The sequence below is a fragment of the Nyctibius grandis genome, chromosome 12 (assembly GCF_013368605.1).
Source record: "Nyctibius grandis isolate bNycGra1 chromosome 12, bNycGra1.pri, whole genome shotgun sequence".
In the NCBI taxonomy this organism is placed as follows: Eukaryota; Metazoa; Chordata; class Aves; order Nyctibiiformes; family Nyctibiidae; genus Nyctibius; species Nyctibius grandis.
The window spans coordinates 18069642-18194612 of NC_090669.1; the positions used below are offsets into that span (position 1 = coordinate 18069642).

Here is a 124971-nt window from a genome sequence, read left to right on the forward strand (position 1 = left end):
ATAAATCCAGGGAGGTGGAAAAGAGTGAGATGTAGTCTTGTAATCCCACCAAACAACACAGAGGATTATTGACAATATCAGCGCCGTTCTCTGCTGTGATTTGTGATCAGACGTGAGGCCCTGTGCTAGGGCCCTGCTCAAAGCTGAGCACAGCAAAGTCCAACCAAGTTTGCTTATTTCAGCAGTGCTGTTCTGAGCACAACGTCGACTTAAGCTAAATAAAAAAAAAAAGTGGGTGATAAATAAAGTAGGATTGTGCAACAGAATTTGGCATCAACAGATGATCAATAGCATCAGATGATCAGTAGCATCCCTGGAGTATTTCAGGGCATGGGGGCTGTCTGTGAGAACTGCTGGCCCGAGGGACCCACTGAGGGAGGAGCGTGGGTGTCATTTTACCTGAGGCAGAGCCCATGGTTGGATGGCGCAGCCTCCGGGGGCGAGGGCACCCACGCCAGCCCCCAGCCCTTCTGAGGCCATTCCTCCGCACAGCACCCAGCACCTCGGCACGGCCAGGCAAGGCGGTGGCCAGCGGCCAGGCGAGGCGGGAAGGGGCGCGAGGCGGGAAGGGGCGCGAGGCGGGAAGGGGCGCGAGGCGGGAAGGGGCGCGAGGCGGGAAGGGGCGCGAGGCGGGAAGGGGCTGGCAGCCATCCGGGGCCCCTCCAAGATGGCGGCCCCTCCACACGGCGCCCCTCCCTCGGGGACGGCGCGGCCGCTGGGCGGCGGTGGCGGGTGCCGCGGCGCAGGGCGGGCGCCGCGGCGGGAGGCCGGGCCGGGCCGGGCCGGGCCGTGGCAGGGGAGCCTGGCGGCGTTCCCGGCTGGCAGGCGGCGAAGGGAGACGGCGCTGCCGGCCGAGGCGGTGGCGGTGAGCCAGCAGCGCCGAGCACTGGCGGCTCGCCCTGACGCGGCCCCAGGAGGGGGCGAAGGCCGCCCTGTGGAGGTCGGTACCGGCCGCCGTCCCCCCCGCCGAGGCCGGTCTGGGAACGGCTGCCGCTGGGAGACGCGTCCGGTGGCTGTTGGCCTGACAGCGAGCAGCTCTGCGAGGGCTTGGGGGAAATGCCTAAAACTTCCCGATGTTCGTCCTTGCAGGGTGCAAGGGACGGGTTTCCCAGTGGCGTGGCCGTCCGCAGCGGCCCGCCGGGAAGGAACTGCAGCCATCCCCTGGGCTTGCAGTTCAAAACATCCCTCTGGAAATAACTGCGGAATTTAAAAAAAAAAAAAAAAAAAAGAAAGAGAGAGCACAGTGGGGAATAACCACTTCAGCCTAGTGCTGGAGGAGAAATTAGCTTAATGTTTCACATACTTACTTACGGCCAAAACAGTCTAGCCCTGGGCTGCTGGCAGCAAAGCACAGGAACAGTTTTTAATCAAAGATTTTGTAAAAATACAGTATTGCCTTTAAAGCACCGATTTCATGCTAACAAAACGCTATTTTGTAACCTGTTCTTTCAGCAGCTTAATACTGGGGACAAGATGGTCGTATCCGGGTTCCTGTAATGTAACTTAGTTACACACGTTTGTATTCTTTAAGGCATTTGACGTTTTTCCCAAGACAAAAGAAATCAGCAGATTCTGGACGGCTGATGTCGGTACTGGGGATGGGTTTTGTTAGGCCATCAGTAAGATCTTTTCCCGGTAACAAATGTCCCAAAAGATCTTTCTGTACAGTTACCTTTTTGAAATATGGCTTGTTTTATCTATGGTTCTACATAAAAAAATAATTAAGAGTCTTACTGGTTAAAGTGAAAGCTCCATATCAAAGTTCCCAGCCCTTAAAATGTCACCAAATAATTCAAAAGAATAATTTTAAAGCGTGACATTTCACAAGAATCATTTTTAGGCTAAATATATTTTTTGGTACACAGCAATTTAAACAGGTTTGGGGAACCTGATGTGAATTTAGTATTCACTTAAAAGTTTTTATTAGTAGACCTTCATTTACCATGAAGCAGGTAGGTTCTGTTGATTAGCAGCACGGTTACCACTGAGCCTCAGTTACACCAAATACCTATTTACCTTGAGTGATGCACACACCTCTGCAAAAGAGGACAGACTATTAACTTCATCAGGTTCCTCCAAGTAGAATTAGCAAATGCAATTGAAAGGCTCTGTAAAATAAACAGATAATCTAGTGGGACCACTAAGATTTGCTAGGGTACTCCCTTTTAGTGGATGTTAATAAAATTGAATGTGTAACTTAAGTCTACAGCCCTAAAATCCATTATGTTGTCCAGGTAGAGAATCCCCTTTGCTTAAGCACAAGTGTTAATAATTCATTTTTAATTAAACTGTCAGATTCCGATATCATACTTTTCCTGTTGCTCATGCCTTTTTAGGTATTCCACAGAAATGTGTTTTCATTTATATCAGAAAGATTTTATATTAGATGTCATGCATCTTTTAAAGCACAGGCAGTGCCAACATTAAGAAATGCCTGACTGACGAAGACACTTTATTCATGTGGTGTAGAGCTTTAGCAAAGCGGGTAACACATTGGAAATATTCATTACAATGATTCACAATTACAGTAGGCATTAAGTAACTTTTCAACTGCATATTTCAGTAATAGTTATTCATATTAATCATTCCTGTGGAGGTACACACTCCAAGACTGCATTTCTTACAGGGTTTTTTTGAGTACATCCTGATATTCAGGAAGCTATGCACACCTATAAGATTCACAATCAACACGTCCCTGTGTGAGCAATTACCCCAACTGTCTGAATAACCAGTGTGTCAGCTGGGAATCAGGTGGGAAAAAGCAAGTGGCTTGAACACTCAGAGGACTCACAAAGTACAAACGGTCAGCTCAGCTGAACTGAGGTTTTACTGCAGGGTCTAGAAACTACACATGGACTTCATCTGCAACAAATGCCCCTGCCGTAATTCCTTGAGGGTGTTACCAACTAGAGTGAAACAGGGAAAGACAAACAGTCTATTCATAATATATTACCACTCAGCACTGCAGCTTACCAGTAATACCAGATTCAAATCCTGTTGTATAAAGAACCATGCAGGTAGGGCACATTTGGCCCTTCAATGCCCTTTTGCCAAAAACTAGGCAAAAAACATGCAGGCCATACATGAGATGAGATGTAAAATGGTATTAAAAAAATAGTACATGAAAGCCAGTATTATAGCTCTTTATCAACTTATTAACTGCAAGAAAGCATGGATGAAGGTTAAACTGGATAAAGACTAGGTGGTGATGTACTGAATTCTTATCTCCCTGCCAGCGTGGAGCCCACAAACATATATGCAATAGGTGCTGCTTATGCTCTAGTATTGTGCTTGTGAGGCAAAGCCATGCTGCGCCAGGGCACTCACTGCAGATTAAGGGTGTCCTAAGTTAATTTATGGCAAGCTAGCCACTGAGACCTCGCTGCAATCTCTCTCACATTAATTTCCCCTGACAAACAACTAATGTTTCAAACTATTCCTAGTAGAATTGAGCGCCAGTACAGTGATCTTTGCAGGCAGAGCTTAACATCAGAGCAAGAACTATCCCTGCTGTACGTACATTATACTGCTGCTATTCAACAGAATATCTTTCCTTCTATTGAAAAAAAAAACCAAAACAAAAAAAAGGAAAACAAGATGTCAGCATTTCATTTCCCAGCAAGAGAAAGTACGCTACCGATAGTGTTACCAGGTGTTTCTGGTAGAGCTGGAGGGATTGTGCTGGGTAGTTATCACTCCCTTGCTCTGCACTCCTGTCCATGTATTCCTCAGACTTTTGTTGTGCTTGAATACAGAAGAACATCTCTGCTATGGCCAGGTCTGTATTATAGCTGCCATTTGCCCGTCCTGTTTGTACTTCCCCCTTCTTCACTTTCCCACGTGAAGTGCCTAAGAGCTTCTCATGTTCTGTTGTGTTTTGTGATGCAACTGAAAATCCCATTAAATTTCTTTTTTTCTTCTCTCTCAAACTTGCTCTTTCATAAAGAACAATGGGGAAAATGCGTCTATACACAAATGACATTACAATAAAGTCTCTTCAAAGTCCCTATAGATAAGGATTATTTCACCCAACATGCCCCCTACTCGCCATTCAGCTCACTTTAGGAAGCAAAAAAAACAGCATTTACCATTTCACCCTTACCCTCTTTCTCTGTCAGATAAATTGTTAAGTATTATTACACCAGAGTTTCTCAGCTTCAAGATCAAATTAGCAACATAACCCCTCTCAAACAAAAAGAAACAAAACCACAGGAATCAATGGATGATCTCATATCACACTAGTAGTGGGCAATTAGCAAAGAGAAACAGAAGGATGAACATGATCATACTTTCACTAGGTAAACAAAGTTTATCTGTAAAACAGATTTATTGCTAAATGTAGTTCAAAGTATCAACAGAAATTGTGCATGTCATTTGGTCTTTCATTCATTAAGCACATAGATCTTTGAAAACATGATTCTGCCTAATGAGCTGTGTTAAGTGGCTCTTGGATTATTATTTTGTTGCTATTCTAGTGAAAGATCTGGACTCACAGAAGCTGATGAAAGAAAGCAAAGCTTCAGTGATTCTGCACTCAGATATCAGCTTCTCAGCCTAATCTCTAGGACAATTCTCAATTTATTTATTTACTTAAAGAGTACAAGCATCACCAAATCCTATTTTAGAGCTTGTCTGAAGTAGATTTTGTCATCACAAATGGAAGAAGGATCAAGGATGCAGAGTTCCCAGTTAGGGAACTTCACTATAAAGTACTCTTCAAAAGTATTCTGAAGGGTACCAATAAAAAGACTGCACCACTTCCAACCACTCAAGTATTTAATTCAAATAAAGCATCATTTACTTGTTCTAAGAAAGCAGACAGCATGTCAAAAGATGCAGAAACAGTTGCTTCAGTTTTTCTTGGAACTTTCACCAAAAACATTTCTGGCTAAGTTTTACCAATTTAACGGGGTCCATCCAAGCATTGAAAAACAAGTATAATTATTCTATGTAATTAATCTTTCAAAATAGATCACAAAACACAGCTTTCTTCCAAAAACAGGTACACATACTAATTTCAAGATTGAGTGTCAACAATGGTTCTTACAACAAACCGTAGAATTCATTGTAGAATAGGCAGCCTTTTTTCAAAAGGTTTCAAGACACTTAGTATATTTGTCTCAATAAAATTTGTTTTTTTAAAATATACTTCTGTGGCTAGGCAGAACAGAAAAGTCATTTAAAAATAAGGTGAATCCAGCAGACACCCAGAGAAGCAGCCCCATCACTGCACAAACCAACGTATGTTTTAATATCAAATCTTCTGAATGCAGAGACTTGTTGAGGACTTCCTGCACTTTGATAGCAAATAGACAGCTCTTGTAGGCTCATGAGGCAACTTCGTTAACACAATACTAGTTGACTTGCCTAACTGAAGGGCAAGTTACTCTCTGTTTCACTTCAATGTGAGTTTTCCTTCAACAGCAAGTCACAACTCGACTTCACCTTTGTACCAGAGTATGTGGAAGAACTATTTAGCCTGTATTTTTGGCAGCACTCCTCTTCAAAAACCACTCAGCACACACTGATTGTACTCATCGAAAATCAATGCAAAGCTTTGTAAATCCCTGGAAATGTTCAGTTCTGAATTTCTAAAGCCACTTGCTTTGGGTATGATGAACAAATTGTCTTACAACAGTCTACACTGTACGTACGGTTGGCAGGAAGGATTTTTAATCTTCTGAGTGGAAGATGGTAGTTTCATCATTTTAGCTCCAGTAAAAATACTAGAACTCCAATTATTACTTGATAGGCAATTTCCAATTTCAAGCCACATCTGTTTAAAATTTCTTTTTGCTAATTCATTTCAGCAGTGTTATCACAACACTACAGAGAGTGATGGAAAAAGTAATTCAGTGTTTTGCAAGGAAAAAAAAAACCCCAAGATATGAAAGAGAAACTGCTGAACACAGAAATAAATGCAACTCAACCCAAGGTAGGGAATATAGCAGCCTTGAACACATAATACTCCACACACTGATTCCTCATAACTTAACAACTATAACAGAACTATGCCAGAACAAAGACTTGCCACAATAGTTTTCTTTTAGAGATCAAAAATTAAGTTAAGTTGTGAGTGATCATTTATTATATTTATTTTTTTGCACATTATTTGCCTTGCTGGGAATGAGTATGTATTAGGTGCATTCATTTTTTCACCATTTCACAAACCACAGGCTGAGCACTGGTGATGGGAAAGAAGTATTCTGTCAACTTTCAGCTGAGTGTCCCTATTGAGATGCAGCTGTCCAGCTACAGTACAGCTCACTGCTCTGAGTTTTTGTGAGCATTAATTATCCTCCGTCGCGTTGCTTGGTTTCTGGCCCTGTTTTCTTCATACTGGAAGACAGATAAGGAAATTAATAGATCAGCTGTTATCATTAAACAGATAAGTCAAATTTTAAAGTGTAGAGAGTGTTTATTACTCAGGAACAGAAACGGTATCTTTGACTGATGCATTAGAAATGCAGTTCTTGTTAATATCTATCCATTGGTTCATTTTTACTTTGAAATTAACATTAATTTGATTAAAATACACATTTCTAAGTTGGTAATTAAGCTAAAGAGTATTAAAACATTTAATAAAGAAGATTCAGTTAATCTTAAGGAGGAACTTAATTATACAGCCATCTTATGTACAACAGCTACACTTCACACATTAACTAGGAAAAAAAGTTGCACTGGTGCTATTCTAGAGCACAGGTCAGGCTCTTTTCCTTTTAAAAGATACTGATTAATAGAAGTGTGTCTGCCTTCTGAAACATGACTTTCTTTTGACAGACTTAGTCTATTTTTGATCCTCATCATTAATTATATGCACAGCTAAAGTAGTGTACCAAGATGAAAGGAACAAAGGCAAACTGGGGTTGAATGAGGGTAAGGCATTTTGGGGCTTTTTATGGTTTAAAAAAGAAACACAACAGAGACAGGACTCTGGTGTAAAAATGGAATCAAGAAAGCCTTCACAGTTTAGATACATGCATAGGAAGACCATGCTTTCAAGTATGCCCCTGCAGCAGCAAAAGCCTGAAGACTGAAGAGCCTAACTTTCTTTCATTGCAGCCAAAAAGGAAACCTTTTCATGGCTAAAAGAAATGAAAAATTAAAAATCAGTGCATGATTTGTTATATATTTCATGAGAAACAAATTATTCTTGGCCTTAAGTTAAAGCATATATTTGTTCAAGTTTTTAATAATTGATATCAAGAATAAAACCCAAGTAACCCAAAAATACTCAATTCTCTATATAATGTAATAAACTACTAAGGAGATTGATTTTGGAAAGGATTTGCAGTTTTTCACTCATTATACTGATTGGTTTATAACTGAAATAATGGCCCGAAACATTACTTAACATTTACAGAATGTTTAACTTTTCCCCATGCCAATATTTAATTTTTCAATAACCCATCCATGTTTTTACATAGAATGAGAACAATGGAGCTTTAAAAGCTACGTCTGTACCTATTCTATACTTGTGAACAGCCTTTCAGGGGCTTCCTGGCAATGGCATCTCAATGTAGCCATATTTTAAGAAGGCAGACAAATATAGCCACCAAGAACTCCTTTTAATGTAAAGGCTTCAATGGAACAAAGAAAAATAAGATTATATGGAAAAAAACTTTACTTCATTATTTTCCAGATCTGTGCGACAGTTTTTACAGGAGAAATAAAAAAGCTATTTGACATAAGCAGATTAAATTAATTCCCATAGAGTGGCAGGGGGAAAAGAGGGGGCCCAAACTGTTCCGGCCATCATGCACTTGAAGTTTCCATTTTTAGACATAATTGTGAAATTTATGTCAAAATTAGTAAGTACAATTTCAAGTTAAAAGGCGTTCATTTATGTGTTCTGTCTTGTAGGCCTGACAACCACAAACGTACAGACCAGCTGATACTCTTCTGAACATGTGCCTATTAGCTAGTTGATGTACTTAACTGCTAGAGTATTCCATTTCTTTGTATCTGCAGATACAGTACAGCAACGAGCAGGTCCTAAGCACCAATATTTTCATTTAGGGCCTAGCTCAGCAACTCATCAAGTACTTTCAGTCAGCATAGCTGACTTCAGTAATAAGTGTTACTCATGCAGAAGTGACCATTCCTGCTTTATATTCTATTCTGTGCGAATACCACTACAAAAAAAATTCAGAAAAAATCAGAAGCAACTTGTGAAGTGTCAGTTTCTATTTGCAATATTTGTTTGGTTAAAATGTGTGTTTGCCTATATTTGTATATCCAAAAATAGACCATGCCATTTGTTAAAGCCAGATTTTATCTGACAAATTTATCAAAAAAAAGTTTAAATTTGGTCTCAAATGCCCACTCCAGCATGTGCTTGCATTTCAAGGCCTATTTATTGATTTGTACTAGTTAGTAAAAAGCAACTCTATTTCTATCCCATGGCCTTTTTTTTCTTAAGCATTTAACTCATAGTAAATTTGCTTCTTACCTCTTTCTTTAAGCACTTCCGCATCTCACGGTCAATATCATTGCAATGGCCAAAAAATTTCAAAATGTTGTGCTGATAAGTTAGGGAGAAAAAAAAATTACAATTCAAAGGTTTCTTCCTCAGAAGTTCTAAATTTCTCAGAAGTCACCTGCATTTTGCAACATACCCTGGTCTTCTTTTCCTTTTCTCTTTTTTTCTGAAAAAAATGATACTTTGTAACTTTTTTATTGAGTAGCTACAACTTACAGCCACCCCTGCCTTGCTGAAAGTTGAAGGTACTCACCATGTTACAAAACCAGACTAAAAGAGGATACCTAAGCTGAAGCTATGAAGTCTAAATGTAGAACATACATTTATTGATTTAGGAATCACTCTTACAACTTTCACTCACAGGAGCTTGAATAACGTACAAAAAAAAGATTCTGAACTCTAGTTTGTGATATAGAAAGATGTAGGGAGATCTACAGGCATCCTGGAGGCAAGGTCCTCTGTGCTTTAGTTTTCATTACCTCTTCATGACCTAAAGAGGCAAAGGACTTGATGCTCCATCATCCCAACCACATGAAGAACGTGTTGTTGGTCCAGAAGATGCAGGCACTAGGCTTAAACGACTGAAATGTTAGAACCAGTACAAAAAATGGGGAATTAAGTTTCTCCAGATCTTGAAGTTAATAAATAAAGTGCATTTACCATCTTTATGACACAGCTCAACTATCGGCCTCATGCATACTTAAGCATTACTTAGTTTCTGAAAAACTGCAGGCATTGTCCTCACGAAGGCATTCCCCAGCTAACCTGGTGATACTCACCATAAAAATCTGTCCTCTTAGCCAGGATTTCCTGAAGCAATTTCATATTATCAGCCATCAAATCACTCTCAGAATGCGTTCTTCTAAAAAGACTACTTTCTCAGAATGATGCTTGCTACCATGCCACAGAATCTCGTAGCAGAATCTGGTAGCAGAGCATCCAAGCAATACAGAAGACCTGAAGGAGTGGAGGTCTTAGTAGACATTTACAGCTATACAATCAATAGAGACAATTTGACCAATCTTTTAGACAACTAATGAATTAAAAAAAAAAAGACCATGAAGAACAAAACAGATGAGAATGAATTCACTTCTGTATTTCAGAGGGAAACCTACGCACATTTCTGTAGCTGATGAGCAGCTAGATGGATTTATACAAGTAATACAGGAACACTACTAAGAATTCAAACAGTGGACAAGATTACGCCCAACAGAACATGACTGAAAGTAGGAGTGGGTTAATAAAGATTATGACAAACACTTAACTATAGCAGTGCTATAATTAGCTTGTTTATACCTTTCTGCTTTATGAAGGGCATCAGATGACACTCTGAAGCAGTTGCATGTGGTAAATGGTCACTTTACTGCAAGCTGATCTTGCTTTTACACCATTTTCATTTTAGCTAATACAGATTTAATTTTGTATTCTAGTCCCATACCTGCATGTTAAATTTCAAGGTGAGCGCTCACATTTCAAGCTAACTCCACTCTTATTAATGCTTACAGTGAGTTGAATTGACGTTTCTTTAGCCAGATTCCTAAGCTGTCAACTTTTCAGCTTAGATTTTGAGGAAAAAAGAATCAGTTTCTCAAAAATAGTTATTACGGCTATTACAGCAATATGATTGTAAGACAATATGCATTTCTTTCAGCTGCTACCTATAAAAATAAGTCTCTTTAAAGCACACACTTGGCACCAGAATGGAGTTGTTAAAAAAAAAAAAAATCAAAATAATGATATCAAATAGGAATCCCATTAACTAGATGCAAAACTTGATATAATAGGCAGGCTCTATATTAGGAATAAAGTAAATCAAACTGACTTTTGTGGAAATGCACACAGAGGACACCCAATTAAAAAATAATGCTTTTCATCCCTCAGGAATATTCATTTAAATTGTAGGTGAAGGTTCTTAGGTCATTTTGGCATTATAACAAAAGAGCAGGTAGTCACTGACAGCTGATTAATGTAATTGACTTTTCAGATTTCAGTGACTTCAATTTAAAAAAAAATATTTCAGTACATTCCCCTTGAATTTTAAACGAAAAGGTATTGCTTCCTTTCAACTAAGCATGAAAGAAGCCATCTTCACCCTTTCTGTTCTGAGACTGCTAGCACAAATACCCTCTCGTAGTTGAGCACAAGACTGACAAAAGTAATTCCTCTTCATGTAAAGATCAACTTCAAACAAAACCAAGAGAATATAATCCTGTGCATGACTGTATTATTGCTGCTCCTAGTCCTTCAAGTCAAATTGGCAATAGATTCCTTTGAATCACTTGCTGCCAAGGAATTCAAGTACACCTTTTAGTTCCAGTTCCCTCTTCAACTCAGGGTAGTCTAATAAGCTACACTATACAGAAAGCCTGTGATGCCTGTATAGGAACATTCATTTTTATTAAAAAAAAATAAAATCACAAAACCAGTCAATCATCATTACTTTCAAGTAGTAAATGAGTATTTCTGGATTCTCTGGTCAAAGCATAGAAAGCCCAACTACGTATGTACCAAAAAGCAGGACAAATCTGAGTATATTTTCTTTCCTGATTGGCTTTGTTTTCACAATTATGAAAAATTAATAACAACACTTTAATTTTATATTACCTATAGAGGTTTTATTCTCCTTTTAACTGATAGTAATTTTATTTGGCAATCCTTTTGATATTATAGTAGTTAATGTACAGGAGAGTCTTCTCACTTAATTCTAGCTACTGAACACTTGTAGCTACATTACAACATTAAAGTTGTTTCAAAAAAAAAGCAACTTAAAAAAAAAAAGTCTCTACAATCTCTCAAATTACCTAAAGCATCTTTTAGGCAAATTAAAATTTCAGAACTCAGAAAAAAGGCGTAACTCTTACACTAGATAAAACTTCTAGCTTTAAAGCTTGGGGATGTTCTGTACAAGAATTTTGTACCTTAGGATTAAAAAATTTAGACAGTGCATAAGAACAGACAGGCAATGATATGGGAAGTACCACATATAAGAAGGCATCAACAGATTCCAGCATGCTTACATTTCAAGATATTGTACAAGTGCCAACAAAACCCAATTAAACATTGCTGAACAAACCCAGCACAGTATACTCACTGCAAGTGAATGTTAGTATAAAAACTCTGCTCCCTTCATTGTTGTAATTTAGAAATCATAAGAAAGTGTGGTACTGCAAAAGTTTTCTTTTATATGTTAGTTTAGCTACTTTAAAATCTGCAAAAATGTTGTTATTTCTCTTACAGGAAATGTGAGATGAGTGTTTTGTATGAATTATCAATCATCAGCCTTGTTTTTCTTTCTGTAATGACTCTTGCAAAGAAAAACTTAGAATTCTGCTCAAAACAGTAAAGCTAACATATATATTGTCTTAGAATGTATGGATAACTGCATTACAAAAAAAGTATAAATATCACATCTGAACATGGAGGTGAAAATATTGTAGATTGCATGTAAGGGTGTAAACCATTCTTTTCACATTCCTAATCGACATTTAAATACATTTTTGTCTCAGTGAAAACTCTGAAATTGAACTTTTTCTGCGCTAACACAGAAATATATCTGTACAGAACATCTATCTAGAGCATACAAGAGAACTGGGAAAATAATTAACAATATTGCAACAATGCTGCAGACATCTTGGCTTTCATTGCAGGGGCTGACTCTTCTACATCTACAGGTTTACTACAGACCAAATTAAAAAAAAAAAAAAGGCTTTTAAACGAGTGAGGTGAAGATTCTATCTTCTTGAAGCAATGAAGAGCCTTGAGAAGCCTGAAGACAATTTGGCATTTTACATGCTTGAGTAGGTGCCTGTTAAGAAGATGGAAGTCAAACAGTAATTGGCATTTAGCTCTCCAAGCACTGGATGTAAGGCAGGCTGCATGTCTGGGTCCTCGTCAACACATCTGCTTATCAACAGACTGAAGCATCTGCCCAGTGGACAGCTAGAATACGGAAATGCTGTGAGCATACAAAAAGAGGGCATGTGAAGTTGCTTTTATTATTGTTTTTTGAGGGCCGCACAGTACTAAAAGGTGCAGAAGTTATTTAAATTCTTAAAATAGGTCCATACTTGTCGAGCTGTAGCACAGGAAATTTTAATGCATGTTTTATTTCCTAAAGAAATCACTGGCAAAATTTTACACAGTTGTCAGATGCCTCTTCAGTGAAAACGTACTAGCTACATTTCATGGCTGTGCTGCCTAGAGGAGGTTTTTCTGTCTATGATCATATAATATTCTCACTAATTTATCTGACACTTATTTCCCCAACCCACCCACTCTTTTCTCAGCTCAAAACTCCTTACCTCCTTGTGACACTTCTTGAGCAGACTGATAACTAGGTTACATTCTTCAGTGTGCAGATGAGGAGACAGGTCTGGATGCATCTTTAGTTAGGGATAATTTTAGTAGTACAAGCACAAGAATCTGAGAAAACTTCCACCTGCCAACATTAAAATATGAAAGTATAACTAGAAAGTTTGAGTTAACCACTTAAGATGTTATCACACAGTATTATTTTAACAAAAAATAATACGTATAATTTATATTACACAGTTAAAGTAACTAAAACCAGCACGTCTGTTCTTCTACACAGCCCAAATGTTAAAAGTTAACTAGGAGTTTATATTCTTTGCTATCATGGACATAAGCGTGCACTTGGGATTTTAATTTTCAGGGACTCCCTAGTAGCATTAATCTTTCTTGAACTGCAGATTATCTTTTCACTTTTCTACTTCAGTTTTCTTCTTGCTAGCTTTAAAAAAGCTAAGTATATGTAATTTTCTTTCTACCTTATACAAAGATGGATCAGAACGGGAAGCACAATGATATTTCATTACAGCACTCTGAGACGTGGCGTCTTTTTTAGTTATCTACATGCTTTTTAAAAAATCCTGATCCAAAGCATTGACGATGCTTTAAAAACCAGTAATTATGTTTTTTAATTATGCCAAACTGGAATGTCCTTTCCTGCAACTTCACGTTGTTGCCTCTTGCCCTTTCACTGTGCTCCTCTGAAAAGCATCTGGATCTGTCTTCTGCATGACTCCCCCACTCCTTCAGGTAATGGAAGAGAGCACCGAGGTTTCCCTCAAGTCTTCTCTCTGAACGCTAAAGCAGCCTAGCCCCCTCAGCCCTGCCGCACACGCCACCTGTTCCACCCTCCTGACCCTCTTAGTCTCCCCTTTGCTGGACTTGTTTTCTTTATCATCTCTGTTAGACTGTGGGACCCAAAGATGAACACAGTATTTCAGATGTGGCCTCAACACTGCCAAGAAGAGGGGAATAACAATAATAATAATAATAATAATAATAATAATAATAATAAATAATAATAATAATAAAAACTTCCCTTGACCTGCTAGCTACACAGCCCCGTGTGCTGTTAGCCTTTGCTGCCGCAAGGGTGCACTACTAAATCACGTCTTCGCTTCATGTCAGCCAAGACCCCCAGGTCCTTTTCTGCAGGGTTCTGTGGGGCAGGAACAAACTTTGTTCTAGAAATAAATTTTTATATTCCTTCCCATTAAAAAAAAAAAATCCCAGAAGAAATTTTCAAGATCTTTTGTTGAAAAGGATGAAAGCGTCATACAACAATGGCTGAAATAAGATGACATCTTTGTTGTGGAAGATCACCAGGGAGGGAAGAAAAGTCCAGTTCATACCAAGGCAAATGGGCTCATCTTGACAAAATTCTACTTGTATGACCCATACTGCCACTGAATTAGCGAGACACCTTTTTTGTTTACTTAGTCTTTTGTCATTCCCCCTCCTGCCAAAGAGTTCATCTTTCTAGCTGCAATACACCAGGCAAATACCACTACAACTTGTACTAAGTAGCCATCACTGTTTTAACACTCCAGCTAAATGGACGAGCTAAATCAGTGAATTTGCAAGCGTAAAATCCCAATATTCAGCTGCAGTGCTGGCAGCTACAATCTACACTGCTATTCCTAGAACACTCAATTAATATATTTGGCTTGAAGAGGTATGTACACTAACTTACCCAATATTTCCCATCACGTGTTCAGCTTAACAAGAAGTTATATTCCCATAAGAAAACAAAATTTTAAAAATCCAAACAGATTTAACAGCCTCTGGAGACCCATGAGAATGTGTTCCACATAGTGTTGCAAACACATGTAGTAATTTCTTTCAAAAATCTTCCCCCATACTATCTGGAAGCCTAATATTATACTACATATACTCTTAGCACAGAAGAAGCTGAAACTGTACAAGTTGCTTAAGCATTCTATCCAACAAATTAACAAATGAACCTTTAGAAGTATGACAGCAGGAGCACAACTGTAACAGCAAAGTGATTAAGAACCCTGCCGTGTTATTGCCACCAGCTTTTGATTGCATGCCACACAAAGTCAATATGTTTTAAATTTATCAGTAGATTTTTTTGATAGCACTGGAGTTAGCATTCCCTTGAGAGGGTGACCTGCTCAATGACTGCACATTACTTTAACATGTGTGAACCCAGCTGATTATTAAATCTCTTCATCATTCAGCCTCCAGCTGCTCTTCCTAAAACCGTCATCCGAGCTGGCTGTCTCAGCAGGAGAAAGCAAGACTAATGCTCTAGTGAAATAGGTAGAATGCCCATCAGCACAGGCCAGAAAGTCAAAGGGAGCATTTCCAGGAAAGATTTATTCTTTCTAAACTAAGATTAATAATCACTGTCATTGTTCACAAAATTATTCTCAGATAAAGTGGATAAAAGCTATCAATGCCACAAATAGATAGGGACTGTATTTCATCAATTAAAAGCCTTCTAACGACTCAAATGAATATTCCAGTGGTACCTCTTGCAGGATAGGTGCTACAAATCAGAGGTCCTAACTGTCACACCAGTTCATATATCAGTACTCCTGAAATTCATTTGCAAATAACATTTAATATTGAAATCTTTCAAGTTCAATTACCAGATATGGTACTTAGTTCATGTAGGTTACGATGGATTAAAGTAACAAAACATCTTACAGTGGTCATGGAAGGCTTAACTGGAGCCTTTAAGTACTTTTGAAGTTCATGACTGAACAGTGTTATCAGTGCTCAGTATTATATTTATGTTTAGGAGTGTCAGGTTAGACAGGGATCTATAAATGATCAGAGAAAGGCTAAAATATTTCTGCTGGAGGGGAATGACTGGCTGATGAAAGAGTTCAAGAGTAACAAAAACATGTATGAAAAAAGGACAGGATGAGCTATTGGTTTCCTTAGTTTCTTTTTAATAATGTTCTAATCTAAAATAAAGATAGCAAGTTGCCGTCTTACCAGAATTTAAGTCCACGTGGACAGAATTTTATCTAGGTGGTAGTTTATAAGAAATCCAAGTATGAAAAAATACTGAAAAATAAAAATCACGGAAAAAGACTGGGAATAAGCAATACGAATTGCTCTGAGAAAGCTACTAACAGAAATGCTGGATAAAGAATGTCAAGGTAAACATGCAGTTGCAGTAGAAAAAATACTAGCAGTAAAGTATACGAGTAATATTAAGAAAATACAGGAATTGCTTTAGGAGGAAAATGGACTGCAAATTACTAAGCAAACATTAATATCTGAAGAGGCTATTTGGAGAGAAGTATTTAGATAAACTCAACATAAAGGCACTGATATATTTCACTGGGTTGCACAAAAATGTGGTTTGCCCTTTAATGTGTTTTACATGAGATTTTGAATTCTGCACAGTTTTTCCTTCCTTGTTAAAAGTTACACTGCATATGTATCTAAATGACTCGATTGAAATGCCTTGAGAATTAACTGCAAATCTCTAGAAATTATTAGTCTCTGAAGGTAGAGGACATGGATAAAGATGACTGATCTTTCGAATTCCTCAACTAATATATGGAATATACAGTCAAGAATGGCAAGACCCAGCCAGTATAAAAGTAAAGCACGCTGAAGATGAGATGCTGTCACCAAATTCCTGTTTTGCAAGCTGCTCTTGTACTTCAGCTACATCCACCAGGCTTCATTTCATCGCTATTTTGTTCATTTCCCAATCAAGCAAAGAAAAACACTGTAACACTAGTACTGCTAGCAGAATTTCCTTGCTTACTGTGGAACTGCTTTTCCCCTTCCGAGAGAAGGGGATCGAGGATCACGCTCCCCCGTTGGCAAACACAGCACCTCATCCCTTGAGCAGCGAGACCCGCTGAAGAAAGGCACACAGCACTTGACAGAAAGTAAATATTGTTAGTGTGACACAGCTTTGCTATCGGCTGAAAGCGGCTGCTGCACCTTCACTGTTATCAACAGTTATAGCAGCAGAAGAGGCCCACTTAACCAACCCACGCTGTTTTCAGTCCGTAGGAATCAATGCTCCCAGGAGTCCTTAAAACAGTGATGGGATACATACAGACACGAGGAAAAGCAAGTTTACGACAGTTGCAATGGAAAGCCCCATGTTTCCACTGAGAACAGCCCTTTTAAAAGCTCTCCTTGAGCCCTGAAGGAGGATGCAAGATGAGCAGAGGGTCCCAGATGCCGGCCCCAAGCTGAGGCAGGACACAGCACAGCTCCCCCCAGGCCAGGCCGCGGGGAGGGAAGAAGGCGGCGGGAGGGAGGGGCTGCCCTGCACGACCCTCTTTTATTTTAGGGCTAGAAAGGAACCGCTCGGGTCTGGCCAAAGCCTCCCCTCTCAGCCATCCTCGCACTTACTCCAGTCCCCAGAGGGCAAGCCCCAGCCAGGCGAGACAGGCACCGAGAGCGACCCACCGCCCATGCAGGGCCGGGAGGAGGCGCGGGTGACCCCCGCAGCCCCACCGGAAGCCGCCTCAGCGCACCCGGCAGCCGCGGGAAGAGCTCTCACGGCGCCGGCGCGAGCGCGCGGCGGGGCGGAAGGCGGGGCGTCTTGTGATTGGGCGGCTCGGGCACCGTGCGGAGTCTGATTGGGCGCTTCGAAAGGTGGGTGGTGGTTGTCGGAGCGCGCGGCGGGCGGGAAGGGCTGGTGAGCGGGTCCGCGGGCGGCGGGAGCGGGGGCTGTTGCCGCGGTGCGTGGCGGGCAGGTGGGGTCGCGGCGGGCAGGTGGGGTCGCGGCGCTCCCCTCGGCTGCGCGGTTCTCTTCGTGTCCGTGCCGGCTGTCTGAGGCCCCCTGGACACTTATGGGACCGGACAGGCCGTAACAGCCCCATCCCTCTCCAGAAGCTCGCACCAGACCTCGCTCAGTGAGGGAAACTGCCGAGGGCTTGGGGAAAAATGATTGTAGAAGGCGTTTTAACTCGCTGTCGTTGGTGTCCGCCGAAATGTGTGGTAGTGCTACGCTTAGGACTGATGCCAGTGTTCTGCTAGTCGTGCCTAGGTGCAGCTTTGCACGCCCTACAAAGGGAGCAAGTCTCCAGAGCCGGCCTGTGCCTTGGTCTTAACTTCTTTAACGTTTCGACTTTTCAGGTAGCTTCATCATGGATGAAACTGTTGCTGAGTATATCCGAAGAACTGTACTAAAAATCCCACGAGATGAAATCAAGACGATGCTAGAGAAATGGGGCTTTCTCTCTGAGACGCAGCTGCAAACCGTGAACTTCCATCAGATAAAGGAGAATATTTCTCTGGATGTTGTTCAGCTCTGTGAGGTAATCCTTTCCTTTGGGAACTGCCTGTCAGCGACATACAGGATGTGTGTTGAAGCACCATCAAAACATTCTTTTGAATAAATGAATTTTCTTTGGCCATACACAGGATGAAATGGCAGTTTGTAGTCTGGAAAATGTAAAGCTGAGCTGGTAATAACATCAGTTTTGTCTGATTGAGAAGAGTGCAGGATTGACCCTTACTGAATATGGAAGTACATGTTTTGAGCTCTTAAGTTGCACAAGGCAGATAAAAGCTCAGTTGTGTTAAACTTTTAAGAAATGGGTGTATTTCTAAATTGTAAAATAAAGGCATTGATTGAGATGTCTACTCATTACATAGTGCTAATGTAAATCTATTTAGTATGGGCAATGATCGCAGTAGTTTACATCTTTTAGACTTTTCAGATTTTTTTTTTAAATTTCCTTGGCTAGAACTACTTCTATTCTGCATACTATAAGGAAAAAAAGCTTTCTGATCTCTTTATGTACTCTGATTTTGATGTACCAGGAATCTTTATATGTACTAGGAGTATTTCTGTATAGCATCATAACCCAGATAGATTCAGTTATTACTGATATCTCTTAAATCCTATAGCTTTTTATATAATTTTCTTTGAATTTCATACTCGAGGATTAATTACATAGGGTGTAGATCAAAATGCAGGCAAGAAACTGTGAAGTTATTCTTGTAAGATAGCAAATGTCATATTTTAAAATAGCATTTGTTTCTGAAACATTCTTATCTGTAACAAGCAGTATCATAAAGTTTCTTAAAAACCTTTTCATGCTGTAAAGGTTAAATCAGGAGGAACGAAGCATGTTAAAATTCCTGACAGTTAAATATTAGTCACTGTTGCATAGTGTCATGAATACGCATTAATTTTACTTCCTATTGCTTGTACATCACACTATAAGGACAACGTTCTTGCTGCCTCTGCAGAAACACTTAAACCTTGCTGAAATAGCTTTTATTATTGATTTCTCAAAACTGTATTTTGTGCACATTGGGACCAGGTGTGGTGTCTTTGAGGAGTGTGCGTGCTGTGGGCTTCAGTGCTATGTAATTGAAACTACCAATACTGGGATTTTTCACTTAGTAAACAGTGTGGTAGAGCATTCTGGACCTGCAGTTCACTGTGCACTGTTATTCTTCTTTCCAGGAAAATTCTGCAGACATAAAGCAAGCAGCTGTCCTAGACATAATTTGTAAGTAAAAAATGAATAAAAGTAACATTTTTATATTTTTTCTGAGTAACTCGATAATGCCCTTAATTATACAGCAATTGCCTTAGTGAGGTACAGATGCATTTGGTGTAAACAGATTACATTTTAGATGATGAATCTTATTGGATCTGACCTTTTTTAAAAATTCAGAAGCTCAAAATCAACAAAAGCATGTTTGCTTCTACACTGTAGTAAGCCACATCCAGCACACAGTTATAAATGTAGAGAGGTATGTTTGTCTCCAGTATGCACCAAACCCTAAAATCAGTAATATCGTGCTCCAGTAGGGAGTGACGTAGGCAAAATTACTGGCAAATACTCCAGGCAGAACTCTTAATTCCAATATTAATTCACAGCTTGATTACGTAATAGTTTAAATCTCAAGGTTTCTTTTAACAGTCTATACCTCTTAGTTTGAGTTTAGACTGAGTTTCGGTCATTTTAGGTAAAATCCTTCTTTAAACATTGAACCTCAGAGATACCCTTTATTAGTTGCTTTACTGAATTAAAAAAAGATTGTCCCATCTCTTTCAATAAAAAAATATTTTGCTTTTAGGTTTACTATGAGTGGTAGATTAAGAAGGCTGAATAAATTATATTGCATTATCAAAAGTAATCTTTTTGAAATAACCTGGTCATAAAAGTATTGTAAAATTATTTGTCCCTTTAATTGCCATTTGATAATATACTACGTTATTGAGCAATTCTTATTTTTCTTAGACAACCACATCTACCCAAACAAGAGAGTGTGGAGTGTTTACCAGATGAACAAGAGAGGTAAAAATCCTTGCTGTAATCTTACAGTTCTCAGCAACTCGCTGCAGTGCTGCTTCATAGCATACATTTTAAACACAAATATAGTCTGGTATGGATTTTTTCAGTAGAGATATCTTTAACATTAACTATAGTGTAGTATGGATTTTTCAATAAAGATATCTTTAATGTTTTTAGAATACTTTTGATTAACTTCTCAAGCAATTATTAGAAACTAGTAGCTATTAATTAAATGTTAACCTTTTCTCTATATAGCAATGATGAGGCTCAAATTTAATATACAGCTTTTCGTATAAGGTTATGCAGCTGCAGCTTTTTCTGCTTAATTTTGTTTCAGCAAAACTGTAAAAACATTTCTGAACTAGGTCTTGTAAACACAATTCTACTTACTTTTTTTTTTCTTCTGTAACAGGGGAAGAAATGGAATTTTTTGACTTAACAGATTTCAAAAAAAAATTTAAAAGACGACTTCGGTCAGCCTTGAAAAATGTAAGAATAAATCCATTCTAAATTTGTTACACAACTCTGGTGTCAATAGGTTGTTTTCATAACTTTAGCGAGGGTTTTTTTTTTTGTTACAGTCTGCATCAAAAATTAAATTGAATCATTCATTTGGGAATGGTAGGAACTGCATGTGAAATAGGAACAATGTATTGCGTATCTGTTCTAGCAACTTTACAATTATGCTGGAGTGAAATAAAATGTGAGTTTGCCTTAAAATATGACAGGCTTCAAGAAAGGCAGTATGTTTTCTATCAAATCTTTGCCCTACTTGAGTCTACATGTTGCCTAGGTAAGTTGATATTGCTTTGTCCTGTTACCCAGTAACAATACACAAACAACAAAAATCAGGTCAGAGTACAGAGGGAATTTGAAGTAGCCAGTAAGCAGGACAAGGAAGTTCAGTTATTATGACTTAAATTAGTAGCCAAAATGTATCCATTTCCTTTTAGTTCTGGTTTTGAAATGATATTTTGTGATGGCTGTGAGAACTTGGCCCTGGTATTTCATTACATTATAATGACTGAAAGACCACTGTCAATAGCACGAAGCAGTTTCTAGACTACAGACATGAGCAGGGTAAGAAAAAAAATGGGAAGGAGGTACTGTCATTCACTCTTTTACTAAGCAACTTGCAGAAGCCTTTTTTGCTTTAGTTTACCAGCTTCATTTAAGCAAGGTAATAGAAAATGCCTCTGGCTAGTTAGCTGTGTCACTTGATGCACAAAGGATTCCCACTGACAACAGCAGAGGGCAACAAATACAAATCAGACTAACAGATCATCAGCGGCAGTTCATATAATTATTATAATAAAGTTTGGCAATATTTTGATTTAAAAAAAAAAAATACCACAAAAACTTTGAGAAGCAATGGTGGTCCAGCAATATAAACAGTTTATGGTCTAGTTGGACTAAAAGCTTGACTACATGTGCCTCAGTCAAAGAAAGGGTTTGGTGGTTTGTTTTTTTTTTTAAAGGAAGTTTTTCCACTCTTAAGTCACCCAGGTTGAGTCAAGGTAAAAAGAAGTAACTGAGGAGCAAATCTACAAGAACAGGAAAGGGAATCTTCTTCAAATTTCTGCTTGTATATTCTTGAGCAGTGATAAATATTATATTCAGGTCTAAAATCACAAGTTGATCAAAAGTTTTGTCTCTCAAAAATTGAACATATTGGAAATATTGCCTCTAGCCCTCCATCTAAACAGGCACCTTTTTGTTGTGTTGTTGTTTTCCCAAAAGAGAGAATCAAGGCTTTTGTAATAAGCTATTTTTATTTTCACCCTTCAGAAGAAAATGTACATCAACAGGAACAAAAGTCATATTAGAGTTGAAAGGTGATTATTTTTTTTTCCAGTTTGTAAGGTTACTGTTTTTCTGTGGAAATTTGGTTTAAATACAATCCTGACCACGCTAGTGGGATTTGTTTCTTATTTAAGCAGTGGTGTACTAAATTATGTTTGGGTCTTGTGAACACAAAGTTAAGAGATAACTAAATCTTTCTGGACACCTGAATGTGCTGGTAAATCAAAGCTTTCCTTTTTCTGTTTAGGTCACCATTAACTTTAGAGAATATGAGGATAACGCAATCTGGATTAGAATTGCCTGGGGAACACCATATACAAAACCAAACCAGTACAAAACCAGCTATGCTGTGTACCATTCACAGACTCCCTATGTCTTCATTTCTGCCTCGGTGCTTAGGAGCAACTTGCCCCTGCTATGTCAGGTACAGAATAAAACCGTAGACCCTGACCACAGTCATGTAGAGCTATGTAGAGCTACAAGTGTGTTAGCTTTTAAGAGGAGGGGTAAAGATTAATCACTTAACATAATTTACTCATTTACATAGTCATTTGTTTCTCTTAGCTCCTGATAAAAATGGGGCAAAAAAACAATCTTTGTGACCTTTGGAATGGTGCATCGTGAATTGGGATTTTTGCTGACCTTGTATTGTTCTAATTTCTTAACCAAGTGTTAGACAGTATTCAGTTAAATTCTCTCAGAAGTTGAAGAATATTACATCAACACAGTTAGCTTCAAGAACTAAATATATGAGCTCATCAGGGAATGCTAATAGTTAGTTTTAAAAGACATTTTCTGTCAACTCATGGTCATCAGTGTTGGTAACTTTTCATTTTTTATCTATATACCAGACTTCCATACTAGTAATGTAATTATTTTATTAATCTGTTTATTTTATTTACTTATTTTTCATCTGATAAGGCTATAGAGCTTTTAAATATGCTTTTAAATATTAACCTAGGCTTAATAACAGTCTATTCAACATTGTTTCAGACATAAGAATCCTGCTAGTTCGAGGGCGGTTGCTTACCTTAAAAACATCGCAATGTCTAGAAATACTGTATTTTTCCATATTATAAACACAGTGATGATTAAGACTGATGTTAAAACTATTTCAATTTTTATTTAAAGGCCCTGGTTGTTGCTTCCAATTACCATGACATCCGTGAAATGGAGCTTCGAAGTCATTCTTTAAACTCCCTTAAAGATATTGTGTTTAAGAGATATAGCCAGGTGAGCCACTTCACAAGTACATCCTAAGATAAGTCTTGCCTTTTTGTTTCAGGCCTAGTTCTCACCCCCTAGCAGGGGGCAAAATTCACCTCTTCCAAGAGACCATCAAGTTAAAATAATATTGAACTACTGAGGTGGACAGCTTTTCATTAAGGTAACATTACAATGGGGATGTAATTACTTGGTATCCCACCTACTCTTTATTATTGTTACTTCTGGTGGTTAAACTCAGTCTAAAAATTGTATGAACAATTTGGTCCTAGGTTTTTTTAGCATCATTTCACCTAGGCTTCCTAGAGCAGTGAGTTGAAGGCTATTAGAATGGGTGCCTACTCTGCTTGTCTGTGTAAAACTTGTAAACAGGGAAATGTTGACAAACATCATAGGACAGGCATCCTTTCTTCAAAATAAAGCTGGGCTTTCTGACTTCTAGTAACTGTCAAAAATTGGAAGAATACTTGCTTTCAGAATGAGAAGTAAAGAGAAATCTGGAAAGTTCTTTTCAGCTACAGCCTCTAAAAGTGGAAGTGGACTAAAATCTTTTTTTTTTCTGCATTTAGAACTTCCAAACTTACTATCCGAGACCTCTACAAGAAAGGAATGTAGCACTAGAAAGTGGTATGTATATTTTAAATTAAACGGCAGTTTGAATGTCATTACTGCTGGCTTATGGAACGAGATTCATAATAGGAAATGTACATATGTTACATTAACATTGTATTATCCATCCCTGGTGGGGTGCCATAATACTGGCTCTCACTAGGAGAGGTAAATATTTGCCCATGACTGTCATTGGACACAGCTGTGAAACCGAAAATACCCACTGCCTAGTATCTCCTTTTATATTAGCTTGTTTTTTTTTCTCTTGGTAAGAACTGAAAATACACATGATGGAGACAATTAGCTTATGAAAAAAAAAAATCATGATAAATTCTTTAAAATTATTATCTTCAGATTTTCACTGGAGTAATCACCTGATCTGAAAAACAGTATTGCATCAGCTGACAAAGCTGTCGTTCTGTTTTTTCTCTTCTCTTCCTTTCCCTACTCTTATCCCTGCAGCAGATCCAAGGATAGTTCAAGAAAGCAGAAATGAGAAAGAAAGAATACAGAGAGTGAATCGGGAAGTTTTTGGTGATGGTCCCCAACCAAAACTTGAGTTTGCACAATATAAGGTAGTAAAGGCAACAAATTTTCTTTTTTTTTATATAATTTTAATATAGCGGTACATACTTTAAATTGCAAACTAAGAAAAACTTAGCATTTGTTCAAACTTTAGGGAGGACGTATTTTAAAGTAAGTAAGTTTAAAGTATCTTTAGGAAACAGATTTGCATTAAGATTCGGTCAGACTACTAGATCACGTTTCAGTCTTTCAGCCTTGTGAACTAAGCATTTTCACTTGTTTTTGTAATAAAGGTAGACTTATACCAGCGGTATATTGAAGCATGAGAAATTAGAGTTATTTGAAGTACGTACAAAGCTCACGCTACATATAATGCCATAATTTAACTTCTTGGATGATACACAGATTTTAACTGATGAGCAGAGATGTTGGAAATTCTAAGAGATACTTAATGTTTTACAATATTACTGAACAAGCTGCCTCTTTCACCAGGAAACTGTTTACCATGTGGTGGCACCCTCTGATTTTATTAAAATATTCCTCCAGGAGGAATCATGTTAACATTAGAAATAGTAGACAAATAAGATACAGTCTTATTACATATTACATTTTTAATGTAATGTTTAAATAATAACATATAAATAAATTCATTGCTTATACTCCTGGGTTAAATTTTCTGTTAACAGCTTGAGACAATGTTTAAAAGTGATCCTAAAATGGATGTTTTGGATAAAAAAGAACCATTCAGATGTCTGGTCAAGTTTTCTAGTCCACATCTTTTAGAATCGCTGAAATCCTTGGCACCGGCGGGTAAGTGTTCCAACTCTAGAAAAATAAGGAAAAATCCACAGTTAAATATTTCTGTCGTCTTGCATTCTGCTTGTATCTTACATAAGGGAGAACCTTCACAGTTGGTTTAGAAATAAGTTTTTGTAGTGGTAACATTTTTATTCTACTAAATTTCTATTTATCTCTTAATACCTACCAGTTTGTTCTTAGAATTACTAGTTTGTAGATAGATACTCAAGCTGTGTTTTTAGTTTTATAGCATTATGAAAGGTAAATATTGGTTGAGTTAAGCTGTAATTATCTGTCTCTCTCTCCAGGTATGGCTGATGCACCACTTTCACCACTACTTACATGTATACCACAAAAAGCTAGGAATTATTTTAAAATTAGAGAGAAAAAAGGTTTCTTTCCAGGAAGCTTTGTAAGCCCTTAATTTAAAACTGATTCACACAACTCATTTATTACTGGTATTAATCTAAATCATAATAAACTTCAAAACAGTTTTTAAAAAAATAACTTATTCTTTGATAATCTCAAAGGTTTTTTTCCAAATTATAGCTGCTTTGAATTATTTTTCCACATTTGTCTTTAACAGAAGAGTTAGCCCTTTCCTTAAATAATAAAAAAAACATTAGTTGCGAAGTTGAAACAGAGATTGTGGTTATTTTAAATTTAAATGTGATGACTGCTCTTAACTGTATTTTTAATAGTATTTGTGAAGTTAAAGCTAGCTAAAGCTTAATAAAGATACAGTAAGACAGCTGTAGCTATTCAGTTTACTACCATAGCTGTAGATGGTGAAGATATTCTAGGTGGTTGCCTTATTTCGGCTCCAGTTCAGCAGCGTAACAGGATACGTGCCCCATTCTGAACGTGTGAATAGTCCCATTCAAATAAGTGGAACTACCTGTCTGCAGGTCAGGCATGGTTTTATCTTAGTAGATGAAGATATGTTCAAAGACCATTACAGGGCATGGGAAAGAAGGGACTCTTGGAATATAGATGTCAGTAAGACGTTTCCATCCAGCTTTGGTGGATATTAATTCAGATCCAGAGTTTTTACTCACCAAGGGCAACAGCCGATAACAAATACTTAAATTAAAAAGAAAAATCTGTCTATTGGTATTAATGTCTTATGAAATTTCATCTAGAGGAATACAATGAAACAGGCAATAATTTTATTTTGAGGAAGTCCATGTTTTAGACTGTTTCAATTAAGATTTGATCCTTCTGCAATCCTTGTACATTACCCCTTTTTTGTCCTGGGGGACATAAAGATTGCAGGATCAAGATGGCAGCATTCACTAATGCAAACAACAGCTTTGCGTTGGAGTTCTTTAGAGTTGGTAAATTGTAATTGGTAATTATACAGATGTTTTTATGTAACTTGCCGCATCATTTTTATTTTGAGATGGATTTGATCTGAAGATTCACTTGTAGTTTACAAGTGTTTCTTTTTTAATCGTGTTACCTGGAAACTTTGTGCATGTATATGGAATTTCTGATTCACTTTAGATATGTCAATGTGCAGAGTTTTCATAACTTCACAGCGCAGTGTAAATATTCTGAGAGGTTATACCGGAATGTCTTTGTTTTCAAACTGTAAATAAATGTGTAAATTGAGTCTTTGCATAGAAGTTTGTTTGGCCTGATTTAGAAACATGACGTGTAACATACATTGATTTTTGGTTTGATTTGCTTTTCAGCATCTCTCTATAACTTGCACTTAAAAAGAAGTTAGTTTAGGCTAGTGATCTATTGTTAGGACTTTCACCTGTGTGATTTAAATGTTAGTTTGACAAAATACTTACATAATGTTAGGATTCTGAAACAATTCCAGGTTTTGTGTGACAAACAAAATATCAGATAGACATTAAGAGTTGGCTCTTGATGCCTCTCGCTCATACCATCATAGAGCCTTCCAAGAGCTGGAGCCATCATGATTCCAGTATGCATTTTACTCTGTGCAACTTTTTCTTCCTAGTGCTCTCTCGCAAATAACTTTAATGCCTGAGATGATAATGATTTACCATAAAGGTAAAGTTTCAAAATACTCTCAAACACTGTGAGTACCTGGCCTGCTGCCTCTTGTTTCTGGGAAAGGCAGTCTCCATTCCCTTTTAACAACCGAAAATTTGGTCTCTCTGATTTTCAGATATACATTTCATCTCTAACTTCCTGTAACCAAGGCTATTATAGGAACTACACAGCAGTTCCAGGCAAGCAGGCACGTACTTAATGACAGAGGAGAGGCCAGGGCTGTGCAATGAACACAAGGCCCCAGCACACCCTGGGAGCTACACCCGTCACCTCGCTCTTCCCCCGTTAAGGGTGCGCTCCGATTCGGTAACATACATTGCTTTTCCTTTAACTGGCCAAGCTCTAGGGGAAAAACTCCCGTGTATTATCACTGGTTCTTTAAAATGCAAATCTACACCGGTAAATAAACGGAAAACAGGTGATGTGCAGAGGAGACGCCACAGCCCCACCCACCCACGGGAGGGTAACGGCGCACGAGCGCGTTCTTAGAGCCTTCGGCTCCGTGTACTCTCATGTCTACGCCGTTATTCTTTTTTTTTTTTGCCGTGAAAGCGTTTACGGGTTCCTCCGGCGGCTGCGGAGCCCCTGCGGACCGCACGGGCCGGGACGGGCCGGCCCCTCCCTCACAGCCGCCCGCCCGCCGCTGCTCGTAGCGGGACGCCGACGTCGGGGGCGGGGCCGGGCCACGCGCCTGCTGAGCATTCAACGGGCGATGCCTATTGGCGGCCGCCCCCGGAAGTGGGGGGCCGAGCAGCTGACAGCAACATGGCGGCGGCGGCAGCCGGGCGGCGTGGCGGGGGGCTGGGGCGGCCCCCGGCGCCGGCGCCTGTGCCCATGGGGGACCTGCCGCCCGCCGGCGAGCTGGTGCGGCCCTCGGTGACAGAGCTGTCCCAAGTGAGGACCAACATCCTGTGCACGGTGCCCGGCTGCGGCAAGGTCCTGCCCAACAGCCCGGCCCTCAACATGCACCTGAGCAAGGCCCACCCGGTCCAGGTACCGCCGCCGCCCCGACTCGGGCCCGCCGCGCGGTGAGGCGAGGCCGGCCACGCCGCCCGGCCGCCCGCCTCCCTCCTGCTCGGCCCCGCGGGGGCTGCGGCGGGGCGGGCGCCCGCCCCTCACCTTGCTCTGTGGGGCTCTGTAATGGCGCTGCTCCTTCTTCCCTCCGGGCCGGGGCCACCGCGGGGGCCTGCCGGAGCTCCGGCCTCGTCCCGCCGGGCCCTGGCGCCTGGGCCTCCTCCCCGCCCCTGCCCCGCTACCAGCAGTCGCCCCGGTTGCCGCGGTGGGGGGAGCCCGCTCCTGCTCGACGGGGAGGGGCCTGCGGGGCCCCTCGGGGCCTGCGGCGGTGAAGGGGCCCGGGGGGTCCCGCCGGGCGGCGGCAGCTTTTGGCTTTGCTGGGGTGTGCAGCGAGGCTGGGAGGGGGTTTAATCCAAAGGGGAGTAACGAAACGTTTCTCTTGTTTAAATCTCCCCCACGTGAAAAGCGTGTGCAGGTGTATGTGTAAACGCACGAGTGCGTGCGGGTGCGCCGTATCAGTGTTCAACATAAGTAAGGCAGTTAAAAGTTCTTTGGGGCTCAGTTTCTGCTATTTCACTTGCTTATTGCTTATCTCTCTGTAGTAGACATTGTAGCCCCACTTGTGAGGTGCTATGCAAACATACTGCGCTGCCTACCCTTAGCAGTTGGCACGCCGTCGTAATCCGAACGCCGAGTGCTGTCGTGCTGGGGATTTTGTTTGTTTTTTTAAAAATGTGAGCCAAAAAAAACCCTAGATGGATGCCATTTTGGAAACAAGCCCTCATTACCATAGTACTCTTGAGCAAACGCAGCCCATACTGGTGGGGGGGGAGAGCTGCAGTTCAGCAAGCGTATACTTGAGTGTGGGCCTCTCAGAAGGATCCTTGCCTTTCTCAAAATCATAATGCCAAGTGTGTGAGGACAAATGCTATTCCTGCAAAACTTCGAGCGCAGCATTCAGAGCTGCATGCTGAAGAGGCAGCCCCAGTGGGCAGACAGTAAACATGCTTGTTTTGTGAAATGGCTAATTACAGAATACTGAAACATGGATGGATGCAGATTTTCAGGAACATCTGACTTATTACAAAGGCATTGTAATTGAGAGTAAAATGTTACTGAGGCTTAAGGGAGGCTAATTTTTCTGTACTTAGAAAAAATATCTTCAGTATTATGCATGGCTTGAGAATACGTCTTGAATGAAAGGATAAAGATACAAAGGTAAAAAGATATAAATCTAGGTGTGTGTTACTCTGTTTCTCCAGAAAGAAAGAGATGGACTTGGACTAGTATTTTAGTATTAGTATTTCTGTTTAAGAGGTAACTGATTCCCCAAAAAGAATTTAGTAGATTGCATTTGTTAGTGAAACATGAGGAATTAGTGAAGAGGCAACTTCGCAAATGAGATGGTAAGAAGCTTTTTGGGGAAGGAGAGAGCGTAGTAGTGCTGAAGAGAAGGGAGGTTGACTTGCTTAATTTTCATTAATAAAAGTAGCACCAGTAGGATCTTTTGATGCTGAAAACTATGAGGTATTGTCGCTGCAGAGGAAGGACGTTTGCATAGGAAAGCAAGATCACCCTGTATATGCAGAGTCACATGCAGTATAGCAAGGATATAGTCTCGTGAAGTGATAAGAGAAAATTTGATCAGTCCTGGTCTAATAGAAATAACTGAGATGGGAAACACTTGCAAAAGCTCTTTGGTCATACCTGTGTGTATGAGCATTTAGGGTAATGCTGCTGTGAGAAGGGCAATCCTGAAATAAGTCAGAAGGATATTCCCTGTCACTGCTGTGGGGTAGGAATCTGACCCAAATAAGCTAAAATGAACCCAGCAGAGGTGTAGAAAAGGGCTGCTAAGGGTAATGAATGGCAAGTTTGTCTGACAAAGGGAAATTAGAAGAATTTGTCTTGTTTGGTCTAACAAAAGAAGATATGATGAAGTGTTGATATATAAACTGTCTCCTTAGTTTAACTAAGCCAATAAAAAATGAGAACAGTGGGTATAAACTGGTACTTAATATATTAGGCTTAGAATTTTTAAAATTTTTTGGTCTTTTGTCTGTATTATTTTATGGGGAGAAGGGCAAGACTTCTGCGTACTTTAAAAGAGAAGCTAGAGGAGTTCTGTGAAGGAGAGGATTCTCTGGATTCCCATGATAGCAGGGGGGCTGTAGTCAGTGGTGAACTGGAAGGAGTAGCTTACCCTGGGGGTAGGTTACCCAAATGCAAATATTACACTAGCACAATAGATTTTATAATAAGAATAAATGCATTTCTCTCTGTGCTATTTAGTAAAGAAATGCACGATCTTCTGCTGAAAAAAAATGTTTTAACTAGTTGGCTACAGTCTACTGTAAGGTATTGTTTTAAATTAATCCTTTGGAGTAAGCCTTTGTGTTGCAGGAAAGCAAGACGTCACTAAGTTCACCTTGACTAAATCAGTAGCAAGGATTGTTACTTTCCATTTTCCATGCTGTTGCTGCAAGCCCTGTCCCAATGTCAGTATTTCTTGCAATATGAGTGTCTGCATTGTGAGAAGTTTATTGAACAAATATCTACCAATAATTGTGGTGGGTGGCTATTGTAGAAACATGGGAAGTAAAATCAGACATACAAGGAAAGGACTTGTGAGAATGTCTGAAGTTAACCATTTAGAGCCAGGAGGACTTTGAAGATGGTCAAAACAAGATTACTGTCTGGATAGGGTTACTTTTATGTGTAGAGTATCTCTCACCTTGTCACAACAAATTTGTGATCTGTGCCTCGAAAGTCTATGTTCCAGCTGTTAAAAAAGCATCTTACTCATGTTTATATAGCTTTTAAACACTTGGTGTTATTCTATACCTTAGTATTTCAGTAGTTTTAAATAACCTGACTGGTTTACTTGTTAAGTGCCTGAACATATTTCCTCTATTGCCCTGTCATTTGTTGGGTTGTGACATTAAATATAACACACTTTTGAATAACTTCTTACTTAGGAATAAGTAACTCCAATTGCTGCTTACTAAGCGTATCGATTTCATCTGCAGTGGGAGAGACCAAACATAGTTTTGACTTAAAGGCAAATCTTTTTTTCTTCTGAAGACTTTGAGACTGGCATCTGGGCAAAGTGTTTCTTGGTAAACTCAGGGTTAAAAAGTGTAACTGGGGGTAGTGGGGCTGGAACAACTAGATTTCTTTGAGTCATGTTCCTGTTTTGGGCAGTGGCTCTAGGAAGTGCGAAAATAATCACAGTAATCATTCAGCAGAGATAAAACAGGCCTGTTTATGAATGGTTTGTCTGTGGGGAAAGCTGCTGTACATAAAGATGCTTAGAAAGTTAAAATGTTACATGAAAACTCCCTTTTTAGACAATTATTCCATTTTTTTTTATGAAATGGCAGATAATAGTTTTTATTGAGAGGCTCTAAACTTTGCTTCTTTGTGTATGGTATGTCATTAACAAAAATGAACTTGCAGCAATGTCAGCAAGTGGCAGTGTTGAGTGTGTGGAAACAGAACTGAAATATTGCTTGCAGGGATTACGTTTCACACAGAATGTCTTAGGTTGAGAGATGATTTGAGGAGAACCAAAATCATTGAAGCGCCCCACTTGTCTGCTTCATGGTATTCCTGAAGCACAAACGAAATGAATACTTCAAAAGCAAGGCACGAGTAGCTCAGAACACAGAGCTGTTGGGTTGTGACTAACTGTAGCTGGGTAAGAAGCAGGGGTGTGAGCAGTGAACCCCTTTGTGTTCTGCCAGCTGCAGCACATATTTTCTGTTTGCTTCACACGGGATGGCTATTGCACTTCGTGCATTCTTTCTGTTTGGTGTAACCTGTGTAAACACAAAGCAGCTGGAGATCTGCCCGAAGAAGGTAGTTAGGGAGTGACTGGTGTAGAATCAACATTCCGCCACTTACTGTGCTTACTGTCATTGTCGTCATGCTAAGGAAAATCAGGTGCAGAGCTCAAACAGGGTGTGCTCCAGCAATTCTTCCCTGAATAATTATCTTGGGGATGCCATCGTGGACTACTGTAACTGGCGCTGGAGACTTGGTTGGCCTCCTGCTTGGTCTCGGGATGTAAGGACACTCACAGCTACTCTGAGCATCAGATTTTTAATACTTCATTTTTAATTTTTTGCTTAGACACAGACACCTGAAGTTTCCACTGAGACTCTTTCAGATAGGATATGTCAAGAGGGATATGTCCTGTCTGGTTTCCATGGCTGTCTCCTCAATAGGAATAGGTTCTATGTGGTTGAACAATCCGGACAATCCCACTAGGGTGTCTTTTTTATATGTATTTATGAGGTCTTCTTTAAGCAAGTTATGTTACTTTCTTCTATTGTGTACATGTGATAGTGAGGCAGATCACATGGAAAGTGCAGGTATACCAGTCACTTAATGTTTGGAGGTTCGGAATTAGCACAGCAGTTGTTAGTTTCATAGACGTAGTGATATTTGCTTTATGATCTGAATTGAGTGGCAGAGTGTACTTGGCTTTTTCCATTTTATTACAGGTAAACTCTAAATAGTGCCAACAGGACTCCAGCGTCAGGGAAGTGTTGTGTTACACAGTGTGTGGCTGATTTTAATGGAGCTTCAAGTAGACTGTGCTACTAACAAGTAAAACCACATTGAATTGGCACTGTAGTGTAGTATCTGTAGGGAAAGCTTTTTGGCTCAAGTAACATAAAAGGCGGTTATAATTGGCTTGGGGCAGTGAGTATCTTGGTAAAAGTAAATAGCACAGTACCGCTACTCTGTAGAGCTTGTAATTTCTTTTGGTAATTTTGATGTTATATTTGCAAAGTAGCATCCACATAGGTGAAAAATTCCATTTGAACTTTCAGACCACTTAGGAAAGTGCCTTCAACTCATTAGGTGTGTAAAGTCAGTGAGCCAAAGTTTATGTGTGTTCTGAATGTTGTCTTTAATATGCAGACCTGTAGAACTGTCAACTTCTCACTTGGTTCTTTTTCAGGATGGAAAACTTAATGCACCAATAAGGAAGGGTTTGAAAACTTCACAGAAATTCTACTGCTGTCCTATTGAAGGCTGCCCTAGAGGACCAAACAGACCATTTTCCCAATTTTCTCTTGTAAAACAGGTATTCCTGTTTCCTAAAGTATTATTTTCATACTGATTCAGTCCTGACTGTCTCTACTCCAGAGTATATGCTTTTGCATTCAGATATGAGCAAAGCCTCTCAGCATATATCCAGAAATTGGAGAATTGTATGCAGAAACGACACATGGACATATGGTTAATAAATTTGCATGTTTGCATGTTGATATTAGAGGACTTGAACCTTTTGATCAGGCAGATGCCAGTATGTTCTGCTAAACTAGAAGACAGCCCCTCTCCACAAATTAAAAAGATGGAGAAAGATCAAAGAGGGGAAAAAAAATCACAGTTGCAACCAATAAAGGTTTAAAATGTGGCTGATGCTTTAAACTGCTTTTTCCAGTGGTCAAGAATTAAGAGTTTTTCCTTTAGTATCAAAATGCATTTGTTTACTAGTTACCTGTTTAAGAAAACATGTAAGACTGGTTTCTGCATGAGTGAGTAAAAAAAGAACTCTTCTGCTGTTGGTTACCTGTGATAAGCTGGGGAGACCACAGAGGATGAGTGGCTAGCACTTGGTGCTGTAAATGAAAAGGAAAAATTCTGGGGTTTGCTCTGAAGTTGACCTGTTTGGCTTCAGACTATTTGCTCAGTTGTAGATCTTCAGGAGCGTGCACATGTTGCAACAGATACTGACTATGCTCTTTGGCAAGATTCATTTATAGATTTATTAATGTCCATAGGAAACCACTAATAGCATTAGGACACAGAAGTGTTTATCTGTGTTTTAAGATGCACGTAGCACAAGCAGATTAGCAAACTTTAAATTCTTTCAGTTGATTTCTTTAAGGTTGTGCCCTATTCCTAACAACACTTTAAAAAAAAAATTAATTCTACTCTTCAATGCTACTTAACAACTAAAAAAATGCAAATATTAATGTCTTCCCTAAACGTGATTTTCTTTTTTTATCTTAGCTGAAGGCTAATGTTTACTTTTCCTTGTGTATTCTAGCACTTTATGAAAATGCATGCTGAAAAGAAGCACAAATGTGATAAATGTAGTAACTCCTATGGTACAGAATGGTATTTGAAACGGCATATAGAGGTCTGTGGCAAGACTTTCCAGTGTACTTGTGGGTGCCCGTATGCCAGCAGAACAGCATTACTGTCTCATATTTACAGAACTGGCCATGAAATTCCTGCAGAACACAGGTAAAAGTGAAGCAGATAAGTACTGATACTTCTATTCATCCCCCAGTCCTCTGTCTCCCATGTACTGGCTTTTGTCTCCTTTCTGTTGATTAAATTGGAAATAGGCTCACGTTGTTTCAGCTGTAAAGCAGTTTGCAGTTTCTTTGTTCCATTGCTTTTAGTAGTTTCTGTTTTGTTGACGGCAGTGATGATTGTCTAATCAATAAGATCAGGTTTCCCCACATCTAAAACAAAAGGTACTGATGACACTGCACTGCATGGCATAAATACTAGTGGTTCTTGTTGCATCTGCTTTTACAGTTCTGTGAGAGCAGAGATGATCTGGAAATGCTTACAGCTGGTAACTGTGGTGTGGAATGCAGTTCAGTTTATTTTCTTTTATAGTCTAGTCGTCTTTGCAAGTATTAGTGGATTCTTTTTTTTTTAAATGCCTATATATGCATGTTTAGTTTTATAGCTGTCTTAAGGTGTACATATATTTCATAAAGGGTAATCTGTTTCCTGAGGCCTAGCCTGTGTGTCTTGGAGATTCAACTACTGCAAAATTAACTTCTGTGTGAAGGAATGATAATTGTACCCTCAGTTTGCATGAGAAACCTTTACCTGTACACTAAGAGCGCTGTCCCTTCAATGCTCAATCTGAGTTAGTATCAAAGTAACAAATTAAACGTGTCTTCAAATCAGAGTGTGTAATGTGCAAGGGGGAAGAAACCATCTAAATTTCCACCTCTGTTTAGAAACAGGTCTCCATAAAAAGGTAACCTTTTTTTTCTTTTTTTAAATGGGAGAGTGAGGAATGAAATTTTACAATACTGAAGTTCATGGAGTCTTTTTGTATTTTAATCAGGATTAGCTGTCTTCTCATATCCAACCTCATCTGTGACTTCAGTTTATATTTTCAATGCAATGACTCAGAAGAATGGAAGGCAGATGTTTTGTGCTTGAAAGGAGTATAAATTATTGATCTCATGTTCACAGGGATCCTCCTAGTAAGAAGAGGAAAACGGAAACGTCCGTACATAATCGGCAGTTGGCAGAAAAAGCAAACGAAGCACTCATCAATACACACAATAATAATCCTGGCACTCAGGAACTGGAGTCCTCTGAAGTGAAACTAGTGGCCTCTCTTGAAGGCTCCTGCAGTTCTAACTTCACGAACCAAATGCAGCCAAAATGTACGCCGAAGATGCTTTTACCAAAGCCTAAGGTGGCTTTGGTTAAACTTCCAGTGATGCAGCTTGCTCACTTGCCTATATATGTATCTGCAACAGACTCTTCTGTCAAACCTGCTGTAGTGGCTGTTGATAATCAAGGCTCAGTTGTAAGTACTGTTCATTTATTGCCTCAATCTATAGGAATTCTGATTCCAGCGTTGGAGGCAGAAACACTTGTATTTAAAGATAGTACACCTGTGTCAAAAGTGACAAATTCTGGTGATCATGAACCAGTAAGTACTGGTGTACAAGTTGACCTGGATACGGTTACATCAGATAACACAGGGCAAGAGCTGGGGAATGTTTGTCACAAGAATAACATTTCTTCAATAAATATACAGACTGACTTATCTTATATTTCACAGAACTTTGTACCAGCCGCAGCCTGGACTCCCAGTTCTTCTGTGTCCTCTTGCTCTCAGACAGATCTGTCATTCAGTTCACAGGTTTCGTTACCCATCAGTGTGCAAACACAGACGCTGCTGCCAGCTTCCAAACTGACTTCATCCATAGCTGCTCAGACTGATGCTTTCAGTCAGGTTTGTTTTCCAATGTGTGGCGTTTCTAGAGAGACACAAACCAGCAGGACACGGGACTGTATTGATGGAAGAGTGCAAATGGACCAGGCTGTAATGTGCAGTGACATCTTTGACAATGTTCATTCATCATACAATGTTTCTACTCACATTGAACTTCCAGAAAACAATTTAATGCCCACAAATATAGATCAGACCTTGCTGCAAAGGAGTAATTGCAAGAGCCTGAATCAAGATACGGTGAAGTCTGAATCCCTTATCAGCTTCAATACACAGACTAATATACTTCCACCTCAAAATACGATGGATAATCAAACCCAGACAATGGACCTACTGAGTGATCTGGAAAACATCTTTTCAGGAAACATGTCTGGCCAGACACTGGATAATCGCGGCCTTTTGTCTGAGACAAGTTCTAATGCTGACACGCATCTGCCACCTGGGCCATCACAGAGTACAGGAATAGACTTTGACATTGAAGAGTTCTTTTCAGCATCCAATATCCAAACTCAGACTGAAGAGAGTGAGCTTGGTACCCTAAACTCTGAGCCAGTTTTGGAGTCGCTGGACATTGAAACGCAGACTGATTTCTTATTTTCTGATAGTGCCACTCAATCGTATAACTGCCGAGGAAATTCTAACTTCTTAGGTTTGGAGATGTTTGATACACAGACACAGACAGACTTGAATTTCTTTTTGGACAGTAATACCCATCTGCCTTTAGGAAGTATTCTGAAGCAGTCTAGTTTCTCCATGAGTACTGACTCGTCTGATACAGAAACCCAGACAGAAGTATATCCGGCTACTAAAAATATACCTACTCAGAATATTGAAAGCAAAGTCCAACTCAGTAGCGCTGAAACACAGACTATGGATAGCTGCTTTGAGAATCTAGGGAGCTTATTCCTTACCAGCAATGAGACACAGACAGCAATGGATGACTTTCTTCTGGCTGACTTAGCCTGGAATACAATGGAGTCCCAGTTCAGTTCAGTAGAAACACAGACCTGTGAAGAGCTGTGCTCCTTGTTTCAGAGCTCTGACAAGCCCAGCCATTGAGTACTACGTAATATAACTCTTTCCTGTGGTTTGAAATTTAATTTATTGGGGTGGGAGAGATGGCTTGACCAAGTTATCCACTTTGCATTGCTGAATGTAGTTACCGTGAGCAGTTGGCCTAAGAGACTTTTCATGCTGAAGGTACTCTACTGAATATGTAACTTTACATAAGCTATGTGTGTATAAAGAGGGGGGGGCTGTAACATGTTAATGTACATTTGAACCTTAAAAAAAAAATCATGTGGTGCCTATGTTTTTTCCTCAAACTTCTTTACAAAGCTGATAGTGCTTTAATTTAAATGGAAGAACTTTAAAAGTTCTTCTATATGTCTCTCTCTCTTTATCTATTCCTGGCTTACATACAGGGTTCCCAGGTGCTGGACCAAAACCCTGACCTGTCCAATTCAGATGCTTTCCTGAACTTACAGGGGAAGATTCTGTTAGTGGAAGCTACTTCTGTTTACCTTTTTTAGTAGCTTGTATTTAAATCTGGCATGAACATAATAAGCTGTATTGTCTTCTTTTACTTTATGCCTTCACAGCTCTTTCTCATGCATAAGTTGGTGTTTTCGAAATACCTGTCCAAGACACTAGACACAGACTCTTGAATTGTTGAATATATTTATTATCAAAAATATGTAGAAAGCAGTATTTTTTTTTCCCCTGAGTGGCACTGATGCCCTTTGAAGGGTAGGAAAAAAACTTGGAATACATAATTATAGGGAAAATTCGTATGTCGTCCTTTTAGCTAGTGTAATAAATAGGACTAAGATTTTTAGAGTCTTCAGGAGGGATTTGCTTAAATTATTTGTTTGTAAGATGTAGATGTTAACAATGCGTGTGCCTCAAAGACTGGAATAATTTGTTTTTGCTGAAATTCTCCTAGCTTTATTAAGATACAAGTTGAGAAATGTTACAGTGGTTTATACCTGTGTTACCTTAACAGAAATCTTTAGAAATGGGAAATTAAATTCTCTAAAATACCCACTCACCTAGACTCCTGTTTTTGGATTTCTTGCTTCCAAAAACAATTGGAATCTGTACAACAGAGCTGGGAGATCAGCTCACAAGAAGCCCTTTCAGAACAGCTGTATCTTGCTTTTGCACATTAATCTGCAGCCCTCGGTTCCTGCAGCTTTTAGAGAGTTTTTCTGAGTATAGTCAAATTCAAACAAACTGATTTTTCGGAGAAGAAACGTGTGACCTCTTGGAATTTTTTTTTTAATGTTCATCTTGCCTCTCATACCATTGTTTGCAGTATTTTTCATTTGCATGAACAAAAAATTAAGCCAGTTGTGAATGTATGTTGGAATTTGGCCTTAACTAATTTTTATCTGCTACTATAGTATCTGCAAAATGTAGACCTCTGGTTTTGTCCTGGGCAGTTTTTAGTTTCTGGTACCTTAAATGAAAACAGAAACCTTCATGTCAAGTTCCTGGGCCTGTAACAGGCTTTACTCCTCCATTGTGAGAGGAGAGGTATTGGCTGCGTATTTACTAGGCAGCCCATCAGTAAATGTATGTCCAAGCCTTAGTTTTTGAAGACTCACTATGCTTTGTGCTTCATATCCTCAGCTCACGGATGTGGGAGTTCAGTTACTCATCCGTTGCAGCTAGCTTGTTTTGTTGAAAATGAGCAATACCTTTTTTTGGTCCCTTCCTACCACTATTTAAATTGCCATAGTTAACATGCTAATATGGTGTGTCTCTACTTTTACTGGCAGTAATCACTTTAGATTAACCCTGACACTCATATTTTCCTCCTGAAAAACTCCTGAAACCACAGCTGTGTTGCTTGTTTAATTTTTCAACATTTCTAGGTGCCAGTTCAGACACTTCCAGTCTTTGGCTGAAGAAACTGCAGAAAGAAATCTTGCAGTTCCCCCGAGGAGTACAGTAATTCTGCTTTTGGGAAAGTCCCCCCAGGTTTCACAGTGCCTAGAGTTCTGAGCTTAAAGGTGGGATATATTAAAAAAAAAAGGAAGGCATCACTTGTAATTCTGTTTCTTCTGAAGATATGACTGATTCATGTTTACCTGCCCGAAATTGGGAAATAAGATAAATGACAAAATTAGGTTAATTTATTCTATTGCAGTATTTTTCTAGTAATGCTGCATCCTCAGGTTTTAAAGTGTTTTTCCTTCTCCTTTCTTCCCCCTGGCTGGAATAACCAGAGAACATTTCTTCATACATAGGCTTCTGTGTTTCCCATGTGCAAGGTGTCTGTACTGACGCATGGAAGAGAAGCAGTTACTATAAATCTGGTTGGGGAAAACTGCATTTCCCACAGCTGTAGAAGGCAGAAGTGAGAAACTGTTCGTTACCTCCGAATTTAGAAAGGCAGTCTGTTTTCAGGAAGAGAAGGAACCTTGGTGATGAGGAGCAGAATTACAGAAGGCTTTGAATTGTAGCCACCTGAGAGACCAGCTAGCATTTAAAGAGCTTTGAAACTGATTTCCTAATCCAAATGAGAATTGCCACGTTCTTATGGTATAAGCCAAAGCTCTTAACATCAGTGACTATCAGAAAAAAACTAAGGTTTGTGTGGACACAATCTTACCATGTAATCATTGCTCATTTATTGTACTTTGTAATTAAAAGTATTTGAGCTTTGTGTGTTTTATTAGAACATGCAAATACCATTCTTTTCCCTCATCCTATGAGTTTAAAATAGTTTGAACCTTAGTTAGGTGAACACAATTCTACAACGTGAAATTATTTGTTGAAAGTGCAGTATTAAGAAATTATTAAATATGTCTGCATTGTTGTAGAAAAGTGGCTCATTCAGACCAAAATTAACTTATTTCTTCACAAATTTTGTTGTCCATAAATTATTCATAAGTCAGAAACAGGTTTGGATCCTGTGTTGCTGGCATACGTCACTCAGTTTGGATTTATTAAGTATTTTTGTGAAAATGTGAAGACTGCAACCAAATTTCATAGTTTGCTGAATCCCACAGAAAACTTAATGAAAGCTGCTCTGAAATACTGTTGCTAAATATTATGAATTCTTCAAATTTGAACAAGTTCTTTAAAATGGCTAATTTTCTATTTTGGCTGTTGTTTTAAAAATACACTTCAGTCAGAACTATTTCTTGGTAGTACTGAAATGATACTTATCTCCCTTTTTCTGCAGTTTGATTTGTTTTTCAAAGCACTGTTGTAAGTATTGGTCAGCACTGACTTACTACTTTGCTGCTTCTCCTCTACTGCCATTTGAACTGCTATACAAAAAGTAACATCAGATTCTCTGTAGCCGCAGCACAGATTTTTAGCTGGAAGTGATCCTAATGTTACTTGTATTTATCTTTGCATTTCCTGCTTAATTCTGTTACACTGTGATTGCTGGATCTTGATCTGGATGCCTGTGTAACGCTACTCTAGAATTGAATTAGTAGTTTTGTAGTTTCACTTGAGCTTTTCTTTAGTATATAAAAAATCAAACAAATGAAACATAGCAAATTTGGGACACGCGTTCTATGAGAACATAAACACAAAACAGCTGGAAAAGGAGATGTCTGTCTTGTTGCCTTCCATGTTTGTTTGTCACAATGCTAAAAGTTTGGATGAGGGTAGATGTGTGTTTCTTATGCTTTTGGCTTTATTTTCATGTTTCCGCTAATATGCTTGTAAATGCTTCTTTCTGCTTGGGTAGGGAGGGAATCCTCCCCCAACTCTTCATGTCAGCCTAGAGAAATTGGTAGTTTAAATTCAGCGTTTACTAACGCTACGTATTCTTAGCTATGCAAAGCTGCCTGTCTCTAGAAAATGTCAACTTCCAAAGGATATGAAATCTTAACAAAAAAATATGTACTTGGAGCTGTAAATTAAACAGCTGTAAAACAAGCCTTGTGAGACCTCGTCTAGTTTTGAAGAACTCAGTCATTGTCTGTAAGTTAATGTCTGTAACTAACACTCCTTACAAATTTTTATTCCAAGGCGCACACGCAGTCATTTTTTTCTGTTGAAAGCAAAAGGCTGAATGTCCCTGTTAGTCATGTGTACCTTGATTGTGTAGAGGCAACAGAACAAAGAAAGGTGACGGCCTTTCGCTGTTTTAAATCCTTGTCCTGCCAACAAATGCTCACGTGCTCGGTCAGATCTGAATTGATTTTTTTTGTGAGGCTGGGTAGACATGTCCGTGTTGGCAGGATTGGGATCTGAGGGTGTTAGGGTTTTTTTAATAGCCTTTCAAATATAGGGTAAGTCAATAGGACTGATACATACTGGATCAACATAGGGTGCTCAGCTCGCAAAAGAATGTTACTGAAATGACAACTAAGAGGTGAACCAAATGTACTTGCCTTTATCATTAAGGTTGTACAGCTTCCTTTGCTTTAATCTATTTCTGACATGTTGGGTTTTTTAAATATGATCTTAATGTACAATTTACTGTTCCAAATACATCCACACCAAAATGTTGTTAACGTTCTGGGCCTTGCAAGCTTTTTCATTCATGTTTGGTTTAAGGTGCTGCTATGCTTGTGTTCCCAGCAGAACAGGCCTGCTGTAAACAGGCTCCCTTTAATAACTTTATATGAACACTATGAGGATGGGGTTGTTTCATGGTAGCAAGCCTCAACGCATGGTGCAAACATGCATCTTCCATTTCTTTTGTTGTTGTTTTTTAACAGTTGATGTGAATTTAAATGTGTGCTAGAAGGATTTGCTGCTTAGAGCATGACTGAATTTTCTTGTTTAAAATGCCATTGCTGTGCAATGAACAGAACCAAGGAACTACATGGTTCAGCTCTGCATTGCCTTGCAGTCAGGTTGAGGGTAGGCTTGTTTTCGTGCGCATGACTCTTCCACTTCACCGAAAATGTAATCGGACAGCCTGAAACAGTGGAAACTCCTGAAGGAACTGCTGAGTTAAATAACAGAAGTCCTTTACTTCTGATTCTTTTTCATATACTGGCTTTACAGCAGTATCTTCAACATAACTAGCAAAGGAATATAATAGATGACTTGTGATAATGTAAACTGTACATTTCACAACAACTAATGCTTTACATGCATGCTTCAAGCGCTTGCATGCAGAGCTAGATGGACAGTACTTCTATCTACAGATATTTGCAGGGGCATCTATGATAAAGCTAGATATGAAAGCCATATTTTTCCCAGCTTACAGAATTCAACACCTGATTGTTATCTGATTTAAACTTGTAAATATTTGGAATGGATGAGTAATAAATCTCATGAGTGAGTCTTTCCCAAAGCATGTGTGAGTTAATTTCAGTAAGGCTGAGAAATGTCCTTAAAATATTTTTCTTCTCATCACTCGTGGCATTTTGATCTAGTGGACAAATTTAGTTTTCAAAGGACGTCTATGCTTAATTCTTGCTATTAAAGCCAGTAAACTCGCAATGAGCAGACAGAAGCAAGCATTCATTTCTTAGACCTATTTTACAAGTGACAATCCCAAAGAAGGAATGTTGTCCTAGTAATTGTGAAACTTTTAAGTATATTAATGCATGCAGAGAAAACCTTGTGCCAAAATACTGTTTCATATTTCCGTCTGTTGGAAACTGAAGTGTTACACAAAGCTACTAGTAAGTTATTCACAAGGATTGAAACGTTTTGTTGACAAATGAAGCACTTATTTAGTCCTGTAAATTATACATATTTTGGAATAAAGTTAACTTCAATCAATTTTTGCCTTCTGTTTTAATGGCTGTGATATCCTGCCTACAGAGGCATGGGTCAGGTGTTCAGTGCCCATTGGCAAGTACCACCCCTTGCTCCTTAACATCTCACCTTTCGAAAGCTAGGTGTCTTTTGAATTGGTAGAGATTTTGTGAGTGGTTTGTGCTTAGTTCCTGAATTTCCTTCACTTAAAGAAACTGCATGCTGGAAAGCTGGTTGTTTTCTGTCAAAACAGTGGAATTAGAGGCAGGTTTTCTTTCTGGCTCCAGGATTTCACAGTGAGTCCTCTGGAACCAATCCTTTGGAAATTTGGACCTAAAACAAAAGGGGGAAAATGTTGATTTAACTTCCAGGTGTTCCATCATTGTGTTTTTATATTGTTGTCAGCAATTCCCTTTTCACTTGTGGTGTTTTGGCACCTTGAATACAGGAAGCACTTCTAGCTGATCGAGCCCTAAAGTTTATTTCCTTTCCTTGAACGGGAATGGCTTTATTCTTGAGAGAATTTACACGTAAACAAGAAGCTGCTGTTTCCTGTGCTAGAAGAGCCCAGGGTATTGAAGGGCACATAACCTGATCAAGCTTACGATGGCTTCAGTGTTGTGTATTCAGTTCTTTGTGTTCTAGGCCTTTCATTAGCAGCTTTTCTGGTCTTCTGCTACAGGTCTTGTAGCAATAATCTGTGAGTGTGGTTCTTGGAAATGTTGCCTTGTATCAGGTTGTAGTAAAACCTCTGTCTAATCTGTCTGATTTGACCGTTTCGAAAACCTCAGCAAAAACCTTCCGTGGCATGAAACACTGGGAAATGAGGCAATAAAGTTTGTAGTTTTCCCTGCAAGTTTAAACGTTTTTTTTTCTGTAGTCCTAAAGAATTTACTACCTGTCTGCAATGGCTGCAACTTATAATTACCATAATGAACATGTTTGGCTTTACCTACTGTTCTCTGGGAATGCAGTTCATTTCTCAGTTTTCTCACAGAAGCAGCAGTATTTTCAGTTGTCTGAATGGGAGGGACTATCTTCTCTCCTTCTAGACTACGGACAATGTTACCAGTTTCACAGATACATACATGTTTGAATTTTCTATTTAGTGGAAAACAGGACTGAAACAAGTATAGATGGATTTATTTATCTTGAGGCTATTTGTGAAGGGTGCTTCTTTTGTAGAGCTTGCATTTTGTATCTAAACATGAAAACCAGAAAATACATGACCATAGGGGGAAGGGTACAAAGAAAGGAAGGAAATGGTACGTTAGAGACTGTCTCTGTTCTGTCAGAATGGTGCTGCACTTGTGTCACTGTAGCACCGTAACTGAACAGCAGTTGTCAGGACAAGTTACTACAACAAACCCCTGTGTTTCCTGGAAATTAACCACCAAGATAATTGACTCCAGATAGTCACTGGCTGAGATTTTCAGATATCCAGAGTACTGAAAGAGAGAAAAAGATGCATCTAGATCATAGTATCAACTATAATGACCTATTTTTAATATATCTTTATAACTTTTTAATAGGTTCTTTATAACTTTTCCTCTTGACTTGCAACAAAATACCACACAGGTACCAAAAACTACTGCCATTTCAGATTGAAATGTTTAGCTTTTGTTCTTCAAGAAGAGTGAAGGAGTGCAGAAAGGGGACAGCCTTGTGCTGTTGCTGGCCTGGGTGCTTGCTGTGTTCGCCATTCAGCAGGTGCCACTCCTCTCACCAATACAGAGCTACCCTCACTTGGGAAAAGCAAATTTGCTTCCAGAAAAATGGTGGCCCTGTTCTAACCTCCAGTGCGACAACTCTCACACTCTCCGCCTCAAGCTGATATGCCACTCTACTTAAAGGTATGCCTCTTAAAGAATTGTAACATATTTTCTATACAAATTAGCGTTCTGAATGATTTCCAGATTTCCCTAAGCATTTCCCAGGAAAATCTGTCTTAGGAGATGAAGCAAACGGCTTGGAGCTGTTATTTAACACTAGCACTCAGCTCCTGCGCTCTTCTCTAGAGGTCATTTCACATTGAGTATTGGGTGAAGAGATGAAGCCATGTCATCCATTTTTTAATGGAATAAACATAATTATTTAGATACATAGCATACATATCATCTATTTTACTGAAACTATGTCTCTAGAAGGTGGTAATTCTTTCGCTCTGATGTTGAGATATCTGAAGATGAACACAATTAACAAATTGATGCCAGAAAGCTACTAAAATCTACGTTTATGCGCATGTTTATTAGTAAAAAAATCTAAAAAGACATTGAATTCTGCCATCTGTTTTAAAGTGGAAACCATTTGCTATTGGGAGCCTCGCACTGGTATTATCTTTCCCTATTCCAAATTTTCATCAAAGCACCAAAGGAGGGGATGGGTAAGTTGCAATGAATCTGTCCTGAATGCTGAATTGAATTGCAGTTACCTATATATCTGTGGAAAGACTGCTATTTTACTTTGGTTTTGTTTAACACAAAAGCAAAAGAGAACTTGATCTGAAAGTCCTTCATTTAGTATGAGATGAAACAAGCATAAGTGAATACCAGAATGCACAGAATACATATCGAACAGAAAGAAGCAAAGAACACATTAACAGGATTTAAAAAATGAGTCTACTTCCAATGAGTAAGAAAAAATAATTGTAAATAACTGTCAGTCCCACCACTGTCTGCTTTCCAGGTCATTTCCATTTCTTTTAGGTGCCAAATTAGCCAGGAATGTATGCAAATGTTTGTCTGTGAAGCTCAATAGGATTTAGCACTGTTTAAGTTAAGAATATCATTAAATGCTTTGCAGAGTAGGCATGGATTTAAGAATGTTCCTGAAGTTAGGCATTGCTTCAGTGCTCAGCATCATCAAATATCTAATTACTGTGCTAGGCTACCATAGTCATTCAGAGTGAGCCTAAATGAAGAGGTTGCACTTCATCCCCAGAATAAGCTATTTAAGGCTCTAATGAATCTCTTATGGTCAGGAAGAAACTAAGCCGACATGAAAGTAACTGGTGTTCATCAGCTTATAATGCTATTAGTAGCATCTACAGAAACTACAAATATCCATATTGCTCACAAGGAAACTTTTTTTTTTTTTCAGAGCCTAACAAGCTTTTAAAAAAGCATGAAATTACAATCTAGGAATGTTAGGTCAGTCTAGATGGCACAGCAGCTCCTGCAATGTGGCTGACTCTAAGGAAGGTAGTCCAGGAAGAGTGGAACCCCCTGCATTTTTTATTAATTTCCTTCCTTGACCTCACCATACCTGTTCCTGACATTATTGGTTCAAGAGCCCGGGATATCATCATGTTTTGTATATTGTTTTTTGTTTGTATGTGGAATCTGCATACAGGCTGACGACTGTTCTTTTTGAAAGCAATACGATTAGAAACGGTTGCAATACTTTTTCTGATGTAAAAGCACGGTGCCATATAACTGCTCAGGATCTTCTTGCAGGAGTGGGACATTTGTATGGCTTGAGATAAATGACGATTGATTAATGTCTATTTCTTGTCCCCTCACTTTATCATTCACAATGTCAGCTCCTTTTTCACCCTTCTCTGTTGCTCTGGCATTGTGACTGCAGGAAGCAACCTCAGCTGAAGTACCATTGAGCATCTTCTGAGCGATAATGGCTTTTGTATTCTTCCAAGAAGGGTCTGAAGTATCCTTGGGAGTGGCTTTCACAGGTGGAAGTGCTCATAAAGACTTAAAGTCAAGGATTCAGAGCTATTTGGATCAAGCACATTAATCTCTTTATGCCTTACAGCTTCTGGATTTTCCATATCTTCCAGGTTCCACATACAGTGTTCTTTTTATTAGCAGGTTCCTCATTTCACCTTGGAATGTTTGAGCAGTGTAACTTGGTACGTATTTCCATTTTAATGCCATATGTTGTAGGACAACAGTTAGACTTAACTAGAATGGGTTGAAATCTCTTCCTTCTCTGAAGCAGTATCAGCCATGGCATCTACACTTAACTCGCCTTCTGATTTTGATTGATCTCTTGTGGTCTTGGCTCCCTGACCTGTACTGTTGTCAGTAGATGCAACACATCTAAGCAAAGCTGGCAATTGTTGGAAGTTTCATTTGCCTTGCATTTCCTAGCTTGTTTTTGCAGCTGGAAGCAGGTAAGTGGATCAGTTTTACCCCAGCCTTGCACCTGGTAATAGAGAAATGTGTTATATCTAAGACAAACCAGATTATCCCCTGGGTCATGGGTTTGCATGGATGTGGCAGAGCCGTGTATCTGGAAGCTGGCCGCTGGCCTGAGGTGCTGGAGGATGGCGGGTGGGGAAGGACTCTGAAGCCTAATGATGGGCAGGCATATGGGAACGGTCAGCCCAAGAATGGCTAATGGGAGAAATGACAGAACCGGGCAGCTTGGAAGGAAAAAATGAGAGTGCTGAAAGGGGCACAAGGAAGGAGAGAGCCTGTACAGAGGTTTAAAAACATGAATAGGAAGTGAGTAGAGCGTATGAGAAAAATGGATGTGAAATGACTAAATAGGACGAAAAGGAAAAAAAACGTGAGGTGAAGAACAAATTAAAAAATGAGGAGACAAATTGAGTTTACAATATAAGGAATCTAAATAATCTCTTAGAATGTATCACTGCCTGACCCATTGATCTTTAAGTACAAAAAAATAAAAAAATCAGGCATACCATGAGCCTGAAAGTCCTGTGGGTATTTTATAACACGGACGGCATGAAGACTGAGTCACAAGCACTTTTACCAGAAGATGGGATTTGGGGACATCCTGAAATGCATTTATTCAGATATTTGCAGGAAAATCTATGTTAAAAGTTCTAGGACTGCAAGAGTCCTGGTCCTGCTAGCTGTTACTTAATCCTTGTTAAAAACATTCAACCCTTTTAAAAACAGCAGAACTATTTATAGAAGAAAAATACTTTAAATGCTCTTTGTCATCTTCTCCACAAAATGAGATACATCCATTTGGTTTTTTGCTTTTCCACTGTTGTCATAATTAGGGCTTTTTTTTAGCTCACGCTCTCTCCAGAAGTCTTAAGCCAGTCACTTAGAGTCAACAGAGATGGTTAATGCTTAACTTATAAAATTGTGTGTGAGCTTCATCATGTAGTAAGGCAGATTCACAAGGTCATGAACTGAGGTAAACTCTTAGAATTCTGTTTTCTTGTTAATATTGTATCTTCATTTTGATCCTGATATTTAAAAAAACAAAACAAACCCCCAAAACCCACAAACCAAAAACCAACCACAAAGCAACCTTTCCAAGTGTCACATCTCTGTTTAGCAGAACATGCAGCCCTTTGGAAATTATTCAGTGATCTTTGTTTGACACCAAATGTCCTTGATACAACTCTCTCAATGACACAACTTGCATCTTAATAGAGAAAGACTGCATATCCTGGTTAGGTGAAGATAATATTTGGTACAGAAGATCGATACCATTGTTTTTTAACAGAATACTTATTTTTTTTATATATATACTTCAGGTATATTACCTAATTCTGATCTGGCACTTCTCTGAGATGTGACTAAGATATTTTCTTGTGGAAATTAAATAAAGTCTGAGTTAATCATTAATGTGAAATGGTGTGGGAAGGTATTTTTAAAGTATATGCATGCAGGACGAGTGTATCATGCGAGGCGTACGAACTGTCAGTGTAAATATCATTGTCAGGTCCATGTAGTCATATGTGATTATTAAACTCTCAGGTGATATTCTACTGTAACACCTACATAGTTCATCAGCTTCAGAAGAGCTGCACAGATACAGATGAGAGTAGAAGCTGACCTTTCTAATTCACAGACTGAGTCACAGCTTTGTCCCGAAAGCTGATGTAATCATAATGCACTTCGCCTTTACATCCATTTTATCTTCCTACAATTCTCATTACTAAAAATAAACCTGTTCTGGAAAGTTAAAGTGGACATGTGACAGTGGCCACTTTGGATAAGCCCCAGCACTCAGACACTCTTCCCTATTAATGGTTCCATCGTAGTTCTGCCTAATGCTCCCCAGCGCCGGCATCTGCTTTCTCCTGGATTACCTGGAGTCAAGACAATTGATAAATGCAGCAGAAACAAGCTCCCAGTTCATTGCCTGCATCAGTTTTGCCTCTGTCTTTGTGAATCATTTAAATCTTAACAAAAGAGAGGACCAAACATCTCTGTTCGGTTGGTTGGAAATTCTCGAGCATCAGACGGGTTTTAAATGTAGTTTGGCACGACAGAAATTTCAGGGTCGCTCGGTGCTACATCGGCAGAACAAGACACTGTCTTTAAAATTTTTGATGTCAGCTGGAAGGCGCAGAGTTGGGTCAACAAAAAGTTATTAAGACAATGTTGTTAGTACAAACTTTTATCCTCTGAGCATGCTATTTAAATCTGCAAAGGGAGGAATCTGTAGGAATGAACACAATGCCTGAATGCCATTTCCTAGGTCTTTTGACACTAGTTGTAATGTAAGACCTTCTGCTTTTCTTACCCTTCGACACTGTATAGCTCTAGAATTTACATTATGACTGCTCTGTTCCTGCTGGCATCTTCAAAATTACCTTGTCATAAAAATACTATTTTCCAGTGAAAATACGTATTTTTTTAAAGGGGATAGCTAGGTCAGTACTAACGATTTCTTTATCAGCTTGGTTATTGACAGTATTATTTAGAAAGGAGCCTTGGATGATGTCCTTAATACAGCTCTATAAACGAACAGACCGATTAGACTTTTAAACTTACAGGTTTAAAACTTTGTGAACTAAATTAAGATAGAGAGGGGGTGGTGTGTGGATGCCTATCACTGCAAATATTAAGCCGTAGTTTCTGTATGTGTGGTAGTGCTTGTTTGCTTCTGAGGATTTAAGCCTTTCCTGTGTACAAATATTTACAGTAGGCAAAACCAAAAGAACTTCCTTTTACAAATGGCATCTGATGCTTCCCATTTTGAACTCATACCACAGTTTCCACATCACAGAAGGATGCACAAGGCTGTTTGAGGGAATGTCTGTGTGTATGTTTGTTAAATTTCAGTGCTCGGAACTTTCATTTACCAGTCTGTCTTAAACTCACCCGATGAGGAAGACCGGCCTAGTAATAAGGACACCCTCAGAAGTGAAAGATGTGGGGAAGAGTTCCCACAGCTTCACCCTTGGCAAGTGAGCAAGAGGGTAAAGAGAAAGCAGCAGCATACTTCTCATGGTAGATTCAGTGAGACACATTGGGAATATTCAGATCAAGAGAAAAAAAAGTGAGATATACCTTTGTTGTGGATCCTGGTGGAGTGACAGTGGTCAACAGAGACAAGGCTGAGGTGCCCCCATGTGTGCAAGAACATGAGGTGTCTCGGGGAAATTGCAGGTGAAAATGTGAGCACCTCCAGGATTAGCTGGTGAGTTGATGTTTTGATGATTTAAGTACCATTTAATTCTGATTTTTTTAAAGCCTGTAAATGGCTTTCTTCAACTCTACTCCACAAGGATTGCCTGTGAAATTATTTACAGTGGGCATGCATTTATATCAAGACTCTTTCTACCCTTTTCTCTACCATGCACATGCCCGTTACAGTATTCTCTTATAAGGCTAAAGAACCATCAGGTTTTGCCTGATGATGACAAGGGCTGAACTCAACTGAAATTTCTGAACTGTGTTCTCATCACGTCAATCAGTTTATATGGTGTCCCTCTCCATTTCATGTTGCCTTGAGCTGGCTAGTCCAAAGCTTACCATGTGGGGGTTTTTTTGCCTTCTTATCACAGGATTTTCTTATTTTTTATGCCAGTCTTTTGTTTACTAACTTTTGGGAATCTGTATTTTCAACTTGGTTATGTGAACTACATTGCCTACAATCACCAGGGAAGAAAGGAGTTGCTTTGGGTTTTTTTGTTCTGTGAAATATTACCAAGGTTGTGGGAGAAGAGAAGAGGCCTGAAAAAGCCAAAAAGCAAGAGTTACACAAGTTTACGATAAGAAGAAGTTAGGCAACCAAAATTACCAGAAGAGGGGAAGTCAAACTCTACTCCAGCACCCTGTTTTGTACAGCAGAAGCTAAATTACTCAGTCGTGTTCCCCATGTATACCACAAAGACATAGCCAAAACTCACTGAAGGTGTAAGCAGGTTTAAACCAATTTAGTTTATTAGTTCTGATAGATTCACAATAGTTTACAAATGCAAAACTTTGCATATTATTGTAAAAAAAAAGTTCTTACTGTTTACTGGTTTTAATTAACATCAGCAAAACCAAGTGTTAATTTCTCAGAAAATTTTCATTATGACAGACAGAAATTACTAAAAAATAATTCAATAGGATGCAGCCTTAAAGCCTGTTTGAACAATTCTTTAGGTCTGTTCTTTTTTCTCCCCCAAATCAGTATGAGTTGATGAAAACAAAACATGAGTTCTTGGTATTTTCCTGAAACACTCATTTTCGGGAGGGAGGCGTGGGGAAGAGGACTAACGAATCTTTCCTGTAGTGTGTGTTAAAGGACAAGTGAAAGAGTTTTAAGATGCTGGGCTAGTGAATTCAGATGTAATCCTTTTATGTTATTACTATTTGATTTTTCAAACCCTGTGATCATCCTGTGAATGTAAGACAATGACACGACAAATCGCTGGGAAGCATAACGGTGTCAAATTTAACACTGCTGGGCGTATTTTTTCACTCCCTACTTAGGAGCCTATCTGTCATTAAAAAGATTTGGAATGCAGCGGCAATAACCTAGGAATTACTTCCACAGTTATTAATAAAGGAATTAAAGCTGATAGTTCTAATATGAGACAGTGGGGAGCTTTTCCCCGTGTTCTGGTGCCTTGGTTTTTTAACTCTTGGTTCTTACTGGGTGTACTCATCCCATCCTTAATCATCTCAGCCACATTTCCACTGCCTAGACTTATCAAGTGCTGTTGATAAAATAATGAAAGTGTAAAAACCTCCTGCTCAGAAGCTAAATCAGAATGACATGTCAACACAGCTCAGGCTGTCTCTGGCAGGATGGCAGGATCATTGTTTTTAATGCAATTTACTAATTAGAAATGATTACCAGATTATGGAAAGTCTGGAATGGAGCAGCTTGCTAAAACAGTGGTTTAGCTCCTTGAACTGGCTGCACCAGAGTTCGGTTTTCATTAAACTATAGTTCATTTGAATATTGCTCGGCAATGATTAAATACTCTTCTGAAAAGAATAGGCACGGTTTATGTTTCATGATCAGCCCTCCGTGTTTAGACTGGAGCTGCTTTTACTACAGATGGAAATCTGTAGCAGGGCTGCGGCAGGTGTATTTCATCCAGCAGATGTACCGTAAACGCATTACAGCAGATTAGCGGGATTTTCTTCCTTTTCATGTACGCTGCGAGAACCAATTTGCGAGCCAGCTGTTTCTTACCGGCCCCTTTAATCTCGCAGAGCCCGGCTTTGCCTCTTGCTTTGAGCAGCGGTTTCTGTAACGGATCGGGCGAGGGAGAGCGCCGCAATGAATGTTAATGCTTCCACCGGGGAATCCCTCCCGCCTCCTCGTTTTGGATGAGATCCTCGAGGAAAGACCCAGAACGCAGCGAGGAGGAGGAGAGGGACGGCGTAGCCGCGGTATTGGGGAAAGCGGGAGCTGCCGGAGAGGGGGGGCGGCGGACGGGGTGTAATTAGGGAAGGTGGCGAGGCCGGCACCGAGGCGGGCAGAGGGGCGGGTGGGGAGCGCGGAGCCATGGGGGAGGAAGGATGACTCGGGGCTCATTTCGCTGCCTGAGCGCGGCACGTCAGCAGCAGCAGCAGCAGCAGCAGCGGCGGCGGCAGCCGGAGCGCCGCGGTCCCGGCGCCGCCCGCGGGCACATGCACCCGCCGGCATCCCCCGGGGCCGGCCGCGACGGGGACAACGCCGAGGCGATCCCGCTGCCCCTGGCTCCAGGCGAGAGGCAGAGCCCGCGGACCGGGCGCTAGACCGCCTCGCCATCCGCACGCCGCGGCCCGAGAGGAGCAGCCCCGGCCGGCCGGGAGGGAGCTGGGCGGCGGGCCCCGGGCCGTGCGCTCGGCGCCGGCACAGCCGCCGCTCCCGCCGGCCCCCCCATGGATAAGGCGGGCTCGCTGCACACCTCGGTGCCCACGCCGCCGCCCCGGCTCTACCTGCCGCGCAACTTCAGCTGCAGCGCTTGCCTCTATGGCAGCCTGGCCGAGCAGTGCAAAGGGGGCTGCAGCCCCGACGGCGACGCTGCGCCCCCGCCCGTGGTGCGGGAAGCGGCGGGCGAGAAGCCGCCCCCGCCCCGCGGCCGGGAGCCCTCGCTGCCCGCCGTGCCCCCCAGCCCCACGCAGCGCCGCCGCGCCAAGTCGCTGCCCACGCCCGGCGACCGCAGCCTGCGCCCGGCGCTGCAGCAGAGCCCGTCTCGCCGCAAGACCGTGCGGTTCGCCGACTCCCTCGGCCTGGAGCTCACCTCCGTGCGCCACTTCTGCGAGGCCGACCTGCCGCAGGTGCCGCTGCCCGCCCCGCCGCCGCCGCGCACCGCCGACCTCTTCAAGACCAGGAAGCCGCCGGCGCTGGGCGACCTGGAGCCGGTGCTCTTCGGGCCGCCGCCGCCGCTGCTGGAGCCGCTCTTCCCGCCGCAGCCCGGCGCCAGCCCCGGCTTCGCGGAGCGGGTGCGGCAGCACAAGGTGAGGCTGGAGTGGGTGCGGGCCGAGCCGGCGGGGCTGCGCGGCGCCGTGCGCGTCCTCAACCTGGCCTACGAGAAGGCCGTGTCGGTGCGCTACACGCTCAACCGCTGGGCCAGCTGCGCCGAGGTGCCCGCCGCCTACCAGCCGGCCGGCCCGGCGGACGGCCTCACCGACCGCTTCGCCTTCCTCCTGCCCTTGGGAGCCGCCGCAGCCGCCGCCGAGGCCACGCTGGAGTTCGCCGTCCGCTACCGCGTCGCCGGCGCCGAGTACTGGGACAACAACGAGGGCGCGAACTACCGGCTGCGGGGCCGGCAGCGCGTCCCGCCCGCCGCCGGCCCCCCGCAGGACCCCGACAGCACCGCCTGGATCCACTTCATCTGAGGCGCGGGGGGCGCGGCGGGGGACGGCCGCCGCCTCAGGGAGCCGCCGCCGCAGCGCTGAGGGAGCGCGGAGCCCCGCGGGCCCGTCCTGCCGCCGCGGAGGGCCGAGGGCCGGCGGGGCCCCCTCAGGGGAGGGCTCGGCAACCCCCGGCCTCGCCCGCCGCCCTGCCCGCCCGGGCGTCCGCGGCCCAGCGCAGGCCTGGCTCCCAGCCGCTTCTCTGTAAGTCGCCGGAAGAGATTTTCCTGGATTCTGTTTACAGATGGTTAATTTATATGTTCTATTTCACTGGCGGTGTGGAGGGGAAGCCTTGCAGGCTGTCACCGGGTGTCGGCGGGGAGACGCGCGGTTTCCACCTCAGTCGGTGCGCTGGGGCTCCCCCCAAAGCAGCCGCCCAGGCAGGCTCTGGAGCGGGGACAGAGAGGGGCTGCAGAGGGTTTGCAGAATTTACTAGTCAGGACCAGGATCCACAGGTGCAAACAAGTGCTGCCGGGTGCCGGAGGTCAGGATCAGCTGCTGTCACCTCCGCAGGGGCAGGCTCTGGGAGCGCAGAGCAGTGTCGCGGGGCAGCCGTCCAGCCATCCTGTTGGCCTGATCCTGCTCAAGCAAAGCCCTGCTCCGGCGAGGTGCTGGGTCCGTGTTCTGAGCCTCCCTGACCCACCCGTGCTAATTGCTCTGCAGGGTTAAGGGCCTGATAGGGCAGGGCTAAGGGACAGGTTACAGTTCTGACCAAAAAGACAAGAGTACAGATGCCGCAAGTGTAGCTGTGTTTCATCATGCTGTAAAAATGATTGATCCGTTTAAAGCAAATATCTATTTTTTTTTTTTAATTTTGAATTCTGTTGGATGTGTTTAAGCATATTTAGAAAATGTCACATACTCATCGAAATGCAGCCCACTGAGAGATTTTATAAAGCAAGTGGGTTTTTTTAAAATCCACGTGTTACGTTGTTACAAAGGTTTGTCATGATCTGATGTTTGTTTCGGTAGGATTGGTCCCATAAAGCTGCTTGTGTTCAGGTCAGCAGGAAAGTCATGGAATTGCACTGAAGGAACTAGAGATGGCAAGAGTTGAATCCATAATTTCACACTGCATCCTAAGCAGCACTTTCAGTTTTATTCTTATTAACAGTTTAATTGAATTTCTTATGCTGAGGTATCAGTGCAGGAGCCCACTTTCTGAAAAAACAAAATGCTCCAAATTTTTCATAATACTTTCAGTGACAGATTTCACAAAGCTGACTAAATTGGGTCAAACAAATTGAAGAGAGTCATATCTTGCCATATAAAAATATATGAATAAAAATTACAGACCATGCTGACTTCTGCCTTTGAAGATATGTTTTAAATTATATTAGCAGTAAACATAGCATTTTCCTTTTTAAACTTGCCTTTTCAGGAGTTCCACTGAATACAGGTTGTGCTGGTGCCAAATCTGGGTGCTAATTTTCCAGGATTTAGGCATGTATGTGTTTGCAGGAGAGGAACCTCTACAAATTACGATTTCTGAGAGTGGTAAAACCGATGTCAGTGGCCTCTTCTGATTATGAAGGGCTGTAAGATCAGGCCTTTAACGTTTTGGATCTTCTGTAGATTGTTTAGGAATGAAATGGGATTTTTAACTGCATTTTTGTGTTCCTTGAAAGGGTCAAGTGTCCCAAACAGCTTGAGTAATGTCAAGTTCTCATAGAACCTTATGACTTCGGTGGGAATTGAGAGCACTTCTGTCTCCTGAGAGTCTGGTTCAGTCAGAATAATTAAACTTACAAATTCTGGGGGGAAAAAAAAGGTCTGGAAACTTTATGGGAAAAGAGTATTTAAATTAATTTCTCTAGACGACTGTTTCTGATTTAATAGAAATAATAGCAAGAGGCCTTTCTGTAGTATGGGTAACTTGTCTCTAATTTCCCAGTTAGTTTTCTGATCCCTGTGTTCTTAATAGAAACAGAATGTAAAAGAAGTGCACTGTCAACATCTACTGAGCATTTCACATTTTAGAATATTAAGGCCCCGATCTTATATAATCGTATATATTATACGAGTAATCCTATATATTGCTAGTACACATTTATAAAGCTAGAATTGCAGAACTAGCGTCTTAAAATGTCCATGATTAAAGCATATTAGGCGATGTATTTGATAAAGAAAGCCCAAGTGTCTTTTAGTTAAACTTATTTGTTTATAAGAGCCTTAATACTGGAGAGAAAGAAAAGAACTTGTCTCCATTTGAAAACACTTTGAAATCTGGTGGAAATATAGCCAAACACCTTTTTATTTATGTGTTACAGCTTTCCAAATAATTTTTTGCTTGGCCTTTTTTACCCAAATAGTGAACCAACAACTCCTGTGTAGATTGATGAAAACACCTGGAGAAAAAAATAGTTTCTGTGCATTTTAGATTAACTGATGCTGCAACTTTGCTTATAAAGTGAACAAGATTTCCTGTTTACTGTTTTAATGGCTTTAGAAACACGAACGGTGCTAAACCCATTTTTAACAGTGAGTAACTCTAATTCTAGAACTTCAAAATTATTTTCCAGTGAACGGCAGTTTTCCTTGTCGCTTGATTTATGCAGCATCTGCAGGTCTCTAATAATTTAAAAATCTCCTTATAGCAACTGTGGCTTAAACTCTTTAAATTTGGAATACCTAAATGGATGTACATGCATCAAGTACACTAGCAAGTTGTTGTATTAACCTTTTCTTTATCATTACTTAGGTGAAATTACTGTAGCTCTTGGTTGAAATTTTGTAAGCAGAACTGGGCTATGGCTTTATAATCCTGTTCAGATTTTATTGCTCTTTTATGTATGGCCCCCTTTGTCAAACATAAATCTGAATATTAAACCTCTTGAGGTTGTAGCCTACCAGAAGAATGTTTTGCAAAACAGAGTCTCCTGAGCTTTCGAGCAGTGAAGCTTGTCCTCAGCACTGAATTTTGTGAGTAACTTCATGGGCTTGAACTTGATCACAAATTGTCGATGATATATGTGCAAGTCCAGTAAAAGACATGGTCTTCTAGAAGCATTTATAAACCCCTACTTTTTAAAGCCTGGAAAGGTGAGGTCGTGCCCAGTTAGCTTTGACTAGAGAATGCTATTGAAGTCTGTGCAAGAAGTTTGAGGTCTTTTAATAGAAATTTAGCAGTGGTATATGCTAAAGCTGCACTACTTTGATTACGCATTTTCACTTCTATCACATTAATTTATTTCCAAGCAAGATTTATTCAAATTTCCAAAAACATGTACAGTTGCAACGACCATGAGTGTTTTTTCCACTTGCAGCGTTCATGTACCGTTTCCAATCCTGCAGATTTCAGTCTGATGCTATGTGTGGCTTGCTCGAAGCATTGTGATAAATGGAGATGAAATAAAAATCCCAAATAATAATTATATAATATTTACATAAGTGATGACTTTTGAGGAGGAAAAAACCTGTGTTGAAGAGGATAATTTTCAAGTTGGCGGGACATGAATCATTTTAATGGGAGCAGGAGCAAAATAACTTTTAAAAATCATGTTTCTAAAGAATATAGTTCCACAAAATGGACTTTCACAGGCAAAGTAAAACATCTGTTTTACTGTGTGGATGCTGTGGATGTAGTGTCAGGGCAATGGTTGGACTCGATGATCCCAGAGGTCTCTTCCAACCTGATTGATTCTGTGATTCTGTGATCTGAAAATTTTCAAGCCAACCTTCTGGAAAAAACGTCAGCTCTTTGTATTTTTCTTTGCATGAATAGACCCCATGCCACCTTCCTTTCCAAGTGATACCAGAATGATTTCGGCAAGGCAATAGTCCTTAGGTTGTGTACTTCACTTTTAAGTGAATTATTCATTGTGTATGTCTCTGCAGGTATGAAAATACCTGCCATTTATTGTGCAAGGTTTTAGCTTTATGAAATGTGCCATGTTATTTTATGTGCAATATGATGATACTTTATACAGTGAGACAGATTGTACTGTATGTCTGATATACATTGATGTTTGCTGCTTCACACTTAAAGTGGTAGATTTTTTGCATGGGATTCTATGCCTTTCATGCAATATTTTTGAAATTTACCCTAATTATTAGAAAGCCTAACAGGAATCAGAACTAAGTGACTGTAAACAGAATTTCAGCTAGCTAAACATATTATTGTTTATTAGCATAAAATCAGTAGCTGAAACTGTGTTGTCCTCATTTTCAATAAATGTACATTATTTCAGGTAAATTAATTTTTGCTCCTTTTACCATTTGCAAGTAACTTTTTGATGTGAATGTGTGCGCCTTAGTATCTCAGTAGACAACAGAATAAGTGCACACTCTTTGTTGTTTCACCAAATGTGAGGGGAAGATACATCACTTGAATGAACAAATGTCTGTTCGTGCATAAACATGATCCCTTTACAGATACATGAAACATTTTTTCATAGCGCCAACAGGCAAACATCTGCTAATTCTATATTTTAATCTGAAGTAACCTACAGAAATACTCAGAATCTGCTTTTTAATGTGTTATTAAATATATATTGGAATTTTTATGTGCCTTTCAGCATTTCCTAGGAAGAAATCTCATGTGTTCCTTAGGCCTCTCACCAAAAGTCCAGCAGCGGCTTTGTCATTAAAATGAAATTTATACTAACAATATAATAATCAATCAATTCTAATTGCTGATACATTTTCAGCTGTGCCAGAAGTCCTGTTACCTGTAGCAGCCAGAAGGATTTAGTAGTATTTTCCTATACTTACAGTGAAAGAAATTGCAGTCAGAAATACGTCTTCCTGATACACCTCTGCAATTATGTAGTTAAGTAAAAAAACCTGTGACTATAGTTACTATAACAAAATATGTTTATTGTATATATTCACCTCTTACACAGATATTCTAAATATATATTCTATCTGAAACCAGAAGTTCTAGTTTTTTATGAAATCTATTTGTGGAGACATGGTCTTTTCAGCTTTTACTGTTATTTATCTGATGCTGCATAATGCTTATTGTTAAAACTTTGGGATGGATTTAATCTGTCTGCACAGTTTGTATCGTGAGATTAAAGTGCTCACTGTAAGGAATATCTGAAGAAAATGACTTTCACCTTCCAATTATACTGCATGGCTTTTTGGCAAATCATCAGTAATTCTGTTTCCTGTATGCACTTCATGTTTATGTGTTCTGAATATATGACAGGATTACTTATGGAAATGAAAATAATGGTGAGCACTGAAATTAAGGTTTTTCAAACACAAATAGTTTAAGGTAGGAAGTAAAGTATAGTCAATTTTGCTGTAAAGTGAAAAACCCCTAGCCTTATGTAGAGCTGATCAGGGGGATTTTTTAAATGGGAGATGGTGACATTTTTCAAAATGAAATGTGTTCGGGGAAGCATACCTGTTTCCATAGGAAGGTTTTCTCAGGTTCAGCTCATATGAGAGAATTGCCCTAAAATACTTAAGTGGTAAGAGTATTTCCTTCAATCAGTGTATGGACTTGAATGTAGGTCTTCCATGATCAAAGTGAATACTGAGCTATAAAACCCCTGGCCACTGGTTAGACTCTTTCTTTATTCAACTTATAAATATGACTTTTAAATTATTTTACAGATTTTTGACCCTGGATTTCCCCATCTTGTATGAATATCCTCTTCATTCAGCTATCCTGGCTTTTGTTTGAGTTTTCTGTTGTTGAGAAAGGTCTGATTTTTATTTTTATTCAACATAGGAAGATTATTTTACATTATATTTTTGGTGAAAGGCAGGAAAACTGTTTTCCTTTCAATTTTAGTTTTTTAATATTTAACAATAGCATGCAGAATAAAAATGTGCTTGAAATAACACATGCACTAGCGATTCCAAAGAATATAGCTAAGAAAAATGTCAAATGTGAGATGTGCTTTTTAGAAAACATATATGCTTTGATTTAGTAAGGCGGGGAGAAAGTCCTAGTCTCCAGTGCAAGTGTATTAATACCAGGGATTTCTTTCTATGCAATATTACGGTGCACCTGTGTTTTTTAGGGATTAACTTGATTGGTATAGTTGATGTATTGGTGTGTTGTGTATAGAATATTCTGTTAAAAGTGTCATTAAGGAAAGTGTATGTCTTAAATAGTGTTATATCTTAGACTCTTTTTTGTCCAGTCTGACTTCACTACGTCATAATCATACTCCTTTGAATAACAGTAACAAGACAATATTTCACAAAATCGCGTAACGAAGCCTCACACATTATGCTTTACTCTTTATCACCTTCTAGGACAAAAAGTTGTGTTGTTGTGAGTTTTAAAATTTTTGTATTTCTGTATCTTAAAAATAAGCCAAATTGTATTAAACTTTTAAACTCAAAGAGCTAATATATATGTTTTTAAAGCTGATCAAAAGTAGTAAAACTAAAATTGGTTGGGATTGCTAAGTCCAGTTTCTAAACTGTGGTGTAACAAATGTTTGTGTACATCCTGTGACTGGCTTCAAGGAGGTGCACCCTGGCGTGAAGTTCGTGCAGTTTAAGGCTGATATGTGAGCTCTAGCTGGGTGCAAAACCTGCCTACATCTGGACATGAATCCATGTTGTAATGCAGGAAAACTGACTGCTGTGACAGAAAAGTACTGTTCTTGGAATGCTTTAAACAAACCCAACTCCTCCCTTTAGTGTTACACCAGTTATTTCTCCCTGTAATGGAGATGCTGTCTGTTGAAGACCGTGTTCTTTGACATGTAAGTTTTTATTATGGTTTCTTTGATTTACCTTGACTTTGTTTTTTTTTAAAAAAAGTTGTTTCTTAACTATGTACTTAACTGGTAAATTACTTTGCGTTGTAGTTTCTTCTGCAATGTTTATATTTCACCAAGTAATGTTTGTTTCTAATGTTTGTAAAAGTAATATCACCGAAAGTTCAAAATCAACATTTTCTAATAATGCCTTGTAACTTACCTAGCCTTACAGTGTTTCAGACAATTTTCCACCAAAACTGCATCTAGTCACTGGTTGTCACAACTATGAAAAATATATATTTATAAACCTGTAGCTTCTAGCTGTCATTAAAGATTAATGATACAAATTGTGAGCATGTGGTGAATATAAACCTCTTTTTTAACTGACAAACCATGAGTTCTTTTTTGATGAAGGTTTGAAACAGTTATGTTCCATTCATCCATAGTGCATGTATGAAGGCGTGTTGTGATGGACCTGCACATCTGAAGACAAATATCTAATAGCTGGGCCAGATTTTCCATCCAACTTGTCTTCAGGTAGTCTCCATTAACGGTGTTCTCTATGGAAGCTGCAGTATACTGAGTTAGGTTGGTAGTCTGGGCTTCTGAAGCATAACCATCTTTCAAGAAGATAGGCTGAGATTGTCGGTGGGCGTAAATGTATGTAGCTGACTTTATAGTCTTGTATCGGCACCGTTTCGGACGTAGTGTGGCAGTCTGTAGTTCAGAAAGGGATGTCTGCGCCTCAGCTGTCCGTGACTTTACTCCTTCCCAGCTTTGCATTGTTACAGTCACTGGTAACGCTTGAAATGTTCTCAAGTGCAATTCAACGTTTAGCTGCCAGGAGCCTGTGCTAGAAAGTACAGAAACACCAGACTTTCAGGAGAGGAGGGAGTGGCTTTCACAGAGGGAAGATATGAGATACGTGAAAAGAACTGATTTTTGTTTTTTTAAAAATAGCAGTTTAAATTTTTCAATGCTGAAGGACTAGGAGGAAGGTTTCTAAGCCCCGTGTATATTCAGCAGTAACAGCGGTCGAGCTGTTTCTTTGACCAGCACATGCCTTTTCCTCCAGTGGTGATGCAGAATTGAGGCTCTCTAGGTATTAGCCAAATGAATCGTAAGGACTCGGCCAAATATGCTTTCTCTGTTAATTGCTGAGATAAAAATATTTGTTTCTTGAATTGTTATAATGTGCTAGTTTTCACAGTCTTTCACTGTAGGCAGCATCTTATCTTACAATGCCAAGAACAGTTTTCAGCTTTTCTTTAACCAACACTTTTTAGGCCTTTATGATACCGTTATAAGCCACATAGCCATAAGGAGAAAAAATGTTACATGTTTGTTCTCATGTAATTAGTACAACTTGGTTTTCTATAGTCTTTCAGAAACATCTGCTTAGCTGTCTCACTATTATTATTATAATTAATAATTAATAATAATAATAATATTTTCATGTGTTTCTTTGGAAGGGCAAAGTAATTAAAATGTAGCCCCAGATTTCAGTTTTTTTCCAGAGGGAATGTTTTCTGATTTACCATCTATCTAATCTTTTTGTTCAAGTAAAAATGAACTCTTAGCTCACATAAATTACAGAATCCAGAACTGTCTTCTTAAGGTGCCAGTCTATAAATATTAGACTGTAATAATTAGAATAATAGAGTGTAATTTCCCTTTTCTTTTTGGTAAGGCATATGCTTTGAATTTAAAACTGCTGTTACGCTTGAGTGATCCTGAAGTAATGAGATTACAGTTCTGGGTGAAGATAATGATGAAGTCATGGTGCTCTAAAATGAAAAAAAAGGAATAGTTTTACATTGTTCTTTAGTCTTGGATTAATTTTTTTTTTCACTCTTACATGGGACAAAATATGACTACAGGAATTGACTATTAATCAGAATTACAGTAGATAGACTCTTATTAATAACAAGTGTTAAAATGTATGAAGTATTCATATAGCAGTACTACTAATAATGATAACAATCCCTATTTCTTGATGTCCCTCTCTGGGCACTTCTTGGAATCTGCCAACAGTTTTTGGTCTGACTGATGAGTTGAATTGGCTCAGGGCATGTACCAGATGCCATGGTGGTCTCAAAGGGGGGAGCTTCTCACTGGCAGAGGTGGCAAGAGTGAGGAGGATGGGGTACAGAGAGAAGGGAGAGGCCAGAGAGGAGGAGGAGAGAGCAAGAGCCTGGTCTTTCAGCAGCAGGGAGCTGCGAGATCAGCTCAGGTTCTCATGCAGCCTCATCCCAAGAGCTCCTGATGTTGTCATGATCTAGAGCCATGGTTCCTAACCTTTTTTTGACCTCGGGATGACTGCCTCTTCTTCCTTGCAACTCTTCATGTACACAGGGGCAGGTGGAAAGGAGAAATAGGGGCTGTCTGTGCTACCTCTAAAGAGTGGCCTTTGCAAGACTGTGTTAGATTTCCTATTAGAAATACTACTTTAGATCACATGGAAGCAGGGGCATGCATTAAAGGACCATATTGTCCTTCAGTTACTCTTTAAACCTATGGAAGATATGGGAAGTAGACAAAAAAATCCTGTCAAGGTTTTGAATGGCTGAATTTTCTTCTTTGTTGTCTAACACACACATTTACCAGGCCAACCCAATGTAAGAAATGCCCCTTAGTCTAATAGAAAGCTGCAAAAGTGTTTCAGTTGTAGATGAGGATGATACATTGCAGGAAAAAAAAAGAGCTATGCAATGGTGATGAAACACCAGTTTTAGCACCAGCTTTGCCTTACCACTTCTGGCACAAGTGAGTGGTTGTCAGAACAGACTTAATTCTCTGTCATTTTCTCTTGATCCAGACACATGCAGTGAAGAAGGGAGAGGGGGGATGGCTGAAAAACAGAAGTACTCTTGAGTCAGAAGAAGCGCAGACTCATCCTTCTATCTTGTGGATTGATTTTTGTGGTTAGAGAAAGGTACAAGTGCTGCACCTCCATTAAAATGCATCTCTAAACAAAATATATTCAATAGCATAAATAATTAAACACTATAAACAAATGACAAATAAAACAGCCTAATAGCAGAGGCTGTAGAACACTTGTACTGCATTAAAATAGATCAGGTCTGAAGTGACTGAATTATGCTTTGTCAGGAAGAGAGGGACGTCAATAGTGTAAAGCAAGCCCTAACCCATACAGATACCACAGACTAACTTCTGCTGCCAAGGACTGTTCCTCTAAGACTGTGTCTCAAATAAGTGTGGGGAAAGTGGAGAAAAATACATTGAGGATGCTCCTAGGCTGCTCTCAAAATTTCTCTCTGGCTCGTGTCATCTGCAGCATATCTTGCTGGTAATTTACACTGATGGACGCTGTCTGCTCAAAGAGTCTTCCATATTGTGTTACATCCATGAGGTCATATTCCTCAGGAACGCCTTTCCAAGGGATGCTCAGTTTTCCATCAGTCTGGTGACATTTCACCACATTAAAACACGTTTGTCTATAGAAATGACACTGTGTTACACAGATGGCTTTTGCAGTCTCGCTCAAAGACTGATGCAGCTTCATTAATGTAAAAGCAGTTTTGCCTGTGACTTTGGTGGAAGAACGTTTTTCCCAAAGCTCCCAGTCGATCTCTGCTCTGTTATGGAAAGGCTCCTACTGACTTAATGGCTGGCGTCATGTTTGGAACTTGGTAAAATTTTAGACTGTCCATGCACACCCCTACCTCACCAGGCTGAATTTTAGGCGTGCTGCAAGAAGGGGGAAGAGGAGACTGGGGGAGAAGAAAGATGGTAAGATGATGGGTACAATAAAATGAGGTTTAATTACTTTGTTACATATAGTACTGCGAGGAGTGGGTTTTAAACATTTTCAATGAAGCAAGATTTGCTTAATATTTTTTCTGATCTCGAAGCTGACCTAGGAAATCAAATTGCACTGAAGCTGAGATGTCACTGCGGTACCTTTTAGCCACTAAGCAGCTGCACTGGAAAACCAGGCTGGTGGGGCTTCCTCACCTTGCTCTGGGTCACAGCGTTAACGTTTGGGGTGCCACCGCGTGGTGACATTGGGCAATAATGTCTTTTTTAACTTGCAATTATTTAAATCGGCACATGTCACCGTTTGACAACCTGGAGCATTCCACCCACTGGTGAACTCCTGCTATCAGTTAATTATGCACTGTTCTTAGGTTTTCTTTCTCTTCTCCAAAATATGCAGTGCAGGTGGTGCAATTTCCTTTGCCTCTTGCTGTGTGATGTCTCCCAACATCCCAACAGAGAAGCCTGACATCCTCAGCTGAGGAGCTGAGGATCATTCTTGATTTATTGGTGCAGTTCTGTTTATTCACATCACTAGGCTGTCGTGAAGATACATGTTATATGTCCTTTATATGTCAGATTGGCATATTAAAACTCCGTGATGGGAGCCATTACTGCAGGAAGATTGTAAATTCCCAATCTATCAGTACGAAGAAAAAGGAAAGAGGATCCTTATCCACAGGACATCAACTGTCTGGACACACCAGTTAAGGGAAGCATTAGAAATGGAGATCTGCTGCACTGCTAACTTCGTCATTAGAGCTGCTTAGGTAATTGTCTTACTGCTAATTTAATGGCAGTGAAGTTGACATTGCCCTTATTTTGTGCTCATCAAAACACCACCAAATGTCCTTATGTATTTTTGTTCTTTTAGTTTTATACCATTGATTTTTTTCCCTGGTGAGATGTAACAATTACATGATTTGCATTTATATACATGATGGGTCAGGATTCACAGGGAGAGGCAGCACTTCATTGGCTGAAAAAACAGACAAAATTTTAGGTATGCAATCTTTTCAGGACTGATGTTGATATAAATCTTAGAAAACTAAATATGGATTGAAAAAATTAGTTCCAAGTTTAGCATATATTATTCAGTTAGATAATTTGAGAGATAAAGAGGCTGGTACTTGTGGAACAGAAAGGAAGTGTTGGCAAGAAGAAAGGTGATGATATAATTAACCCCTAGGAGATACAGAGACATAATTATTGGTTGTGGGAGAAGTATGGAAATCATAATTTACCATAAAACTAGTTTCTCTACTGAGTCTATAATGTTTAGCATCCAGCAATTATGAGTGTTAAATTCTTAAGCTCAGGATGAAAACTTAAGAGGTCACAGATAAAGTGCTTATTTTGTAAAAAATAATCTCCTTTATTCATTTTCTGTACGAGCACACACTGGTGAACAACTTTGATGTTTTCCCCTACCCTTTATAAAAAATTGTGTTATAGACCAAAGCTAATACACATTCACCCCATCTTTTTATTTTGATGAAAGGCATTCATTACGGATTCACGTTGGCAAGTTTGGCATTCATGCTCTTGCAGAGTCCGGCTCCAACCAGTCCATGGTGGTCTGCTTGAGGCTTCTTGCTGCTGCTGAATGTGGAGGTTATGGGATTATTTGAAAACTAGGAGCTCTGCTTGGGTAGCATACATCAAACAAGGAAGAACACGTTCTTTTGGCAGCATAATTCTAGCAGTTGGGTGGATTGTGGAAAGATTTGCTCCAACAGACATCCTTTAGCTTATGTAACTGCAGAACAGCGCAGCTCTTGTCATAAACCACACAAGAAAAGCACCTAAGTATTTATTGTTCCCATATAAAGAGGAATTGGGAGATTTAATAAATCACATCAAGGTCATGTAAGTTGGAAAAAACAGGGTGGAAGAAGCAGTATCAAATGGAAACCTTCTCATGGATTTGTATCTCCATTTGCCTGCACTCATCCTAATTTGAAACAAAATTTCCCTTTGGAAAGTGCACAGAGAGATGGAAGATCTAAACTGACACAGGGAGTCTGTAACAGGCCAGGATCAAGCTCCCAGCTCTCTGGGCCCTGAATGTTGTCATAATAAATGCTGCATGATACTGTGAATAATGGATAAGCACTGACAGTTTCTAAAGCATTTACACTAGGTTTGCTGGAGCCTTTTGTTTATCAGCCACTGCCAAGTTAGGACTCCTGTGGAACAGTCAAACCCACTCTTTCCTCTTAGTCACTTTGCAGTTTAACTCCTACAGAGAAGATAGTTTTATCTTAAATACACAGTGGAGTCTCTCTTGGCAGGGCTTTTATCTGTGACTTGTGTAGGAAAAATTAGCTCCTAGGATTTCAAAAACACACCAGTTACTTCAACATCCCTTCGGATGTTAAAAGCAAGCCCTACATTTTTATACATTAGAAAGGTTTCTGTATAACCTGCAGCGTATTTCTGCCCTTTAGAAAAGCTGTACATTTGAAAAGAATTTCCCAAGGAATATGAGTTTTGCCTTTGTCATCTCAGATGGATTAAACATTCCCCCGTTTCATCTTAGATCAACATACAGATACGTGGTTTTCAATCCTGTTTTGTGCTTAGCTTCTAATCACTCTTTTAAAACCGTGGAAAAAAGTTCTATACCAAAACTCTGCTGTACTATTATGTTTTCCTAAAGTGCAGGTCTGTACAGCTAAACCTTACCCTTAGATGTCACATCAGCTTTGAGTGCATATTTGTGGATTCGTTAAATATTAAGTCTAACGGGATCAGCTGCTTTAGTTTACTGGTTTGCAAAGCGAAAGTTTTCGTTTCATTCCTGTGATGTCATTACAGCAGTGTGCCTACTTGACCTTAAAGACAGACACACATGGATGCGTTATCTGTCAAACTATTACTGATCACACAATTCTCAGAATTATCTACTTTTTTGGTATCATCTTTGCAACTATAATTAGGAAAAATATTAGAGGTTAGGGAGACACTGCTTTTCAATATCTTGTGAGCAATAGAAAAGTATCTCAGGGCAAGCCATAGTTCAGGTTATGAGAACAGTCATGTGCCTACAACAGAATTACCATATTAAGGCTGTTGGTACTAAATTTGATTGTCAAATAAATCTTGGGAAGTATATATTTTACCAAATAAATTTTGTTTCCCAAAATACTATAGATAACATCTTGAGTTACATAAATCAGACAATAGAATAAAAAACCCTCGCAGGTATGCAGATGTTAAACATTTTTATCACTGAAATTATTTATGGCCTTGTATATGTGATCATAAGTGGTATTTTTCAGGTAGCCAAAACTGGATATTCTGTACTTCACTGATTGATGACAAACTACACTGAAATATTTTATATGGATTTATTTCATTATTCCAGCTCAGTCCTCAATGGATTTTATGTATTTCTCATAGGCATCTTCATTCATCAGTTCATCAAGTTCAGCAGGGTTTTCCACAGTCATCTTGATAAGCCAACCTGTAGTCAGGAAATTAAAAAGAAAAACAGTTGCTAATATCCTACAAGAAAGATTCATTCATGTTACTGCCTTAGAAAAGTACTCCAGTAGGTATATAAACCCTGTAACACTGCTAGAATCAACAGGATTTCTTGTGCAGGCAAAACAATGTTTCAATACTTTAAAAAATGAACAAACAACCTGTCATAAGAAATGGCCTTTTGAGTCAGACCAGTTGTCTAATTTAGTACTGTCTCTGACAGTGGCATTAAGGAGAGGCTGTCTGGAAAGAGTAAAAGAGCCTGACCTCTCAGTACCATGAGCTGTTACAAGATCAAAAAAGAGAAATGTGATCAAGGGAGATAGATATAAATTCAACCACAGTCTCTGAAAAGAACACATAACAGCTGTCAGCAAAGACAAGACTACAATAATACTTTCATGTTAAATTTTATTGGGCTTGAACTATATTCAATATATTCCACTTAAGCCTCCACATGAAATAACTGGAAGAACTAGGAACTGCAGAGCCATTTGTGATAGCAAGAATCTAGGTGGTATTCATTATTGAAAGATAAAAATGACATCTTACCATCTTGATAACAAGATTTATTGACAAGTCCTGGATTATCTGCCAGGGCAGCATTAATCTCAGTCACTTCTCCTGAGAGAGGAGAGTAGAGTTCACTAGCAGCTTTCACACTTTCCAAAGCTCCAAACTCATCTGAAATACACAATATGATTGAACGCTTTTAAGAGGAGAAAAAAAATGTATTATTACAGTTGATACCCCAAAATTACTGAGTCTGAATAGTCATAGAAAAATTAGAGCTTGATATCAATTAGATGTTTCACATCATGCAACTCATGAAATGCATAACTGCAGAATTACAAATCAGCCAGCCTAAACACTAGCACGTCCAAATCAAAGCATAAATACTTTAAAAACAGAGCACAGATAAAATCATTACAAAAAGATATTTCAAATATTTAATTTTTAAATAAATGTCTTCACAGTTTAATAAGCATGTGTTTTCTGCTACCATGCATGGTCCGACATTGAGAATTTGAAAGTAAAGGTGTCTCTTGTAGAAATATCTGAATTTATTTTGCATCCAGAAGATTTATAATGATATTAATGAACATAAAGATTACATCATAAAATTCATCTTTGCAAAGGAGAGTGGGATAAATAGAATAATTACTTCATTAGAAATCAGAGCTGAAACTTACCATGTTTACTCAATTTTGTCCCAATTTCTGGAAGACTACAGTAAACAACATCCCCTAATGCTTCCTTAAAAGAGAAACAAGCAGACATTAAAGAAATTATACATAGGAGAGTTCTGATACAGTAACTCTAGAATCTGTATATAAGTAATCTCTGCCTCTAAATTTAGTTCTCATTCTTTAGGGACTGTGTATTTTTCGAAAAAATTGTTTTGTTTTCATGCCCCAAATGCCAAATTATTGTTTATCTATTACAGTGTTAATAACCCTCAGGCTGAGTTGCAAGGTTTATATACAGATTTCTTCAGGCAGAATGAGAAATAACATCTGCTGATCTTCTTAGCATCAGCTAGAGTAACAACTGTTTTAAAGGACAAAGTTCCCAAAGATTTGAGGGAATTCTCTTTTTGTTACAAAGCACAGAGCATTTACTTCCAGTGCAGTTTGAAAGAAAATGCAATGATTCCTCCCCAGAGACACAGACAATAGGAGAGCTGTTAGCATACAGTTTGTCCTACTGAATTAATAAGGAGCCTTATCACCATAAGAATCAGCTCAACCAGAATAGGCTCTGACAAACGTACCCTATCTCACAAAAGACTAGTGTTCTTACAGAGTATGAGTGTTATTTACAGAAAACTGAGATTCCGGGAAATGCTGCTTGTCCTAAGAAACATTAATTCTACTTGATAGCTTCTCACAGTAGATTTTCTTTAGTTTCACATATGGTGAATCTCTGTCCTGAATTTGCCTGTGACTATTCCAAATCAAGTACTTGCACGAGAACAAAACAAGACAAAAAATCTAAAGGAATTCCTATCCTAGAGTAAGAAATATATGCCATGTTGTACTTCTATGCACAACTGTTCTTTAGCAAGAGGGATTGCATTGTATTCATGTTCAAGGGAAAACTGCCCTAAAAAGTGCATCATACCCTATAGACATGAACTCCTCAGGCCTATAAAAGCTGAAGTAATAAAGAAGGTTTTAAATTCTGCTAAACCATTAAATTTCTCATCAAGTTCAGCTCTCCATAGGCTCAATCTGAAGCGATTAAGAATTTATCAGAATGCTGAAGCAGCATTCACTTCACAAATAATGTGATAGATCCAAGTCCAAAAATCGCGCTCAGTGTATAGCGTATGCAATTAGAACAATAAAACCCAGTAACTGTCCAAAGAGCAAGGACAAGAGCAGGTATGTGGAAATAAACATTGCAGACTTGGGTAAGGGGGAGGGATCAATACCTGTGCAAAATTGCTGATTCCTACTGTTCCAATGCCATTTTCAACAGATACCCATTCATGCTTGTCTGTGAATTTGCGGGCTAAAATGAAACAAACTTGGTATTTCAGAAAGAAGTGACATGTTGCTCACTTAAATACAGTAACACATTTGCAGCCTTAAACTGTGGGGGTTTTTTACTGGTGTTAGTTTTGTTCGTTTTTCTTGGAAAATATTTTAAACAGCACATACAATTTACAGAAGCATTTTGTTCTGCTCATGACACGCTCGGTGAGATGGTGGAAGCTCACTAGGTGTTCTGCTGAGAGCGTTACCAGGGCTTGTGCAATCATCTAGAGACCGATAATGTACAGGAGCAAAAGGAGTAGTTCTACCTCAAACAAAAGTATAAATCTAAAGCATATATGTGTACTTTACTCATAGTTATGCATTTCTGTGATAGCTTAGTGGCTTTTCAAGCATATTTAGTGCTTGTTTCTGATAACCACTTTATTATTGCTGGGAAGGTCAGTGTTAGTGAGTCGTTAGAAACAGTGTCAGCATTACAGCATCTCATTCAAAGCACTTAAACAGAGCCAGCAGCTGAAGAAAAAAGGTTGCAACCTAGCTAGCAAAAGTGGCTGATTTCCTTCCCTCCCCCTGACATTTCCTACAGAGTCTATTTCTCCCTGTTTAATGTTGTCACAGATCTGTGTAAAATTAAGGCAAATTAATACAGGGCAAATTAACAAGGCGACTCGTACAGGCGACTGTTACTTAAGAGAGTTTGCTCTCTGTTAATACTGTTACTGTGAGAAGAACACAGTTATTCTGTATAGTTTTAAAATAAGCATAATTAAGACCCTGTTAAGTCTTTTCACAGCAATCTTACAATTCTACATATATTTTAGATCTGTAAGATTCAGAGCAGCTTGTACTAGCTTTTACTAGAAGCAATTCTTTTTATAAAGCCATACGGAGAAACATCACAAGAAGTAATTGAAAGAGGCAACATTTTTCTTGCCAACATTTTACCTGGAACTTTTCTTCCTCTGAGCATGTTCAGCTTGCTTTGTTTTCTCACTTCTATAGTTTCCCCACATATACTTTCTTCCCCCCACTTTTTTAATTAATGTATTTTTAATTTTCACTTGTAGCACCTATCCAATCAGGTAAGGGATGTTCCAGAAGCTGGAGAAGATAACTCCTTAAACAGAGCTCCCTGAGTGATTAGTGACAGAGTAGTACAGCTGGATCTTCCTTTTGAGTTCAAAATTCTCCTGTCAGGCTCTTCCTCTAGGCTGGACTCGTTATACCCACCAGAGAAACTACTCTGCTGCAAATCCTTCTGTATTTTCTAAACTTGTACAGGAAGGAAAACAGAAGTTCTCGCTGTAGACCTCCTAAAATCTTTCCAGTGTAAGTCAGTCATATTTTAAGCTGTTTCAGTTGTAGTGATCCTCTTATTTACATCTGAACACGTGTAAGGGAAGCAAGTCTCAGATAAAATGGTTTGTCTTTGAAGATGGCCTAAGTTCTATAGACCTCAGTACAGCAATACCTATTTTTGCAAGTACAGTACACAAAGAATTTTGAGTAAAATGCAAATGTGAAGTATTTTTCCGTGAATTATCACTCAAAAAAACTCAGAGAATTTCAGCTAGCATTATTTATACCTACATAAATCTCTCAGGACACAGTCTAATGAACAGAAGAAATCAAATGTCTTAAATCATTTTAGGTCAAGACATTAAACCCATGGGTAATAGGAATTCCATTGGAACCATAATGAACCATAAGAACAGAGAATGACACAGAATCTCAAACCCAAGCTGAACATTTGTGACATTACACATGTCACCAAGAAGCCAAACAATATCTTTTTATGTGGGATAATAATGTTGTGTAAGATTTGTTTATAAAGCAAAGTTAAAAAAAAAAAAAAAAAAGAAAACCAGAAGACTTCCATGATCAGTTTGGAACATAGTGGTAAAACGTTTTCAACAGTTCTTAGAAGAGCACATAAGCTTCTTGTAGGAGGAAAAAAAAAAGTGAAAATTAAAAATTCTAACCATGTAACAAAAAACACTGCAAATAAAGTAAAGGTCAAATTAAAAAGAGTTAATAAGTAATCTCAAAATTTGAACTTTGAGCTTACGTGATCAGTCCATTAAAGAAATCAAATTAAATGAATATGAAACATCAAAGCATACCAAATCTCTTCTGTGAGCATTCTTTTTCAGAAGAGCAGCTAGGTTTACTCTAGCTTCATTCATTTCAACGTGCCCTTGGTTTCAGCTTCACTAGTACATTCCGAATTCAGACCTTCCTTTAGTTCAGCCTGCCTCTAGGAAATATTTCATAAATATGTACCTGAAGAGTGAAGGAAAACTCACACCTCCACAAAGAGGCATACAAAATTTTTCCTCTCTGCCTAAAACAAAAGTATAATTTATGTTATTCCTTCAAGTTACATCTATAGAAAAACAATGGGTACATTAAACAATAAGAATAGCGGGGAAAAGCTTAGATCTTGACTCACTTAATTTGCAAATAATGACTAATTAATGTTATTTCTTTCACTTGCAGCAGAAGGCAGTTACACAGATGGGTTAAAAGATTATCTGGAAGGAGATTTATGACCTCTTCTTAGTGGCAGTCATTACTCTTATAGCATATTCTCCTCCTCTTCTTACTCCACTAGAGCACCACAGGTTCTGTTTTTCAGATTGCTATGGCTAACTTTCATTCAAAGAGAACTTCGACAGCAGCAGATACTTTCAGAATTAACTACATTAAGCGTAAAATCACACTAATCAAGTCCGTCTCCTGCCTTACCACTTCTGTAGCTATACTGCCCAAGAGCTGGTGAGACAGAGCCAAACTTCTTTAGCCCAAATGTGTCCAAGGCCCTGAAAATCTGGCTCAGGTTCCTGGGCAGCTGATGCCAATCTGCTGGGGCTGCTGCAGGCCTGTGTCCTCCATCCACCCATTTTTGCCCCTTTCTTGTACTGCTGCTGATGCTCCTTGGAGCTATCAACAAGCTGTTTCAGCACGACGAGCCCAGCAAAAGCTATCTGCTTTTTTTGTCAAGTTCGTTTTCTCCTCACTCGGCCCACTCAGTGAAGCCCGCAGCTGGGGCCAAAAGGGGACAGGGACACTTTGCTAAAAAAACACAGCATGGAGAGAAGCTTAAAAGTTTTCTGCTAATTAAGGGAGGTGAACCAGCTCCTCAGGGGACAGGGAACTGGGAGAGCATCAGCACCAGGACAAGGGACAGGTGAAACCTGCACTGCCAAAGCAGGGAGGCACTAATTGCCCCCCACAGCTACAAGCCCTTGCAAGGCCTCAGCCATCTTGCGAGGCTTTGCCCCGCTCCCCGCACGGGCACCCCTGCACCGGCGGGCGGGGATGGCCCGTCCGGGGTCAGCGCTGCTCAGGAGCAGCCGCAGCATCCCGCTCCCCCCGGCCGTGCCCCTCCGAGCCGCAGAGACAGCTAAAACACACCACCCGCCTCGCTACGAAGCGCTTCTGCACACCGGGATCTGGCAGGCGGAGGTTTCGGCTTCGGGGCTGCTCGGCGCACGGAGCAGGGGGGGCACTCCGGCCCTCCCCGGCTACCGCTGCCGGACAGGCGGCCGCGACCCGCGGCGCCGCCGGCACCGCTCCTCCGCGGGCTGCGCCTGGCGGCGAGGTCCAGCCCGGCCCGCACCACCTGAAGGCCGGCCCGGCTGCAGCAGCCCACCCTCCCCTCCCGGGAGCGGCGACTCCTCGTAGAACCGGGCCGCTCTCCCGCTGGCCACCGTGCGCCTCCCTCCCTCCGCCCCAAGGCCGCCACTCACCGGACAGCACCAGCGAGCTGGTGGCCAACCTCCGGGCCGCGGGCACCCGCAGCGGCGGGAGGCGCGGGCAGCGCGGCGCCAGGACCGGCCCAACCCGCCGCAGCGCTCGCCACGCCATCTTTGCCGGGGGCGGGCGGGCGCGGGGCGGTGCCGCGAGGAGCTCCCGCCTCGCGGGGGCGGCCGTTACCGCGCGCGGGAGGGGGCGGCTGCCGGCGGGTCCCGTCAGCGGGCGGCGCGGTGCGTGACAGGGGTCGGCGGGCGCTGGGGAGCCGTGGGGCAGCCGCGGAGCGGGGCAGCTTCGTGTCCCGCCGGCAGGCGCTGGGCCGGGGCCGGGAGCAGGGCGGGAGGCGGCCCGCGGCGCTCGCCATCTTTCCGCGGCGCTTGCTTGGCGGAAAGCGAGTGGTTTTACCCAAACGGTGCAACAAACGCTCAGTGTTTATTAAACACGGGTGGTAAGTCTACAGGAAGCGCACGTGGGACACTTGATCTAAGGTTCAGCGTTATTTCTTCGCAAAAACTCCATAATAACATGATCAGCAACAGTTTATCGTTGAACGCCACAGCATTTCAGCCACAAGCCGCGATGACCTAAGTGTAGCCACTGCAGCTGATAGATAAAAAGTAAAGCTTTCACCCACAAACAAAGCGACTTTTCATTATGGTTATCATTTAATTGTTGGCAGGTTATTCCAGTTGATCACTAGTGACCAGCTTCTCTTCATTCTTGCATTTAATCCCGAAGAAACTGAAAAGTTTCGTTAGCATTAGATCAACAATCTCCTCTTCTTCTGAAGCCTAAAATAACGAGAAGTTACTTAGATACACAGAAGCAGATACAGCCTCTGCTGAAGCCAGAGAAAGTCACAAGAGAAAATCTCTACTTGAGGTGAAATAAGCCAGCTTTCACTCTAAGCAGAACAGGAGTAACTGCCAAACCAAAACAGCATGCAAATATTTTTATCGAGACAAAAGTCCCAGATGAGCATAGGTGAGCATGGACATTACAGAAGTTTTGTCTCCGTCAAAGTCCATGGAAATGCTGCTACAGCACCCTGCCAGCTCCCATACAGCTAATGGTACGTACAATGAGCCACCCACCATTTCTAGATGAAGTAAATGAGAAAAACTAAATATATCTTGCTTTCTATTGACCGTATGCTTTGTTTTCATCTCCCTTGGCTTTATTTAAAACATAGAGGAATTTTGGACAGTACTGCACTGGATTTCACAATTCTATCAATAGCTTGAATGGGTCAGGCACTCAGAGTGACATTTTTAAAAGGAGCTGTAAAGTCCTCATGGACTTTAGTAGCAGTCTTGGCACTGATTTCAATGGAGCCAGGCACAAGTCTAAGACTTTTTTGCTGGATTTAGTATGTGAACAGAAGGCTACAAATCAGATCTTGTATAAATCTGAACCAGGGACTTGTCTGAACAGGAATGGACAGCATAAATCTGGAAAATCTGAAGTGTGCTTTTGAGTAAATGTTGACTTCTTAAGAGTTGGGCTGAGTTTACATGGGTTTCATCCCATGGTGGAATACCTAAATCATGAGTAAGCACTACACAATAAATGTTAAAAATGGCAGGAGAGCTTAGATGAACACACCTGGTAGTGCTTCTGCTCCTCACTAAAAGCAACCAGAATCACCGAAATGAACAGATTGAGTACCACAAACGTCATGAAAATTATGCAGGATCCAATTAAGAAGGAGCCTAAAATTGGATTGTAGTCCAAGACCTGTAGTATTCATAAGGTAAGACATCATATTTTGATTGTAAAAAGAAACAAACAAAAAAAGCATACATACAAGCAGTTAAGACACAATAAGGAGTTTGTCTCTTTGAAAATCCTTGTGGCTAATAAATTATGCTATATGTATTATAAATATATATATATATAAACATTTTCTTCTTTAGTCACTTTCCTATGTTGATATGATATAGTACAAAGATGGTAGAATATTTTTTATATGTATGAATATGGGCAATCTTTGGGGTTAAGTATTTGCATTTGATTGTAATGGTATGAAAGTTTCATGTGAAAGTTGACAAGCCTGGAGATCTGTTTGTCCACAGAACAGCTGAAGCTCCGTCATGCCTCACCTTTCAAAGTATAGATGAAATCTCTGCATGCTTTTATTTTATTTTATTATATGCTTTACAGAGAAGCCCAGTCAGACTGTCATGAACATATATAAAGTAAGGATTGTGTAAAAATCCAAAACCCTAATTTTCATGTAAGCTATAACATAGGAATATATTTTCATGATTAACAACATGAGTGGGATGTAGAGGTGAAATACTTTGTGCCCAATGACTGATCTTCAAAGCTACCCTGTTGGATTCATGGTCTAAAAACACCCACTAGGGAGGACTTCACAGTCAGAGATGTCTGAGAATTAGCTTAATCCACAAAGAGCTGTTCAAAGGATATTGTGATATTTGAAAGAACTTAATGAAAAAGCCAAGAATAATAAAAATAAATGTAACATAAGGTTCCCTTGTGGAAGGCCTTGCCTTTCTTGGGAAGTTGATGGGCGTGTGCTCAGAACAAATGCAGGGCATCGCTCACGTTTCCATCTGTAGCTTTCTAAGGAAATAGCTCAAAACTTTCTGTAATCAGTAAGTAACATATCTAGTTAAAATGTGAACACCTTTCTCAATGAAAGGTTCGTTATGAGTCTACTGATGGTCAAAATGGGATGTGAGATATATTTCACTTTGTCTTTTTCGTGATGAGAAAAGGTGGCTGCTTTAGGAAGCTGTGGAGCTTGCTTGCAAAATTAGATTAGTGTCTAGCATTAATTGAAAGTCTTTCTAGTTGCTGGGTCAAAGCATACGTGATTGCTGAGATGCTAATTATACAGTGATAAACTTCTCAAAATTAGAGGTGGTACCTCCTCATAGTTGAAGATTCCCAGCTGAAGACTGACCATGGTCTCTGCTGAATCAAAGAGAGTTTTGTAAGAATAGAGCTTCCAGCCAAATATCAGGTTTGTCTGCAGAGGAAAGAAGGCATATCTTGTGTCATGATCAGAGTCCTTGCTGCAAAATCAGCTAATGTCTTGCTGCATTCAGAGAAAGCCCTCCTAGCTTTTCATCACAGCCATGAAGCTTTTTTTGTGTTTTGCTTTTTTTTTTTTTTTGTTTACAAACAGGGGAAAAAAGAGACAGTCACAGAAGATGATTAACCTAGAGCTAAAAACTGGATTCACACTTTCTGAATGTGTTTAGCTGTAAGACCTTTTATCATGGATATGAGAATGTCTTATATCTGCTCAGCTTGTCACTATATAGGTAAAAAATCTGACAAAATGATGAAAGTAATTTAGCACACCTCCAAGGAGCAGATTTATCCCTGCGTAACTGACCAAATTAATCATAGTCACAAACACCTTTTAGTGCACAGATTCTTCCAAACAGGCAACCTCCTTGTTTGCCCTCAGTAACCAAGGTGCTATTTTCTTAATTTCTATCTTGTGGGCCTACTGTGTCTGATTTAAACGGGGGCTGCTGCAGTCTCACCTTTTTCTCCATCCCTCTGCCTCTTTCTTTCACAGCTCCGTTGCTTGCATGGTGTGACAACAGGGTCATGGAACTGATCTCATCACTTATGTTACCTGTTAAGTGTGTGGCCGCACCAGTGCCTAAAGCTACTCAGTTGCTGGAGTGTCAGTGCTGGAGGGAGAGATGAGGAACATGAAATCAGGCAGTGTGAGACTGCAGCAGGTCCCGTTTGTCACAGGATTGCCGTTTACAGGACAGTTTGGATTTGGCTCAGAGGTTTCCACTTTTTCAGTGATTTTGCAATTGAGATGTGCTGAGTTTCCCACATCACTCTGCCAGAAGATTTACACAAAACATTTCAGCTGAAACAGTAAATATACACAAATAGTTGTGGTCTGATAATTCTTTAATTTCATTAGAATGAAAATATTTTATTTGCGTAAAAAGTATTCCTATAATAGGCAGAAAAATAATTCTTTCCCACTTAAAATCTAGCCAAACAGAAATGGCACTTGCTGCATTCTCCTCAGTTTAAGCTTTATCCAGAAAATTATTTTTCCTGCACTTTGTTCATTGTCACACCTATTACATGCAGAGAATCCATTTTTTCATCTTAGTGTTTGATTTTTGTACTAAATTTCAGTTTGCAAAGAACAGACAAGTGAATATTTTAACTTCTCTTTCACTTACACTGAAGAATTGGGCTCCAAGCTGCTACCCTAAGATTTAGATAGGCAGCTTTATTCAGTTTTACATTTCAAAGCTATGTTGCTTTCAGCATTCAGAAATAATTCATTAACCTGACAGTATCTGGATGCAGGCTGCAGCCAACAGAAACCACAGGGGTACTCACAGCAATGGAATAGGCGAGGAACATGATGGCAATAACAGTGATGAATCCAGAGATATCACCCCATGCCCTTCTTAGAGTTGAAGTGATCATGTTTAGTTTAGGGTTGAGCCTCAGGAGATGCCACAGTTTCACGGTGGAGAGAAGCACTAGGAATGCAATCAGGTAGCCAAGAACTGCATCAGCTCTTGCTGTTTCATTAAAGCTTACACAGCTGTTAGAAAAAAAGAAAAGATGCAATAGACCATGCACAGAGAAGCCTTTGAAGTGCATAAATGAGTATGCTGGAAAAGCCAGTCCTCTGTCCTTGTTCTCAGTGGACAGCTAACTTGAGTTCTTGCTTGAATGTTCCCATCTGTACTTCCTGCTGTGTGCACACAAAAAGCTCAGTTGTACAGGGCAGAGTTTTTTTGTAACAGCATTAGCCAGAGCTGAGAGAGGGTCTAGGCTGTAGCCAAATGCTGCTCATTTTAGCAAGTCACAGTTTAAAGGCAGCTAATGTGAATTTACTGTCAAATTCTGACCCTTACAAAGGAAGACAGGCATGTGTAGCTGAAGAGGATGGGATTACTGGTGCTGTGCAGCTAGCAGGATGCACTAGCTGTGACAGGATTAACTAATTTGCAACAAGTTGTGTGAGAAGTGAAGTAAAAGATTGGAGGTCAGAACTGTGATCTGTGACTGAGGCGAGTCAAGTCTTAATGTTAGCTGAAAAAAAAAAGCTTGGTGGTACTTATATTTACTCTTTATAAAGGCAGCACATTGTGTGTACTTACAATTTTGTTTACAACAGAGGTGATCACAAAAATATAAATTCTGTATGCTAATGTAGCACATGACGTATACCTATATGGTATATGCATGCTGCATTAGCAAGAATGTAGGGCTCAGGTTAAAGGGAGTGTTTGTTCTTTCCTCTCATTCAGCACCTGTGAGGCTGATCTGGAATACTGAGCCCAGCTTTGGGCTCCCCAGTGCAAGGAGGACATCGAGTCCAGTGGAGGGCCACTGGGATGGCTGGGAGTCGGGGTACAGGACATAGGAGAGAAGGATTTGGGAGCTGGGTTTCTTCAGCCTGGAGAAAAGAAAGCTAAGGAAGCTGGCTGCTAATTGCTGTCTCCAACTACCTAGTCGGTGGTTATAGAGAGGATGTAGTAAGCCACTTGCTGGAGGTGCACAATGAAAGGACAAGAGACAACAGCCACAAGTTGCAGCAAGAGGAATTCCAGCTGGACATTCCAGCTGAAAAAACTTTTTTTCTCCCACAGTGAGAGTGGTTCAGCACTCGAACAGGGGTCTGAGGAGGCTGTGGAACCTCTGTCCTCGGAGATGCTCAAAATTCAACCAAATAAGGCCCCCAGTAACCTGATCTAACACCAAAGCAGGGGGTTGTAGCAGAGACCTCCAGAGGTCCTTTCCTTCCTAAATTATCCTGTGATTCTATGACCTCTTTCCTATGTGACCCTTTTTTAACAGATGTTGTCGCTGTCCATTCTGTATTAAATAAGCCATTATTGTCTTCTGACCGATGGCTTTTTACAACAAAGAATGAGGCAGATTATGTACTATCTGGATGGATGTCCTGCAGCAGAAAGGCTTGTTGATTCAGAAGAAGGCGATGCACATAGGGAACTAGCAGCTAGGCTAGGGAACTGGGTGCTCAAGTCTGCTGGATTTTATTAGAGCAATATCAGAAGAAAATCGTATGGCTGACACACATCTAAGCCCTGAAATACTTCCATGCTTTGTGAATGTAGCCATAGAGGGTAGCACTATCTAGCACAGACAAGCTGCTGTCTGGGAAAAGGAAAGATCGATTTGTTTCTGCGTAAGTAGCACCAACAAAGGATGCACTAACTAGCATTAGTACTTACTCCTCTTTGTGTTCCTGATAGTAGCTGATGTCTCGGGTCCCAAGGATTGTCCGCTTCACAAACACCGACAGGGCACTCCAGCTAATCAGTATAATGGCCATCTCCAGGAGATTCCACTTGCTGTGGAAGTATCTCCATCTCAGAGTCTTCATCAGTTTTCCCTGTGAAAAGAGGAGTTTTACTGTTTCAGACTCGTGACTCCGTATCATACAATACACTTCTGAAGTTTAGGGCTATCGCCTCTGCAATAAAGCAGAGCATTGCACATCCATAAAACTACATCCTGCACTGATTTCTCCTTATCTTTCTCAAAAGAAGCATTCCAGCCAAATCAAGTGTTGTCTTCCCATTATTCAATACAGATACGGTATCTGATTCAGTCTTCCATTGGTGCAAATCAGCAGCAGTACTACTGAAATCAAGTACAGTCCTAAAGTTTCTGTAAGTGAAACCAAAACCAGACACAAGGTGATGCTGTCAGCTGAGCCTTCCATTGGGTCTCACCTGTACTATCATGTAGTACACAATAAAGAGGAAATAAATTACTTCTGCTGCAACCACAAAGATGTGGAGACTGTTGGTGTACGGGTAAAGCCGGATACTTTGCAGCTCCGCTCTTGTGAAGAAGGCCCCTAGAAAACAAACAATGTTCATCTCAGTGCTCTAACAATTACATCTTTCTGTTTGCATTCAAACAATGTAGTTCACCAGTGAGACTTCTGTACTCACATTCACATCAATGTGAGACTGAATCCAACTATCAGACTAAGATTTAGACTTGATTATGTGAGTAGCCTTGTGAGTGTTCTTTGAAATTTTCCTCAAATAGGAATTTCAGGCAGTCAATGTCTTTTAGAGTGCTAGTGCTCTCTTGTATGACAGTATGATATTAATCCCAGCAGGGCTGAGTTTGGATTGGACTACAAATGCAGAAATGTAGCAGGAGGACCTGGAGATGTAAATCCGAATCTCATTCTAAAAAGAAAATGAGCTCAGCTTTGTCGCCTGGTTTGGGCATTTTCCAATACTAGGACAGCCCTGAGGAAGGCTACTGCTCAGAATAAATGTTTTTCTATGGCCTTCAAACTAGAACCTAGTCTCACTATTTTCTTTATTGTATCCAGATTATGTATTATATGATTACACGGCTATATATTAGAAGTCTTCTGGAACAAAAAAGACAGACTCTGTTATTTGTACTTTTTGTCTTAATATTGTATTGATTAGCTGAAATTATTAGGAAACATCATTTTTCTTGTTCCTGTTGTGTAAATTCTGGAGATTAAGTTTCAATACCATGTTTTCTTCATCAGCAGATGACCACAGCACAAGCAAACATAAGATTATTCCATTCTGGTTTGTATGACTGTGATGCTACATTTTTCCTAATTGGTTCATAAATGTTGCATTGATTTTGTCATTATTAGATTTATTAAAACACTTGTGTTTACTGACTCAAGAACTAGGTAAACATTGACAGCACGTAAACCTGCACTCTGGAGGTGCATTGCTTGCTGTCTTCAGAAATGCGTAACTTAAAAAAGGTTCTCACCTAAAGCATCGGTTTCAAACATCAGGCTTATAATGCAGAACAGGTTCACATTGGCATTGTAGACTGTAAATTCAACAAACACTGCTCTTGTGAAGGTGTCTAGCCAGACGTTGTTGAAAAGGTACTGGAGAATTCTGCCAAAAAATGTATAGCCAGTGATCTAACTCATACAGGAGAGAGACAGTACCACATGGAGAATAGGAGTGTTTGAATATTATCACAGAGAAAGAGTAAACCAGAGGTAAGATGTTCAAGAGGACATCTGGTCTGTCAAGTCTGGAGATAGGGGGTATTTGTACTATTAGTCTAGGTGGTAAGTTTCTTTTTGGCTCCTCTGGAGAAGCAGGTACCAGATACTGGCCAGTGCTAAACCTGGGATGCCTCAGGTATCTGATCGTTTACCTCCTATAGGTTCCTGTACAAATATGGGTATCTCTGGCAACATATAGGTTATCTGTAAGTTTGGGTCTCTCCCCCATGGGATACTGCTTCCTGCTTATTTATCTCGGGTCCCTTATCTGCCCAATTCTTTTTCAGTCCTAGGCTTCAAGGCCTCATTTTCTGTTATTTCACTTTCTAAAGTATTCCCTGTTACTATTCATATTCACACACAGGAGATGACTTTCAGTGCAATTTCACTAACTCTCCTCCTTTAAGGTAGATACAAAATTGTCTGCAAGGATCTAGGGAGTATAAACACTAAAGAGAGATAAAGAAGCTTCACAGATCTTACTGATATGAAAACAGGCAAACATATAGTTCAAGCGTAATAACAAGATAACATAGGATTAACATAACAAGATTTAGGCTAAATTATTTTCTCACAACCATTGACGTCCCCTTAGACAATTCAGTATTAGAAGTTAAAGGCTAGACTAGATCCAACACTGGCGTAATACATTGGTAGGATTGTTTTACTAGTTTTTCAACATTATGTATTTCTGCAGCTATGTAAATCTGGAATCCTTGCATGTAGGTTAGGAGAAAAGAGTTCTAATTTTGGATCCTGGTTGTTACCTAGCATGCAGCAAAATGATAGGAACATGAACTACAATGATGGCACCACAGTAATATCTACAATATCCAGCACAACGCACAGCAGGAAAACTCAGGATGCAATCTGAAATTAATCTTAAATAGGGTAGAGGACAGAGCATCGTTGATGCTACAGCAGATACACTAATAATTTACAAGTCTACGAGTGGTACCTGGAGGCATTCTTAGGGTCAGTTCCCAGGTGGATCACATATCCCCCTCCCCTGTAGATGGCAAGTTTGCCCCAGCTGGGGTGCCCTCTCAGTTTGGACTGACTCTGATACTGCCACGCTGAGCCCAGGTCAGAGGAGTTATTGAAGACCGAAGTATTCCAGTGTTCCCCATAATCTGATGTATCTTCTGTTTGTAGGGAATATGGAGCATGGCATTCCTGAATCACACGCTGGAGTTTGGGAGAAATAGGGCAGGTGTCTCCTTTCACTCTTACTTGGCGAATTCGAGCACTACCCACCAGCTTGGAATTGCCATCTGTAATGAATCCTACACAGGAGATGGAAAAGAGCAGCACTGGCAATATGACACAACTACTAACAATATTTCTTCATCTCATATATGATTCACTGATGCATAATATTTTGCTATAGAATCTTTTCTAAAAAGAACAGTAAGCAAAATAGTCATTGATATTAAGCCCTCGTGTTGATTTGAACTGAGTTCTTAGATAACATCCATAGATAACAGAGTTCAGTATCACTACGTATCTGTCTTTTATACGGAAGGAAACTGAGGCCTGGAGGAAAAAAGTGGTTTGCTTCGAGTCACACAGCTGAGTAGCTCTATGCAGTGTTCACCTGGCCAGAGTTGCTCAGTGCCTGTCATGTCCCATGAACAACTCTGCTAATGTATTTCAATATTTAGTCTTAAAAATGAGCTGGAAAATGGATCGTATTTATTACTGGATATGGCTAGACAGAAACATGGTGATGTTGTGTAATTAGCCTTCACATTGACCTATGTCGTGATGCAAACAGCGCTCTCCTGAGGAAAAGCTTTATAGTGCCACCTATTTGCCACTCTTTTTTTGAATTATGGAAAGAAACTTGTGTAAAACTGAGGCATATATCTGAATACCTGGAATAAGTAATGGAAAAGGTGGAAAATGTAAAATTACAGTGCAGAACTTTTGGTTTATATTAAAGATAAGGAAAATATCAGGGCACATTAAACTTGAGGTCAGGCTGTGGGCTTTTTGTTATCCAGTAGTATTCATAGTATAAGAATCCACACCAGTCTTATGCACTCAAAGCCTCTTTCTCTGGTCAAATATGCATGTGCAAGTTAGGGAGATGTATAAAAGATAATGTTTCAGAATCTGGCAAGCTGAAGTGAAACAACATGACTCTGCACCTTTATATGATCCATAAAGATTTTTGACTAAGGTAGTGTTTGCCCACGTGAAAAAATCCTGGTAACTGTAGACATCGTGGAATCCATCTGTAAAGCTGTTCTCAATGTGTTTGTTTAAGTAGTAGGAATTGGGATCTCTCTGCCCATAGGCAACGAGTAACAACATCCATAAAAACCCCAGATAGGCTGGAAAAAAACAAGAAGAGACAGCACGTGTGAGCTCAGAATTAACACTGCTGTTCAAAATAGATTGCACGACTGATTGCTGCTGTCATCACTTTTTAGGTTAAGGAGATGCTTTGCTAGACTCTGGCTGACCAGTGCTAATGAATTTACACAAGCTGCTTCAATGTGCTGCAGATTAAGCATATCACATTAGGAATACGAGTAGCGGTCGAGAAAATAAGTGGGAAGGCTGGCTAAACACCAGTAGTGACAGCTCTAAATAAAATGAGTAGTCTAACTTTGTTTCAAGTGAAGTTGAGGTAATTTTTTCCATTGTTTATGGAGGAAATAAAACTGAGGTATAAACCATTATCTATAGATACTGTCTGCTTTTAGAAAGATGGCCTCCAAAGATGGCCTCCATCTGCTCTTTTGATTTCAACTTCATTTAACTGTTGACCTCCTCCTTTTACCCTTTCTAACTTTTCTTTAACCTCTCATGTGTCTGTAATGCATTTCTTTACCATAAAACCAAGCCTCTACCCACACTTTTGTCTCCAGCTAACGTTCCCACCTCCTCTCAGCTCCAACTGCCACTGAACAGCCTGTCTCTACACTGTAATGGCTGGCAGAAAGCTAAAGATATGCCAAAATCTTTTTACTGAATAAAACAAGATATTCTCCATATGGATAATACCCAGGATTTCTCTGATGAGGGCAAATGCTTTCTGCTCCTTCATGCAGTTGATTTTCATTTTCTCCACATCAGCTGCAGGAGGTGGCCGGTAAATATTGCTTCTACTGTCCCTTCGGGCTCCAAAGAAAGGATTTGAATCACCTGTGAGTGAGAGCAGTAAACCCTGGAATTAGTCAATGGATTGTCTATGTCCTGCTTTTTGTTTCTTTGGACATTATAAGGAAATGTTTCTATTTAATGCTTTCCCTTAGGAGGACAGGGGATGTGTTTTTAACACTTAGTATAGTAAGGCAAGCTGGGAAGGGAAGGAGCTCACAAACACAGTGTGTTAGGTTTACGCCCAGGTGTAGTCCAGGTGTCTCTCTCTAGGCTGAGCATCTCAGAAGGTGATGTATTCAGAGCCTGAGACTGATCAGAGAGGAAGGTGTTGATAAGGATTATTTGCTGTGCCTTAGGACTCCTGTCTGCTGCTATCAGCTTTTTTTTGGACATGATTGTGTTTGCAGAAGCCACTATTTGGTTTATGGGAGTAATACAGACTATTGTGGTTGTGGAAAACTACGTATACTGAGGACTTTCATGTCATAAGACTTAAAGGAAGTGGGAAATTTGCTTGAGAGACAACTTGAGTTTTAGGTATGCTTGTCAGATAAAGATCTACCAGTCTAGATGAAGAGTGCATTTTGCACGTTTATTTTCACTAGGCTGTGGAATAGTTACAGCCATAAATACTGTATGTCTGCACAGAGCTAAAACAAGCCTCCTTGTATATCTGATTTTTCTTATGTCTGACATGAGAGCTAAAATATTCAGCATGGTTACTGCATACTAATAGCACTGACTCATTAATTTTGATTGTAATGGCTTCAGTCAGTTTGCCACATTTTATCATTTTCTTTTCTAGACATTCCTTGAGTGTTGATGGGCTGAAAAGCGATTGGCTATCCAGTTGTACAATTCCTCATCTAGTATGAATCAATATAGGAGAATACTTCTTTTTTCCCTGACATAGACAAGCCAGGGATGGAGGGAAGGAAGGAGTCAAATATCCATATCCTGGCAGCAATAGGTCCTCTAATAATAGGGGCAATCTTAAAACAGGGCTAGGGGAGATTGTGCATGTATTTATATTTGCAGAGGTAAAAACATACAGAAAAAGATAAACAAGAAAGTATTATTCTTTTGATCCGGACTTCTCTTTTATCTTTTTGATCTTGTGGTCTCTTTCATTAAGTGTTCTGCAAGATTTATCGAACCTAAACTTACGCTGGTCTTTATATTTTCTCCAACTGGCACAAAATCAGTTATTTAGGTTTGTTTACACTTCTTCCTTGATCTTGTGAATGCCAGTGGGTAGGTACATAGTCACAGCACCTGTGGATTTAGGGATTTCTACTAATCTTGTCAGCTAAGATTCAGGTATATAAACATAACCAGTGAAGTTCTCAGTTGAGCTGGGTCACATATTTGTGCATAAAGCACTTCAAAAGCTTGGAGAATGCTTCACTTTCTTGAATAATTTATCACTTTACAGATAGTTACCTGGTGCAGATAAAGGCCCATCAATAGCTGTGTTTTCTTCATCCTCATGTTCCACTTTCTTCAGAACCAGAGCAAAAAAAGCAGCAAATCCCAGCACCTGGAAAGAATTATCTATAGACTCACCATATGTCCATTTCATATAAAGAAGCTGAGGCTTTGACCTGGATCACTTTGGATCCAGGCACTGCAGAACAACTGTGCTTTGGCTTTGTTGAACTTATGCAGCTGAAGCTTATAAACAAGAAAACAGAGCACAGTGCTGGGGTCCATCCAGGTAAACTGATTTTGCCATACAACACATCTTCCCCGGTCAGAAACCTCGTCACCTATTAAACTCTGACAAAACAAGGGAGATGAAGCTAATGGAGTTAATGTCAGCAAAAGACAACGGTACTCTGTAAACCACCTGCTAGCTCTTGTTTTGAGGGCAAAGACTTCCCATTTTATATGTTAAATCCTGTGGCTCTTTAGAACACATTACATATTGTCTACCTGGAATGACAGTAGAATGAGTTCATGTTGGCCAGTGGTTGTATTTCTGAGGATCTCACCTTTAAGGGCTGTGTGATGAAAAGACTTTCTAAGAAGGAGATGGCCATGGAGATCAGCCACTTGATGGAGTTCTCCTTGCCGTAATGCAGCCCATAGAGCATGGTAAAGAACCCAGATACACAGCTGGTGGCTGCAACAAGGAACCAAGCAATGAACACAAACCACCAAGGGAGCCCTTTGGAAGAAGAGCTTTTCTTGCTGTCACCAGAGGAGCTTGGAGTAAGGGAGCACCTTGGGAGAGAAAAAATCAGTCTGCAGTGGAACAGAAGACAAAATCAGAGTCATCGGGTTCAGTGGGTATAGGCGACATCTTATGATTTAAAAACTCAATCAGAATATTCTAAATTCTTTTACCTAATGCAGTTATATAGGATATATGAATAGCAAAAATTACAGTGAGCAAAAATATGAGGAAGTGTGCAGAGATCAGCTAAAATCAAAACAAATATGATGGGCTTATTTACTCCTCAGTTCATGCATAATTGAACCTTCAGTAGAAATATTGACAAATAAAACCGTGAGTGCATTTTAACTGCTGGATATGTCTCTTGTGATCACCATAAAGGCCAGAGAGATAATTAGCGGTATTGTTTTCAGTACTTCCAACTTAATTATCATATTTCACTGAAATATTTTTATCTGCTTATTAATTTTTCTTTAGCCATACATTTTAAGAGATGTCTGAGACTTTGGAGCTCAGTGATTATCCCAGACCTTTACTATTGTCTGGCTTTGTATTGTAACATTCAGTTTTGGAGACAAAAATGACAAAGAGCGATGATCTGTCATTATTGCTTTTGTGTGCAGTTCTCACTGCATTAAAATTCCTTTGTTGCTCCTACAATAGTATAATAGTAAAACATGTTTCTACAGCTATAATAATGGTTATCTAGCACATATAAAGCAGCAATTACTTGGGCTCTGTCATCCTGACCGGTTTTGAATTCACGACTTGAATTTACTTATCCTGAGAATGAGATGAGAACTAGGTTACCTCTCACTGATGGATGCTGATGAGCAGATCTGGTTCTCCAGGAGGTTCTTCATGTGCTGAACCTGCAGAACAGCTTGTGTGTAACTCTGAGACATCTGAAATTCGTGGGGCCTCAGTAATTCCAGCTCCATCTCTACACGCTGGAGTTGCATGTATAAGCAGCGGTTGTAATCACTGTATTTCAGCCGCTCACACATTCCCTTCTCTGGAGCTGGGCTTCTGTTTTTTTCTGCAGGTAAATAATTATTTATTTTTTTTGAAAGAAAATCAGCATAGCTATCCCTAAATTAAAATACTGTTCGGTACAAAGATTAGCAGAACTGGAGCTCAAGCTTATGAATGCGACAAAGTGAAGAGTGACATTTGAAGGGACATTAAAAGCAGTGTTAGTACTAGAGCTTTAATGCTTTTCTGCTGGAATGGGCTGAATGGGCTGGAATTGTTGCCTGGAGGCAACTGAGACAGAGGTCCTAAACCTTAGTAGAGAAGTCAGATAAAATCAAGTGCTAATTTGTTTATAGTTTACCTGTGCAATTAGTAGCTTGGTACGCTCATTGGAAAAGCCAAATGCAAGCCTTAATGAAATCAGGGGGATTGTTTACTCATATGTTATTGTTTAATTGAAAATAAATGAATGCCTAAGAGTCAGACTGAAAGGAACAACAATACAAGGCCAAGAAGAAAAAAACAGGACAAAAGACTGTGAAACAACTATTTGTGAGTCTTTATGCTATTAGATACTGATCCTGCTCCCAAGCCAGGCTGTAGCTAACATTTAATTCTACAGCATAAGAAATAGCAATTTCACAGTGTCTTTACTCAGTTGGGTGCTCAGTGGTGCACAGTGAAAGGCCAAGAGGCAATGGGCACAAATTAAAACATGGGAAATTCTGTCTGAACAGAAAAAACTTGTGTATTGTGAGGGCAGTTGGACACTGGAACAAGTTGCTCAGAGAATTTTTGGAGTCTCCATCCTTGCAGATATTCAACATCTGACTCTAAGCAGGGTGGTGGACTAGACAATCTCCAGAGATCCTTTCCAACCTCAACTATTCTGTCATTCTGTAATTGCCTTTGAGTCAGAATGTAAGAAGAGCTTGGGTCATCACATCCAGCGTTACCATCATTTTCACTACAAAGGTTTCAGTAGGCATGTCACAGCGTGGTGTTTACCGTGTATATCCGTAGCACCTAATGTGACAATTATAGGGTCATCCTTCTTTTTGCTCTCATCATAAAACTCTTGCCCTGCTCTGTTCTTCTGGCAGATGATTTCTTCAACCAATGCCAAAAGTGTGTTGATGTTAGTTGATTTTCCAAGATCTGATACTGAAGTGAGAGATGGAGTCTTCAGGGCTTTAAAGAGTGAGTTGGCAATTCTTCTTATGTCCTAGAAAAGACAGCAGCAACACAGCAGTGAGTCTGGCTGCTTTGCACCAGTGCATAATTGGCTTTTCACTTCAGACAAGCTGAAGGGCACCTGACAGGGAAGATCGCTGCTGTTGGACTGGGGATGCCGGGTAGTGCGTGGCGGTAGAGGGCAGTGCAGGACTCCCTGGGGAGCAGCTACTGGGACTTGCCTTTGTCACAGCCTCTGGAGTGAGTGAGACACACTGGGTGACCTGTGGGGTGGGAGGTAGGCTTGGAGACACCCGACCATTCTTTCCCGCCTTCTTCTCTCTCCCCTGCGTGGCTGACCGGGGTTGTATGTTCCTGAAGATCTGCACAATGAGCAGGTTGATGGGGAACATGAGGAGAGAGCTCTCAAAGCCAATCATCACTTCTTGCCATGTGAACTCGATCTTACCTGTCAAGATCAAACAGAGGGGAGGAGTAAAAATAACCCCAGGAACCATCAGATTGCTCTCTCCTGAAAAAGCCCATTTGTTCAACTGTCCTGCTTCTAGATTCTGCTATCTATTTCCCTGCCCAAGCAATGGTGAGGATTGTTACCCAAATCCATTTTCTGCTCAGCTGGATCCTTTGGCACTCCCCAGAACATGATGCTGGTCAGCATGGTGCAGAGAAGCAGTGAGAAGCAACATGACACACGCTGGGCTCGTGTGAAGGAGCTTCGTGGTGAGCGGCTGAAAACCGAGTACCAGATGTGCCCGTCCTGGAAACCCTTGGAGGTCTTCATGAAAAACAGATTGCTGGGAAGCAGGAGGGGAAATCAAATGGATACTTAGAAAGGAGAGGGGAGAATAAAGCTGTAGTTCAGGGTCCTGACCTGTTCATGCTTCTAGGCACTGTCAGAAGAAATAACTATGAGAAATTACCAAATATCATGGCTTGATTTGCATGGAATGGTCATAGCTACCTCTGTCCTTTCCTTCTGGCCACACCATGGAGGGAAAGCTAATCATGAGCAGTTTCTATATAAATTGTTAGGGAAGTTACATATAAGAGAAGATTAGATGCTTGGGTTTCTGTAGGTCTTGTCAGGCTATTCTTTAACACCAACATTTCCAGTGTGGTATTACTGTTAGGGGTACAATAAGACTTACTTAACCATCATTCCTTTTTTCCTTGTTCAGAGCCCTTTGAGGGCAATGGAAAGACCTCGCTCATTTTCGCTTTTGTCTAGGGGTTTGATCTTTTTTTCACACTTGCTTTTCTAGACTTATTGCTACCAGGAGTAAAGAAGTCCGTAAAACAGAAGATACCTGAACTGCTTCATGTCCTGTTCTGTAGCTACAGGGAACACTATATCTAGGAGACATTCTCCAATATCAACAGCTAGCCAGGAGTTACAGAGGAAGTACCATTTCTGATCCCATGCCAGATCATGGACCAATACTCGATTCACATACCTGTAGGAAAAAACATACAGGGCACATTCACATGTAAGTGAGTGGTATGAAATTCAGGACTCAACAGGACTATGGAAGACAAACTCTGGCCTTCAGCTTCTTAGGTCATGTCTAAACTGTAAGGCACAGAACACATCCCATTCTATACTGGACAGAGAATACGGGAAGCACTCCTGGTTCTGCGGTTTAGATTATGATTTGGTATTTTCATCTGCAAAAATGAAAAACTGTCACTTCCTTCCTTTCTAGAACTGTAGAAAGGATAATTTTCAAGTGCTACAAAAGGTAAACTGTTATCATTATTAAAAATATTTGTGGATCTTTACTTCCCAGGATCTCCAGATGTCCACTTACCAGGATGGACTGTCCCCTGAATTATCATGCCACAGTCTAATACTCTGCAATTCCCCAAGAGGGAAGAAGGTACAGAGTAGGAAAACATCCACTCCTCCACGTTCAAAGACTGGTGTATTAGGATCAGTTAGATGGTGTGGCTCACTCTCTCCCTCCAGTCCATAGAGGGTGAGAGTCACCTGGAGAATAAGAGAGCAAAATGAAGACTTGCACATCTCGATCCTACCTATGATTATTCCTCTGACATACTCTTCCTGCTTTCATCAAATCTAGGGACTTTCTGGCTTAGACGTTGCACTTGAGCCGTCCTGTTTAATAGCCTCAGGTGCTCCATTATTCAGTGAGTGCAGAAACTGCCTTACCGCCCAATGCCATTGATACCTTAGAGGTTGTGGCTGCCCCACGGCGGTGTCCTGTAAAAACCGTCACAAGATAACGATACTGAGCAAAGGGGTCGTTGTCTTCCAGTACTGTGATTTTCACCTGCAGAGGGACACAATGCAAGCAGTGTGTTAGCTGTTCTGTAAGTATGGATTCCTTAAAGTGTGGATAGGAATTTGTCATGTTGTGAACAATGCCTATGCTTACCAGTAAACAGTTACAGGGAAGGGAGTAGGATTGGTTGAAGACTTCTTGTTAAAACAGGCTAGGCAAAGCAGGAATTGGCCTAAATACATTCAGCTGACTTACTTTGGCATCATCCTGGATGTCTTTCCTTCGAGCCCAAATGACTACAAGCACATATATCAGAAAGATGCATCCTACAGTTGTCACCACGACAGGGTTGTCCACAAATGTACCAAACAGCTGTGCAGTTTTGCTAACGTCTATGGCATTGGGTATGACAAGGAAGGAGCTCCCGAAGAAGGTCAGATGGTTGCAGAGGCACTGTGTGCTTCTAGGATTTGTTTTTGGTCCTACCTGAAAACCCGAAAAATTTCCTAATAAAACATTTGGCTTCAAAGTATTAAATAACTTAGCAAGCAAATGAAAAGACAGTGCTGAGACTGGTAAGTTAGTGTGGAGAGCTGCTATACAGAAAAGAATTGTTCAAGTTCCAATAAGGAATATTAATTCTGATGTCTAGCCAGAAACAGGCATTATAATATAATACAGCCTTGTCAGAATACTTCCATTTCTTCTTATATAGAAGCTCATCCCAAGTAATTGAAATGGAAATGTCATTTGAAGCTTAGTCTGGTATGACTAAACTTGAGTTTGTTAAAACATCTCAGAATGATCTTGTTTTATGGTGTGAGTTCAATGCTATCATTTTGCTACAAGATGGGGTTATAAGGGCTGGCTTTGAAGGATATAGTATAAACATTGTTTTGTTTCTCTCTACTTACATGACATCCATAGCTGTTCCAGTTCCCCTGGTTCTCATCCCAAAATACACAGCGGGAAGCGAAGCAAGTGACAGCTATAGTTAGCCTGTCATAGACTGTGGAATCCATTCCCATGTCTTGTAAAACCATGAAATAGTAGGTTCCCTCTCCAAAAATGAGTTCTTCTGGGCTAAGAACCCAGGTGTTTGTCTCACCTAGAACATAAATATTTTAGTTTCAATGTATATGTAGAAATGCTAATTCAGAAGTATGCAGCTGTATTGCATATAAGCAAATAAACAAACTGAAGAAACAAGTATGAAATCATTCTTAGCAACTCATTGTTCAAAGCATCCCACTCTTTGCTGCTGTTAGTGAACACTGTATACGAGAGATTGGAACCCTGAAGCATGACAAGTTGAAACTCCTTTGAGAGGTTTCTTTTCAGTTAGACATCTGATCTCATGGTCAAGGCTCATTCTGCAAATATACTTGTGCTGTAAAGTTGTGGATGAGTGCTCCCCATGCTGAGTGCCCTTAACTTGCTATGGGTAGTTCACGGGTCACTAATGGGTTGTCTTACCTCCAGTAGTTTTCTTACAGAACAGATGATTTTTCATATCATAGTTAGTTTCATTTGGACGATAACCGTACCCTAAGTAGAGTATTAGTGGAATGTCATGTTCAGATTCCAGGTGGATCACTATAGATGTGTTTTCTGAGGTGGCATTGACTTGAAAAGTGCTAAAATTGCCCAGATTCAACAGAATCTTATCCTCCTGAGTTGCTGAAAGCCTTGGTAACATTATCTGTTTTCAAACAGAAAGACATCACTTTAAATACAGCAAAGCATCTTGTTTCTATTTGTAAGCACAATGTAGCCCGATGCTAGATAATCTTGATACTGTCAGGTAACCTCTGAAAAGTTCACTTGAAACCTATGTAAACTCATCACAAAGTCTGTGATCCTTGGTGCATATCTGAATGAAGAGCTGAGGCTATAACTGAAATGCTGGCTACATTAAGTGCATATATGAACGACTTAGATGTCCACTTATACATGGGCTAGAAAGCCCAAGCAGTAGTAATGTGAACATACAGTTGTTGGATGATGAAATCAGACATTACATTGTGTTTCAGGATGACTGTAATCAGAGTCTTTTTCCACAACCATTAGCATTCTCACATCCATTTAAATGAAGAATATGATACCTCTTTTTTAAGAAAAGGCAGAAATATTTGTTATTTCAGTGTTCACATGACACAAATCCCTCCATCACAAATGCAGACACCATGATCCCATTATATAATGTAATGAACACTATCACCATTTGCAGTCACTTCAGAAGATGATAACACAAATGACAGTTCGTTAACAGAGAAAGAAAAAATGAGAAAAGAGGAAGAGGGATAGAAAATAGTGGCTTTACCTCAATGTTTTCTTTGAGATTGCTGACTGGTATTATCAAGCCATCCAGACCAGTAAGACTCAGACCTGCCACTGTTCCACTGATGTCAAAACTGGTGTCACTGGAGACAAAGGGATTCATGGCAAAGCTCACCATCTGTTAGCAAGACATTATCAATCAGTTTTGAGCTATTGTCAATATGTCATTATATTCACACTCTAAATTGCTGAATCGTGAAAGCTTGAGCTCAGACCCAAACAGTACTCGACGTAAAAGAAGCCTGCGTCCAGATTTAAATAAGAAGCTGCCTTATCGCTAAGGTAGGTCAAACACAAACCTTGAAAGTTATTTTGATTCTGAAATGTGGTGTGTGTACAACAGTGTTTATTGTTTCCATTCGTTGTAACCCTTTTGCCTTTTAGACACCAGATATGAAAATGCAAAAAAACTCTTTCAAAGTGCCTCCACCAAAGCTAGGCTGTGGCACCCCTCTTGGAATTAGGAACAGAAGTCCCTCCTAGTGCTCAGGTAAGACCATTGATGTGTTTTCACTGGTTTCAGTGGACTCTGGACATTTTTTATCAGAGCTGGGAAAGACACAATGAAAAAAACATATATTTTCAGGTATTGTAGGGGTTTCCTGAGGGTTTCCTGAGAGTGTCAAATCAATCAGTGAGGCCTTTAGAAAATTCATTGTTAAAATATGACAATAATATGCAATCTATTGTTCTGAGGGAAAGAACACCGTAGAACATCATCTGAATTAGGATTCAGATGAGGGATGTGTTATCATCAGGACATTTGCAGGCCTTTTGTCTCCTGCAGCATCTGGGTGCCTCAAACTCATGTATTTCTAGCTGGGATGAAACAGGACTGCTGCAGGTTAGTTTTAATGGTGATATGGACTCTGAGCTGTTGCATCCTCCTCAGAGCATTAGATGTAAACAAACAGCAAATAGATTTATAGGTATTGATTCATTCTGTTGCCTTCTCTAGCAGTGCAAGTATGAATCAGGAGTGTATGCAAGGGGCAGATGAGGTGGGGAATTGAAGCTTTCAGTCCTCCTTAGCTTGCTGAACCAACCTCATGCAATTAAGATAAGTGAAGGCTTCTTTGACCAAAAATATTTTGAATTATTTTCTTGGCATGACAGGAGGGATGACTTGTGTGCTTCTGTACTCACTGTAAAAGGAGAAAAGATTCTAAACCCACTAGACCAAGTATGTAAGTTGTATATCAGACTGAGTCATATAAAAGCTGTTTACTTGCCCTTATATCCACTGTTTCATCATCAACTGCTGAAACACTGAGAGAGGAAGCAGGTGGGAGAGTAAAGCTGGCAGAGCTGGAACTGGAGATATTAATGGATGTGCCATCCACGTTTTCTGTTTGTAATCTGTCCAGTTAGGGTTGGACACAAGCAAAACAATAAAAGAGAAACAGGAAAAAAAAAACCAACAGAAAAAACCATCAATAGTGTGGGCTTCATACCTAGAGAAAAAGCTTTCTCACATCACAAGTATAACTTAGCTGGAAAACTATTTCTAACTCTGCCAGTAAATACTTTGTACATTATCTGTCCCTGGCGTAGTACTCCACATAACACTACCACAGAATCATCAAAAAAGGGGCGGAACTGGTGTATCTGGATAGGAAGTTGTACCCAACTAGGTGTACTTATGTGAAAGACATACCTGATTTCTGTGTGAACGTGCTCTTGATTTGAAAGCACAGTTAAATGTGGATGAAAACCAGGCTCTCGGGGAACAATTTAGGGATGATTATAGGGAATGGAGAATGCTCATCATGATTATATTTGCTTCTGCCAAGCTGGTAACAATTCTGTATGACATGTCATTATTGGCAACTTGGAAAAGAAAAAAAACCCTTAACTGGCATGACATGAGTTTTCCACATAATTTCAAAGGTAAGCAGCTACTGACTCATCCAGGAAACAGTAGTAAAGTCTCCTTTAGTCAAAGAAGATACAGCCTGAGAATTTCTAAAGTAGCTTTATTGAAGCTAATTGGAGTCCCCAAGCTGTTCTTCCTATCAGTTAGTAATGACAGCCTTACTGCACTGTTGAAGTTGTCGTTATGCTACTATATTTAGTTGGGTGGTTGCATTAAGGACAAAGTAATGAATATTTGGGGCAGATCTGATTAACTATCAGGAGCCTAGGTGGGACACGCTGTTACTCTTACCTGTGTATATACATTGTGGCAGAAGGAGTGGTAAGGACTGTTGGTTCATCATCCAGTTCCTTCCCAAACAGAAGGGCACTCTGTAGATTTTCAACTGTACTCAGGAGCTGGTGCGACACTGAACTCTGGAAAAGGATTAGAGGAGGAAACTTGCAATAAATCATCAAGGTGCACAATATTTGCCTTTACTTCCTTTTAGGAACAATACTAATTTTCAGTGCCTTACAAAGCTGGCAAACTTGGTGATGAGCTGCTTAATCTCAGAGAAAGCTATTCTAAGCAGTAATTCAGTTTCTGTAATTCTCATTAAAACATTGCAGACAGCAAATAAATATATCTTACAGCTTTTACTTTTGTATTCTATTATTTGTAACTACTACACATTGAAATCTGAAGCATTGCAAACATGACATCAATTTAATGCAACGTATTCATGCATTTCTCCAAATTAAGGCCCTTTAGCTGCACACTTTAGTGTTTAGTTACTTGCAAAAGCAAGACTTAATTACATATTAATTGTGTGTTATTGGTGTGTTATCCTGGTGGAGTTTGAACAGTTCATAACCTCTTCTCTCAGGTTAGATTATTTCATGCTCTACTCCCTTACGGTGATGAAAGTTCGTTAAAGTATGTTCAGCCCAGGAAGCACACAAAGGCAACTGTGACAATTCACATACAGATAGGAAAGGACAGGAAAAAATAAACACATTGCATAATTCTGAACAGAAAATCAGAGTGGGCTTTCTGAAAAAGTTTAAGAGCAACCAGAGCTGATTCCAGCTTTGAAGTAGTGGAGCCAGTCATGAATATTAAATACCTGTTGCTTCCTTCAATTATGGGGCAAAAGGAGGGGATAGAATCAAATCTGAAAAAAATCTCTGTAGGCTTGTCGTTGCACACTGATGCTGTGTTCTCCAGTGCTCTGTCCTGTTCAGGTTTAAATGTAATGAATCTTAAGAGGCTTCTATCATCTTCATTAGCAGATTGTTCAGTCTAACAGGTCTATCTGGAGAGAAGTTTCCTTTGATATTCAAGTCCATCATGGCATCAGAATGAACCCTACCCAATGCCAATTTAAAAATATGAGAGGCAGCAGAACTCTTAAAAACCTTCCAAAGCAATCAGATGTTCACATGCAGTCCACTACAAACTGGGCCAAAGCAAATTTACCTGTTCTGCCTCTGGCACTGAAGTGTTCATAGCTCTGATTTCTACAGAAGCTTTAAGGACATTGCTGACTGCATTAAACAGATAGTTGGCTGCATCTTTTAGCTTCTGATCATCTCTGCTGTCCTCTGTGTTTACAGTGAGCAAGGAAGCACTGACATCTTTTAGAGTGTTGCTAGCATCCACCTGCATGGGAAACAAGGGGAAGAGTTTCTATGTGTTGATACTACAAATGACAGAAGTGATACTTGTGTAATTTACTGAATATTGCAACATAAGAAATCTCATGGGACTATTTCTGGCTAACACTGTTTTTACTATAATTATATGTGCTGGGGTAATACCTCAAATGCCAATAAAGATGATATACTAACATGTAATACAGACCTGAAAAATGCAGCTTGCTTCTTCAGATTTAATCCATAAAAAAGATTAATAACATCTGAAGGAAGCTTGTCTGTCAAACACTGTGCAAGGATACAGCTTAGATGTACAGTAATGTAGTAAATTAGGTCATACTTTTGGGTGGTGTGTCCAAACTTACCACCATATTGTCAAGTGCACATGCATGTCAGTCTTAGTTTCCACAAACCCTATTGGATTACCAGCAAGTTACACATTTGGCCTTGTGTTGTGCTAAGTGCCAAAGGAGAATGGGTTTTACAGTTTTTATTTTGTGCCCAAATGCAGCCAGGGATTGCTTTGTGATTGTGAAAGCACTGGCCAGCTTTTAGCCCAGGGTGGTGAGGGAGCCGAGCAAATTCTTTGCAAGCTTGGACATATCCATTCCCACAGTCTGCAAACGCTTAGCAGCCTTACTGTAGGGTGAGTGCCGAATCTGAACTATGCTCTTGTCTTGCCAAAGTTAACCACATACTGCTGAAATGCTCCCAAGCCATTGTCTGGCTGCAAGTGTGTAATACATCAGAAATCAGGACAGCTCTTTTTATTGCCAGTGTATTTGGGAAACTTCCCCAGTGACAGTTTGTTCTGTCCTCCCATGTGCTCACTCCTTATGCATAAATAGCATCATCTACTAATAATGTCATGTTGCCAGATAAGGTTCAAGAAATACTTTTGTGAGGCCAATCTGAACATTTGTGCCCCGTTCCTCTGGGTGCTGTCATGTTCCTGCCTCGCTGACAGCTTGCCTATGTGCGTTTTGTGACAGTGCATGGATCAGGGACCAATGGATCTGGGAGATTCTAGAAAAACCCTCCTGGGCAGTTTTTCCTCAGGATTCTAAGAGTGCTTTACAAGATAAAATATATATCCTAACAAGCCTCTGACTAAAAGTTAAGGTTTCTATCTTAGAGATATATTATAAAATATAACTGGCCAGATGGTCATAGCCTGGATTGTAGAAGTTGCTGAGACAATATCTGTGAGTCCAAATTCGCTTACTCTAAACAACAAAATGTATTCCCTTCTGGTCAAAATGCACATGCTGGTACAGTTAAAAAAATGCGTAAGAACAGATAATTGTAAGGCACTGAAACTCTTCCAAGGTCAGTGGGGTGCAACAGAGTCTATACTGTTAGTGTGAGGAGATGTAGGATGAATTGCTTCTTACCTGTGCTGAGACAGACAGCTCTTCACTCCTGTAAGTGATTTCTTTCAATACTTCTGACATCTTAAGAGCAGTCTGCACTGATGTCACATTAACAGCAGAGAGACTTGTCAGCATCAGCCCTCGGAGCTTGGGATGAAAAGGGATAATTAGGCAAAGGAATAAGACGCTGATTAGGACTGTGCAAGTAGTGCTGTACATTGACAGCCAGGCTTGCTGTAAATTATGTGGTAGAGTACGACTCCACAACAAGGATCATTTGAACTGATATTAGGTCTACTGACAAGATGCCACTTGCCTTAGTAGCTGTATAATCATGAGTTTTATATTACCTCCCAACACAGGGAATTTATACACTTAACATCCATTAATAGCAAGAAGAGTTACTTGTAAGAATTTGTACTAATGTATGTGAATTACTGTATAAATGCCACTTTCAGAGAAAGCAGAGCCATGTATGATTGATGTTACTCAAATAATGAATCATAATTGAAGGATACGTTGCATTTCTCTAGATCTTTTCATCTGAGGCATTCAAAGCACTGTACAAATATAAGCTTATAACTGAAACATAAGCTAGCAGCTGAAAGGAACAAACTAAAATTACCTGCCATCTAGTACTTTTTGGGAAAATTAGATAGGATATTTCCCACAGGAAAGGCCATTTTATTAATAGTTAAATTGTTCACGGAAAATCAGGTTGACTTTAAGTTTAACAAGACCATCCAAATTAGTTTAAGTTAATGCAATAACAATTGAGAATGAATTCTTTTACTGATGGATGATAAATTATTTATGTGAGCAAATAGTGAAAAATAGCTGAAGCCTGTGCCAAACACTGAGACAGATACTAGAAACTTGAAACCTCCATTGATTTCAGGTGGTGATATATGAGCCTTTTATTACTTAAGAGCTGTCAAAGAATACGAAGAGTCCATTATATTGCATTGTAGTGCAAGAAAACAAGTGTCTGGCTGACCTCTTTTCGTGTGTCCATCTGTAAAGATATGTTAAAGCTTTCCTCTTGGGTCTCCTGATTAAGGACTGATGTCACTGACATACACAGCTGGAAAAGACTCATGCTGTTGTTCCCATCTTTTAGGATGGTGTTTGCTTTCTCAGATACAAGAGCCTGCAGCGTCAGGTTCCCATCGATCATATCTGCGTGTCCAACCTGATGAAGAAATCAGATATCATAGAATCATAGAATTAGTTTGGTTGGAAAAGACCTTAAAGATCATCAAGTCCAATCATTAACCCAGCACTGCCAAGTCCACCACTAAACCATGTCCCTAAGCCCCATGTCTACACCTCTTTTAAATACCTGCAGGGATGGTGACTCAACCGCTTCCCTGGGCAGCGTGTTCCAGTGCTTGACAACCCTTTCGGTGAAGAAATTTTTCCTCATATCCATTCTAAACCTCCCCTGGCACAACTTGAGGCCATTTCCTCTTGTCCTGTCACTTGTTACTTGGGAGAAGAGACTGACCCCCACCCCACTACAACCTCCTTTCAGGTAGGTGTAGAGAGCGATAAGGTCTTCCCTGAGCCTCCTTTTCTCCAGACTAAACAACCCCAGTTCCCTCAGCTGCTCCTGGTAATAGAAGACCCTTCACCAGCTTTGTTGCACTTCTTTGGACACAAATTTGGATATGCTCTTAACATTGCTAATGCTGTTATAATTATCTTTAAACCGCTTCCATGATCATCTTATTGACAGCCTAGCTAGAGTGGGACAGAAAACGTTGTGTTCCCTGTTTTCAATGTTTTATTTTTAGTGGCCTGATAAGGATCTCCTTACTGGGGCACAGAGGCAGAAGAAGGAGTTTTCTGGGGCCTACATAGAGTAACTCCAGCTGCACAGCTTATGCTGCCCAATGTCCAAATAGATCATCTTTTAAACTTCTATCCTAGAAAAAGGACAGTGGAAGATTCTTTTGACTACCTTGAGTCCACAGAGAATAGTCTCTGTTAGATGATAGGAAAATGGTGATGATGGCACATTCAGAGGGAAGTAATAAGTATAAAATGGGAAAAAGCTCCGGAAGTGAATCACAAGTTAGGTATCAACTTGAGAGATCTTGAAATAAAGTAATTCTACTGTGTACCTTCACTGAAGCATTAGTTTGAGCTGTATCACCATAGTTATTGCTAACAGTAATTGTCATATGTAAAATGAAATCATTTTCCTCTTCTCCAAGTGGAAGATAAACTGGGAAGAGTTCAGGATCTGGGCCACAGTGCAGGAGAGAATCTGAAATAGAAAAGAGGGGGTCACCTACCAGACACCACACAGACACTCCTGTTCTCTGAGAATGGAGGACTGTGGGCTTGCTCGGCACAGGCCCGATTGACTCGTTACTGTCAACCGGGTCAATTGATTGCCAGTCTCTCTGGGGAGCAGAAGCAGGTTGTGCCTTCGCTCTTGTTAGCAACAGTAACAGTGCTTGCTAGAACGACGGCGAAGCGGTTAGCCAAACAGTTCACCTCAGGACTTACTTGATTTCAGGTAGAAGCAGTATGTGAGCTGCCTGTTACGGCTGGATTGGCATGAATCCACCCAGCAAGGAGCGCTGCAGGAGACTGTGAAAGCGGTGAGCACTGATCCCTGCTTGGGAGACACGGCACAACTGGGGATCTCGGGCGGAGGCACGGTGCTGACAAGGTACATTTCCTCCCCGTAGCCATGCTGAGTCATTGCTGGGAGTGGAGGGAGCAGAACGTCAGCAGCAATCGTGCCCCAGCAGCACTGATCTGCAGGCATTAATCTTGCCTGCTCTATCAGGCACCAGAAACATCAGGGTGGGCCTAATCAGAAATGAAATCCTGCTACTGAATAAGCCATAAGAAGAAAAGAACTATTAAAAACATGATAGTGTTTGCATTATAAAGCAAAGCTGTATTATTTGATCAAGTATTTAGCATAACTTCATTTCCAGATGAGCCTTCACAAAGTTATTAACAGCTTGGAGTAAGATAACTGAATTTGTCTTGCTGTGCAACAGCCCAGAACAAACTTAGCTCTTACTGATTTTAAAGAACCACATATAAAGTAACACCTCTCAACTTGTGGACTAATTTAACTTCATATTTGTCAGCGAGGCTATGTGCATGTAGCATCAGTGTGATGTCATGACAGCAGAGACTATCTCAAAGGAGTCTGAAAAACCCTGCTTGCCCCTACCTGTTACTTTAATCTGAAAAGCTTCTCCCTGTGTCTGCAAGAAGGAGCTGTTCATTTTCAACACGGATGTGTTGCTTTGAAGCAAATTCAAAGAGTTCTGCCGGAAACCAGCCAGGCCACAGGCTAGAGGGAGGGTCATAGGCTGGAAAATCAGACAGAAAATAAAACGTGACAGTAGAGGCTCTTTGCTGTGATTTCTGTTGTGATTTATCAGGAGCCGGGTGACAGTTTGGTGCCCTTCATTATAACCCTTCCCAGACCAGGCACCCCCTTGTCTCAGTCTTCACTATTATTTCCAAAGTGTCCATTTGACAAAGTATCGCTCTGAGGCCACGTGGCTTTCCCTCAGGATGGATGTTTATTTTTGTGTGTGTAGTATTTCTGACCAATCTAATGCTCTCACCTTGGTTTGGAACGTGTTATCTAAATACCAGTTATAAAATATGGCCTGGGAGTCCTTCTGTCCAGAGACACTCAAAACAACTTCATCACTAGCATTCACTGGCTTGCAGTTTGCCTCACACCTGTAAGGAAGTAAGATGGTAGTTACAGGTAGTAGCTCTATGAGATGTCATAGTCCTTGATGTTGATTGTTTTCCTCTCATTTGATGAAAACCTGCAAGAGCCCTGCAATATGAGACAGGTGACACGTGAGTCACAAATAGTGAAATACTTAATTTTAAAGCAAGAGAATTAGGAAACTTCACCTCCATTTTCAACATGACTGAGGCCCAGAACCCACAAACTATTTATGTTGCAAAACAGATTCGGGCTGTCAAATGAAGCCTGCCTCTATTTAAGCTCCTGAAATTATTATATTAATAGATCATTGAAATGCCACTTCTCTTTAATGAGGCACTAGAGTCTTGAAGAACAGATTTTTTAAGGCAGTAATGTGTATCTGAATGTCTAGTAGAAATTTCAGACATATCTTATGGCATTTATTTCCATTGTTTCAATGAGGTTTGCATATGGAAATCATCTCCAACATTGAAAGGGTGTAGTGGGGTCAAAAAACCTAAATGATTTTGGGAAGAATACTATTCGGTTTATAAAAGGATTATGTTCAGAAATGTGGACTGGAAAATGCAGCAAGACCCATTTTGTCTGTAATTCCTGTGATGGTAAGGTATAAATAGATTTACAACAATAAGTACGTTGTCACTTTATCATCATCATTATTGGTAGCTGTGGCCCTGCACTATGTTTGTGCAGTAATAATATTAACCAGTGAATACTAGGGTTTAAAAACAGACCTGATTTCCAGTTGCAGTTCTTGTTTTGCAGTCACATAGAGACATTGCTCATCCTGCCTCTCTTCATTGCCATGGTTTCGCACTGTAACCCTGACAGTCACTGCTGACTTCGGAGGAGGGAGGCAGGAAGGTGGGATTTGCACCTCAGCTTGGTTGGTTAGGATTATCTGTTGCTCCACACATTCGTTCCACTCAGGCCAGCAAGCTCCTGCACAAACATTTCCTTTATAATTAGAATAGTCATAACATCCCATGTCTCTTATAAAGGACTTTCCTGCCATAGGTTTCAAAGAGCTTTATAGAGCAAACAAGTTTCCTGAACCCAATTTAAAGAGTGGGTAATCAGAGCTCAGAGTACAGACTGACTTCTTCAAAGTAATGTATGAGGTCAGGGATAAACATGGGGACAGAACACAGATGTCCTGAATCTCAGTCCAGTTTTCAGCCATAAATGTTTTGGCATCAAGTTTGATGCTAATTATTGGTGGTTTATTGGGACACATGTACCTTGCAAATGCCTCACTAAATCACTTGGGATTAATTCTTGGCTATGAGGGTGAGGGCTTAGGATGGGCAGATCTTGAAAAATTGAAACCTAGAGTAGCCACCTTTGGGAAAAGATAAAACTGAGTACTCTCTCTATATATATATTATATACCATATATATTATATATGGTGTATATATATATATTGTATACCATAATTAGTTCGGTGTTAAAACCGGGGTAAGGTAGAAGGACATTCTTCATGTACAGTGAGTGGCAAACTTTAAAGCCAGAGAGTAAACCATCCTTTAGTCGGATTTTCACCACTTGATCTGACATGACAGTGAGTTTGTTACTCATCAAACAAGTTGGTGGAAAATGCACGTACCACAGGACCAGAGAAAACTGGAATCATTGTTGCCTGGCCAGCCAAGCGTAACAGTTGTGAAAGGATCCACATGGCGACTCGGTTTAATATATATTTTGTTTTTTCTTTTGTGATCCTGAATAATAAGTAAATGTATCAGTTAGGACAGGAGCATGTATAAACACATACGTGTCTTTCTTCTTTATAATGAAAAAGGTCTGAAAGTTTAGACCCCAAATTACTGTATGCAGATCTGTAGCTTAAATGATCTTTCCCAGATCAGTGGTATTATGGAAGTAAAAGCTATGGGAATAGAACCAGATGGCACAGGGAAATCGTGTGGTGAAATACTCCCAAACTGCTAAGTGGCTTAGGAGCCCAGCTCCTATTTTCAAAACTAATGCAGGTACTTAGGAGACTAATTCCCATTAATTTTCCACTTCTGGACCAAGACTTTTAACCCTTGGACCATCATTTGTCTTCTAGTACATCTTCTAGTACATCTTCTAGTACATTCCTTTTTTATCTGAATAGGATACATTACAGCTATAGATAAAGAGAAGAAAGAGGTAGCTGAATTTGTCTTTCTGTGCAATAAACTGTGATAAACTTAGTTTTGAATTAGATTTATAGTCCTCTGATGCAATATATTCTTACAGGCAATCTGTAAAGCATGATGCCTTCTTGTGAAGCAGCACGTCTCCTGTAGCAGCCATCTGTCTGCTAATGTAGTTAAAAACTAGACCTTTAAGATGATAACAAAATATTATATCTGGCAATTTTATTATTTAAATTTTGCAGCTGCTAGCAATTGGTGTGTCATCAGTTTCTCAGTTTGACATAGACTGGAAATTTCTTCTTTGCAAAGTAACTTAAACTTTCCAATACAGAAGCAGGAAACACTTAGAAACAATATAAAAATATATTAAACTCTGCTTGAAGGATAGCTCCACAAAGAGAGCTTTCCATTAGTCAAGTACATAATTTAAAAATTCATCTAAGCTCATTTCAACTTCCAAAACTGAATTACTGTGAAAAGTTTATTTTCTCTAATCTTGTAATTGTTACTTGCAGGCTTTTAGGAATTGTAGATTGAATTCCTGTAAACGCATTTGTCTCAGACTTTTGGTGTAGATTTTATGTTAAACCATATGGGGCACAGAAAATCTAGTCCATAATCTAGTGTGCTACAAAGACTTCTTTTCAGTATCTTATGCAGCACTTTTACTGGTAAGAAAAATTTCTAAGCATTTCAATTTTCAAGAAAGATTCTTAAATAATACGTACATTTGTCTTTTGGGTATCTGTTTTGGAGCTGCCTTCTTCCTTAACAGAATCTGTTTAATACAAAAAAGATCAGAATGCTTTAGTGCTACCTGTAAAGCTTTCGGACATCCTCAGTGAATATGGCTTAAATACACAGGATTTGACTACCAACAGTCTGAAAGATATTGCTATGAGAATCAGACTCTAGAACTGTGATAACCAGTCTAGGTAGTTACAAGAGGTAAAATTGTAACAACAAGCTAGTCACATACTATAAAGAAAATGATCCTGATTCTTCAAACGTAATGGTGTGAATGAAAATGAACTCACAGAAGGTGATGGAGTTTCATCGATGTACAAAGAAAAACTGAGGGAAAGCACTGGAAAAGTACTAAAGTCACTCTATTCTTGGTATAATCTGCTTTTGTAAATGGAATGATGAGCCATCTAGAAGCATTTACTGACAGCAATTTATGAGACTGATGTGATGCAAGTATTTCCTGGTTTCAGATCTATGTTCCAAGCCAAAAACTTCACTAATTATTTCTAGGACAAATAGCAAATGTGCAATGTGTAACATATACAGAGTGATGCTAATTTATGACTACTTCAAAGCCAGGGAATCTGCCTTCATCAGGAAGAAGTCTTCACAAAAGTTTTCAGCACTGTTGCTGGAAGGAAAGCAATTACTAGATGCAAACCATAAACACTCCATGAAATGCTCTGATTAATTGCAAAAAGACACTTATGTGGTCAAAACCAGTACTGTCAGATTAATGCAATTACCTTCTTTATGAGAACCGTTTGCCAACACAGTGATGAACCCAAGATCCAGACTCATGTTTGAGAAGGCATTCATGGCCACCACTTTCACTAGGAAAGTACCTAGAGAAGACAAATGGCCAGTTAAGAATAGCAGTGGCACCAGGCCATCATGTTTGGGATATAAAATCCAATTCATAAAGAAAATCCTGTTCTTTTCTGTTAAGAGCTTTGGGGTTTTTCTGATGAGTTTCCACTGCTGAAAGGCTTTTCAAGGAATGTTCTTCCCCTTTAGCTCAGCTTTTTAATAACTCAGCTGCCTTTGTCCTAGCACTTGCAATGCTATTCTTTGTCAGCTGGCTATGATATTACCTCACAGGAAACTAGAGGTGTGCAAATACTGGAGTCCAAATGAGTTTAGACATCTTGAGAGAGCAGCTGTCTTGTTTGAAAATTTCTGCCTGAAGGGAAGGAATGTTCAAATGGGTATAGGGAGAACCAAAAAAAAACTTATAATATTGAATAATTTTAAAACATAAAATGAAATCATAATTAGCTTCTAGCTTTGGCATGGGATTTGAATAATTCATTAGAGGAGAAAATTTACTGAATTAACACTTAAAGACAATCTCCCTAATCCCACATTTTAAAGGCTTTGATTTCTTAATAGTGGAAAGAAAAATTACTAAAAAGCTTATTCATAAGTCCAACAAAAACTATGTGTTGGAGACTGACGCACAGAAAAGCTCCCCTTTTCTTTGTCATCTCTACTGAGCACTCCTCAGATTAATTACTGCAGTGTAAAATGCAGAGGAGTGTAATCTTGAAAAGTTATACATATGAACGAACAGGAGGAAAACACTTTGTGATTCGGGAAAATGTCATCATTTGTACTTGAATCAGATCGTGTCATGAAAAAATAACCCCTGGTTCACTATGTCTTTTATTGCAAAAATCAGGTGAAGCCTTGCTTTCAGTCTCCATATGGAGACCCATTTGCCAGTTCAATATTTTTAGCTCACTTACAAGTCAATAAGACTGTGCTGTTCATACTGTTCTGCAGACCAAATCTGAGCAGCTAGAAAAGCTACCAAATTCAGCTGTACGTTATTGTCCCCTACCCCAGGGTGCTGTGACTGTTTATGTGAACTCCTCTACTCAGCTGTGAGTGTCTTGGAAATACAGATGTCAGCATGCTGTACCTTCAGAGTGCATGGGAACGATGTACCTTCGAGGTTCCCCATGAGGGCCATCTTCTTTGTGAGAGTGTGTTTCATTAGATCCAATCACCTCAAACTTCAGCTTGTCTGGGGCACCATGAGACACAGAGACATTTATCTCCAAATTCTCCCCCAGCTGCAGAGTGTGAGCAGCTAATGCAGCCTGAAGACCAGATACTGGCTCAATTAAGTGAACAGCAATACTCTGAGAGATCTCTGATGCAGTTGTGTTGCTGGATGCTCGGATTTCCAGTTGATGTATCCCTGGGCCTAGCAGCTCTTGAGAGGCACTGTCGAGTGTCAGATTGTGTGGGACAATTCCTTCCTTTGCACTGGATTCAGTGAGTGTCATGTTATCTGCTAATATAGTGTAGGTCACTCCATTGCCTGCAAAAAGACAGTTCAAAATTTCTCATAGCTTGCGTAAGAGGCCATCGAATTCTAGCTGCTTTGTGCAGCATTCAGGTATTTACAAAGGAGTCATAACAACACTGCAGCAATGCGTCATTTTTAATAAAGTCACTTCAGGTGCTTTTGTGCCCTTCAGGCTCCCTATGGAAGTCTATCAATCAATCAATCAATCACATGTGTTTTCTGCTGGGAGTGTTAGGGCAGTCAGGAGAATTCAAACATATGCTACTGAATTTTATTTTTTAAGCATATATGTGGATTCCAAATAAATATACATCAGCAAATGTGACCATCTCAGCATGGAATTCTCTTACCCTCAATCAGAGAAGCATTTCTGTGGATTCCTAACTTCAAATATGGAAATATTCCTACTGGCTTCATGTGGATTCACATGACTAAAGTTATGCTGATGCTTTATCAGCTTTTTGTAGAGGGAAAAAGGGTTTATACTTTTGTTTGAGGTGGTGTAATAGTTCTGAGAAAGAACCCTTCCAATGGAGCTAAGACCATTCAGTTGCAGGAATGCAACAATTAGAGGGAAAGCATTCACTAAAAAGAAGTATTGTTTTGCATAATGAAAATCCTGCTTCTATCCCATGGGTAGCACGGTATTTACCCTGCCTTTTAAATCATGCAGTGTAATTACCCTCACCTCCATTGAGTTTAACCTGGATCCACAACGATTCCCCATACAGTGTACGGCAGTGAGAGCTGTTCCCAGATTCATACTGGCTATAGCACCCAGTAATGCTTAGCTGATCCATCTTATCTTGAACAGTCACCCGCTTCTGGGCCGTCACATGCCACTCGCTGGTAGTGCATTCCACAAAAACAGTGAACTCTCCAGGAGAAGAATATCTATATGTGACATTGCTGACCAGTCTAGAATAGAAAGAGAACAGCTGCTTGTTGTGGAAGACTGTCCCAGGAAGTCCTCAGCCTTACGTGATAACAGTGCTCACAGTTCCCAAATTTCTGACCCGACTGAGCTCTCCTGCAATCACTGTAATCCCTCATTTATTTACATAGAATTTTTAGGGTTGAAGATTGTTCCTTTATTCTATCTATGGTGTCATTAAGGATATATATGGGGTGGTCATTCTTAAAATATATCTATAAGGATGGGTACATTTTGCTGTAAAGTAGGTAGATTACAGTTCAATAACATGCGACATTAGATCGACTTTGTGACTTGTTGGCTCTCAGCACAGACATGTGACTATGCACATCAGAACATGTAATGGTGCCCTTAATTCTCTGTTCTTTATTTTATTCCTGATTTACCGTCTCTTAGATATATCAGTGGAAGCTGAGGCTGCTCAGCATTTTGTCAGAGCACTCCCTTGCTGTATTTTTTTTTTATGTGCAGCTGCTTCTGTACTTGCCCATGCTAGCGAAAATGCCTCTTCACTCCTGGGTCTGGTGCACCTCCGGTCATGATAGCAATAGGACAGGAATGGATATGAAGAAGTCTGTGGTAGGTGCTATTATTACTAACAAGCTTAGGGAGATGGTGAAAAGAATCTAAGGAAATCCTTCTTGAATGACATACACCGTGGAAGGCAAATATGTAATATTCCTGACACTATTCTCTCCAAACTATTTATGTTCTTATCATGATATCACCTAGCAAATGCAAACAAAGATCAGGACATATCATCCTTGATAATGCATATTTATCGTTACCTGTTTAATGAAGAAAAAGGTTTCACTCTAAGACTGGACTTTAAAAAACATGCCAACGACAAGATCAGACCTGAAAAGGCAATCCCTGTAAGAGTGGGTGTCAGACTGGACACAGAAAACAGATGAACATGGCTGTGAGCCATTTAGTAGGTGAAGTAAAAGGGCTTCCCATAAAACCAGCAAGCCTCTGCTTATAGCTAGCAAATATATTTTACTTAAATGTTCGCTATCAAAGATTTTTTTCAAGTTCTTTACAGCTACAGGCCTGTGTCTGTAGCTCTGAAAGAATGTTTACTGTTTCTAGTATATTACTCTTATTTTTCTAGTTGACTCAAGTACGATTCCATTAGCAGACAAAATGAATTTCTAGAGCCATTCTCTGTCATTCCTAGCACTACGACAAAATCTGATTTTTAAATCCAGCAGAAAAATGTTTGATCTTTTAAAGACACCATTTTTGTGCAATTAAAACAAAAGAAAAACTCCAGGAAGACATTGTATTATTTTAAATGTTATTAAAAAAACCTCTTCAAACTTAAGAAAATAATGCTTGCCTGTTTCTTTGTCAATTACTGACATATTTTCAGTAATATTTTGTGTCTTAGGATCTGGAGTAAATTTTCTTAGTAAGAAATAGGAATCACTTGTCATAATAAGCAGAAGAAAGATTGTGATTGGCAGCTTGACATAAAATTTTGTATTAATTTCAAAACAAATTTCTGCAGAATCCAACTGTCTTGTATGTATGGTCTATTATTAATCTACTTAATTTTTAACATCTCATTTGAGAGACTTGGAGCATTCAATAAAATGGCTGTCTGATGATACCTGAAGGTTATATCTTACGTTAGAGGGTAGTAAGGATCAATAGTGTGGCCATCTCCAGTGCTAATGATACAGGAAAGGTTGCCAGAGTATGGAGAGAGCAGCCAGTTCAAAGTGACTGTGATATTTTCAAAGACAAAGCATGTATCTGTTACAACCAGCAGCAGACCTGTAAAACATAATGACAGAATTCAATGCCTTTCTTTGGCTACATTTCTTACATAATTCAATTAATTTTCCTGTATTGAGAACAGGCCTTCTCCAAAACTGAGATGATACTGCTGCTAATGTGAGTGCATTAGTGGTATGACAGGGAGCTGATTCTTTTCCATACCTACTGGTCAAGATTCTTGTTGGAACATAATTTCATTTTAAGTGTGTTTTATGTGTCTGAATTTCCTGGCTTGGCATCCTATCAAAAACCCCTCATTTAGGACAGAGAAGCTACATTTTTGTGCCTATTTTTAGTGGTTGCTGCTTTTCCAGGTTCTTCCCTGAGGATGGAGCAGTGATTTTTAAGATAAATATCAATGGTCACAGTGTTACAGCAAAGAGCAGAATTGGCTTTTGGTGTTGACAGCCCCCTCCCACTTACCTTCCTTGCAGTGGTATTGAATAGACAAATAGCTTCCAGAAGCTGGACAAGGATCTCCAAAGAAAGCCCCATCTGCTGCCACCTGGCAGGCCTGAAGACCGTGACACTGGCCTGGAAAGAAGGACCGTTTTATATGAACTAGTGGGTTTTGTCTTTGACTGTCATAACAGCTCCGATGAGAGATGTTTACAGAAACAAAAAGGGGAGGGGGAGCAATATCATGTTACTGATTTCTGGACAAGCTCCCACATCACTTTGACTTTAGTGTGTTGCTTATTGCCTAGTATTTCTTAGCACCATTCCACTTTATTGGAATAAAGCTGAATTAGAGAAAGAAGTTATGTATTCTGTTTAATTTTGGCTGGAAGGCCAAAGAATCCCCATAGGGACAGGCCATAGTCACTATGTAGTCTGGCAAGCCACAGAGCCCTGTAGCTCCAGCAGACTCTGTATTCAACACACGGCAGGCAGCAGCAGATCCCTCCTGCCCTCCTGTCCCCATGGGTACCAGCCTTTTCACCCCTTCTAGTTTGGAGTTAGGTTTGTATGGATGTGTTCTCTTCCATCTCTGCCAAACCTAGGGTCTCCCATTGAGTTCATCAGGGAATTAGTTTGCACACATATTTTCCTCACACTGTGAGAGGAACCTTTGTTCTCCGTTTGCTCCCCCTCTCCTTCTCTGAATCTTTGCTCCTTGCAAAATGCCTCCTTTCCATCCAGCCTCTGTGGAAACCTCCTCCATGTCAGTCTGTGGTTCCCTTCATTTTAGGAATAATCCACTTTCCTATTCACTAACTCTACTGAAATTCAAGATAAAATATTTCAGGGACCTGGAACTTTAGCATGTACTCTATGCTTCTGACAAGCAATGCCATGAGATAGATACTACCTGCTACTTCATCTTTGACACTGATCCAGCTACAGTCTTCATCTGTATCATACTGGAGAGGAGTCTCTGATACACAGTAGTGAGGGGTCTTCCGTCCATAGAAGCTCTCTCCAATTTGAATAACTTCTCCTGATCCACATTGTACAGTGGCATTGTAATTATCACAAGCAATGCTCTGGCCAGATTCTAACAGGAGAAAAAAAATCAGATTTAACTTTTTGAATTTCTGAAAAATCCTGCTACAATTCTCCTGCATATCAATTTTTTTTGTTTCTCTTTCTTCCCTTTTCTCCCTTTTAAGCTAAACAATTAAGAAAATGGAAAAAAAAGAACAAAGGATAAAATATTTTTACTTTTTTAAAATCCAAAATAATAGATTTATGGTTTCTACTACCTTAAACAAAAATTTGAGAACTGACGTTATCCACCCGAGGGTGTTAAGAGAGCTGGCTGATGTCGTTGCGAGGCCGTTGTGGAGATCGGGGGATGACCCAGAAGACTCAAAGAAGGCTAATGTCACCCCCATCTACAAGAAGGGCTTAAAGGAGAATCCTTAAAGGAAATTATAGGCCCATCAGTCTTACTTCAGTCCCTGGGAAAGGTATGGAACAAATTCTCCTGGGGGCTATCACAAGTCAAATGAAGCACGTGATTGGGAAAAGCCAGTATGGATACGCCAAGGGCAAATTGTGATTGAAAACCTGATCACCTTCTACAACAAAGTAACCTGCTTAGCTGATGTGGGGCAAGCAGTGGATGTTGTCCATCTGGATTTCTCCAAGGCGTTCGATATGGTTCCCCACAGCCTCCTCCTAGAGAAACTGATGCTTTACGGTCTAGACAAGTGGTCCGTGCAGTGGGTGGGGAACTGGCTGACAGGTGGCACCCAGAGGGTGGTGGTAAATAGCTCCTTTTCAAACTGCAGCCTGTCACAAGCAGGGTCCCCCAGGGATCAATATTGGGCCCAATGCTGTTTAATATCTTCATAAGTGATCTGGATGATGGGATCAGGTGTATGCTGATGAAGTTTGCTGATAATGCCAAACTGAGTGGGGAAGTGGATACTTCAGAAGGGACAGCCACACTGCAGGAAGATCTGGATAGGCTGGAAGAGTGGGCTAACAAGAACCTTGTGAAGTTCAGCAAGGAGAAGTGTAAGGTCTTGCACCTGGGAAAACATAATCGAGGAGGGCAGCACAGGCTGGGATCTACCTGACTGGGGAGCAGCTCTGTGGAAAGGGACCTGGGGATCCTGGTGGACAAGCAGCTCAATATGAGTGAACAGTGTGCTGCTGCGGCAAAGAAAGCCAACAGGATGCTGGGCTGCATCAACAAGGGCATCACCAGCAGAGAGAAAGAAGTCATTACCCCACTCTACTCAGCACTTGTCAGGCCACACCTGGAATACTGTGTTCGGTTTTGGTCCCCGCTTTTCAAAAAAGATATGGACAGGTTGGAGAGGGTCCAGAGAAGGGCCCCAAAGATGATCAAAGGCCTGGGAAGCCTGCCACATGAGGAAAGGCTGAGAACTGGGTTTGTTCAGCCTTGAGAAAAGAAGGCTTAGGGGAGACCTTATCACCATGTTCCAGTTTAAAGGGTGGCTACAAAGATGGAGACTCCACTTTTACAAGGAGTCACATGGAAAAGAGGAGGGGTAATGGGTACAAGTTACTCCTGGGGACATTCTGATTGAACACAAGAGGAAAATTTTTCACAATGAGAACCATCAGCCATTGGAATAGTCTCCCCAGGGAAGTGGTGGATTCCCCAATGTTGGACACTTTTAAGATTCAGCTGGACAGGGTGCTGGGCCATCTTGTCTAGACCGTGCTTTTGTCAAGAAAGGTTGGCCCAGATGATCCTGGAGGTCCCTTCCAACCTGGTATTCTATGATTCTATGATTTTTAATATATTTTTAAAATATTTTCACTAAAAATTAGACATATTTTTGTGGAAAATGCTTAGCATTTGTTTGGCCTGCAGTACTGGAAGGTTTAAAGTTACTCCTCACTTCCAAAAGAGCCTTGTGGCAGTATGTGATTTGCATGATATTCAGGTAATTGCTCTGGAGAATAGTTTGCATATTAAGTATGAGACCTGATCCCATTTCTGCTACAGAGAGATCTTTGTTCCTGTTTGATATTTGACTGACTTCATTCAGCAGGACTGCTCAAATGAGTAAGGTCATATCTCTAAATGTGTACACCTCATTCTTTGATTAATCTGGGACAGTTAATTATCTTTCAGAATTCTTAGTATCCTGTAGTAATCAGGGTACTTAATACCCTGAAAAGGAGGATGTGAAAGACTGCTCTGGTGTGGGAGTGTTGCAAAAGAATGTTTTTGTTTCAGCTGTCTCAGGTTTAAATACATTGTCCTCCAGTTGCTGTTTTGATCGTTCCCCTTAAGTACCTTGGTTAACAGTGCCAATGTGTGCACACTGCAGTCATTGTGTGCTATTGTTATTTAAAGGCTAAATCTAAGCCTGGCTGTAACTATAGGAACATGATCAGTTTACAGATTAGAGCTCTCTAAATAAGCTTGAAAAATAATTTGCTGTTAAATTCTAATACGGACTATCAGCTTGTGCATTTTTTTGTTCGTTACTTTGTATAGAGAGCTCCCACAGTATTTGCTGTCTCAGCAACTTTCACATGGAAAAATGGACAGAACCTGGTTTGTATTCCTATGTACAAACCCTGGTTCGATACATATATTTTTGCTACAAATTGCTAACCTACAAAGCACCAAATGGTAAAATAAAAATAATAAGAAAAAATAATAAGGAAAGGTTTTACTTGCATTGAGAAACACAAGTAATACCAGGGTAGATGGCCAAAGAAAGGATGAAGGCAGAACACTGACTGGGTAGTTGCTTGTACACATATACCTAGCTCAGATGGTCAAGTAGACAAGTTGTCAGTAATCAGAGATATTACATTCAAATAGTGGTACCATTTGGAGCTACCTGTACATTTCATTTGAAGTTTCAAACTCAATGTTAATGTGAACCAGGCCTCACGGTAGCTGTGCATGAAGGTGTTCAGTATCACTACGCCTGTTTTACAGAGACAAACTGAAGCACTCTCAGGTTGTGGGAGCTTCCAAACATTCAACACGCAGAGAAACTAATGAAAATATTGTCCCTGTTTCTTTGGGATGTTGGATCTAATTCCTTGCATTCAAAGCTGGTAAAGAGGAGTCTACTCTGTTATTGAAATACGTATGTGCATTAATGGACATGGGCTGTAGATACTGAGAACAAGGCTGTAATTGCCTCAATCTGTTCTCGGTTTCCTGGGTAATGGAATGACGGATGTAGTGGAGGACATTGTTGCTCAATAATGCAAACTCTCTTTGAATTTAATGGGCTTTAAGTCAGATCCTATGGTAACAGATGATAGTTTCCTTACAAACAGACAGTTGTCTACCATGGTTGTAATGGAAAAACAATTTTAGTCTGTTTTTGCAAGGAAAATAAGCTTAAGGGTTTGTGCTGTCTGCCAGTTTCCTCTCCCCCAATCATTTTTAATGTTAGTCATCTTCAGCCAAACTTGATGTATAGATATAAACCTCAAAACACCCTAAAATTTCATGAAAATCAATAGCTAGGAAGAAGAGAAAGAGCTGCATCAGTGCCTCTATTAGGAGTAGGGATTATAACCAGATGTTTATCTATTCCACGATGTGGGATTCAACTGCCAGCATGTACATCTGGAGCTCTGAGGCAGCTGCAGAACTGCAGGGGAGGGAGCTGAGGGAGGGACAAGTATTTGGAGAGGTGGGACGTGCTGGGGATATGGGAGTGAACTGGGAGTGCTGAGGAGAAGGGTAGGAAGGGGATGTGGAACAGAAAATCAGGACAGGAAACAAAACTTTATTAGCTTTGCTGATTGTGGAATGACTTGTTAATTATGTCAGAAGTAGTACAGTACCAGACCAGGGCAGTAGCACTACTAGGGCTTGTGGTAACCTGTACTTGCATACTGGATTCTGTGACTTTTTTTTATATTAGTGAGCCTACAGCCAGACTGTCCTTCCAGTGCTTGTGACCTTAGTTCTAGTTACAGTTAAATTGCTTGACTTATGTGCAAATTGTGAGGAACACAAATTCCCCTCATGTCTGTATGCTGAATGGGACGATATTGCTGGCGTTCCTTTCCAGGACTGTTTGTTCCAAGTCACAATTTAAGGCACACAATGTCTGTAGATTTTCTGTCTGAGCGCTAAAATGCCACCAGGAAGTACAGGTTCCTGTCTGCTTCCTTATCCTGGGGAAGCCCTTGACCTTTGCCTGACGGAAGGGTCTGAGAAGAAACAAGAAATACTTGCTCTCACTTTTGCTTACTTCAGGCTGCTAGGAGCTGTGTCTCTGGAAGCTTGGCTGTATTTTTTCTTCAGTTACAAATGGAAATTATTTTGGCACATATTTATGATTAAGAGTATGTTTACAGGGCAGTCATACAGGTCCCACCTCGATCAGGTACTATGGTATTGTGGGAGTTTATTCTTGCAACCGTGCTATTATGCACTGCTCAGATTGGCTTTAAACTAGCTAGCTTATGTCCACTGTAGACATGGACTGCTACCCATTTAGATTCACTCTCAGATCCATTTCTATTTTACTAGCCCTCTAGTGGAAACCTGGACCTTAACGGTTAGTTGCTGAGCACCTACATCCCCCAGTGCTTTCAGGGTTCTTCCTTTCTTTGCATCAGATCTTACATCAGCACCCTGGAAGATCACCTGCTGGGGTTATATGGCTTTTTGCGTGTTCACTTTTAATAAGCTTTATTAAATTATTGCACAGCCACTTTGAAAACAACAAGGCAGTTCATGCACAGTTGTGAACACGGCATGCTCACTTCTCAGTTCCAGCTGTTGTGTATCTTACCAAACTCGCAAATGAAGTCAAATTCCTGGCTGCAATTTTCAGTCACACCCCACCGATACTTGGCATTCTTCAGGATGTACCCACATGTGGATGAGAAGGGGGATGGCTGATCCTTGTACCAGTTACTGTAGCTTATATTTGAAGTGTCCAGCCAAATCATTGACCCTGTGAACAAAGTAATCGTGTCCCAAATGTTTATTTTCCACAGTAATACAATTACAGAGTCAGAGCCTGCAGAGTAGGACTGTAGCCCTGCTCCTACTGAAGCAGAGGTGGATTAGTCTGTGTAGGGATCTTCAATTACATTTTATATTTAACCTAATATATTCATTAAAAGAGACACTGCCACTTCCCCCTGTGCTCCCAGCCTCAAAGATTCCACCACTTCTGTTGCATCAGATCTTGCAGCACTTCCTAGTGTGATGAATTGGCTCAGACTTAACCCAGCACATTTTTTTCATTGGGTCAGCAAGCTGATCTAATTCACCACCACAAGACCTGATGGAAAGGGTCACAAATGCAACTGGGAAGCAAAGCAGGCAATTAAAACATCTTAATATAAATCTGAAGTTACAGCAACAAAAGACAGTGGCTTTTCAGCAGATGTCTATAGAGGAACTGATACTGATTGCATTTGCTGTCATGTTAAGTACACATCATGGGCTGATACAGTTTTAAAGAAGACATGATTTCAAAATCACCTACCGTTAGTAGTTTCATTCAGCAAGGAGTTTGAGATCAGTCCTATCCACCATTCCTGATCCTCAGCAATATGCTTTTGCAAGAACTCTTGAGTTTCCTCATTATCAATAAAGACAAGGTGCCCCCCTCCTCTCTCACACCAGCTCTGGGCACTTGTGAAGGTACGCCGGAGTCTAACAAACTCATAGCATGAATGGTTGAAAGCTAACTGGTACTTTGAGCAAGGGATTCCTTCCTCAATGGTTGCCTCCTCCACAGCCAAGCATACAGCAAGAGAAATTAGAACTGCAATCCCAAGCCACATTCTCAGCTCAGTGCCCTGTGTGGTACTGGTCTTGCTTATCATATCACCGCTCTTTTTGCTGCCTTCTTCAAAAGCTTGAGATGTCATCCTTCTCATGTCATCAGCATTTCTCCTTCCTCTTTGCTGCTTGCAACAATAGCAGCAATAGAACACGGAACAGATTGCTTCTAATAGATAATGGTGATTGCGTCTGAGGATACACACAAGTGTTGATGCTAGGTCACTGCAATGGCCATTGTGAGGCCCATTGTATAAATGTCTCATTCCATGTGAAGTCAGTTTGAAGAGAAGACATTAGAGTATTGCTTTCCTCATGGGCAGAGGAGATAAAGTTGATATATGCTGCTATTGGACACATGGGAAAGTGAGATAAAGCTCCTACCTCAAAGGCATCATTGTGTGAACAGTAAAGCTGGAGGTCTTTACAACAACAACAAAGAGATATAATAGAATGAGAGGAGAATGAGGAAAATGAGAAACACAAGGAGTTATGAGATGGGAAAACACACAGTGCTCCTCTAGATACATTTAATTGGTTTGGATTGCTTTATTTTTAATAATTATTATGTGAGGTGCTTCTTTTGGATGCTAATGCAATGTCTACAATTATTGTATCATATTCATCCTGTCCACCTGTTTACACATATGCAGGTTCAGCTCAGCTGTCCCAAGTAAGCTTCATTTTGAAGCATTGTATCTGTTTAGAATTCCACACCCCAAATGAAATGCTCCCATCATCCCTTAAAAGCTAAACTTCTTAACTATGGAGAGCTACAGTATTGCTACGTCGTAGGAGGAAGAAGGGAAGGCCAGAAGTTAAAACAAGGATTTAGAAAAGATGAAAGTATTGCCTTAATCCTCAGAGCTACTTGGGAGCCCTATGTGCACATTCCAACGGCTGCTGATGGACTTTGGGAAGCTAGCCCAGAAACATTTAGGAGCTGAAATCCCTAAGTGCTTCTGAACTTCCTTACAAAAAATACCCATCAGGTTTACAAGGCCACTGGATTAGCAGAAATACAGTACAAATAAGGATCTTTAGCCATTGCAATCCTCCTGTCCTTGGCATTAACTCCATTGAATATGATGCAATTATTACTAATTTATATTAATAATATAAACCATAACCTGACACTTAAAGAACATGCACTTATATTTAGACGTGGATCAGTGAGCCAGCTACTGCATCACAGAGATGCAGGAAGCAGGGATGTTTGGATGAACTCCCACATTGCAGAAATGCCACCTGCATTGCACTATGGGCTGAAGGTAATGCACATATCGCACGGTGTGCCCGTCCAGCTCTAACTCTCTAAAGCTTTCTTGCAAAGTGAAGTATGTGTACTGCATCTAGTAAGCATTTAAGAGTGATCTTCAATCCCAAGACCTTTCTGGACCTCCAGTTCATAGTCACTTTGCTCAGCTGGATAAAGCAGGACTATGATCTGGGTTTTCAAGATAAAGTTCATGGGAGGAAAGTGTTTAATGGGTAGGACAGTTGTGGGGGAGGAGAGGAAAGGGGAAGAAAATGCGCTGTGATGGAGGGATAGACGCTATGTTGGATGTCTCCTTTCCCACTGCACTTGAAAATCAAGACTTACCTCAGCTATGGAACCCTTGGAGCATCTCCCACATTAATTTCTGCCTGATTAATAGGGAGGACTTATGGAGCAGCTGAGCTGTGACTATTCAGACTGAGTTTCCCAGCTCTGGAGAAGGCCAATCCATATTCTAATTAGCTGATGGATCTGGCCCGGTCAGTGCCCAGACACCCATCCCCTTCCTGGAAGAGACCATGTAACTATGATTATCAGCTGGTTCCGTTGAGGATGTCTGCAAAGTAGGAGTCCCTTTTGGGCTGCGTACAAAACTTCACAGGCTTCAGTTTGGGAACCCCCAGCCCAACTGTTTTACATTCAAGCTACTGCAGAAGGCAGAGCTGAGGGCAGCTGCTGTTCGGTTAGTTGGCCACTGTACATTTTCATGGCATTTCCTTCAGAGTCCTTGCTTCTTCTTAGGCTATGCTGACTTGCCAGGCTTTGAAGAAGCTGACAGCCAGCCCTCCCATTTTACCCTTCTAGATACGAGAAATAGAGCCTGTTTCTGAAAACATAGTGTGATGAAGGAGAATGTGCTTAAAAGTATCTGGCTCAGTGATACAGCCTGTGCATTTCCAGTAGGTGCCATTGACTCACATTTGTGATGAATGGTTTCTGTAGCATCGTCCAGTTCTCTCTCTGCAACTGGAAACTTGACTACATGAACATACTGCTAAAAATGCCAGAGCTGGAGGTGCCACAGGCTGTCCTCCGTGAATCTGCTCCAAGGCCATTGAAATTAAGGAAAGTCTTGTCTCTGGCTTTGACAGATTTTGAAACAGGCCCTAAAAAAGAACAAATAATGTTTGGAAATGTCTACAAATAAAGCCAAGCTCTTCAAGTGAGGCTACTGTTGGCAATTTCTACAGTAGTGTGAATTTTTTTCCTGATCTACGGTTGCTATAAGTAACTCTTCAGCTGCCTGCAGCAGATGGGGAATGGAAGAAAGACAGTTTCCCTCTTTTGCAGTTTGTTGACTTCATATATTTGAGTGCCAGTAAAGCAGTCTGTCAGTTTATTCTGTTTAACACAAGGAAGAGAAAAGCATTTGCAGAAAAGAAAATACTGCTTTAAAAGCATCAAATTTAGCAACTAGGGTCCTCAGGAAGCGAGAAAATTCCTGAAAGCCCTTTTCACTCCTAGGTGAAAAATGGCTTGGTTTTGAATAAACAGTGCTCCTTGAATTTACCATTTTGTAGGAAACATGCCTTTTACATTCTTCCTCAACAGAAAGACTTTTTTTAAAAATGGTTTTCTTATGCCAGAAGTCTGCATGGAAGCTTCACAGCATAATGGTTTGGTTTTCTTTTTTTTTTTTTCCCATTTGCCTTTGTATAGGTTGGTGAATTTAAATAATTTAAGTAGTTTAAGAAGTTACTTAAACAGTCACATAGGCTAACATGCAAGGGACAAAATGGTGCACCTTGCTGTGTAATCTCATCTTGCGTGTTTCGAAAAGCAGTCATGGAAGTGCTTAATTAAAGTGCTCTCATTGTCTCAAGGGGGTGGCTGGCAATTACCATAGGTTCTCCTCTTCTGGCTGCCCACGTGGGGGTAACTGACCCCAAACAGGTATTGTAAAGCTCCTCCAGTAACTTCAGGGAAGCGTCAAGCATAATGTCAGCTATATAGATTTTGGATACACCAAAACCGCTCACTCGCTGGTTTTCGTTTGCCCTCTGCATAGTTCTGAACAGCTGGGGCAGACTCACAAAAGACAAGTCTGCACATAAGCATTGTTTTAAGGAACTATGAGCCCTTTGCACATAGCCAAGACTTGTTACTCCGTGTTCAGTTGTAGCTGGCTGCCTGAAAGGCTGATGTAGCGACCACCCTTACAGCACGTGTTATGTACCAGTGACTTAAACTAAAACATATTCACCAGCTAAAATAAGGCTTGCAAAGCAATTGTGTTTTGCAAGCTTTGACTAGAAATTAGTGACAAAGCTTTCTCAATATTTTCACACCCTCACTCCAAGCTGCGATACAGCTATGAATAACTCCTTTGTTTGTGAACTCTCTTGCGTCTGTTGGAATAAGTCTCTAATTTTTCTCAGAAATGTTTTAAGGGGCCCTGCAGATCTCTGACAGAGTCCTAACTTGCCCTTATGAGTTACACCAGATGGTGGCCATCAAGAGAGAGTTTCTTCAGAAAAGCATTGTGCTATATAAAACATCACAAAAGACAGTGATGAATGATTTATTCCTGGTTTTCGAATGGATCCGTCAAGGTTTATTAATTTGTTGTTGTTGTTGGAAGTAAAAGCTGTTGAGAAGAAATAAATCTGAAGCATATTTTGTTTATAATGCTGAAAAAGTTAATAGATGTTAAAAAAAATAATGGTGGCCTACACTGAGATTCTGTAAGCGAACCTCTTGAAACCAGCTCAGTTTGGGTAGCCAAATCTCAAAGTACTCATAATCACGAATTAATTTTTTTTAATCCAAGCTTATATATGTAAATTATATGCCATTTGGAAAGTTTAGTGTTATGTGCTTAAATTCTTATAGAAGAGGAGATGAGCACACACAATGCTTATCTAACGTCTGTAGGCGTGGTAAGCTTACCTTGACACCTTTGCAGATCAGCCTTTCATGCCCCAAATTAGTCACCAAGCACTGGATTGCAATTTTTGAAAAATACAAGCCTGAATTCTTGTTCAATGTAGTCAATAATTCTATAGTTCAGAAGCCACCTGCAAATTTCTCCATGACCAACAGCTGCTCTTAGGAGAACATGGCTCATTTGTAAGACTTTTCTATTTCTGGACTTTGATGTCCCAGACCTGAGAAAAATCAGTTCCAGAGTTTCACTGGGCTATTGGAGAGCTGAGTGTGCAGACAAGGAGAGATATGGTTCCGTCACTGACTTCAGGGTGGTCCTGATTTGTACCCTAGTGCAGATTACAGCTGCGTCATGACAGCCTAAGAACATCTTGTGATTCAAAAGGGCATTGCAGCACAGCAGAGTAGCTTGACAATCCTTAACAGAGGCCAGAAAGTACTGGATTTGAAGAGTTAAGGAAGTGAAGAGCTGCCAATGGGAAGGAATAAATCACACCCCTGTTCATTTTGGCTGTTGTTCATTTGCCTTGAGGAAGAGCAAGTAAATTTACTCTCTATAGAAGGATATTACCATCTTTACATTCCTGAATATTACTGAATGTAATGTATAGATTTTATCAGGAATAGAAATGCATCTCTGTTCTATGAATTGAATAATCGTATAAATGGAAAAATGATTTATAGTACTTTGGTGTTAAGGTAGAAAAAAGATGATTTTCAGATATCATTAACTTGAGACAAGATTGTGAGTGGTCCATTTTAGTGTGTAACATACACTTCTGCAGAGTGCAGAACTGCCTCTTGAAAAGATCTGTTTGTTACCCAAATGGGTAGGAAGCACTGAGCACTGTGCAGACTGTCCAGAAAGTGATGGAGAAAAGCCCCTAGGTACAACTACATCTTCCATCTCTCCAGCTGGCTTCAAAAAAGCCCATCTGCCAATTAGTTTAAGAAGGTGGGTCACAATCGTGCTTCCTTTCTTGCTGCTCTCCTGGGCTGCTTGTCCTGATAGTGAGACCCAATTATTTGCTGACTGAAAAGGGTTTGGTTTTGTTGTTGCTGTACTGACTAATTTTCCATGTGGCAACACAGTGAACTTACCAGTGAGCCCTGCCAAGGTGCAATTATGATGTTATCTTGTTTAGAAAAACAGGGAAAACAATTCTTATCTTTACAGGGTGCAATAATTAAATTAGATGTTCATGCCTGGCATGATGGGGTCATGATAAAGATAAGCAGGACTACATTCAGGAGTTGCTGGGTTGGACATAATTTCTGTTTATAGGATGTGTATGGTTACCTTCTGGCACAAATGTTGCCTGGATAAATCCCTGAGGATCTTCTCCTAGGAACTGTCACTTCGGAAGCATCTAGTATTGCCTTTGGGCTTGTAGCTTGACTTTCCTCACCTGCCACACAGTTGATGCCTCAATACCTCCCTGTTTCCCAGCTAGCTCCTATGTTTTATTGCCTTCTACAGCAGAACTCCGACTATTGGGAAGAAGAGGATAAGCGTGCCACGTAAGAGCATTAATCGAGCTAGGGTTATTGACGGCTAAGGTTGCCTTGAATTCACATAGAAAGTAGCAGAGCTATCTGAAGCATCTGCTGACACCTCTTGTGTTCTTGTGATCATCACTGACTAAGTGGCACAATTTAGATGTGCCATTACCTTAATATCTTAATAAGAGAACTCTTCTAAGGATTAAAGGTACCCTCTTTGGGTAAAACATTAACTAGTAGATACAAATGGACTGAACTCTCCTAGGACACACAGAGAGGCAAAAAAAAATTGTTTGGATCTGAGTCTACAGCCATCACAACTCCACTGGTGTCTCTGCAGATTTCCATAAGCATAAGACTGGCCAGATTTCTATGGCAGTCTGGCTTCCATCTTTTGTTTGTTTTATTTAATTTTGTTATACATTTTTCTTCTGCTATTTCTGAGCTTACAGGACATGAACACAAAAAGAAAAAATCTGTGTTACAAGTTGTTTTCATTAATAATATTTCTCATCAATAGATATCCAACACCTTAGAAAAGAGATTGGCCTCACAATCCCCATATTGAGAAGACTGAAGGTCCAGCAGTCTCTCCATTCAGGAACACTGCTTTTGTGTTAAGCACTCTACACTCAGGTGCCACCTGACTAAAACCAGAAAACAATTCTTTTTAGTTTTTCTTCTATGTTCTCCCAAAGATGTGCAGCAGGCTAAAAGGTAGGACAATGTGTAGCAGCATTAACTTCTGTCACTGTAAATGTCTGTAACACCATTTCTACACCTTCAGTCATGGAAGTGAATGCCAGCCTTCATGTTGTCGTTCTGCCCACTTGAAAACACATTACTGAACTGTATAACATATTAAATATTAAAATATGTAAATAGTCTAGGGATGTTGAAAGGTGTAGATAAGGTTATAAAAGTCTTATGGTGAGGAATTTTATGTGGATACTGTGGCTGTTTAGTTATTTGACTGTTTAGTGTTTAAATGTTTGGGCATTTAAATGCTTGGGCATTATAATGACTGGGCGAGCTCAATCTGATTGAGTACTAGCATGGGTGGGCCAGCAGTTCTGTGCCTCAGCACTTGAAGAGTTTTAATGCTAAGTTATTGTGAGAGACTGAAATATAAAGTGAATGTCTCAAAGCTTGCTTGTGTGCACCAGTTTGCCAAACAAGACGGTGGAACAGCGGAACCCACAAGCTTGTTGATGTAGCACACCACTCTCCTGCTTATCAGTTGCCGACCATCATCCGGGCTGAGCGAGCAGCCCACCAAGAACATCCTTTTTACTACAGGTGGTGACTATCCTTGCTGATCTATCTTCAATCCTAGCTTAATTTTCCTCCTGTCTCTTGGTTTCCTTTCCGTATTTTTCTCCCTCTTTTGAAGAGTATTGTTATCCAGTTATAGAGTATCATTATCCAGGTAAACATAGCCAAGTGTCAATCAATACCGTGCCTCATTTGTGCTTTATCTTCATCTCAAGGATCAAC

The 124971-nt window shown here is 40.3% G+C and overlaps 6 protein-coding genes across 9 annotated transcripts; 3 read left to right on the forward strand and 3 right to left on the reverse strand.

Annotated features, from left to right (window-relative positions):
• Positions 1 to 4758: 4758 nt before the first annotated feature.
• CMC2 (C-X9-C motif containing 2) lies at positions 4759 to 17306 on the reverse strand. 4 transcript variants are annotated; one of them, XM_068411264.1, is made up of 6 exons: positions 17150 to 17306; positions 13836 to 13949; positions 12784 to 12920; positions 8619 to 8648; positions 8453 to 8524; positions 4759 to 6339 (listed from the first exon to the last, which is right to left on the reverse strand). In XM_068411264.1, the coding sequence occupies exons 3-6, from the start codon at positions 12862 to 12864 to the stop codon at positions 6265 to 6267; spliced, it is 258 nt and encodes an 85-aa protein (XP_068267365.1). In that variant the 5' UTR covers positions 12865 to 12920; positions 13836 to 13949; positions 17150 to 17306; the 3' UTR covers positions 4759 to 6264. The 4 variants fall into 4 exon arrangements, with proteins under 4 accessions (XP_068267365.1, XP_068267364.1, XP_068267366.1 ...); XM_068411263.1 differs by lacking the exon at positions 13836 to 13949; XM_068411265.1 differs by lacking the exons at positions 13836 to 13949; positions 17150 to 17306 and adding an exon at positions 16548 to 16628.
• Positions 17307 to 17445: 139 nt separating this feature from the next.
• Positions 17446 to 25467, forward strand: CENPN (centromere protein N). Its single transcript, XM_068411392.1, has 11 exons — positions 17446 to 17481; positions 17879 to 18060; positions 19221 to 19266; positions 20005 to 20061; positions 20471 to 20547; positions 22109 to 22285; positions 22993 to 23094; positions 23655 to 23712; positions 24157 to 24269; positions 24906 to 25029; positions 25326 to 25467. Exons 2-11 carry the CDS (start codon positions 17890 to 17892, stop codon positions 25439 to 25441), a joined length of 1041 nt encoding a protein of 346 aa, XP_068267493.1. The 5' UTR covers positions 17446 to 17481; positions 17879 to 17889; the 3' UTR covers positions 25442 to 25467.
• A 2417-nt stretch (positions 25468 to 27884) lies between these two features.
• On the forward strand, positions 27885 to 42743 carry ATMIN (ATM interactor). The gene is made up of 4 exons (XM_068411391.1): positions 27885 to 28041; positions 33035 to 33160; positions 34130 to 34329; positions 35308 to 42743. The coding sequence occupies exons 1-4, from the start codon at positions 28012 to 28014 to the stop codon at positions 37136 to 37138; spliced, it is 2187 nt and encodes a 728-aa protein (XP_068267492.1). The 5' UTR covers positions 27885 to 28011; the 3' UTR covers positions 37139 to 42743.
• A 10063-nt stretch (positions 42744 to 52806) lies between these two features.
• On the forward strand, positions 52807 to 53766 carry PPP1R3E (protein phosphatase 1 regulatory subunit 3E). The gene has a single exon (XM_068411570.1). It carries the CDS (start codon positions 52807 to 52809, stop codon positions 53764 to 53766), a length of 960 nt encoding a protein of 319 aa, XP_068267671.1.
• A 13805-nt stretch (positions 53767 to 67571) lies between these two features.
• Positions 67572 to 74105, reverse strand: GCSH (glycine cleavage system protein H). The gene is made up of 5 exons (XM_068411407.1): positions 73978 to 74105; positions 70159 to 70238; positions 68915 to 68978; positions 68274 to 68405; positions 67572 to 67701 (listed from the first exon to the last, which is right to left on the reverse strand). Exons 1-5 carry the CDS (start codon positions 74093 to 74095, stop codon positions 67604 to 67606), a joined length of 492 nt encoding a protein of 163 aa, XP_068267508.1. The 5' UTR covers positions 74096 to 74105; the 3' UTR covers positions 67572 to 67603.
• Positions 74106 to 74661: 556 nt separating this feature from the next.
• PKD1L3 (polycystin 1 like 3, transient receptor potential channel interacting) lies at positions 74662 to 118072 on the reverse strand. Its single transcript, XM_068411605.1, has 43 exons — positions 117508 to 118072; positions 116803 to 116967; positions 111909 to 112094; positions 111020 to 111130; positions 110446 to 110593; positions 108566 to 108795; positions 107485 to 107889; positions 106307 to 106405; positions 105542 to 105591; positions 104276 to 104390; positions 103403 to 103610; positions 102550 to 102670; positions 102147 to 102288; positions 101462 to 101662; positions 101071 to 101216; positions 99942 to 100136; positions 98966 to 99091; positions 97396 to 97578; positions 96226 to 96350; positions 95291 to 95417; positions 94042 to 94176; positions 93195 to 93420; positions 92633 to 92826; positions 91974 to 92204; positions 91665 to 91766; positions 91284 to 91462; positions 90783 to 90929; positions 90070 to 90269; positions 89697 to 89923; positions 89290 to 89506; positions 88117 to 88345; positions 87122 to 87353; positions 86571 to 86667; positions 85029 to 85169; positions 84167 to 84352; positions 82972 to 83299; positions 81764 to 81897; positions 80716 to 80843; positions 80212 to 80372; positions 78341 to 78551; positions 76878 to 76979; positions 75587 to 75718; positions 74662 to 74772 (listed from the first exon to the last, which is right to left on the reverse strand). Exons 1-43 carry the CDS (start codon positions 118070 to 118072, stop codon positions 74662 to 74664), a joined length of 7698 nt encoding a protein of 2565 aa, XP_068267706.1.
• Between the last annotated feature and the right edge of the window lie 6899 nt (positions 118073 to 124971).

Bases quoted from the DNA above. Each gene is read 5' to 3' on its own strand.
- CMC2 (XM_068411263.1), bottom strand. From the start codon at position 12,864: ATGCATCCAGACCTGTCTCCTCATCTGCACACTGAAGAATGTAACCTA. The intron at 8,649-12,783 runs GTAAGGAGTTTT...CATTTTTTTCAG, and splicing joins TCAAGAAGTGTCACAAGGAG to AAAAAAAGAGAAAAGGAAAA. The intron at 8,525-8,618 runs GTATGTTGCAAA...CTAACTTATCAG, and splicing joins AAAAGGAAAAGAAGACCAGG to CACAACATTTTGAAATTTTT.
- CENPN (XM_068411392.1), top strand. From the start codon at position 17,890: ATGGATGAAACTGTTGCTGAGTATATCCGAAGAACTGTACTAAAAATC. The intron at 22,286-22,992 runs GTACAGAATAAA...TTTTATTTAAAG, and splicing joins ACTTGCCCCTGCTATGTCAG to GCCCTGGTTGTTGCTTCCAA. The intron at 23,095-23,654 runs GTGAGCCACTTC...TTCTGCATTTAG, and splicing joins TGTTTAAGAGATATAGCCAG to AACTTCCAAACTTACTATCC.
- ATMIN (XM_068411391.1), top strand. From the start codon at position 28,012: ATGCACCTGAGCAAGGCCCACCCGGTCCAG. The intron at 28,042-33,034 runs GTACCGCCGCCG...GTTCTTTTTCAG, and splicing joins GCAAGGCCCACCCGGTCCAG to GATGGAAAACTTAATGCACC. The intron at 34,330-35,307 runs GTAAAAGTGAAG...TCATGTTCACAG, and splicing joins GAAATTCCTGCAGAACACAG to GGATCCTCCTAGTAAGAAGA.
- PPP1R3E (XM_068411570.1), top strand. From the start codon at position 52,807: ATGGATAAGGCGGGCTCGCTGCACACCTCGGTGCCCACGCCGCCGCCC.
- GCSH (XM_068411407.1), bottom strand. From the start codon at position 74,095: ATGGCGTGGCGAGCGCTGCGGCGGGTTGGGCCGGTCCTGGCGCCGCGC. The intron at 68,979-70,158 runs GTATTGATCCCT...TTCTCTTTTAAG, and splicing joins GAATCAGCAATTTTGCACAG to GAAGCATTAGGGGATGTTGT. The intron at 67,702-68,273 runs GTAAGATGTCAT...TCCTGACTACAG, and splicing joins TAAATCTTGTTATCAAGATG to GTTGGCTTATCAAGATGACT.
- PKD1L3 (XM_068411605.1), bottom strand. From the start codon at position 118,072: ATGAGACATTTATACAATGGGCCTCACAATGGCCATTGCAGTGACCTA. The intron at 102,671-103,402 runs GTCTGTTTTTAA...ACTTCCTTACAG, and splicing joins GAACTGCAACTGGAAATCAG to GTGTGAGGCAAACTGCAAGC. The intron at 86,668-87,121 runs GTGAGATCCTCA...AATTCTTTCCAG, and splicing joins TCATCACACAGCCCTTAAAG to GTGCTGGGATTTGCTGCTTT.